This window comes from Sceloporus occidentalis, unplaced genomic scaffold (genome assembly GCF_023333645.1).
Source record: "Sceloporus occidentalis isolate IW3139 unplaced genomic scaffold, rSceOcc1.0.p SCAF_81, whole genome shotgun sequence".
NCBI classification, from domain to species: domain Eukaryota; kingdom Metazoa; phylum Chordata; class Lepidosauria; order Squamata; family Phrynosomatidae; genus Sceloporus; species Sceloporus occidentalis.
This window is the reverse complement of record NW_028317061.1, coordinates 232645-351583: the sequence shown is the minus strand read 5'-3', so window position 1 is coordinate 351583 and position 118939 is coordinate 232645. Positions and strand designations below refer to the sequence as shown.

Here is a 118939-nt window from a genome sequence, read left to right as displayed (position 1 = left end):
ATCTGATTCAAAGATACAATTGGATGGACCATTCAAGGTCTTATTAGACTTGAGGTTTTCTCATTCTATTCTTTTTCATCTTAAAATATTTTACGGCATAGAGGTTATAGGAAATTTGATTTAATGTTATTTCACAAACTCTTGGAGATCCACAGAACAAGACAACAAACTCAAAATAGTTTTGATAAGTAAAACAGGTAAAATGAACGTGGCACCAAGAGAGTTAAGAAAATGCTCGGAAATTCTTTTTTTTTATTGAATATGCGCCTGAGTATAAAGATCATCATAATTTCATCGTTTGGTTTTGCGGATTTTCTTTTAGATAAAAGCGTACAGCTTGGAGGATTTCCAGGGGCAGTGCGAGATTTTCACTAAAGAATCATCTGACTTCCAGTCATTTCCTCCTCGCTCTTTCAAAGTGTTAAGAGGATGGTGAGTACAACGCTCACTTATGAAGTACATGTTTTGATTTAGTTTGCTCTTCCCTCCTCGCCATAAATGTGTCTTTTGAAATTCTAATCCAACAGAAAGCCATGGAAACCCTATATTATAAAATGTGATCGAAACAGTAAAGTCAAAATTCTTAACTATAACTCGACAGACTGAGAATCACGGCAGTGGTCGTTCAAACACGGGAACTAAATGGTGTTACTTTGCTATTCTTGAGATTATAGAGCCACGCAGAAATCCGAGCTTCAGGGATGTTACTTTTGCAGCTCTTTCGGAGTTCGTGTTTAAAACCACTTTTTATTGTCCAATTGCTGTTCCGTTAAATGCAATCTGATACTATACATTAAGGAGCTTGTATTTTCTGTAATTATCACTCATAAAAAGATGTCATTTTCATTTTAAATATAGTCTTGATGGGTTTTTTTTTCTTACAGCTGGATCCTGTGTTATCAAGCAGATTCATGTGACAACCTGTGCGTGTTAGAAGAGGGGAACTTTCCAGACTTGGTCACATGCGGGTGTCCAGCAGCTGTGATCAAGTATATCAAGCCAATAGATTACGTAAGAATCTACATATCTTACTTCAACTGTGTCTGCAACACGCTGCTTATCAAAATCACCAAAAATCACTAAAAACCATATACTCTAGACAACATGGAACCATAGGCAGCTACTCCAATGATCCATGGAGTTTTTACATATCTTCTCATTGTATTAGAGACAAATACTTTGTAAGCACTTTAATATACATTCCATTTGTCAATAAATCAATAAAATGACTTTAGGAGAAGTTGCAGCTCTAGAGGACCCCATTGGTTATTGCTTTAAAATTGAATGTGTGGCTCTTGCCAGAAAAGTGTTGTTTTTTTTAAATTTAATCAATATACTGCAATACACCCAAAAAGTGCATCTCATGGACAAAAAACATGAAAAGCAACTGTGGGTTCTTCCAAATCTTATAATTTAGCTATAATTCTGTTCTAATTCTTCTTAATAATAAGTCCTAATTTGCTCCAAGGTTTTTGCTGAACCCTCCATCAGTCTGTTTGCACTGGATATGTGTGAAGGGAGAGAGATGCACTTTGAAGAGCCTGTAACATCTGTTCTCAGCAAAGACCTGAACTTTTACACCCAGTCCATATGGTTAAAAGGAGGACTGTAAGTATCCGGGAAATGATCTTTAATGTGATCTCAGTGGACTGAGAAAATGGGTTTATATTGTGTTAAAGGGACGGCACCAGCATAGCGTTAGAATTGTTTGTCGGAAATAATCCGTATAACCGTGCTACAGTTATAGTTAAACAGTGACACATACAGTATAAAAAGAGACTATATAATAGAAAGTGTTACAAATACAAATAACAGCAAAGTGGTAGGGTGCGCTACTAGATTGCACCGGTAATCACACCATTCCCTGATGTGTAAAACCATAGAATTCAAAGACTAATAAAAATACCAATCTCAGCTGACTTTCAGAAAAGTTTTTAAGGATTTCATATGTCCCCTTTAAAGGGATAGTCTCGCTTTGGGTGTCTATTTACTCTTTGAAACAACATGATATTACACTGGAATATACACATCGTGTCTTGTCCAAGCACAACTAACATATAGGAAAACTGGAATATATCATTCTTTGCAGATGTCCTACCAGCGATAGTTCTGATAATACTATCTTTGGTCGCTGTACTGGACCATCATTAGATGGACTTCCCTGGATACTTGATCCTCAGCTGTTACAGATCCAGCTGTTTTCGTGAATAATGAATAGTCCTTTTTTCTGATAAATAATCATCTTTAGAGCTGTCTTTTAAATTGAGAAATGTAAAAACTGCCATCTGGAAATGTTCTAAATAAAAAAAAAAAACTCCATTTACTGGAATGGCTCTTCTCAGCATTGGTAAAATGAGAAGACGATTAAGTTTAAATCCCTTGCTGTTCATTTACACGTGTGTCTCATTGTATCCCGGCTGCTTTATAGGGTGAGATGTTGTTTTTTTCCCTTCCTTTTTGGTTTTGAACAATAGTATAAGATTGTCTGAGAAATCTAGCGGGATTATTTGTCGATCTGGCCGTTCCGTGTGATTCTGGCAGCTTTAGCAGCATAATCAGAGTTAAAAAGGACTTTGTGTTTTGGGATGAAATTTTTATATAATAATAACTTTCTGTGCCAGAATTTACTTTTAAACTGCCCTGATGTTCCAAATACCACCCAGAATGTATATCTTTAATGACTCTCTCTAAAGTCTTTCGTTAATCAGGTGATTCTGACATCCGCTGATCGGCAGCAGTGGGAACACACATTTGTACATGGGATCCCAGTGCATGTGCCACTTTTTTGTCTATTATAAAATTCCAAATTTGACTGTTTTCTGAAGGGCAGGTTTACTGTATATTTAACATGCTGCCGAACCATTTTTGCCTGGAATTCAATGCAAAATCAGTGCAGGCATTCTTTAGTTATTGAAGTTAGAAAATAAGTATTTCTGTTTTATTTAACTCCTCTCTTTGCCGCCTCTACTGAAGACAGGAATCATTCACGTGTACACTTCTTCCACATGCGCAGCAGAACTCCCATTCTAGTCAAAGGGTGCAGAGCTTCCATTAAAATCCTTGGGGGTGGCAGCTGCCAGTTACATGTATGCTATCTGAACTCTGGTGTTTTCCAAACTGCTTACCCCCATGGACTTCAGTGGGGGCTCAGCTCTCATTGCAATCATACCGAGCGAGTAGGCTTCCTGGTTTGAGGCAAAAAATCTCACTTTCAACTCCAATAACTAAAGAATGCCTCCACTGATTTGCAACATGCATTAAAATATAAAAATAAAATGTTTGTACCTAGACCTTTTTTTAAAATGCTTACCTTGACAATTTGCCCATTAAAGGGAATTTGATAATTAATACACATGGCAGGGTACTGAAGGGGCCGAAAATGAAATAATTGTTTATTAAGTTTGCCCCGACACACATATATTTTGTATGCTCAATCTAGTATGGATACACAAAGCTAATCATTTAACTGAAAGCCATTCTTCTTGCATGTTCCAATACATCAAGTGAAGTGTGATTCGTTAGTAATTATATTTTAAGTAGTAGTATTTCTACAGTTTTGCCAAGTTCATAATTCCAAAGACAGACATTCACGCTTTTATATTATTTTACAGTACATAAAATTAAAGTGTTTCTTATAAAGAAATAGGTATTTAATAACCCTCTGCTTGATATCTCATTAGTGTGGGCCACTGCTGCCCATTTACATAGCTCATTTTCCCCTTTGTCCAACCAAGTTTGGTTTTGTGCTTTCAGCATAAGTAAAGTTACTTTTTTTGTTTGTGAGTGTCGTTGTTTTGGACAGATTTCACTTAAATGTTAAATTTACAGAAGCTGAGATTAGAGGCAGCCTGTGGCAAAGCCAGCATTATTTGATTAATTTCACTTTCCTTCTCCAGCATCCACGCCAAAAAAGCTGCCTAAACCAATCAACAACAATGAGTTAATTAGCAATGGAGTAGAGATAGCTTAATGTTATGGAACGATCACGCAGAGCCTGAGAACATGAAGTTAGAATACCTTTCCGAGTGGTGTAGCTGGGTATTTAATAAGTATATATTTCTTCTAATATGTCAATTAGGGGTGAATTTAGGGTTGGTGGCACTATGCCCTACACCCTCTCTAACACCATATACTTACACACACACACTCTCGCCTTCTCCTATTATCCACGCATGTTACATGACCCCGCTGAGCACCCCTGCATTTCATGGGTTTATATCGTGTTCTGCTTTAAATCACATAGTGAGGTCTGTGAGCCGACTTGCCCATCTCTTCATATGTAAGGTTACAGTCCAACAAATTGTGTTTTGTAATTATATTGTTTAGAAAAATTTCACAATCTGCATGTTTTCCCATCTTCTAAAGATGATGGTATTTTCTCCGTTTTAAAATGACGACTCCCAGTGTTTGAAATGAAACGGATTGTGAAATGACAGGTGCAGGTGTGGCATTTGAACGCACCTCTGTTTGCTCATTCTTCTGCGTGTCACTCACTGGGATTACTTTCTGGGCATTTCTTGCATTTTCTAACATTTCCAGGGGAAAAAACGGTCTATTTCATTCAGAATTTCAGTAGCTGCTGTTGTATGTTCATTAGAGCTAAAAGAAAAGATGACATAGAATGGCTCGTCTGTACATGATAGGCGCTGTTGTTCAGTCAACAAAAAAGAGCCCTTTCACTCCTTCTTGGAGGAGCCCTAGTCCCTTCCCTTACTGCCTGTCCGAGCTTGACACACCTGGGAGCAGCATACTGTATGTACTGACCCCCCAGTTAATAAGAACCCCCCACACACATCAGGTAGAGAAGAGAGCAGGGCATATACTGGCCCCCCTATGATTGCCAGGGGTTTTAAAGAGGAATTTGCTCAATTTTTATTACTATAATATCAGATTAAAAAATACAATTTAAAATATTTAGCTGTTTTCTTTTTTTAACCATTATTCTAGTAATATATTAGAAATGTGTATGTGTTCTAGCTCTGTTCTGTGAACCCAATCTACTAGACAAAACCCAGACTTATCGCACTGCCTGTAGTAAACAGTACAGTGGCCCTTGTTAGCTGAAGTCTATGTAGGAAGGGACTTCATTAGCATTGCCATAAAGTATCAGCTCAGTGTGGTGTTTATAGCAGCTAAAGTCACTCTAAATAACGCATAACTGACATTTGTGTCGCAGTTGGCGGGAAGCCTTAAACGTTGTTCAATTTAACCTTTAAATTCACCAAAGCTGCTGGGAGGAGATATATACTTTGTTTTTCTTGTTGTTTTTAGGCCACACATTTAACCCTTTGGTTGAGCTGGGAGGATGGGCTGTTAACATTTGAATAAAACCCCAATGGGTAAATAAATCATTTAAATGGCTAAAGTAATTTCTGGCATTTTAAATACCATGGACAGCAACTCCCATAATACTCTGTTTGCAGTTACCCAATGGAGCTGGGTTCTTAGAAGTTAAAAATATTGTATTATAAGTCCAGCCGTGCTTTATATGTTGTAGTCTGTAGTTTTAGGAAAGCTTTTCACTTAGGTCAGGCCAGAAGAGGGGTTTGTGAGACAATACCTTCCAATGGCCCACTGATAAGAATGGTGGTCTCAGTTATGTGAGAGCTGTGTGGTCTACCAAGGAAACTGATGTAAAACCTGGGCAAGGGGAGAGAGGTGAAAGCAAAGGTAGAGAGACGTAGAAAGGATGTAAGGCTAGTATTAAACATGCAGTGGGGGTGTTAGGGAAAGATACAAAGAGAATAAGAATAACCTATTACCCATGGGGAAAGGTATCAAACATAACCTCAAAACTGGGTTTCATTGGTTAATGAGGTGCCAAAGCACATGTTTTGTTTGCCCTACAGCGGTGTCAATAGGGTTGGTGTCACCCAGTGTGGTGTCGCCCCATGGACTTACTCCAGTACCTGACCACATGCACACAGTCACGCACACACATACATATCATACACACAGTTGCACACGCACATATACACACAGTTACATAGTCATGCATGCACACGTACTCAGTCACTGCTCCGTGCACGTGTGGGGGGAAAAAACATGTCACCCGAGGACAGCAGCTTCGGCTGTCACTAACCCCCTGCTGATGGTGTCACCCAGTGTGGTCCTCACCCCCCTAGTGACCCCACTGCCCTAGACACAGGGCTGGCCGTCGGATTTCTCTAGTGCTTTAGGAGAACTATGTTTCAAACACCCCTTCCGACATTCACTTTCCAGTGAATATAGGAAGAACGTCATGGCAGCACTCCCTACTGGGCCCTGGGCAGCCACCTAGTTTGCCTATGGCCCCAACAGAGCTAAAATTGCAAAGTAAAAGTTTTCTGACTTGGCATGCTGAATGCATCACAGCGTAGGCAATTGATAAATATGTCTCATACCTGTCAGAGCGACCCTGCTCATCATACACCACTCAGCAGGCAGCATGCGCAGAATCCAGACATACCAGTTCTGCTGGAGACACGATGGTGCTGGAGGCAAAGAGGTAATTAAAACATACCCGAAGTGGGTTATTTTAACAAGGAATGCTCTGATGTGATGATATAGATAGCATTCTTCAAGTGTTGGAAAAGGGTGAATGATATCCTGTGATAGCTCAAAACGGATGTTAAGACTTGTGCTAAAGGCACAATGTTTAATTGCGTTAATTCCTTTGGTTAACATACTTATGGTAGACACTATAAAATTCTGCTACAATGTAAGGAACCTTTATGGTCTGAGCAGCACAGGACAGTAACGCACCCTGTACCTTGGATATATGAAGATAATATGTGAACTCTAGAATAAAACATACAGCTTAGGTGATGTGAGGTGACCTCTATGTACAGTATCACCCATTGCGCTATTGTACAATCTTTCCTTGCATGTGTTATCAATTCTGCACATGCCACTATTTATCTCTGACCATGACAAATATCCTGCATGTGCATGTCACCTTAACAATAGTCATTTGTGTTCAGTTTAATTTCCTAAGTATGTATAATTCACTATTTGCACCTTGGCACATATTCCAAGCCTTTTTTTTCCTTTGGCATGTGGTGAAGCCACTATGAAAACATGTGTTGTTGGGAGATATCGATGACCATAATTATGGATATATAATATATAAGAGTAAAGGGGGCTTGGCTTGTGAATGTCCATATTCTGCAACCTGCGTTCACAAAATCCAAATTGTTTGTAACACCTGCAATCCCATTGGGTATACCGTATATATTTAGCTTTATGTAGAGGTCTGAGCTTTAACTGGTACAGCATACATAAAACAGTGTTCCTTCGGCGCCTTCCCAGTCCTTTATCAACTTGAAATGTTTGCTCCACTAAACAGTAAATACATTATTCAAATTCAGTGTTTTTGTTTTGCGTTTGTCATCTGGAAATAATGGTAGTGGTAGTCATACTTTTTGTGCTAATTAAACCATTGGGTGAAATACTGCTAAGTGTTCAGCTAACATTGTATGTATCCAAGGTCAGCAAAGAGCCAGTGAGCGGAAAATGCTGGCTGTGCTGGGGAGGAATTAGATGTACTGCTATTTATGATTATTACTCACAGGGGATTCAATTGAGCAACAGAAGATACAGCGTAACGTGTAGAGGGGTTGATCAGTCGGGACACACTCTCCTTTCTGTGCATGTCACGTGTCCTGGGACAGGGACCTTGACCTTGGGGGATATCACCATTAATAAAACACACCACAATTATTATAAATGAAAGCAATTTGTCATAATGAACATATCATTAAAAAATTCTGCAACAGACAAATAATTTTATTTAATCCCACCCATGTCATTAAGAAAATAAATTAATTCACAATGTATATACTAGTGTGTGTATGCGTTTCTATATTATATAAATAATATACATTTTCAGCAACTTCACCTTGTTAGTGAGTTTGGCTGTTCCTCACCCAGTTTAATTCCTCCTACACAGCCATTAACTGAAAGAGAAACAGCTGTAAAGGAGGAATTAAACTGGGTGAGGAACAGCCAAACTCACTAACAAGGTGAGGTTGCTAAGGATGTGAAAAGTCATACACCATGGCAAGACTGAGAACAGCAACAAGACACAAGGTAGCTATCCTGCATCAGCAAGACCTGTCCCAGGCAGAAATGTCAAGGCAGGCAGGGTTTTCAGATGTTCTGCCCAAACTCTTTCTAATTAAGCACAGACAAACTGATAATTGTTGAGGACCGTAGACACAGTTGAGATAATGAAAGACACATCATCCTTTCCTCCCTCCACAATCGAAAGATGTCCAGCGGCATCATCAGCTCAGCATTGTCAGAAACAGAATACCCTGGAACACCCATCTACTTTCCTGAGAAGTATGGTCAGATGTGGTCTTCATGGAAGACTTGCAGCCAAAAAGCCGAACGTGGAAACAAGGCCAAGCGACTCAACTATTTTTGAAAGCACAGGAAATGGGGTGCAGAAAATGTCAGCAGGTACTATGGACTGATGAGTCAAGTTGTGAAATATTTGGCTGTAGCAAAAGTCAATTTGTTTGTGGAACGGCTGAAAGTGGTACAAGAATGAATGTTTGCAGGCAACCGTAAAGCATGGTAAAGGTTCCTTCCAAGTTTGGAGCTACATTTTCTGCAAATGGAGTTGGTGATTTGGTCAGAACTAATAGTTTTCTCAATCCTGAGAAGTACTAAAGCACAGATACTCATCCATCATGGAGCCATCTGATTGACCCCACATCTGTTGTGCAGCATAACAACGACCCCATACATACAGCCAAAGTAATTAAGAACTATCTTCAGCGTACAGAAGAATAAGGAGTCCTGGAAGTGATGGTATGACCCCACAGAGACCTGATCTCAACATCATCGAGTCTGTCTGTGATTACATGAAGAGAGAGAGAGAGAGAAGCAACTGAGGCTGCCTAAATCCACAGGTCATTTGTGGTTAGTTCTCCAAGATGTTTGAAACAATCTACCTGCCAAGTTCCTTAAAGGACTGTGTGCTAGCATACCTAAACAAATTAATGGTGTTTATAGGAAAAGGGCGGTCACGCCAAATATTGGTTTGATTTAGATTTTTCTTCTGTTCACTCATTTAGCATTTTGTTAAATGCTAAAAATAAACTATTAACATGTCTATTTACTTTACAGCGTTACTTCACATCTGCACAGTACTGCATATCATACATTACAAATAAGTCACATTAATGAAGATGCAAGTTGTAGTCCCAAATGGGAAAAAGTCAAAAGATTGCCAAAGAAAATAAAACATTTTTAATGGTTTGTAGATATGCTTTCTCCATTACCTAGGAATGAATGAAAGAGCCAAGGTCTGTTTCTTATTTACGATTTCATGTAACAAGGAACAGTTGTAAACTAAAATCTATATTTAGATTTTTGGAACAATTACCAGTGAAATGGGGGTTAGGTCTAAAAAAGAGGTGCAATCTTTGAAAAGGGGTCCTGCCGATTCTGTCGATAGGGTCCTGCCTTACTTGATGTTAAGTGCCAAAAAATACTTTTTAACTATACTTTGTTCATAAAACAAACAAAAGAAGCTAACTTATCCTGTATGAGATATGGGCTTGATGCTCTGTTCAACTTGAAATCAAATGAAACACCAAGTATGAATTGTTTCAACAACTAGCTTTGAACCTCCTATTAAGTATGTGGTGAAGATACATAAGAGAATCCACTTGTAAGAATCCACTTCAAAGTTTTCTTATAATAAGGAGTGTTTGACCTGTCTGCCTGTTGGTGTGCCTAACACGGCATGTTCTCTGCATTTCTATCTCTGTATCCAGGTGGATCGTTTTTGAAGGAGCAAATTTCTTAGGAAGACAGATGCTATTAGAAGTCGGCCAGATCTCCAACTGGACAGATTACAGTGGCTGGAGAGCTATTGGTTCACTCCGACCATTGAAACAGGTAAAGATACCTAGCGCCTATGAAGATAACACTTTGATAAACGTATGGCTGTCTTCACCTATGAATGTTCATTGTCGAGGTCCACGCGGCCGTCAGAGACTGGACACTATCTGATTAATAATATAATACATGGACACCACACCGTCTTGGACAACAATGACCTGGACAAGCATTTTTGTTTATAATTGTAGTTTTTATGTGTTTTACAGAGCCCTGAGACAATTTGTTGCCCCTATGCCCAATAGAATAAACACAAATAGACACTTGTCATTGTTAATAAAATTTAATGTTGACGTTTTTAGCAACAAAGGCCAAAGGGTCCTCAAGCCACGTGGAGAGCCTGCAAGGGGCCAAAACAAGTATTATAAGGGTGTGCATGACGACCAGCGGCAGCTTACTCTGGATCTGGGGACCAAGCATTTATCTTGTGTTACATAGTTCCATCCGTCTCTGAGGAAGAGCACAACTACATATTTAATGCATAGGAACCTTGCATGAATTTAAATAATCCTAGAACTGTGTTTCCAACGATGTAACATTTTATGTTTTTATTTTTGCTCTTCAGCCTGCGGTATATTTCAGAGTTAAGAATCGACTCAAAGACAAATACCTAACAGTCACAGGAAAACTGACAGATACAAGAGCTACGTTTGTCTGTGTGTCTGCCAGGAACGGGCAAAGCACTCAGATCTGGTATTTCTGCCGGGGACTGCTGAAATCCAAGGTAAATCCTGTCAGACCTGCCAAGCAACATAATGCCACAAAATGAACACTTTATTCCTTCTCTGCTCCTTCATTTTAGGCCGCACAGCGAGTTTATTACACCCAATTGTCTGAACTGATTGGCCATATAAAACAAGCTTTCATGGTTTAGTTTACAAATAAGTCTTGTTAAGCATATCTTACGGTATCAGCTGAATTACTCGTCGGTCTGCGCTGGGCCAGTATTACACAAACCAAAGTAGTGCTTGACACAGATATTGATCAAGGTGGTTCTCTTGTGCACTAAATAATTTCACATGCTTCAGATCTAATCTAAAGGCTTGAAGTACATGGGAAAGTTTGACGTTCCGTTCTATGTTCTATACAATTTGGAGGTTCAGTTCGGAGTCTTTGGTCAAAGTTGATACCTTTTATTGGGCCTTGTAAAGTCAAGGAGGCATTCAATCTGAGGAAGACGTCTCCAAGGTCCTGAAAGCTTATGTGACTTCATGTGTTCTTCTGTAATGGCCCAGTGAGACGTATCTGTGCCGATTCCACCTTTTCTTGAACTATTACCCATTTCCATTTACTTGCATTTTTACCAGCTAATTGTGTGCCACAACAGAACCAGGGAACCAGAGTTAAAGTTTACATCCGCACTATTCTTGTTTGACATCTACGTCACAATTTAAATACTACAATAATTTGGGATTTATTCACTAACGGGAGAGTTGTCTTCATTAAATGTTATGAAGAGCCAACCCCAGTGAGCTTCTGCAGCAGGAAGAGCTTGGCTGATCTTGTATGTATTAAACCAGACCTTACTCATTGAATTATGCTTAATGCAGGGCCAGCTCAGCCCTTCTAGCTGGAAAAGTTTGCTAGTGTTGTCCCGTCATAAAGAGTAATGTCTTGGGAAAACAGTCATGCAAACTCTCCTATCAACTCTTCATTTAGTGAATAAATCCCATTGTCTATATGCAGGGACTTCTTTTTCTGTTTAGTGACTTGTTATTGATTTTAAATACTTGTTTTATTTCCAGGCAAATCATTCATGCTTAGATGTCATAGGAGGTAAAAACTTGCCTGGGTCAAAAGTGTCTCTATGGACTGAAAATGGACAACCCAGACAGAAATGGAGGATCAACAAAGACGGAACAATTACATCATATATAAGTGATGACCTCGTTCTAGATGTGAAAGGTAAGATCCGCTGAGATATTTTTTGAATATGTTTATCTCTCACAGTGTATATTAAACAATATTAAGTACAACCTAATATCGTATTAAGTTGGGGGACATACTATTTAATCCTCTGTGTCGACCGAACACCTTTATAGATAAAGAAAGCAAACTTTAAATAACTCTAACAGCAGATATTACTTCTTTTTATTTGTTCTTATTTTTTTATTAGGAGGCAATTTCTACGATCAAAATTACGCAGTGATGAACAGGGTCCAAGAAGATGAAGCCACCCAGAAATGGGACATTGAAATACTGTGAAGGGGGAGATGGCAAGGGGAACACTATGACCTTCATGTCTTATGGAAATAATTGAAATTACTCTGTGGAAAAAGAAAACTACTGAAGTCATATCCCACTGGACTGAAATTTAATAAACCTGCCTGGCGGACGCCCAAGGCAATGGATTTAAATTTGCCTAGACATGCGTTTTTCTACGTGCTCAAACCAGAGGCAAAAACCGAATCTGTTGGTTTTAGCTGCCACTATCCGTCTGCGTACCGTGCCAGGGAACTGTCAGGTGTAATCTTTGTTTTATTAGCATAGTCTGTTGGGTTCATCTGCTCAGCGGGCCTAGCAATTCAAATAGTCGTGTTTTGGAAAGGGCTGAGACTCGGCTAAGTTCCTGGTTGTGGTATGTGTCACCTCCTATTTTAACATCTGAACACTGAGTATCTAGAGAGCACACACCACAACAATACAATGATGTACTCATAATATGAGATTGCGATCATCACATATTGTTACGTTGTTGTCCTCGAGGTGTTCTGCATTAACTGTGCTTTCGAATTAAGCCCTAGATCTTTTGATTCATTCTTTCTGCTATAACACGTTCGATCGCCTAAAATAATGCTGAAACTTTTAGGAAGCTTTTTCAGTTTCTATGGCAACACCCTATAAGTGCCTTCTATTTTGTCATGACAGCTGAGCATTTGCAGGAACGTTTTAGAAGATTAAAGAATTAATTTTGGGAAGGGTTTGGAACAATTTTTGCTGCATTTAGTTTCAAAAGTGTTAAATTCGGCAGACAATGTGTGTTTTGTACAGAACAGAAAACGCCATCTGATACAAAAAAAAATCATACTGGGCAAGTAGCTAACATTTCGTTATTTTTTTGTTCATCTGATTTGTACCTCTTTCTGACCACTGTTTGCCGATTTATTTCCAGAACTGTATGAGGTCAGGGCTTACCGGTAGGTGAATGGGAAATGTATTCAATGCATATATCTCGGGCCACAATTTTGGTCTTTTCTTCTTGTGAATTTTATGGATGTAGTATATATGTACTGTATATTTAAATCTATATTTATATAATAAAAAACCTGGATATAATGTATGTGTGTACATATGTAAACTTGGATTCAGCTTTTGGCTCACTTTGGGTTTATAAACCCAAAGAATGAATATGTGCATATAAGGGCTGTATAAGTCGTGAGGTCTCAAATCCATTTACTTACATATACATACATTTGATGAATTAGGAAAACAAAAGGAACTGGAACATTAAGTGTACTACTACTCTTAGAATGTACAGAGAATAAGCTATTGTTTTCTTTATTCAACATGTTTTCATGCTACAGATATTGTGTGTGTAGGGAATGAAGAATGTTCTGTATTAAGCATGAATTATTTGCCCACCTGCCCGTTCATTCACATATTCATACGATAGCTTCAATCTGCACGGATTTTTTTTGCAGTGAAATTGTTAAATTAGCTATGATAGCAGTAAAAGGGAAACTTAAACCGCTCAGATGTTTTTGGACCTTGTGAGGTTCCTGTAGATGTCAGATATTGAGTTAGTGTAAAGGAAACAACATGCAGTAACGTTTAGAAAATCTGGAACACATCTTCAGAGCTCTTTTGGATTTTATTGTATGAGAGAGACAGGAAGCAGCTGAATGGTAATCGTGTCTGCAAATTCCGGGCTTCTGCTCAGAATATTTCCAGCTATGAAAAACCTGACTTTGTAGTTCATGGCTGGATGTACCGACTAATTACTCTTAAATTTCAGTGAAGTCAGTCACTGCCTTATATTATATTGTATATATTATACAGCGGCCCCTTGTTCTAAGATGGCACATTTACACATAACTATACCCTGATATCTAGTCGTGTGAATTGGTGAGTGTAGGTAAATATTGCTCATTTTTGTGAGAATCATCGGCTGGTTGGGGTTATCCACTGATCTCTATTGACCAGCCCAGGGGGCTGTATAATCAATAGAGGTCTGTGCTGTTTTTGGGGGGTATAATTAGAGAGAGGGACAGCCTACATAACCCGGAACACCAAATATAATGCCTATTATTTCCAGCCTGTCCTAGAGTTTGTCTTCCACCGTTTCTTTATATGTAAATCGTTTTTAATAATAACCCTGGGTGTAATGCTGCCTCAATATGGTCTTTAAACACTATTGGTGTCCTTGGCAGTAACATCTGCTCTGCTGTACTCAGTGATTCTGAGTGAGGCTAGTAGCGTATATAAGTTAAAATAATACCAAAGAGACTTATTTGGCTCAGAGCTTCATCACAAAAAAAAACTCAGTGTTTGAGCCCTCTGGGGGTTGTAGTCCAGTTACCCTACAGTAATGGCTGCCAAGCAATTCCTTTGGGTAAATTAACAGGGGGGCATTATTTTCCTTTAGGGAGTTTTATAATACCTGGACCGTTAGTGTGTCTTGAGGACCGGGTTGGGTATCACTCGAGCATTATCGTAGAGTCCTGCATTTCGGAAATAACACCCTACCGCAACATTTGATAATATGAAGAATGAATACCTAATATTTCATGTACATTTCTAAACAAGCTTGTAAATTAGTAATGGATCCAAATGTTTTATAAAGTCTATAGAGGCTCAAAAGTAACTGTGTAAAATATTTAGCTTTCTTTGAAACATGGATAAAAGTCCAATCTTTTTGTATGGAATATATACCGTATTGGCTCGAATATAGGCCGCCCTTTTTTTCCCCCCACTTTAAGTCTTTAAAGTGGGGGTGCGGCCTATATTCGGGGTCTAGCGCCCGACGCCCGGGACATGCAGTTCCGGGCGCCGGGCAGGCAGCGGGGTTAGGATACAGATCCCCCGCAGCGGTGCAGGGGACCTGCATCCTACTCTCCGATACGCTCAGACAGCCTCCCCTGCCAGCACTTCCCACGGGGGGGGTGTCGGCACAGGAGGTTGTCTAAGCGCATCGTGCGGACCGTCCGGTAAGTCGGGGGGGGGGGGGGGGGGGACAGTGGCAGCATATCTTGGGGGGGGAGGACAGTGGTAGCATATCTCGGGGGGAGGAGGACAGTGGCAGCATATCTCGGGGGGGGAGGACAGTGGCAGCATATCTCGGGGGGGGAGGACAGTGGCAGCATATCTCGGGGGGAGGAGGACAGTGGCAGCATATCTCGGGGGGCAGAGGGGGACAGTGGCAGCATATCTCGGGGAGGGGGACAGAGTGGCAGCATGTTTTTTTGGTGCTTTTTTAAAGAAAAAAACTTTTTCTTTAAAAAAGCACCAAACTTTTAGGGGGCGGCCTATATCCGAGCCAATACGGTATATACACAGTAGTATAAATAGCCTACCTCTCCTGTAAATTGAATGTATCAGCTCTTGTTGGTGACTGTCAGTGACGACTTGCTAAAGGATGTATAATGTGTATATTGTGTGATGTTATACCGGTCATTTCTAAATAAAAAGAACGATAAGTTTTAATGTACTCCGATGTTTTGTTTTAGCCCATAAGTTAACCTACACACTTATTTCACATTCTGCCCACTCCTTTCTAATGTGACGATTGAGTCGGTAGGAGAGCTGAATATTTTGCTCTCCATTTTGCATTATCATAGGCATCCCTAGCGAGTTCTTATTCAGAGAAGGGCTGAGTTGGCCCTGTAAAATGGATAACAATCAGTGATTCATGTTTTAAGCATTTTCACACACTACCTATACATGAAGCAGGGCCAACTCAGCACAAGAAGTTCGTTGGGACTGGCTCTTTATAATGTATAGATATAGTGAAATGTTGAACTCCCCCTTTAGTGAATAGAGTGTTGTCTATTCAGCCTTCTACTGTCCTAGTGGTCTCCTGAGATGGCTAGAAAAAGATTTTACATTACAAATATGACTTGTGCCTTTGATACCAAGAACTACAAAAGCTTTTTCTTTTTCTGTTTAAAAACACACACATATATATATATATATATATATATATATATATATATATATATATATATATATATATATATATATGCTGTTGTAAACAATAGAGCGTTCACCCAGGCAGAACATACAGATGAACGGACTTTATTAGCATTGCCGTAAAGAATCCGCTCTGTGTCGTGTTTGAGCCGGGAAGATGCTAAAGTCGAGTTTGGTGGAACGCACAGCAGCGGGCCCTGACCACATCGGTCATCCCGAGAGAAAAGCCACCTATCTAGGGCTTCCACCTGTATGTACAAAATTTACCGATCTAGGCCTGTTGCACACAAACCAAAGATCATTCCGTATTCACCCCTTCTCCGCAATCGTCCAAAGAGTAAAACTGAACACACGTTGTATACGAGTATTTATCTGATGTTTCTGCTGCTATGACCAGGTCATTACATTACTACTGAAACACCAAAGACAGCACTGCATGTCTCTTAGCAAAGAAATATTCATTGCATATACCTCGCTGTAACACAATATAACACTAGTCATAACGGCAATGACAACTCCACAAATGCACACACCTGCCAGAGATCCATTCAATTAACACCAGCAGCATGCTCAAAACGGCAAATAACCAGACCAGGGAACAGAAGTTGCTAGAAATTATTTAATTAAAATATGTTAATGCAATCGGCCCGGAACACAATTCACCAAAATACAGAAATATTTAGTTCTGGAACTTCCGAGAGTGAAGTACTTGACAACACTCTCTCTCATTTATCTACATGCATGGTACAAGGCTAGCCAAGCTCTCCCTATGGCTAAAGCTCACTGCGGTTGGTCATTCATAACATAGTCACCCCCCCCACACACACACACACTAAATAACCCCCAGAGTGTTGGGTGCTGCTCTGAACTGAAGCATTGGGGTCATAACATTCACTGGGTCACCAGCAGCATTTCTCAGGTACAGATCAGTTATAGGCTCCATGCGTGTTCACTCTCCAGCCGTGGCTAGAAATTGTTACCTGAAGACATATGGAATCCAGTTAAACCTGAATATGCTGGCAACCATTCACGGGGGGGCAGCAGACCCACGATATCTCACACTGTCTACGGTGAAAAATACCATTCAAGTTTAATGGGGGGGAGCTTTGAACCTTGGAGCCAAGCAGTGTTCACGACTGTATAACCAACGTGTGCTGGGCGTAGATGTATTGATTAGGAGAAACGTGTTAAAAACCGTGACAAATAGCCCCAGAACGGTATCAGCATGAGCTCCTTTTTCAAACTAATTGCCTGCCTTGACTGGCATATAAGGTCACATTTATACACGTACCAATTAAATGGGTCAGAACTGCTGAATTTAATATTCATTTATACGCTAAATTCTCACAACGCACATTCCACTTAAGTTTTATCTACCTGGCTCGATCCGCTCAGGTGATCAACCTACATACAAGCCAGACTTAACAGAGACAAATAAAAATGAGGCCTGCCCTTTAAAGAAAACAGCAGAGAAGAATGAATACATTATTTAAAATGTAAAATAGAAAGAATTTGTTGTGCCTTTTAATCGCTCCAGCTCCATATTCGCGATAAACCAGTTCTGTGGGAGCTTCCAGGGCGTTGTGTGTGCAGAGAGCTTACAGTCTGCAGCCGCTGCGCCAAAAAGAATTCAAGAAGTTCTAGAGTAATGGAACTTATTAAAATTATCTAGCGTGTCCGCATTGAGCGTAACGGGCCTAAAACTCACACGCTGAGAACGGGGAGTTAAGATGACTGCTCCCTGGCGTGTAACATTCATACGGGTTATTCACAATCGTGAAACAGTATCACCTGCGTGTAGGAAAGACCGAGCCGCAGATTACTAAAACCTGGATCCATCTATTAATATTTTACATACATTACCACAGCCTGTAGCTCAACTAAACATACCTGTACGTATTCTACAAAACCCAAATGGCTCGAGTCACTGAGCCAGTCCCTACATTCTCATTTTAACTCGTAGTAAGGAGAAAAGTGGAATAGGTGGAATGTTCTTCTCTATTTGAACCAAGATGAATCTGCTAAAATGTAGCGCAAATCATACAAAAACTAATTTCCCTTTTCTGAACTCACTTGCCACCCCCTGAATTAATAACATCCCACCAAAAAAAAAAAAAAAGTGAATTAAACCGCAATGGGGAGGAATAATCATTTAAAACAGTCCTGGATGGCTGCCATTACTGATACACAGTATTCATAACGCTTGTAAATTCAATATATGAAACATGGCTGCTGAGTATCCCCAATTTAAAAATACCAGATTTGAGAACAAACAGTTAATTCACTTTAAACACTAATAAAAAAAAAAGCCACATTTTGTGTATTTTACCAAAAAGGCGATGTTTCAGTCATGTAATCACAATGTTATAAATATAGTTACATATTTACTAAAATGATAAAAAGTTAAGGCACTTATTAAGAAAAAAATTTTTTGCTTGATGGAGCCGAAGTGTTTTTCTCCCCAATCAGGGATAGCAGCCAAGACTAAGGAGGTGGTTTCCGTGACTCAATCCGTGGACGGTTCCTGTGCCGGGATAACTGCGACAAGACCTTCAGCCCAAAGAGACACCGCCAGATTTTCTTTGTCGTGGTCACTGACCAGGGATAAGTCTTTAACGCGCATGTGACCGGCTGCCCAGATTTCTCGTAAGGCGGTCATATACGACAGAGGGAACCGCAGGCCGCTGACCTGGGGAAAGCGAGAAAGAGATTTAGCCCATTCTGTAGAACAGCCGCTAACGTCATCTCCCCATTTCCAAACGGGTGACCCTGCTGGTCAGGACTGCATCCCTTCTCACTGACAAGGGTTAAATGGGATGAAACCCAATTTAAGTGAATAAGCCCTGCTTCTGAAACTGCACTTCTTACAGAAGGAATTACTGACATTGCTGGCGAGGCAACACTCCCCTCTGCCGGCTACCGATTACAGGCGAGGGCAGCCGTCGGTCCCTTCCAGCGGCATAGATCAGGTGCAGCAGGCAGAACCGGCTCCTCTTAAAAGACAGAGAATGCAGGCCAGCTCGTAAAACACGGATATTTCCCCCGCGGGAGAGATATTTTTCTTACTCTTACATGCACTCGGGGAATTCTGCAAACATATATTGGCTGACGAATATAAAACAATGACAACAGGATGATACATGCTGTGTTTCTCCTGCCTGCCTTTCAAGATGCAGTCCCGCTTGGTGCTAAAGTTTGTACAAAGCATAAAGCAATGTCAGTCCTTCCTTATTTACTGGGCATATATAATGTCTGTCAGCATGTTGCTAATCCATCAGTCGCCACAGGCGTGTGCACCCATCTCACACCGTAAAAGTTCAGTGAGAAGTAGCTCTACATGTAAAGAACACACATGGCAATTCGACTGTATGAGTTAACCAGGCGTTTTCTCAGTGAGGGAACACATACGGATATATTTGTCCATTATATATAACTTATCAAAGTGACAGGTGTGTTGGAGCATCACATATTACATACTATGGAACGATCCAATCAGAGATGTTGGATAGTATTTTTTGATGACCCGGCACTAGTTGCAGTATGCAATAATTTACATTAAATACGTACAGGGCGAGAATCCTCTTGAATTTCCATCATGTGTGTTCCCCGCTCGTTCTTAAGCGAATGGTATACATAGACCATTAATTCTGAGGCCGTGTCCTTAAATAAAAGAGGAAATAAAAGTTTTGGTAAATGCAGCCAACATGCTCTTTAAACAAATCTCATTATATATATATATATATATATATATATATATATATATATATATATACACACACACACACACACACATACACACTTCTCAAAGCACAGGGAGTTCTTTCTAAAGAAAGAATACAGCTGACGGGCCGTCGGTTCCCTCCCAGTAACGGACAGAGACAGATCTGTGGGTATGAGGCTGCAAATGCGGTTTACAACCATATGATGAAACGTGCAAACATGTATCGGAGAATCGGCTGAAATGTTTTGCTTTGGGCTACAGGGGATAATCTAGATCGTGGGCCAGTTGTTCTTAAACACAGCTCATGGGTCAAACACTGGCTAGAATGAACGCGCATGGTAGAATTCTGCAGAATGCCTCAAACACTATAGACACCGTAATGTATTTAAAACGTACACAATACTAAAGTTATAATATATTTTAGCTTAAAAGCCAAAGGGATCTGAAATCATTTTGGGAAACTTGGCCAAAGTCTTAGAAAATAGCCCCCTCTAGTGTCCATACGTTCCCCTACAACTAAATCTTTAAGTGCCCTAAAGCCAGTCTATTCCCAACACGAAGTCATGCCAAATTCTATACGCTTTACACACAATCTGCTGTTCTAGAGTTAGAAGAGAAGAATTTCCAGGTATATACCTTTTACTCCCTACACTGATTACCATTTATTTCACACGCACTGATATTACAAGCGTTTATGCCCGTCCCGGGCGATGTATTACCCCAGTCATTACGAAAAGTAATCCGCGCTCTTGGCCGGCTTCAGACAAGCCAGAAACACACTTAGCGTGTACCGTTATATTACAGAGAGAACACCAAATATATGTATAATATGACATTTATATAATCGTGATGTTAAGCGGGACAGAAAAGCCGAGTAGAGCCATGCATTTTATGTGCGGAATATGTAGAATTGCTCATAAACTCTCATTAGGGTAAACACTTAGGGTTAAGGGCAAAAGAAAAGCATTTATAGATATATTTTGGTACAAAAAAATTATCGAAATAGGCGTCCAAATCACATTGCGTTTTGTGGCCAGTTAAGTTTTTATAACCCACACGTACTCACCGAAGTTTTGGGAACATTATCTACACTGATGGCCGTGTGATCGGGGTACCGAAGTTTGATTAAACTGTCAAGCTTTGGTGGAGCAGCCACTAGACAAATACAAGAAAACATTTAGAATCAGGAACTGTATAATACTCACATTAGACATAACTCCGCGTGTATATATTAATATGACATGTATGGATACATGGCTGCCTTGTAGGCTGTGTGTACCCATAATCCTTGTCCATTGCATGTACATATTAACCCCTAACAAATCAATAAAATAACCAGACACAGAATTGTAAATTGGATAAAATTGGCCGTAGCTTTATTTAAAAGGGTATAAGAGGCATTAACAACCAAAACCATTTAACGTAATAACCAAATAACTTCTTATATATAATACACCAAATACAATCCGCCCCTTTCTCAGCCAGATTGTGTAACACCAAGCCTCTATCCACCTCAACACTGAGGCGACCTTTACCCCTTAAATAAGCTGCGCTAAATAAACCGCCTGCCCAGCAACCTAGAATTAGATTTAGCTAACCTAGCCCGCCAAAGCTTTATGCCTTAACTTTCCTGACCTTTTAGGGACCCCTGTTATATAACTAATGTCCAGCAACGGACAATTAGCGCGCCGCTTAGGCAGCTTGCGCTTTCCATTCCGACATGTCATACAATGTTTTGTGTAGACGGCATCATGGTGAGCCTGCACTGACACTTTAGCATGTATACATACACTTGGCAGTCATTTTGCCAGCACAATGTATATATAAAGTGTCACCAGCGATGGAATATCGCGTCTATGGATATGGTGACTTTATACTAAGTAGATTCAGGGCTGTACTAATAAATTGTGGCAAATTACAATTCATCACTGTGTTCAAACCATTTGGCCCATGAATTTGGCCCAGTCCCCACATGCTCGGCCAAAATCCAAGGACACACTTTGGACATTTTCTCTAAACTTAGCAAGAGTACTTAGATCCCCCTGAATCTCAGGGCCCGGTCCACCCAAACTATCCTAAATGAAACCCCACTGTGATTACGGATTGTATTATTTCAAACAATACCAGCATTAGGAAAATAGAGCCCTTAGCAATTAACTGGAAATATAGATTTACAGAACAAACCTGCATTTCCTGAAACCGTAGTGTCTTCGTCTGCCAGAATCTGGGATCCGGCTTCTGGGAACGGAGGCAATCTACTTCCCATGAAGTCCTGGATCATGCCACTAGACCGTATCTCCTCGTGGGTTCCCAGTCTACTGACCAAGCTGGAGAGAACCACACGCAGGTGATCTATAGCATGGGATGAATTAACTTGCTGAACCAAACAAAATAGATACAGTGAAAGTAAGTGAAACCTTGCCTTCTTTTGCGTTACCAATACAAAAACATTGTTCTGAATCCATGTTTAATATACCAAAAAGTGTAATTTGAGTATATTTTTATTTTAGAAAATTAAAAATGTTACATACTTAGTTTATGATCATTTCTGACCAGAATCTGCCATTTTATTTTTTTTAGCCCAGGGTGCCGCCGTCATTGCAGGACATGAGGTGAGATCCAGAGTCCCCAGTCTCCATCATTTTGGCTCAACCTTTTAATGTCCTTCCCCCCACAGCCTAAAGGAGATTCAGAGGAGCCAAATCCCCACCCCCGAGGAGAACCACTGAAATCTACAAGAGCACATTACAGACCGATATGCATACAAACATTAAGTCAAACCTGTGGAAAGTGATGCCCACACGTACACAAAACATGCAGTGTATACATTGAGAAAAACACAACATGACAGATATGGGCAGAGAGCATAAGCTTCCTAAACCCTGGAACCTGTAAGATCTTTCTTCTTTCAACCACGTACCATTAACTGACGCCGTGGGATGCCGCGCCTCAGTTCAATATCATCCTTCGCTGCATCACACAGAATGCCAGGGAGCACGTCTTGCAAGTAGTCTGCCCACGAGCTGGGGAGCAAGAGGAGACGCATGGGTGATAAATCAGGCAAACGGGAGCCATAAAAAGCAGGGAGATTAAACTGCATGGGTTCTGTAATATGTCATTTCGTGTACACCTCTGCTGCTCCCTTGGTTTCCTATCACTGTGTCGCATCATACTGTACAAAGAATATATGTGTCCTAAGGAGCGCAGCGCACTCCCCTAATGGAAATCCCAAGCGGCTACGGACTAGGTCATTACGAAAACCCCATCAAAACGGGAGGATAATCTTAGAAGAGCTACTGCAGGTCTGGACCAAATGTTGGTTGAGGATGACCACCTTTTTTTAACCACGTCCCAGGCTAAGAAAGATCGAGAAGATAACGAATGATCTCTATGACCTCATTGAGTCACAATTGATGATTTAATTAAATATAACATTTAATATCAGAATACTGAGCTGAATTGCAAAGACCAGCTTCACAATTAGTGGAAACATCGGAAGTAAACAGTTCTTTAACACGGATAACCAAACAAAAGAAAGGTTAAACACGCCAACAGTTTTACAGAATCACATACTGTCATATTTCTCTATGGAACACCAAGTCGCCCTGAAACCTCGTAAAACAGACGGACAGTCTGCGTACAGAATTTCTTTTTACTCTTTTACTAATTCAGGCTTTAAATGACAACGGTAAACTTGGATTGCACATGGCACGGCTGAGAAGGAGACGCTGGTCACGATGTCCAGACAATTAACACCATTCATAATACGTCTTATCTATCACTAGGCGTCTGGCAGGTAGAGCAGAAAAGACTTGTTATAGTATTCAAGGGATCTCTGATATTTTCATAGGAGTTCCCTAGAAATACAAACGCTGCCAAAAACACGGCTGATGCTTATTCAGTAGGATTTTATTGCTATAACTCGAATTTCCAGCATGCAGAAATCTAAGCTTAGTCCCCATTATAAATCAGCCCTGGTGTATCGTAACAAGCATTGTATATATGACGCCATGTCGCTCATTGTGTAAATATTCATACTAAAAGGATAATACTGTGTTGCTGATTTATCAGAGAGGAGACAGGGAGAGGTGCAGCTTTCACGTAGAACATTAAAAATTGTGTCTGCTCCTTCCATCCTTCGGCTTTCAGCAACCTAGAGGAAGAGCAGCTTGGGAGGTTGGCGCACGTACAGATCACATCAATCTAAATGAACACATTAGACAGAACCAGCAGGTGCGACTGAATGAGTTCTCTGAAAACGCATGAATTTCCATAATGAACGTGGGAAACATTCCATAATGTAAGTGCGGTGTCCTTACTTGTTCTGGTAGGTGCTGATGGTCACATGAGTGGAATGTGATGACCCAGCAAGGGTGTGAGCATGATGAATGACTCCTCTGGGGAAATATAGCAAATCCCCCGGCTTTAAAGAAAAGAAAAAAAAAAATGCAATGCGTGGATGGTTTACAGCTACACGGCGCATCGATCACCAAGCCCATCACACGTTACGGCCGCACCGTGCCACTCGCTCGCTTATAACCCACTGATAGAAAAAGCCCCCTCAGCTCGAGCCACACACAGGCAGGACTGGTTTCGGGTTTAGGTTGGTGCACGCTTTTTCGACTTTAAGGTCACCTATTCCTTGTGCGCCAATAAGGAGGATTTTGTGTTTGAGTAACTTTATTCTTCCTTTTCAGTTCTTGTAACACACTGGCCAACATGTACGTTCCAGGCCAAAGTGGTCAGCGGTGGGGGCAATCGGTACAAACGCTGTCCTGGTTTCCATCCTGACTGCTGCGCAAAAAATGTTCTTTTGGGGTAATCCCTGATATTCCAAGGGGCCTTTTTGTGGAATTTGGCACTTGTTAGACAACAGGTGAGTCACACTAGCTGTTGATATATATGATTGATATATATATACACACATACACATCGTATAGTAATGTATAAATATACCTGCAATAGGCTTTCGCTTACTTTAATCAAGAGCTCTTGCTTGAGCAGTTACACACAAACCACACAGTCACGTCTCCAATACGAGGTCCTTTACCTTTAAAACAAAGCTGTGAGTCAGCTCCCCAATTCTGTCTTCTGTCTCCACAGCGTACTCTCTAGCCAGGGCCACAGTGGGGCCGTACAACCTCCAGTGTTTCTCTCCCTCCAGCTGAAGAATAAAAACCTAGAAATAGGGCAACAATTTGATCAATTCAACAAGATATACTGCTTACCAGCACAAAAACAATGCCTGCAACCAGCAAGCGACTCAATAATGGAATCAAGCAGTAGTGTTCCGGGGGCTTCTATATTCCGGCTGAGTGCTGTTCCGCCGATCAGTAACTTGGCCTCAATACTCTGGTTACTTTTGATCTCAAAAAATTACCAGAATAACAATTAAACCGTGTGCAGTAATAACTATTCTTTATTGTGTTTCCTGGGTAAAACACAAGCAAGCAAGCAAGGTTAGAAAAACACATTTCCTCTCAAACGCCCCAACGGTAAATGCCAATTTATTCATACAAAGGCAACATCTGGCTGTTAATATGGCTGCTGAGAAACTCTGTGGTGTATATAAGTTATAATTGGGCTATGTGCTGCGCTGGATTAAAAACTAAAAGAAAAACCAAAGCAACCGGGGAAAGCGCATAAACACGTAGGATGCAAACAGATTCTCGCTAAGTAAATTCACACCATGTACCAGACACTAAACGACAGAGAACAAACCTTGCTGAAGACTAATGGGCTGAACACTAGTTAGTGATAATCAACACAACCTGCATGCCAATAATACAAGAAAACAATGTACACTAAATGAAACATTCGAACGTATGCAGAAAAAAAATGATGTCATCCGTCCCTTTAAAAAGCTAGAAGGGGGCTTCCAAATTTAGGGGACCTCGCGGTGAGTATGATTGTTTCATATTGCCCATTGTTATTTCTCTATTGTAAGAATCTGATATTAAAACCCCTCAAAGCACATTATTTGGGCATTCAACGTGTATTAATATTACTGCACGCCATGACTGCGTTGGGACCAGATCATAATCATGTCAGCTACAGCTCAGACTTCATACCGTTTTGTATTCCTTTCTGATTGGTATTCTAAAACAGATTAGGAAACCAAATAGAACTCAGAATAGAAATTACACCCCATGAAGGAACCGCGGACTATTAAAAGAAGATTTTACAGAATAATTTGTCTGCATTTGAAATAACGAGGCAATTTTTACAGAAGTGCTCCGGTCTTACATTTCAGTTTATGAAGCGTGAGCTACATCTGAGTGGTTAAACACAACTTCAAAAAGCAAGAGAACTCAGTGGGTTTTTGGAGAACAGACCCGATGAAGGGTGCGAAGAACACAAACATTTGGTGCCACAATATCCGACTAAGTACATACCAGCAAACACTGCCGACCGGTTGCCTCGGATAAGACAGGAATGGGATCAGGCCCATCTAGTCTGACCATTTTTACTCATGTAGAGCCTCAAACCCTGATCAGCCCTGTGTCTTGTCATAGATTCAAGGTAGCTTTATGCCTATACCATGTATATTTAAATTCCCACACTGCAATAAAATCTACCACTTCTACTGGGAGGCTATTCTGCTTATACAGAAGCACAGATGTTACTTCTTGTTCTAACAGTTCTCCTCTATTGAAAGAAGTTTCCCTCCTGTTCTTCGGCAACTTTCTTTTCCACCTGATCCCCACACCCACCTCTCCCCTTTAACACTGGTGATTTTATTACTTAACCCAGGTGGATACAGTGATATTCTACAGCAAGAGGGAGAAGGGGCCTAAAAGCTGCACCAGGACTTTCAAAAGCCCCTGCTTGGCATGTCTTGCATGTTAGGAGAGAGGCTACAATGTATGTTAACAGAAGGTGTTATGCTGCCCTCTAGTGTCAACCCGGAGTACTGATTCCCTTTGTCGACATCAGCTGAGTGATTTAATACAGCGTCAGTCTTTAGATATCTATCATACCTGCAAACTATAAATGCCTGGGAATCTTACAGGACAAAAATGCAGGAATATTGGTAACTATGGTTATTGCATCATTTACTAAGAGCATTTACTGTGCAATTACTACAGCAACCAACAGATTGTTCATGATGACCGCACCATGCCCCACCAGAAAAGCCTTCTTATACATAATCTCTTAAAACCTGGGGTAGGACAGGAAAAAGGGGCAAAAACAGGAAGAAAAAAAAAAAACACACACGATAATTTTTTTTCTCAGCATATTTGCTTCAAATGCAGATTTTTTTCTATGCAAGTAATTAGTGTTTAGTACGACAAGCCCTTTAAGAGCATATAGTTTGCTTCCATGTAAATAAACCCATCTTTGTATAATAACGTAGAATATACGTATATCTGCTAGGTATTCAGCCCAAGATGTTTATAACACTCAGTCTATCTCGTTAAAGGATATTCTTACCTCGACGTCGTCATAGTGAGCAGGAAGGCCCTGCGAGTCTGGAGGCGTAATATATACATTGCTGCCGACCAGCGTGCCAAAGAAACATTCCAGCTTCTCCATAATGCGCCACAAAGTGTCCTGCAACAAAAGACATCAGAAAACTACGTTACCCTTATAATCATTTATAAAGGAAAAAAATACTTATTCAATGGCAAATCCGGACTTCGAGCATTACAAGGAACGGAATTCAAGTGGCAGCATATCTCGGGGGGGGGGGGGGGGGGGACGACAGAGTGGCAGCATATCTCGGGGGGGGGGGGACACAGAGTGGCAGCATATCTCAGGGGGGACACAGAGTGGCAGCATATCTCGGGTGGGGGGGGACAGAGTGGCAGCATATCTCGGGGGGGGACACAGAGTGTCAGCATATCTCGGGTGGGGGGGGGGGACAGAGTGGCAGCATATCTATTATAAAATTTTCTTTAAAAAAGCACCAAACTTCTAGGGTGCGGCCTATATCCGAGCCAATACGGTATATATGTATATAAGGTAGGATTTACCCCTTGTGATTTTTCTTCAAATGAGAGATGCCCCTTATTTATCAGGATTCAGCTGTATATATGTATATTAAAAAAGTATATTATCGCAGCTTCATATCTCAGATACTATATCTATTAAAGCCTAAGAAAATCAGATAATGACTTCTGCATTTTTTTTTTTAGCCTAATTGGAAGGGATTTATTTCAAGTGAAGTTAAAGCCGATACCTGAAAGATCTATATTTGTGATACGACTACAACTCTCTGGGAATATGTGAGTGCATAAAAAGCACAATTAAAGCCATTAAGATGAGATAAGATTACACTGTTGTATTTTTTAAAAATATATATTACTGAATCCAGATATATAAAAGAGGCGTCTCACTTCAAGAGGAATTAGAAGAGGTAAATCCAGCACTGCTTTATTTATATTTATTTTAGATTTCTTTTTGTGTATATGTGGGGAGACATACACATTAGTTGCTGCTGCTATGTGTATAAGTGAGGCACGGATTACTATGTAAAGGTCTTGCACATGCTCAGTAAGACTCCCATGATGTCACTGAAGCAGCGCCGCTACTCCTATTAGAATGGGAGATGTACTGAGCATGTGCTAGAAGCATACTGAGATATGCTCCCTGCTTTCAGTAGAGGTTGCTAGGGGAGGAGTTAAATGAGACACAGGCCTTTGGTTGATTTTTTTTTATATAATCACTTACATTAAATCGCTGAGGCTGGTGGAACTGTATAGTTGCTTTTCCGCTGCCAAAGTCTTTCATAAGATGAAGGTAACTTGCTTTTCCGTGTCTGGCCACGGCGATTTTCTTCCCATTCCGGCATTTGCAAATGTTTACATCCCTTCCGTAGGACAAGCCTTTGCCGGCGACGCGCTTTAACTGTGACAGCGTGAACAGGGACTGGTAAAAGGCGGCGGTCACAGGGTCATCTCGCTGGATCAGCAGAGGTTTCTTCTCCCAGTATTCGTTGAAGAATTCATCGGTTTTTATCGGCGAGATTAAGCTTTCAAAAAGGCTCTCCGGGGTTGAGAAGTTAAAAGGCGGTTCTGGGGCCCCTGCAACATTCCGGGGACACTTCGGAGGCGTGGCCTCAGCATTCTCCAAATCAAGATGATTGGCTCTCTTCGCCATCTTCTGCAGACACACAAAATAATTACCGTGTAAGAAAATAAATAAAAAGGAAGTGTTTAACAGAGTAATGGACAGTTACGAGCCTTAAATAAAAAGGACCTTTGTAGAAAGTCTACGATAACCCATCCTAGCAGTTTTACTCGACATTAATCTTTTGTAACCTTGTGTAACTCGTGACTGCTGAAAGTAACGTTTTATGAGTGACTCAACCGAACACCTCCAGCTCCCTCCGTTTGACTCCAAAGAGTCCTGCCAGACGCCATCGGGTAACGGATCATACAGCATGGACAGGTTATACCAAGGATCAGCCCAAAATCCCGCCGCTGCGGAAAATGACTGCCCCATGCGCAGACCCCCAGTGGAGAGGTCTCATAAACCAAAGAGCACCACTACTCGGTGGAAGTCACTTTGTTTTTCTTAGGTGTGAAAAGAATTCGGCATGTCTGCTCCTTCACACTTACGCTGTTCCAGTATTACATGTCATTTGACATGTAAAGAGTTTACAATCACACATTGATCCCATGCCGTCCGCTCTTCTGCTTGCGTACTAACGTCAGCAAAGAGGAGAGACTTTCCATCACAACTTACTGACTTCATTATACAACAAGGGCCAACACCAGTATGATTCTCCTGCAGGACCTGAGGTTGCCCTGTCAACTGTATAGTTCAAACCAGTAAAGGGGCAGATAATGCTAATCGACACTGCATATCACTTGGGATTCTTACTGAACTCCGGATGATCTCATCACAGGAGCGAGTCGTCAGCGAGAAAACACCAAAACTGCTCATTCTTAACGGAGGCACCAGTTTAAGTACACGTTAACCATTTGTATAAACCGAAGCAGGAGAAAACGGATCGGGGGGCCCATAATTGGCAAAAGGAAACGTATGGATTTATCTACAACCGCATGGGTTACACAACACATTTATTCCTATTTTATCAGACGTGTGTTATATTTTTTATATGGTCAATGGTGGAAACCTAGAAAATATTCCCCCCATGACAATGTAGGCAGATTTGTCACAAGAATAAACTATTTTAGCCCATTATCTCCACTCGGTGTAATCACTCAATACACTCCTCATGGCAGCTTCACACGCTACATACATGACCATGAGCCAATGACACAGGCACTCATCTGTAAAGCAGAAGATAATTTTAAGGCCATATCTGGTAAATTAGGTCTACTAAAGGCTGGCGTGTTGGGGATGACCTGGGCAACCTAATCCCTGAATCTGTATATCGTATATTCTGTACAGCCACTCTCCAGCCAATCACAGATCAGAATCACTCAATAGGCATACTACACATTACACAGAAAAAAGAGACATTGGTTACACAAAACATCTCCTGGGGAGTATGTCCCCCATTAGCATTGGCTAACCTGTTGAAAGGCAGCTAAATTACGTTAAATGGTTCCAGAAACCGCCTGCAAATAAACGGCACGCAATCCGTGAATGGGAAACTCTCACACCGCACATGACTTTATTAGCGCTGCTTTGGGTGTCAAACACCCTGCTGTGTTTCGCTATTCTAATAAGGATCGCGTTAGAAGCAGCGGCTCCCTCCGTTCTCACCTCAGCAGCGCCTGCCTGCCGGTCACTGACCCCAGCCGCTACAATACACACCACGTGGAGACACGGCTTCTCCCGACATGCACTGCGGCGTTTACAATTACAGAGGAAGCGAGAGACAGCGTCCGCGTCACACTTCTACTGAACGAGGGCGACACCTAGCGGCTCCAAGGTGAAACGGCAAGAATAATATCGGTGCATTCCCCAAAATAGTAGAGTAACCCTTTTATCACCAAACCCCTCTTAGCTATATATATATTCTGTTGATGTTTTTTCCAGTACAAGTAGGACTTTAATTTTAAACCATATATAAACCTGTAAAGATTTAAAGATAGACCTGTTTCATATCCAAAGGTCCCAATTCCATGAATTTCCCAGAAATGCGGTTGTTTCTCCTGCTTCCCCGACACACACAAGAATATCTCTACCTACTCCGCCAGCCTCTTCTGTGTCCATGTCTCCTTTTTCTGCAGTTCCACTTCTTTTTTAGTCTCTTCTTGTCCTTCTTTCTTCGCACTTTTCTACCTGGGATCAGCTGTGTTAAGCAGGCCTCCTGGAGCGATTTATTTAAAGGGCGGAGCCTCCACTCAGACCCCCTGATTGGAGGAACAGGGGAGAGGCTGTCCCTGTGTTGTGCCTCGTAGCGCTGCCTGTTTGTGGAAGTACTCCAAGAAGCCGGAATAATGCAGTGATTTGCATACCTGGGAACGTTGATGTCTGTGGGCGGTCCCGTTGATGTCGGGCGGTCCTGTGATGTCAGTGGGTGTTCCTTCTGACATCACGAGAAACAGCCCCATTTAAAAGGGAAAGGGACGGGAAGCGGGACATGTCATGACCCCACTCCTGCGACCCAGAGTTTTCGGGTGTTGACCCAGAGAAGCGCTGCTTCACCCAGAGATCTCCGGGCCAATCCCAGAGAGTTCCCAGGTATGGCGATTTGCGGAGAATGAGAAGAAGAAACACTGTCTGCATTATTCTGGCTTCCGCCCCTTTTTGAGGAAGTTCTCCGGGGCCCTGCTTAACGGAGCTGATGCTGGAGAGAAGTGGACGGAAGAAGACAAATGCATGTGCCTAGTTTGTTTGGGGGCTTACCTGGGACATTGGAGGACTGAGGTTGATCAATTTTGCCATGTCATGGGTGCTCCATGGAACACGTGACCTTTTGCCTCTTTAGTGCAAGTGCCTGATTTGCATTCCTGGGAACTCTCCGGGTTGTGGGAGTGGGGTCTTGACACGCCCCACTCCCCGCCTATTTTTTCTTTTAAATGGGGGTGTTTCCCATCAACGTCAGCAGGACTGCCCCAACGAGGTCAGTGTGCAGTCCTGGCCGCGTCCCGCAAGGGAAGGCCGGAGCTGAGAAGTTCCCTGGTATGCTGATTTGGCATTGTGCATGCGCAGCTACCAGACGTCCCAATAAACGTGAACAAATCTTACTCTAATCATGCCTTTTATTCACTTACTGTGTGCAAACTAGCACCATAACAAACTGGCAGACTAAACTTCTAAGTCTCCCCCATCATATGTTCAATGTAGAAGACAAGAAAATCCAAAGGGACTAATTTTGCAGACATCATTGTATATATATATATATAGATAGATAGATAGATAGATAGATAGATATGTGTGTGTGTGTCTTTAATTTTGCATTTAACCCTAATCCTTTAAATGCATTCTTTGTGCTAGATGATGGCGCTTTAAATCTTTTAACAACAAAAAACCCAGCATTGGATAAATATAGTATTTATTCTCATACAAATCATTGGGGTAAATAGTAACTTTTCAAACCAGTAACTTTTCAAATGGCTGCTAATAGAACTCATTCTGATCCGTTACATACGCAGCACCTTACCTATATAAACATAAATGTTCCCCCAATAATTTATTTCACCCTGTGCGCCTAAGCAGCTTCAACAGGAGAGCTGAGCTCAGGACAAATGAGAACAAAGCGACTTCTACATCACCCAGTCTCAAAATATGGCTTGTAGACTATACCTCATCAATCCATCTTCACCTTCAGCTTGGGAAGTCCTGAGGTTGGTGAGATCATAATAAATGCTGAGGAGTTCCTTACTAGAAACTAGCTTTGGACCTGACCCCGTAACCTGTTACATCTTAACGTAACTTCGGAACGTAACTATTACGTGCAGGTTCTTCTATGAAGAATCAATTCATAACAATTCAGATTTCCCTCAAATACTCTTACATTAAACATATGGGTCACCAGGAGCCCCTATCCACAGAGCTTAATTGGGTAGTTACCTATAGCTTGATTCTGTAGGGTTCACATACAAAGGACTTTTATTTAAGGATCGTGCAGGGACTTAGAACTGGCCCTAGACGTCTCGGCACGCATTGAGCTCAGAAGACTTTGAGAGGATGCGTGATGTTTGTATTAAATGACTTCCATTTCCATCTCGGGTTAATGGATCCCGGACACCCTCAGACACTATACATTTTACATCCACAAGTTACAGTAACTCACAGCTACGCGGTGCCTCCATTGTAGACCTGATCTCCAGTTATATCATGGCTTACTCTCATTTACATCACATTGACTTTAAGTGTTAATGTTGCCCCATGGTTGTGTTCATTTAAACAACCGTACCACACATATTATTATGAAAATGCTCTGTAAAACATAAAATTCTGCCAAGTTTATTATGTATAGCAGTACTGGTAATTTTGAGCTGTATGATGTATTATATATTATAATACTGTATATACTTCATATCATTTGATTAATCACATATTGTATATTAGACTTGTGCACATGGACCCAAAATGATTTAGACATTTTTTTTTTGCTTGTTTTTTGGTCTATTCGTTTTCGGACAAGGAATTTCGCTTACTGGCCATTCAGTTTGGACGAAATTCAGAGGGGTTTTTTTCCATTCGGTAATGACATTTATTGTCTCTCACCCTCATTCATTCTCTCTTGAAGCAGGAGAAGTGCAGAAACACTTCTCTTCCCCTGCGGATCCATCTGCATTATTCTGGCTTCTTGGAGTACTTCGGCAAAAGGGTGGAGCCATGGCGCACCCTGCTGGGACGGCATCTCTTCATTCCTCCAATCGGTGGACATAGTGTGTGCATAAGCTCCGCCCTTGCGGAAGTACTCCGGGGAAACCTGAATAACAGATTGGATAGTGAGTAGTAGTGGAACAAGAAAGAAAATAGAAGAAAGAATGCAGAAGACAGGAAAGACAAGAAGCTGAGCTGTGAAAAAAGGAGAAGGGGACGCAGTAGCAATTGGCCAAGAAAGCAGGGAGACATTGTGTGAGAGAGCGTGAGTAAGGGAGGGTGAAAAACCGACAAAATGCAAATTTGGCACTTTCGTTTTTCATATGTTTCGTTGGGGTTCCTGCCTGGTTTTCAGGCAATTGTCCAACATAATGAAATTGGCAAAGTTTGTTTAAAAATTCGTACAAATCAGTATGCACAAGTCTATTGTATATATGATAATTTCTGTGGTGGGTATACGACCATAGGTCAGGAACATAAGCCCAACATTCATTGGATCATCTTACATCAGCTTTTCCAGGAACCTAACCTAATATAACTGTGATGGCCCCTGTACCATCTGTACGGCTTTGTAAAAGAAATGGGTTATAACAATATGTCTTTTTTTATCATAAGTGCATTTGCTGCAATTACATAGAACAGATTTTTCTGCCCAGTGGTTTTAAATGAATAATTCATACAATCCAGAATATGTTTCCAATAACAGTGCATACGGAAAATATAAACAAACGTCCATTGTAACAGTGTGATTTTCATAAGTAGACACCCCAGTAGAAAAAGTTAAATACAATATAGACAGTGGGGAAAATAATCCTGGAATACGTGTCAATGGCGTGATTATTCTCCAGGATGATCCTGCCCATATTCCCTTTCACAGATTTTTTCCTTTTGATGCGTGCGGCATCCAGCGTGGCGACACTGGCAGCGCGTCCTCGGGATGAGCTCTCCTCGGAGTGTACGGAGTAGTTCAAGTCAGCATCGCTGTCGTGGTAGCAGCCGTCAAAGGCCATCGCCTGCACAGCCTCAAGGTTTAGTGTGGTTGAAGACTGGGTACAAATAGAGATAGGTAAATATATATCGATATTTTATTTTTATTTATAATTAGCCAACTTATTTCTTAGCTCTTCCAAGGGGTGCAATTACGTGAAACTTACAGTAGAGTGACAAATGTCTTCTCATTTTCCCGTGTCCCTGCCACAGATTCTTATACTCACTTAGGGTGAGCGTATTGATCGTATTTTCTAGGACATATTTAAGTTTCTAGCACGCGGATAGTTCTGCTATGCAGTGTGTGGAATGTATAACTTAGTAACTAATTCTCTTCCATAAGTTTATACATCCCACATAGTGCAAGATAGCATGTTACGTGTGCTCAGGGGTTGAGTCTTGGGTTAGTGGCCCCTGGGTGCAGTAATTATTTGGCAAACTTCGCTGGTAACTAACAAATACATACTAACTCGCCTTAACATAATACCTTAACACATACTTACATCTAACACCCTAACACCTTGCCTAACCTGCAGCTCTTCTACTGTGGGGTCAGGTGACATACGAAATAACATATACAGATATAATCACTTGCCTTCCCTCTCCTTTTGAGCTGCTTTCTTTCTTCCACGGTGGTCAGGTAGTTTACAGCTGCATACTCAATGACTGACAGGAACACGAAGAGGAAACTGATCCACAAGTACACATCGACAGCTTTAATGTAAGACACCTGGGGCATTGAGGCACTCACTCCTGTGATTATCGTGGACATTGTCAACACAGTGGTGATCCCTGTCAAAGCACACAATTCATATTTAGCAATAAAAATGCACATTTTCTGCATTTAAGTTAAGAGTCTGAATTAAATTAAGGTAGGAGCATTCATATATTCATATTTTCTCAGTCCTGATAAATGGGGCTTCTTTTATGGCCAAGTATTAAAACCGTATATTAATATTTGCTAGTTTGGAAGGGTTAGCACATTTAGAAAGTCACAAACATACATTGTCTGGAGATATGGTAGCCCTGCACGTAGCCGTTATAATCGCCTATAGCCTTACCTAGTGATACTCTGGCCGGTACAGCTCTCCTATCAATCCAAAAGGAGACCCATGACAGCATCACCATGAGCATCGCCGGGAAGTAAGACTGGAGCAGGAAGAAAAAGATGTGCCGTCTGAGGATGAAGTTGATGAAAAGTCGATTGTACCAGCCTTAAAACAAAGAGACATTAAGTTACGTTATCGGTAATGTTGTGGGACGCTCTTGCATCAAAAGGCCTATCCATTGTAGAGGACATCTTTACAATGGTTTGGCTGTCGCAGAAGGTCTTGGGAAGCCTTACTATTAGTAGCTACGTTTCTTAAAGAACATGAGACCTTTAATAAAGTTGAAATCCTACAACAACACAATGATTGTGTGGTTGTGAATGACAGCAGTTTAGACATTTAGTAATAAAGTTCCCTTTTTCGCTTAACAATTTGTTACGTGTAACCTGGTCCCTGCGGCCTACCCCTTCTTCCCAGTGCTCTCCAAAGCTGCAGTCTTTCCCTTACCCCATCACTAAACAATTGTCCCTCTTTCTAAGGCATCACTTAAGATGAAGTGCCACCTACAAAAAATATAATCAAAATACAGAAGAATGGGGTGCAACATGTTACCAACTGATGTCCCCTGCCAACAAAATGTAACTCAGTTATTGGGGAAAGGCAGTTAAAGGGAAAGAACAGCTCAAATAGACTCAAATTATATAATCTAACTTTCCATACATATTTATTCAGATAAACTGGGATTATTGTTGAAATTCAATTAAACTTTCCAATTTGACTATGAGTTTGACAGCAGCTAAACGCCCATGGAATAAGGCAAATGTTTCACTATGAAACTAATATATAAATTATATGAACACCACGTCCTTCCTGAATAAGAAAATGCTTGTCCTACTTATAATAGGTTAACATAAGTTAACAATAGTTTAAATCAGATCACTATTACGCAGATATGCAGGCATCCTTCTGATCTCCATTTATTTATGCGTTATTTATTACTATGACAATTCTTATCTGTGCCCTTCTTATGTCGATAGTTTTATCACATCTGGCGGCATGTGGATGTTAACTCATTATTTACTCATTGGAACAGCACATTTATGATGGATTTTGAAGAGACATTTACTGAGCTACAGAGTGGACATAGGATTTTTTAGGAGAGACTGTCTCTTTAAATGTAAAACACGTAGACCACCCTATAATCTGTTGAAGCAGATTTCTTGTACACAAAAGGATATTAACTGAGCTTTTATGTGGGTCATCGGCGCTGTCGCTGCATAATAGTCAGTGTCTGATGCCCGATCAACCTGCTAAATTAAGCACACAGGAGCAATAACCATTCATATTATATGGACACCAGGTAGGGGAGCGGTAGGTCGGCTGGCATACCTGTGCTGCTGTATAAAGCAAGTCCACTAGATGCACTGAACTCTTCGATGAAGAATTGTGACAGTGAGATGTGTTCATCCGTTTTAAGAGACTCATTTCCTCGTTTCCAGTACAGCATCAGGTCATCCTCATTGTATGCATCTGCAAAAAAACGCAAAATAATTACTCCAAAACTGTAATTCCCTGCATTCCAATAAATCATTTATTACTTTATACACAAACATATACAGTTACGGTCATTCACATTTTCACGTTTTGATTCTTAATTTACATTATTTTTTTTATTTACATTCATTATTATTTGAGTAATAGTTATATTCTACCTTATGAGCTTTAGCAGACATCAGACTTACATGATGCTGACGTATAAAAAAAGGATTTATTTAAAAAAATATATAATGTAAATAATATTTTTTTGTAGGCTGACTCGGGGGTTGTTGTTTGTAATAATTTTAATGATTGTAATGAAAATAAAATACACTTTCAGAAATATAGACATTTCTAAGGCATGCAGATATGTACACAAGTTCTATTTACAGACAGCTGTAAGACTGCTTGCATGTATTGGACCGTCAGACAAAGGAAGAAGGGGGGTTGTAAAATGCCTATATCGTTTAATGCCCCTTGATTGCATTGCCCTTTTTCTTCTTCTACTTGTCTGCACATATAGGGCCCAGAATCACAGAATTGTCTAGGAATGTTCCCCAGGTTACTTTCGATATATTTTGTTGATTCATTATAGTGGCCTCTGTCACGGTCAGGACTACTTGCCAAGCCGTGACTGTGTGGAGGGCGTGGGCATGAAGGGGTTAATAGCACCAGGCCTCTGGATTTACTAACTTGACCCCTTAACAAGGCATAAGATATACCAAATTAACCCCCAAATCCTGCCTGTATCCCCCCAGGTAGTCTGCCACCACTCACGATTTTGATACCGGATTCGTGAGAAATCCGAATTAGAACCTTTATCTCTATATATATATATCAACCCACCCCGGGCAACTAACATATATATATATATATCCTGTAAAACTTAATAACAATATGGTAACGTGTTATCCTCTCTTAGGGTTCGTGGATATCGATACTAGAGCCCAAAGACAGACTTGGATTATGAATATTTTAATAACAAAAAGACAAAGATTACACAGTGCCAGAATTACAAAAACAAGACATACAAAAGAAAAATAAAACAGCAAACAGTTCTTAAAAACAAAGGACTTAAACACAGGACCCTCACTCACGAGTTTCTCCAATAAGTAGGCCTGTGGGAACTCCTTAAGTCCAGATGGTTTCTTACGATGTTGTTCCGATCAGAGTATATCATGGAGTTCTGCTTTGAGGTCGCTGCATTGTCCCTAAATCAGACTTTTGCAAGCAAACGCCCCTCTGACCACATGACTGATTATATGACACCATCCCCAAGAATCGGGTCCCATCTTTGATGTGCCAATAAGTTATGGTGGGGTAAAGGTGATGGAAACCCCCCACTTAAGATAGGAATGGAATTCCTATAACTCAGGGTCCTTATCAGTTAGGCCATGAATCACCACAGGGGTCCTTTGGGAAGATGACACCTCTAGCCAGAACAGATACAGAGGGCATTCACAAAAACACATTTACATCAACCTCAGATTAACTCATTGAATGCCTAAACAAAGAAACTAACCACCTCTGCTGGGTTACCCTTCCATGCATCCACTACGTTATATGAGTTAATCATGACAGCCTCCATGTCAACAGAAAAGTAATGGGATGGTAATGAGTTTCTTTTGAAAAAGCTTCATCTGACTCATTGTTTCTTAATTTATAGATTTCCTTTGAAGCCTATACATCCAAGCTCCATAACATTCATTATTTCATTTCTCTGTTACTTTGTTGAGGCCCCCAAGTCACCAGACACTGCAGCCGCCTTCTTTCTAGAAGAAATACCTAATTCACTTTTTTGTGTTGCCTCCACTCCGAGAATCAGAACTTTGCATAAAATACCGTATTTTTCGCTCCATAAGACGCAGTTTTTTTCCTCCCAAAGTAGGATGAAAAATCAGCCGCGTCTTATGGAGCGAAGATGCAGGCAGGGAGGGGGGGGGGCAACGATATACCGTATTTATCGGCGTATAACACGCACTTTTTTAACTAAAATCCGGAGCTTAAACCCTACCTGCGTGTTATACGCCGATAAATCCGGGGGTCGCAACTGAGGCAGGCGGCGGCGGCGGCGGCCGCCAGCAGAGGAGTCCTGGATTTCTGCCAGTCAGGGGGGCCCAAGGGGTGCCGAGCGGTTGCTGAAGACAACCGCTCGGCAACTCTCGGGCCCCCCTGCCTGACAGATATACAGGAATCCTTTGCTGGCGGCGGCCGCCGCCACTGCCGCCTGCCTCAGCGCTTCAACTCCTGTGTTGGAAGCGTTTGTCTCGGGTGCCGGCGCTTTACGCTGGGCGCCGGCATATGACGTCAGACGCCGGCGCTCAGCAGTGAAGCGCCGGCACCCGAGACAAACGCCTCACGCTTCCAACACAGGAGTTTAAGGTAAGTGACCGGGGCGGGGGGGGGGGAGATCCTGAGAAGGGGGGGTTAGGGAGTTAGAGGGGAGATCCTGAGAAGGGGGGGTTAGGGAGTTAGAGGGGAGATACTGAGAAGGGGGGTTAGGGAGGGAGGTCTTACTGTGTGTGTCTTACTGTGTGTGTGTGTGTGTGTGTGTCTCACTGTGTCTGTGTGTGTCTTACTGTGTCTGTGTGTGTCTTACTGTGTCTGTGTGTGTCTTACTGTGTCTGTGTGTGTCTTACTGCGTGTGTCTTACTGTGTTCATAGCTTATTCAGTTATTGTAATAAATATTTTAGCCCATTTTTTAGCTCAAAATATTTTTTCCTTTTTTTTCTCCTCTAAAATCTAGGTGCGTCTTATCAGCAGGTGCGTCTTATAGAGCGAAAAATACGGTAAATATGGTGGCCCCAAGCCAACAGAATTGGCTTCAGATTTCCTCCAAGATGCTCCTCACATGTATTGCTGGTTATTTTCTTTGTATGTGTTTATTTCCATGAAATCTGCTCTGCCCTCCAAAATCCTGCCGTTATACCCTATGATGATATATACTCTTTAACCCTTGTGGTTTCCTATTATGTTGAAATGAATGTGTCTGTTGCTTGCATGAGCACATTCTAATCATGTATATTGCAAAACACTGGAGAGGTCCAGTCTTCCTCGGTGCCATCCAAATAGAAGGTCTAGGACCTGTGGCTCTTGTTTTCGACCTCCCCACTGACCTCTCTTCTCTCACACTGTAGGACCTACTGGGCTGATACTTGGACAGTTTATATAAGTGGGAGAGGATATCGTCCTCCAAAATTTTTTTATTAAACTTTTTTAAAAAAAAATGGAAATTGGTCACGCTGATATAAAAAACTACTTACAACTTTCCAGTTCTAATGAACAGTTCTGGGTGTCCAAAGGAAATCTACTGAAATCCATGAAGCACATTGCAGAAACTGTAATCCTGCAAAAATATCCAGAAATAAGTATTATTGACACCGAAAAAAATGACATTAGTAAAAATGTATTGCTAGCGTTTATATCACAGATATTTTCTATTTCAGTAAGTGATTACATTCATATTATTTAGACAACTAGCCCCAAGTCAAGTGATCATCTGCCTGTATAGTTTGGATAAACGTGTACATATAATTTGTTAATTTGGAATTAATATGTAAATCCCTGTTTCTGGTTGGTTACTGTGGCATAACACACAATACTGAGAAACACCTGTAAACTGTATTTACTGTATCACAGTTGCCCACTGACAAAGACATGATCAGTCTATAATTTTAATGGTAGGTTTTTTGAACAGTGAGAGACAGAATAACAACAAAAAAATCCAGAATAATGCATTTCAAATAAGTTAAAAATTGATTTGCATTTTACTCAGTGAAATAAGTATTTGACCCCCTATCAATCAGCAAGATGTCTAGCTCACAGGTGTCTTTTATACCTTGTTACCTGTATAAAAGCAACCTCTTCACAGAAGCAATCAATCAGATTCCAAACTCACCACCATGACCAAGACCAAAGAGCTGTCCAAGGATGGCTGGGACAAGATTGTAGACCTACACAAGGCTGGAATGGCTACAAGACCATTGCCAAACAGTTGGTGCGATTATTCGCAAATGGATGAAACAAAATAACTGTCAATCTCCCTCGGTCTGGGGCTCCATGCAAGATCTCACCTCGTGGAGTTTTAATGAACATGAGAATGGTGAGGAATCAGCCCAGAACTACGCGGGATGATCTTGTCAATGATCTCAAGGTAGCTGGGACCATAGTCACAAAATCCCTCCTGAGATGTGTGCAAACCTGGTGGCCAACTACAAGAAACGTCTGACCTCTGTGATTGCCAACAAGGGTTTTGTCACCAAGTACTAAGTTATGTTTTGCAAAGGGGTCAAATACTTATTGCACAAAAATGCAAAATCAATTTATAACTTATTTGAAATACGTTATTCTGGATTTTTTTGGTTGTTATTCTGTTTCTCACTGTTCAAATAAACCTACCATTAAAATTATAGACTGATCATGTCTTTGTCAGTGGGCAAACGTACAACATTAGCAGGGGATCAATAATCACTGTATAGCTATATATATATATATATCTATATATGTATATATACATATATATATATATATATATATATATATATATATATATATATATATATATATAGTCCTTCTGTAAGTGAAAGGTGAGTCCAGAAGGTGTCAAGGTGTCTGAATCAGATGGCTTTTCTGACGTTTATGCGAACCAAGTGGTCGGAGAACGAAATTCATTGTCCAAAAGTGAGCTAGGCAAAAAACGAAACAAAACTTTCATCCAAATTAATCTAGCTTGTCGAGCGCAAGTCTATTAGTTAGGGTAAGCTGTTGGTTTGAATGTTTTTGTACTATAAAAAGTATAGGGAAAATGAAATTTAACAGCTGGTCCGCTTCCCTATGCAGATAGAATGTTTAATGTAATAAGATGACTTTAAGGGGGCTATTCCGGAAAAAGATTAGTTAGGATTTTAATGGCAAAGCTCACAGACTTCATGGGTAATCTGAGGATAATACAGATGATGAATGTATGTAACTATCCGCTATTGCAGACAAATGTGTAGCAATCTATTCCGGAATAAATTGATCTTGTATTATGTGATTGCCAGATTTACAGCTAATGCAAAGGTCCAGTAGCACCCTGCATTCTAGATACATGGGTGATGGACCCCTATTAGGGACAGTTTTCCAATCATTAATGAAAGTTTATTAATGCTAACCAGCTCAAGCGTTTTATGTATTAATCATTTTTGCTGATATACTATAATACACAATCACAATAATATTATTAAACATTAATATATAACATTGCTTTTGTTTGATTTCATTTTAGAAATATAGTTTTAGAACACTACTGATGTTCATGTTATTTATTGGATTTACTTGTTACCTTTTAACATCCTTTTGTTTTTTTCAGAGAATTATCTCTATTTGTACATCTCAGTTCTACTGAAATTTTTTTACCACATAGTATATTATCAGAGAGTTTGTGATTCAAAAAAATGAACGGTTGGTCCAGATAAAAAGGTTATCACAGAGAGTCAAACCACTCTTTGTGCTTTACATTTTAAAGGAACAGTCTAACCTTTAAATTGTAGTTAAAGTCAATTTTGCATGGACTTCAGTGTATTTACTGCATGCAAATAGGAGCCATGTGCAGATCCAGGGGGTGTCAACGGGGCAATTGACCCTCTCCGAGAAAGACGCTAGGAGTAGGGATAAAGAGGTAATTCCTGGACTTACTCCTTTATGTCCCTAATTTCAAGAAGAAGATGAGGTTGAGCAGGGTCACACCACGTTATGACTCCTCAGTATTAGCTCAGCAGCCTGCACTTCACTGAAGACAAGGCTGAGGGTAAGTGAGTTGTGTGTCTGGGTATCTTAGTGTGTGTGCTTGTGTATCTTAGTCCGTGTGTCAGGGGTATGTTGGTGTGTGTGTCTGGTTGTGTTAGTGTGTGTGTTAGCGTGAATGTGTGCATGTATGTTGGTGTGAGTGTCTGGATGTATGTGTATTAGTGTAAGTGTCACTAGGACAAATTGTAGAGCCTGCCTGAATCAGGCAATATGGAACCCTTCTTGCAGGGTAGCCGCTGATCTGCAAGTGCCTATAGAGCAGGTAAATGACAGTAACACAACTGTAGCAGAAGAAAGTCGGAGAAGTAGTACAAACAAGTGTACTACCACTGTGAGTGTCTGGTTGTGCATGTGTTAGTGTGTGTTAGTGTTGAACGTCTAGTTGTGCTAGTGTGAGTGTCTGGATGTGTTTAAGTGTGAGTGTCAGGGTATGTTAGTGTGAGTGGTCGTGTTAGTGTGAGTGTCTGGATGTGTTTAAGTGTGAGTGTCAGGGTATGTTAGTGTGAGTGGTCATGTTAGTGTGTGTCTGGATGTGCAATGTGTGTTTTTTAGTGTTAAATATTCAGTTGTGTTAGTGTCTGAATTTATGTATTAGTGTGTGTTTTAGTGTTCAGTGTCTATGTGCATGTGTTAGTGTGAGGGTGTGGATGTGTAAGTATGAGCATCTGCATCTGTGTGTGTTAGTGTAAGTGCCTCTCTTGAGGTCAAGCTCTGGATCCGCCCCTGATATGAGTATGCTTTACAGTTAGATAGCAGCTTCATTTACTGCCTCACTTGCATGGGAGGAATAAATATGTACACTTCTTGCACCATGGAAGCCACTGAAGCAGAACCCTAAAGTACGTATGTATGCATACCTGATAACATTCGACAGTACATGTGCTGATCCTGAGACTTATCAAATCTGTTAACCAACATATTCTCATTATTTATTTAAAGATACCCTTAATTCAGTATCATGCATTCAAACAGGGATATCAACCATGGCACACTCATAGCAAAAGCACTAATTAGGAGTCTTAGATTTCATCAGACAAATGCAGAGTATGAATGGTGTCCGCTCCGGACTGTGTTACCCTCAGATTTTGTCCCTTCAGCCTGAGACCCTGATATTGGAGTAAAAACCCTAAGACTGAAAGTCAAACCCTGAGAGCTCCCAGATTTTCATAAACCATGTGATTGGTTTCATTATGATTTGGGATCCACTTTGACTACAATGGGAGCTCTACTTGTAGAATGGGAGCTCTACTGAGGCTTTTGTGGTATGCTCCCTGCTTTGGGTGAAGAAATAAGTGAAACAGAAGAACTCCAATAATTAAATAATGCCTGCACCTGATCACAATATATTGCACTAAAGTCCATGCAAAATGGACTCCAATATGTGTTTAGCAAAAAATAACAATGGCTGGAGTGCTCTTTTCAAGAATTTTAGAATTTAAGACAAGGAGGGGCATTTTTCTTACCTTAGACTGAATAAGACATTACCATCTGGGTACACTCGCAGCATGATGTTCTCCATAGTGGTATCATGTATAAATGATCTTTTTGAATGGACAAAGAACACGTCTGGAACCCAGATCTTTTTTATGAGTCTTCCATCAAATGTCATACTTCTGTTGTTGGTACTTTGAAATGAGAGTCTCTCATCTTTCCAGTAATGCCTGAGGTATAAAGTCATTGTGAAATCCTTGGAGGAAACAATAGAAAGAAACAGAGAATGAACCGCAACATACATTTTCTGAATGGCTACTAACTATCCAAAATAATCCCAAGAATAATTGCACTGCATTGCTAGGTCTTGTGCTTACATTAAACAGGTTAAGAACTACACATCCTAATACAAGTAAACATCAGGCTACAAGGCAGTATTTGTAAATAAATGTGCTTTAATTCACAATTTAGCAAGAAAAGTGAAATAATCAGCGTTTGAGGAAAGTCTTGTCCCTTTTGTAATACTTAGAGGTCTTATTGCTAAATGTAAACTTTTCCTGGAGGGTCCAGTTTCCAGTTGAGCTGAACTATTCACCAAATAAATCTGTTTGGTTTTTTTATTATATGCATTTACATGGTAATCTCAACAGCTGTTGGGTCTATCTTATCAGTGCTTGATGGGCAGCCATTGGACGCAACTCAACAAAACTCAACAGAGACTCAACGATTCTAATTTGATAGCACTCATATTAACTGGATTTAACACGCGTTGGTGGTTTACTTGGACTTGTCAAGTGCCTTTGAACATAATTACTTGAGCTATCCCTGCTCCAGAACAGAAACTTATACAAAAAAGGTACCCACAGGCATTCTGGGTATTTATTAAGGTGGCCTCTTTTATACCTGTTCCCTGTAGGAGGTGTGCAGCTGTGAAATCAATTAAATGGGGGTAAAGAGGGATGGGGCATCTTCTTCCATTTCAATCCATTACTCCATAACACCCTGCTCCCATGTGTTGGGAACAGCAAATCCCTAAGTAATAGCAAACACATATACGGTATATCTCCTGGTCCAATGTACTTAGTGTAGTAGCTGAGAGGTAAACTCCCCTTATATAGCGAGGGAGAATTTCATATATATATATATATATATATATATATATATATATATATGTATATATATATATATGTATATGTATATATATATATATGTATATATATATGTATATATATATATATATATATATGTATATATATATATATATATATATATATATATATGTATATATATACCGGCAGGGGCGTACCTAGAGTATTTGGCACCCGGGGCGGATCCTGTAAGTGGCACCCCCCCACACCAAATGTAAAGACATCTACAAAATTATGTTAAGAATATTTATTGCACCAATTTGTAAAACTGTAAACAACAAGAAATCTGAAAAAATAAATTAATAACTTATAAGTAAAATAAATACATTTAAATAACATTTACTGAACATATACTAGTGCTTTCTTTAATAACCCTCCAAAAAAAACAGCGTCCACATTGCGCACATAGAACCTGACCAGCACCCAAATTACACACACATAGGACGGGCCATCTTTGCCCCCAAACAGCCCAGCATGAGTCAGCATTGTTCCCAAACAGCCGAGTGTACGCCATCTTTGTCCCATGAACACGCTACCTGTGCCATCTTTGTCCCATAAACACCCTGCCTGTGCCATTTTTGTCCCATAAACACCCTGCTTATACCATCTTTGCCTTTTTGACAAATCAACTATACACCTATGATTAACACAAACACTTTTACAGTCATTCACTAATTCACTTTAATTCACACAATCATTTATTCTTTCACACAAATAATTTACACATATTTATTGATGCATTCTCACAAATTCATTAATTCTCTCACTCATTCACACAATTCATCCACACATTAATCCATTCATTTCCGCTCTCTCATTCTGACTCTTTATTTCAATATTCTTGCTACCCTCCTTTCTCCCTATCTACCCATTATCACCCCCTTCTGCCCTATCTACCCCTTCTCACTCCCTTCTCCCTATCTACCCCCTATCCCCCCGTCTCACTCCCTTCTCCCTATCTACCCCCTCCTAACTATCTACCCTCTGCCCCCTTTGAAGTTCACTTACCTTTCAGGAGTCCTGCGGTGGGGGTGCAAGGCCTCTGTCTCCCAGCTCTGTCACTGTATGGAACAGTATAGAGTGATGGGAGTTATGATGTACTTTAGAGCATCATTATAATGAAAAAGACATTGGAAATGGTACAGCAAAACACCCATCACTCTCACACATTTACCAATCCACACTTACCAATCCACATTTACCAATCCACAGATTCCACACATACAAATCCACACATACCAATCCACACATACCACACATACCAATCCACACATACCAATCCACACATACCAATCCACACATACCAATCCACACATACCAATCCACAGATTCCAAACATGCCAATCCACACATACCAATCCACAGATTCCACACATACCAATCCACACATACCACACATACCAATCCACACATACCAATCCACACATACCAATCCACAGATTCCAAACATGCCAATCCACACATACCAATCCACAGATTCCACACATATACCAATCCACACATATACCAATCCACAGATTCCACACATAAACCAATCCACAGATTCCACACATATACCAATCCACACATAACAATCCACACATATACCAATCCACACATATACCAATCCACACATATACCAATCCACACATATACCAATCCACAGATTCCACACATATACCAATCCACACATATACCAATCCACAGATTCCACACATACCAATCCACACATATCCAAATCCACAGATTCCACACATATACCAATCCACACATATCCAAATCCACAGATTCCACACATAACAATCCACAGATTCCACACATAACAATCCACTCTCACTGTCACTCAGTCTTACTGAATGATTTCCTACCTTCTTTTTCTACCTCTTTTCTTCTTACAGCAGTCTTTTCTTCTTACAGCAGTCTTCCTCTTCGCTCCTCTTCTTCTGTCTTCTTCCGGGTCAGAGGGCACTGTGGGCGCGGCTTCAGTGCCGCCGGGATCTGACAACAAACCCCGGCGCACAGCAGCAGTTGCCGCGCGGATCGCAAGGGAGCAGTATCGGAGGTCTGTTAAAGACCTCCGATACCGCTCTCTTGCGAGCCTGCTCCTCCAGCGGCGGACATTACTGTCCGTCTCTGGAGGGGTGCCGGGTGCCGGCAAGTTGGCACCCCCCCGATGAGCGGCACCCAGTGCGGACCGCCCCCCCCCCCTGCCCCCCGCTAGGTACGCTACTGTATACCGGTATATATATCAAATGTCATTGCCTAGTCCTTCATCCTGTGAGATAAGCAATGTTATTCAGTACATGGTATGCACTAAGCAAGATGGTTGGTAAGAGATGGAAGGAACAACTAAAAAGATGTTCTACAAATGTTTTCCTTTACTCTTTGGTCTCAACACATTTCTAATCAATCAAATGCTTGCTTCAGCTTATAGATGATGTAGTTCAGAAACAGAGTTCCCTCTTCGCTACCCTTTAGTCAGATTACATCTTTGTAATACTGTCAAATCTTGAAATGTTATTAGTGTGGCTTTTTTTTAACATTTTAACCCTGGCAACTTACCATGTCAACCTCTGAAATGCTGTCAATACTTTCTACCTGCACATCAATGCCAACAGGAATCGCTGAACCTTAAAAATAAAAAACAGAGAAAACAAAACAACTTTTCATAGGAAATGCAAAAAAAAGATTGAATAAGAAAATAATCTTTAAAGAAAATATAAATCTGACGGTTGTATCCACAATATTAGTTCATTCCTTTTTACTTGAAATGTAAACATCCATCTCTCCTTGTGCTAGTGGCATTGGTTAATAAACGATTTAGGGTTGGCACCCAAAACAATTTTAAATTAGAACTTTCATGACACTTGGCATATACACAGCCTAACTACAACCCATATACCATATCATGTACACTAAATGCCAACCACTCACATGCCCCATATACCCATCACACAAAAACATACTTGGTGGTGGTCCTCAAGAATCGGATTTTGACATGAGCTTATTCATTAAGGATTTTAAAGGGCCAATGGGAAATCTTTGGGTTCTAAGTTGGTGAGGGACCCTGGTGGTGAAATACATTTTGAATTTAAAATACCGTATTTGCTCGATTATAAGACAAGGTTTTTTCCAGAGCAAATGCTCTGAAAAATACCCCTCGTCTTATAATCAGGGTCGTCTTATAATCAGACCTCAGATAGGTCTGATTATGAGACTAAGATCCAGATCCCCCGCAGCGATGCAGGGGACCTGGATCCTCCTGTGTTATGCCCCCCCCCAACTTACCGGTGCTTCTGAGTCCCCGGTGTTTAGTCCGGGCTGCGTGTAGAGCTCTACGCGATACAATCACGTAGAGCTCTACACAGGGGCGTACCTAGAGTATTTGGCACCTGGGGCGGATCCTGTATGTGGAACCCCCCCACACACACACACTTTAAAACTGCATAGCTTCTACCGTTATATACCGGCGCAGACACTGAAGGTGGTACAGCATAACACTTATCACTATATACTGAGGCAGAAATTGACGGTGGTACAGCATAACACCTATCACTATATACGGAGGCACACATTGACGGTGGTACAGCGTAATCCCTATAACTATATACTGAGGCAGACATTGACAATAGTGCAGCATAACTCCTATCACTATATACTAAGCCAAACATTGATGTGGTGTAGGCCTACCACTTCATTAGTAATAGGGATGCACCGAAACGAATTCTGGACTGAAACCGAAAATGCAGCATTTACCTGGCCAAAACCGAATATGACCCCCCCACACACCATAAAAAAAAAAATCTAACACTTTTATTTCAAGTAAGTAACACACCAAAATAGGACAAAACAATTAAATAACAATATTAAAATATATATATATATATGATTGTTAACAGCAATCACATTCCTATCATGCCCAGGCATACCCAGATTCCAGGATGTACTCGCAGACTTGGCATGATAGGAGTATGATTGCCCTATCTACCCCTTCTCACTCCCTTTTGTCCTACCTACACCTTCTCACTCCCTTCTCCCTATCTACCCCCTATCCCCCCGTCTCACTCCCTTCTCCCTATCTACCCCCTCGTAACTATCTACCCTCTGCCCCCTTTGAAGTTCACTTACCTTTCAGGAGTCCTGCGGTGGGGGTGCAAGGCCTCTGTCTCCCAGCTCTGCCACTGTATGGAACAGTATAGAGTGATGGGAGTTATGATGTACTAAAGCATAATTATATAATGAAAAATACATTGGAAATGGTACAGCATAACACCCATCACTCTCACACACTTACCAATCCACACACATACCAATCCACACACATACCAATCCACACACATACCAATCCACACACATACCAATCCACACACATACCAATCCAGACATACACCAATCCAGACATATACCAATCCAGACATACTAATCCACACATACCAATCCACACATATATTAATCCACACATACCAATCCACACATACACCAATCCACACATATACCAATCCACACATATACCAATCCACACACATACCAATCCACTCATATACCAATCCACACATACTAATCCACACATACCAATCCACACATACTAATCCACACACACCAATCCACACATATACCAATCCACTCTCACTCACTGAATGCTTTCCTACCTTTCCTCTTTTCTCCTTACAGCTTCTTTTCCTCCTCTTCGCTCCTCTTCTTCAGTTCTTCTGTCTTCTTCCGGTTCAGTGGGCGCGGCTTCAGTGTTGTGCGCCGGGATCTGACAACAAATCCCGGCGCACAGCAGCTGTTGCCGCGCGGATCACAAGGGAGCGATATCGGAGGTCTTTAACAGACCTCCGGCTCCCTTGAGTGATTTTAAACCGGGTTCAAGGGTTGAACCCGGCTTAAAATCACTCAAGGGATCCGGAGGTCTGTTAAAGACCTCCGATACCGCTCCCTTGCGAGCCTGCTCCTCCAGCGGCGGACATTACTGTATGTCTCTGGAGGGGTGCCGGGTGCCGGCAAGTTGGTAACCCCTTGATGAGCGGCACCCAGTGCGGACCGCCCCCTCCCCCCGCTAGGTACGCTACTGGCTCTACACGATACAATCGCGTAGAGCTCTACACGCTTCCCGGACTAAGCACTGGGGACTCAGAAGCACCGGTAAGTTGGAGGGGGGGGCATAACACAGGAGGATGCAGGGGACCTGGATCCTCCTGTGTTATGCGCCCCCCCCAACTCAGAATCACCGGTAAGTTTGGAGGAGGGAGAGGGAGGGAGTGTTAAATGGGGGGTGTAAGGAATTTCTGGAGGCAGAGTGCCCTGTGAAATTCCTTTTAACCCCTTTAATGCCAGAGTGGCATATAGGGTATAAGGCATTTCTGGAGGCATAGTGGCACATAGGGGGTCAAAAGGCATATCATGGGGCACAGTGGCATATAGAGGGTTAAAAGGCATCTCATGGGGCACAGTGGCATATAGAGGGTTAAAAGGCGTAACATGGGGCACAGTGGCATTTAGAGGGTTAAAAGGCATATCATGGGGCACGGTGGCATATATGGGGTATAAGGCATTTCTGGGGCAGAGTGGCAAGCCTGGGGGCAGATGTGCATAACTGGGGGGGCAGGTTGAAAAAAAAAAAAGTTCACATAGTTTACATGAACTAACATTTACTGGTAAAACTTTTTTCCTATAGGGTCGTCTTATATTCAGGCTTTTTCTTTTTTTCATAAATTAATATTCAGATTTTGGGGGGTTGTCTTATAATCGAGCAAAATACGGTAAGTTATAGAAATACTTGACATTAGTATTAATTTTACATAGAAAGAGGTTTAATACACTCAGGCATTGTCTGCAGCAGTGGTTAACACTACTTTATTGAAGTAAAGAGGATTTGTAAGAACCAGCTATAAATTTCCTCACCTCCAAATCCAGGTCTCATGGCAAAGTCGTGGTCTTCTATCCGCAAAAGTTGTTCAGATTTCAACTGACGTACTTTGGTGCTATCGATTTTCCTCATTTTACTGTGAGACGGTACACAGAATAATTTAGTAAAGAGTTTAATCAATAAGGTGGACTAAAGATGTAGCATGAAGGTTGTAGATGCAGGAATCAACAAGATTCAGCTGGATAACTCCAGAAAGGACCAGTAGATGCACTGGCACCATAATTATAAATGTTCTTATACTCATGGTGAAGATGTAAGGAATATGTCACAATATATTCTAGATTGTACTAACTCTTTCTCTAAAATGTTTTATTCCAATATACAGGACAGCATATAAATTAAACATGTGATATAATTCTAGTCATTATAATACAGCACTACATTTTAAAAAAAACCACACACCTTACTCTCAGGAGCAGCTGTGCTTAGGGGAGTGTGACCTGTGTGACTGCACAGGGCGCAACAGCCAAGAGGGATACCTCCATTGCGGCCCTGCAAGATACTGTATAGGGCTGTATAAATAGACTTCACGCTACCACCACAGGACTTCAGAAAGGTAAAAGATGGGGAGAAAGGGGAGAGATAGATAGTATAGAAAAGATAGTAAAAAAATGGAGTGATAAAGCAAAAGAAGGAGACAAAAAGGGGAGCGAAAGAAAGAAAGAAAGAAAGAAAGAGGGGAGATGGGTAGAAAGGGGAGAGAAAGATGGGAAAGTGGGAGAGATAAAGAAAAAGAGGAGCAAAGAGGAATAAGCTAAGAGGTAGGGAGAATGGGCAGAGATAATGAGAAAGAAAATTGAGATATGAGATAAAGAGAAAGGAGTGAGATAATGAGAGATGAGGAAGAAGAGAGAGAGATGAGGAAGAAATATGTGAGAAGTGGGATAAACAATGAGAACATGGGAGAGGTAGGGAGAAAGAAAGAAAGAGAAACAGGAGGGATTAGAGAAAGAGAAACAAGAGAGATAAAACCGAAAGGGTAGATGTAGAGAGAAAAAGGAGGGAAAAATATAAAGGGTAGATGTACAAGTTCCGAGTAGTTTTGCTAAATAAATATCTCGAAGCTAGAAACTGTAATTTACTAATGGTATATTTTTGTAAAGGTAACCCTTTGTATTGCATATTCTACCATTTAAAAGAGTTAAAAGGCTTCTCTTCTTAGAGACAATGTGATTGGCTCTGATTATCGTGGAAAGATACCAAAGAAATATTGTGGCATAGGTTGATTTTATTTTCACAAGCCCCCATTTCAAAGCTTACAAGAACTGGATGCATATTTTCAGAAATAGTCAGCTGTTTATCGAGTAAATGGACCAGGGGAATAAATAATCTCCCTCTCATGTACTTTTGGCTAATGCTTCAAAATCTTCTTTGGGAACATGGACAAATAGCTTTGGAGGGATGGGGGAGGGTTACTCTCTAAAACCCCTGTGAATTGGAGATTAATAACATTTGAGGATTCTTTCGGGAAGTCTCCTAGACTTTCCATCGCCATCTGTCTACTACATGCACGAGAGCCTGAAAAAGCATCATTGAAAAATGCATCATCTAAACACAAATGCAGCTTTTGTGGAGATGCGATCATTCTAGTTAATGTATCTGCCATAATGGCAACTAAAAAAAAAACTTGTAAGAAAGTGTCATTGTTACAGACAAGGACCTTCTAGCATTCCAGGTGGGTTATAATCAGTATGATCCTGGCTACCTGAGCAAAAAATGAAGAATGATCCAAATATCATTCTGCACATGGAGCTTCCCTAGTGAAACCCGAGGACCATCTGCCAGAAGAGGAGAACGTCTTTGGCTCCAGTCCCACTTTGACCTGTACGCCTCTCAAATCATTGAGACCAGGTTTAAAACCCAGATTACCCACTCTAAATCTTAGGCTGGAATATCAGTGATCGTCTATCGCATTGATAGTCCATCTGGTTTAGGTACACTTTGTATTACAGTCATAGAAATAAATGGAAATAATGAAATTATGGGTTTTTTTCCTTGGATTTTTTGCTGTGTTGGCCAAATAAAACGCACCAGCTTCAGCAAGAGGCTCTAGTAAATAGACGCACCATCTAAAGATTATAGCACATGGCAACACATGGCTTTATTATTTTTGTATTATTAGCTCATTTTCTTCATGCTGTACTTTTATTTTAGCTCGGTCTTTTCTTTTTTCCTTCATATGGTTAGCATTATTCTCTTACTTGATATTACATGGTGTGGCATAAGCTCATGTACCATACTCTACCACCTGCTAGCGAGTTAAGTTCCCATAAAATCTTGTTGGTACTTGGTATACGACTTTAATCCGTTTTGGTTACAACAGGACAAATATACATGTGTTTAAGCTAAGAATTAAGTTCTCTCACTAAACTAACACTAAAACACCCTAAGAAATCTGAGAAATCGTTTTTGGAAGTAAAACGTTTGTCATCATTTGTCTTTGTTTTACTGTTTTGAGTTTTGTGTAACAGTCCAGATGGAGTCTACTAACATGCAACCCAATCACCACTCATAGCTGGGCGTATGGCGCCATTTCAAAAAATGAAAGGCTTTTTAAAGAGAACAATAGACAAAATAACAAAGGAGGGGTGAGAGTAACAACAAGCCCTCCGCCTTTCACTATTGTTATGCACTCTGGATCTCGGAAATTTTGGCATTTTTCTATTAATACGTAACACCACCTTCTATATGCGCATGTACATTTAACACTTTGTTGTTTTTTTTAAAGTGGCTTAAAGTACATCTGTCATATTTTCCATATCTGATCTTCCTTAATTAATTCCCCATTTAATTATCTCTCCCTTTTTGTTAAATTGCCGATTGCTGTTAATTGGTTCAGACAGCCTTTGTAGAGGTGTGGATAGAGATAGAACAGAACCTCAGGATAAGACTAGCATGAAAATGCTGCCTCTGCCACAGGGTGCCTACCTAATGATAAATGTTATTCCCTGTATGGGAAAGGGGCCAATATTGTTCAATTTCTAATCCAAAAATAACAACCATGCCTCCAGGCATTCAAAGGGTTGATTTGGACAATGAAAGAAAAAAAAACCATTGTCTGTTACCTGGGGTTTTTCCGACTGTCCGTCATGGGCACTGGGTGAATCTCTTCCTTATCATGATGATGATGGTGATGATGTTTTTGAGAATGAAACCCGTTGAGCACAGCTCCAGGCCACAGACTAGTGAGCAGAAGTAATTTAATGATGAGAACCATATCTTCTAGTGAGTTTTCATTGCCTGTTTTTGTACCGGTTTGTCGCTCTTTTAAAACACATTACCGGTAGATGATAACAAGCACATAGCAGGTTCCTGCGACCCTCCTCTGGCTGGTTTAACACAAATCTGGAATATCCAAGATAAGATCCATGATCTGTTTGTGAAGGAGCATCCTTTCAGTCGAGTGAGGAAACCTGCCAAATCGTGACAAAGTGACCAAATAAAAGCGTATATTATTGTTTATTCCATCTGGGCACCATTCACGGTGTTATTCTTCATTTTGTGATGCTGCGTAGGATCTCGACTGAGCTTACAACCCACATATACTCTCAAACTAACCCCAGCATGGGAAAGAGTGATGTTCATGCTTAATCCCCTTAATCCTACATGCACCATTAAAAATATATAAATAAATAACTTCTAATACACTGGGAAATCTGGTTTTATTTTCTAGTGGCCGTGGGATTTAATCCGAGTTATTCACGTTTCAAGCAATTTTCTTCAATGGTTATTTTTCTAAAAATGTGTATATAATGGTAAATTTTTGCCATGCTAATACATTATCTGTAATTCAGACTCAGACTCTAATTCCTACAAAGAAAAAGATTCTAAAGCACAGCGAGCAGCGCTCGTGATTGTGAATCCCTAAGTGTCTTGGATAAATTGACTCATTAAACTTAATGGCTTTAGACTAAATAGACTGGCACAGAATATCACCTCTGGGTAACTGGTTTCAGTCCAGTAATGCTTGGCCGGTCGTCAAATTCATTAGATTTTAATTGATTGTACTGCTGCAATATGGTAGGCATGTTACTGTAAAATAAATCCACAGTCTTTAGGGATATTAGTGAAAAACAGCATAGGGCCCTACGTACCCGGGCTTTAATGTTCGCAGAAATGTAATAAATGTATTGTGATCATTTCCTTTAGAACATCATGCTAAAGGCTTATGTGTAGTCAGCTAAACCGTGCCTTTATACACTAGAAATGTGTAGCAATAGAGATAGTTCATACATTTCAGAACACGACATGGTACTGGCCTGGGTCAGAGTATCTCCAAAACTGCAGCTCCTGTGCGGTGTCAAAAGTCTGCGGCGGTCGGTACCTATCAAAAGTGGTCCAAGGAAGGAAAAGCGGTGGACTGGCAACAGGATAATAGGCAGCCAAGGCTCATTGATGCACGTGGCAGGAGAAGGCTAGACTGTGGGGTCAAATCCAACATACAAGCTACAGTAGCTCAGACCGTTCACGGTGCCCATGCTGACCCCTGTCCACTGCCGAAAGTGCCTACAATATTTACGTGAGCATAAGAACTGGACCACGAAGCAATTACAGAAGGTGGCCTTGTCTGATGAATCACCTTTTATTTTACATCATGCAGATGGCCGGCTGCATCGCTTACCTCAAGAACACCAGGATACATCCCTGAATGCCCACCTCACAGCTTACAGGACTTAAAGGATCTGCTTCTGACGTTTTGGTGTCGGATACCACGGCACACCTTCAGAGGTCTAGTGGAGTCCATTCCTCGACGGGTAAGGGCTGTTTTGGCGGCAAAAGTTGGACCCACACAATATTAGACAGGTGGCCAAAATGTTACGGCTGATCGACTGGACAGGGTGGAGGAGTGGTGGTGGAGGGGGAGATGGGTACACACGTTTTGTTGGATGGGGTTTCTGTTCCCAGTTTCCTTTTCCTCTACTTTCCCCGTGAGCGGGGTTGTGGCTCTATGGGTCTGTCCACACACATGGTCGTTGTGCAGATACCTGTCTCATAAGGTGTCACACCGGTGGAGAGTGAGAAAAGGAAACAAAGCTGTGGACAAATAGAGAAAAAATGTACGAACAATATTGCATATAACAATCATTGATGTATACCTTTGAAAAGCACTGTATAGATGCTTTTTAACCCAGGTAAAGTGCTGCCGTGCAGTATGGGGGATGTATAACTGACTAGTTGGTTCCCTTCCATGAAATCTATACATGCCACATACTGCAGGGCAGCATTCTATCAGCAATATGTAAACATTATTTGTGCCCTGGAAAACATAACATGGCTCCATGCGCACCCGCTGGATATGTCCAAGTACAGTTTACAAGGACTGTAATAAAGGAATAAATACATAAGTAAAGCTCTTCCCTTTTAGAGTGATGGATTATGCATAGAACAATTAAACCCAGATTAATTTGGTAAATTATTGTAAAATTGCTAATGGAATGGCAGCATTAAAACTAATGAAATAAGAAAAAGCCAAATTATGTTTGATCTAGGACACTCCAGAGCATTTACTGTGTGTGGGGGGGACATATTTCACTGCAAGCAATTAGTACTTGAGGGTTTAAAATGTGAATACTTAAAACTAAATTAAATCATTTTGGGTGGATTGTCTTTGTAGAATTTAAGAGGGATGCGTTTATCACGGCACGGTTTACGCGACAGAATTTTATTCTTAGAAATTGTAAAATTAACCTCCTGTCTGCACTTAATTTCCCTAAATTTAGAAGCAGGGCAGCTGGTGAATTCGAGGAGATTGTGTATGAAAAGCAACACAAAATACCAGCCGTAAACGCCGAACCGAATCTTCCACCCCAGTGTGATCACGAGGCAGACATTCTGCATGGGGCAGCAGAATTAGAACAGAATTAAAGGGACCCCCCAGCCATCAAATAGACTTTCATGGGAGTCCGCATGATTTTTGGGGGACAAGTGGGACTTGACTGCTTCCTGAGTGGACAGTGTGATTTCACAGATGTGTGATTGACTTCGAGTTACATCATGTTGTTTAAGTGTTCCCTTTAGTATTTTGAGCAGTGTATATATATATATATATATATATATATATATATATATATATATATATATATATATATATATAATCTGTCACCAACAGCAACCTACACAGTCATGCCAATATCAAACTTATTACACAATTTAATGAATTTCCAAGTAAAACATTTAAACATTACGTAGCTGCTAATTTCATTAAGTTAAGAACACAAATAACCTGTCCTGTCGCATGTATCCCTTGCCCTCCGGCACAAACAGCCAGTCAAACAAAAGATTTAAGCAAAATATTTTATTTGCTGCAAAAATCTACTTTGCCAACATGGCTGATAGAAATAAATACAAAAATTATAAAATTTACTTTGCATTGGTGGTTCTAAATCACAGATTCCCAGCAGTCCCGAGGCAGTACATTAGTCACGTTCATTAAGGAAAGATCCGTTTGAGAAAAACTTCACCAGTGCATATTTTGAAGTGATAACACCGGTTGGATCATCTTTATTAAGCGCTGCGGCATTTTGTGCTAACAGATGGAGGGGGGGGGGAAAGTGGCATATATTTTACTACGATACAGTACTGAATCCTCATTCCTGGTACCCTAAATTGTTTTATCTCTTAAAAACGTTTCCTTATACACACACACACACACACACACATTTTCTCCAGGAACAGTTGCCATGTGACAAAAAAAAGGCACAAATACGATAAAGAAAAGGCATCCTAAAAGTTTGTATTTTTGTGTAATTAAACCTTCAGAGGAGGGATTAAAATGAGAGACCCACTTATGCCGCCGTGCAAATATTGTTGTCCAAGTGAACCTTTCAAAATAATGTTGCTGAAGTCCGTGTATATCGCACACCAACTGAACACCAAAGCTTCACAGTTGATTTCATTTTATCCACACCTGGAATATTTATAATTTTAAAATTGCTGAAGTGGTGAGAACTGCATAAAAAGCACAGAAGTCTGTGGTTGGGTCATTGTGGTTGTAATATTCGCTTTAAACAATCTGCTGGCGCTGTATAAATAAAAAATGTAATTTCTGTAATATGCCAACATGCTATACAATCATTGGCTGGATCAGGTATAGTGTGATTACCGCGCACGCAGATGTGTTCAGACTTCTCCACATTGGCACTCTGTTCAGAATTCTGTTTGAAATCATGGTTCAGTGGCAATAAACACAAAAACTTACAGCATCAATTATATCCAATGCGCCACAAAAACACCGCGAAGTTGTATGTTTGAGCAGCAATGAGAAGTATAACAGACATAAAAGTTAAGGTTGGAGCACGTTAACACCAAAGTGCCACCGTACAGCATTTCCTGGAATCCATAGTTTGGTGCCGACCTAGTAAAAGCAGTCTCTAATCAATGCACCCAGTCCTTGGGTTCACGGAGAATATTGATGATTTCAGCTTCCTTGGAGCCCGGTTCTGGCGAATGCATATACTCCCATCTGGAAAGCAACAAGCAAAATGGATCGATCAAGGGATTTACGAAAAGACCCTATTTATACATTAATATACTAAACATTTTTTTTTTTTTATGTTATCTTGTTCGTTACGTACCTAGCAGTCAATGGCAGGGACATCAGGATACTCTCAATCCTGGAGCCTGGAGTTGCTAGACCAAATTTGGTCCCTCTGTCATACACAAGGTTAAATTCTACATACCTGAAGTGGGAAGAAAGATGAAAAGAATTGAGCAACCAGGAAACAAAGTTATTTTCCTCAGCTCTTTTAAAAACACATTTCTATACACCAAGAAAAAGAGTTTTACACAGCAAGTCTGAGACATCGACAGCACTATAAAAATACTGAGTGTTCTGCCCGTTTTCTACAGTATTCAGTCTTCCGTGTCATGTTTTAAAGCAGCTAAGCCGGCTTTAAACACTAAACCTGTGATCCAGTTGAACTGAAGAGCAAGTTATGGGGTGAATCCAAACATTACACTTCAATGTGCGATATATTATAAAAAAAAAAAACAAAAAAAAAAAAACAAAAAAAAAAACTCTTGCTTTGTCAGATACACTAAACATAAAAAAAATTCTCCACGTCAGAAATCTATAACTGGGGAAGCAGGTCGGTTAATATCCATTTCTAAGAACGTCTTACAGTTATAAGAACTAGAGACACTAACTTAAACGAGAATGTGACCTACACAAATAAAATGTATTTATTGAAATATAGCAAGCAGGTAAGACGTTACAATTAATTAACAGTAATCATGCAAACACGCAATCACACTTCATATGGGCACTGATTGGCAGGGGTAGGAGTTGTAAGAAGCAAACCATACTAATGCAAGAAGGTGTAATCAACACACGCTGGAACAGGGATAGGATTTACCAATACAGCGGCGTAACTACAGGGGTCACAGCCCGTGCCTCTAGAGCGGCGGTTCTCAACCTGTGGGTCTCCACTAGGGCTGAAACAACGAATCGATAAAATCGATAATCGATAACTGAAATCATTGTCGACGATTTCCGTTATCGATTAATCGAGTGATCGATTCGTTGTTGGAGCACTCGGCTCCTTTTACTTACCTCCGCGAGCGTTCCCCGCTTCCGCTACACGCGCCTTCTTTTAGTTGCGGTTCGCTCTGTGCGAGTGGCTCCGTTCGCACAGAGCGATTCGCGGGGGTGGGGGGGGCAGGCCAGGGTAGGAGACTGAGTGCAGGGCAGGGTGGGGGTAGGGATGCAGGGCAGGGTGTGAGTGTGGGGGCAGGGCAGGAGACTGGGTGCAGGGCAGAGTGGGGGTGGGGGTGCAGGGCAGAGTTGGAGACTGGGTGCAGGGCAGAGTGTGAGTGTGGGTGCAGAGCAGAGTGGGTGCAGGGTGTGAGTGTGGGGGCAGGGCAGAATGTGGGGGCAGGGCTGGGTGCAGGGCAGAGTTGGAGACTGGGTGCAGGGGCACAGTGCAAAGTGCAAAGGGCTGGGTGCAAAGTGCAAAGGGCTGGGTGCAAAGGGCTGGGTGCAAAGGGCTGGGTGCAAAGGGCTGGGTGCAAAGGGCTGGGTGCAAAGGGCTGGGTGCAAAGGGCCGGGTGCAAAGGGCCGGGTGCAAAGGGCCGGGTGCAAAGTGCCAGGGCTGGGTGCAAAGTTCTGGGTGCAAAGTGCCAGGGCTGGGTGCAAAGTGCCAGGGCTGGGTGCAAAGTGCCAGGGCTGGGTGCAAAGTGCCAGGGCTGGGTGCAAAGTGCCAGGGCTGGGTGCAAAGTGCCAGGGCTGGGTGCAAAGTGCCAGGGCTGGGTGCAAAGTGCCAGGGCTGGGTGCAAAGTGCCAGGGCTGGGTGCAAAGTGCCAGGGCTGGGTGCAAAGTGCCAGGGCTGGGTGCAAAGTGCCGGGTGCAAAGTGCCGGGTGCAAAGTGCCGGGTGCAAAGTGCCAGGGGTGGGGCAAAGTGCTGGGTGCAAAGTGCCAGGGCTGGGTGCAAAGTGCCGGGTGCAAAGTTTCTTGAACAGTAATAGTCCACCTCTTTTCAGAATGTTTGGGGTTATTTTGTTTCATAAATATTGTGTTTGGGTTTTTGTACTTTGAAAATATTGTTTTTTTATTACATCATAACAAAATAAGAATGTTAATGTAAATTTTAAGTTGTTTTTTAACATCCAGTTCATTAAATTATTTTAAATAAACAAAAAATTTGCATATTGTTTTTTTTTATCCGATTAATCGAAAAAATAATCGGCCAACTAATCGATTATTAAAATAATCGTTAGTTGCAGCCCTAGTCTCCACCCCTTTGGGGGGTCAAACGACCCTTTCACAGGGGTCGCTTAAGACCATCGGAAAACACATTTCACAATATATAATTACATAATTTTATGGTTGGGGGTCACCACAACATGAGGAACTGTATTAAGGGTCATGGCATTAGGAAGGTTGAGAACCACTGCTCTAGAGGGCCCTTTCTAAACTATTTTGAACCGGCACGGGGAGACAAGAATGTATCAGGGTTAAATGGGTAAACGGAGGCCGCACAATGTGTGAGCAGCCAGACAGGACGCTGCAGGAGCGGTGAGAGGTAAGCAGAGGCAGGTGGGATGTACGGTATGTATGTGTGTGCGCATATTTGCATGAATTTGTAATGGTGCGTGTGTGGGAGAGGATGGATGTGTAAATGTTTGTGTAAGTGAAGTGAGATAGAGTGTTTGTTAGAATGAATGTGTACGTGTGTGTTAGTGAGTATGAGTAAGTGTGTTAACATGTGTGCCAGAGTATGTTAGAAGTGGGGAGGCAATGATGGCACAGACCAGCTGTTGACGTTGGTGGGGCCCCAGGGCAATTTCCACACCAGGGCCCTATGGTTTCTAGTTACGCCCCTGTACCAATACCATTTTGCATTTACATGTAAAACCTTCCCCAGAATCATCATATAACTGCCATGCTGGATTATGTTAAGGTTAGCGTTTTAAATATTGACGTGCTAAATAACCTACAAAATAGCATTTTCACCATTAAACTTTTAATGCAACAATAAAGCAGATATCCCATGCACAGAGAAGAGTCTGCAAACACCACCCTAATAACACAGAGCCACCTACGGTTCAGCAGGTCTAAAGCTCTAATATAAGAATCAGGGCCGACACATGAAGCAAGAAAAAAAACCTCAGTGGGTTTTGAATTCATCGCAAGTATAAATGTAGAAGTGATATGCGGCCAGACAGACGAGAGGCAGATCTGTAAACGCACACCACGCCAAGATAAAGCCCTTTATTATGCATAAGCAAAAATACGGCCAATTCTTTGTATAAACGGGGTCCCTCAAAAGGCTTAACATCTATACCCTTGTTTTCCTCAATAGATGTAATTTGACCAACTCGGTGATGACAAAACTCCATGGCTACTCACCGTCCGCGTCTCAGCTGCTGCCACAGCTTATCTTCTGGGGTGAAGGAGTCGTTCTTGTGTTTTTCAACAATAGGCAGGTAACACGGCACAACGGCCTTGGCGCAGCTCTGCACAAACTGAAACAACTCTTCCTTGGATGGAGAGTCCAGGTCATCAAAGAATATGCCCCCAACGCCTCGCCGCTCCCCACGATGCTTGATGAAAAAATAGTCATCGCACCTGAAAAACAAGCAGCAGATGTAGTCAGCCTTATGGTTATTAAATAGAACTCAAAGAGAAACGGTTCCCAAGAACAGCTGAATTCCCTATCAGAACTATAGGGCATCTGTACCTAAGTGCAGCACAACCATTTCTGACCTGGAGATCTCACGCTTACAAACGATGCCTGAATCGATCAACGGCTTAATAGCCACAAGACAACGTAACAGGAGGAATAAGAGTCTGATAAGAGGGAATTAGAGCGGCTACTTTAACTGCACACAAGTCAAATAGATTTTTAATAGACACATACTGCTTATTTGAACCGATAAACAGCATTACATAGGGGCAGTGTACAGAACCACGAAATGGTGAGTTTGGGAAAAGTGACAACAAAAAATAGATACAAAATGTAAACATTTAATAAAAGCATAACTCTTGATCTTGTGCAACCAAAAATAAACTGCAAGTAGAAAAATATAAAATGATAAATAAAAGTTTACTATCACTACATACCAGCATTGTATGACACTGTCGCTTTTTAAATACTTTGGGATTTTTCAAAGTACAAGAGGGGAAATTCTAGAAGGGGGGCCATTACTTAAAATGTGTCATTCAGAACAGCCTGCCAGCAGAAGTGGTAGAGGCTAACAGCAAGAGAATTTAAACATGCATGGAATAGGCATAAAGCTATCCTGAATCTAAAACAGAGGGATGATTAGGCTTACATCAGGAAAAACTTGCAGACTAGACGGCCAAATGGTTCTTATCTGCCGTTAAATTCTATGTTCCTACATCACCCCACCCTGTTTATCTGCGGAGCGCAGAGAGGCTGTTACAGAATCTTTATCTTCCCAAATTAGCTGAGCAAGGATCCTACGGCAAAGAGGAGATAAATCTTCATACACCCAACAAACGATCTTAGACAATTCCAGTAAATGGTACACAGAGTGACATAAGCGGGGCAGCAAGAAACTGAAAACAGAATTTTCATCAGAAACCCTAAATATATTCAATCAGGGCTTTCAAAGAACAAAACTAACAGATGGATCTCTCTCTCTACCGACTGATCGCGTGTAACGGAGCTTTTGGCCAGTGCGATAGCCCATCGTATAAGGAATGCCCATTGCTACCCCTACGATACCAATTATTGTAATCTGCAATGCAGGGCTATGGAGGTGATCCTTTTTTCCCCAAAAATAAAAAAAATTAAATATAAATTAAAAAAAAAAAAAAAAAAAAAAAAAAACATTTCGGGAGCCCAGTTATATTGCACTATAAAGTACAAAAAAATAAAATCACTGCCCCCAAACCCATAGTATTAAAAATGATATAATACATGGTAATATGTAAAGCACCGATGTGGCACCTTTGGAACATAAAAGTATGTATGTGAGGTATGACGAATTAGGAGATTTTGCTGCAATAAATGGAGTCATCGTTCAGCTGTGACGCCTACAGTACAGAACAAAATTTAAGATAGAAAATACATTTTTGCAATCTATTTGTATTAAAAGTTTGTTTTTGGTTTCTATCCATTATCACTAATTATTACGTATTAGTATTATTTTAAAGGAAGGTCCTACTTTTCCTGAATAAAATGATGGATAATTTCCAAATATAGAAAATGTGAATCACGCTTTAACAAACATATGGTAAAATATCTTGACTCTTTGGTTATGAAAACCCCCAGGCGTGAAGGGGTTAAAATTCAACAGCAAACGCAGATAAAGTAAAACAAGGTGAACCAAACACATACCACTTCTTAAATTTGGGGTAAAATCCAGGGCTGTGCTTATCACAGGCGTCCTTCAGAGTCTGGTGGAAGTGGACAACGTCCTCCTGATCCAGGTATGTAGGGGTGAGATCTGTACCCCCTCCGAACCACCACTGCTTGTTACCTTTAAACAGGGGAAAGGGGCAGTTAACACACCATCCAAACCACACAAAAAAAAACACAACATCTCCATCTTCTTACCGTCCGCTTCTTCTATTTCAAAGTATCTGTAGTTGAAATGGATTGTAGGAACGTGAGGGTTCTTGGGATGAATGACAGAGCTCACGCCCATGGCACAGAAGGGCAGTTTACCTAAATAGAATAAACATTAATATAAATATTCCGTGGTCATCAGATAATACACTATGCTAGTAACTACTACTACTACAAACAATGCCTACCTTGTTTAGTTTTAAGGGATTTCCCACGACTTTTCATTTGCATAATGGATTCCTCCGAGAGATACCCGTGGACCACCGACACGTTGACGCCTGCTTTTTCAAACACGTTCCCGTCCTGCAGGACACAGCTGACCCCTCCACCGCCTGCCACAAGAGATACAATAAATGGCATATCCTCAATTCATTACCATTGAAAAGTTTGGGGTCGCTTAGAAACGTCCTTGATTTTGAAAGAAATGCAAATTTTGCCCATTAAAATAAAGTGAAATGGATGAGAAATACAGCACAGACGGGGTTAATGTTGTGACTGACGTAGCTTTATCACTCCCATCACTCCTGTGTTTGCTGATCCAAGTTTAAAAGGATAATTGATTGTTAAAAAAAAACATTTTGCGATTATTGTTACAGCGAGAAACTTCCTTATTTTCCATGTAAACAGCAGTGACCCCAAACCTTTGAACACATGTATGCGTGTGTATGTGCACGTACATGTATGTATGTGTGCATGCCTGTATACCGGCATTTATTCAGAGAGGATCATTAGCTATTAGGAGCGACAGATTCCAAATGATTGTTTTGGGTTTTAACCCCACATCTGCATTACAGGTGACAGTCCTAATGCCACACAGTCATGCTGCATCAGTAACCCTTTCCAGACAGATAAAAGGTTACCCCGTTATTCTCTCTCACACTTATCTCACTTGCTGCATGTATTTGTACCGGCTGGGTACCGGTTCTGCTCTCTGGGGTATTCACTAAAGGGAGTTGTGTTTCAGCCCCTTTGACCTTGTTACACATTATGAAAAGCCAAAGAGCTTGCCTGGCCCTGCATAATGTATAGTTAAATCAGTGATCTCTCACACCATTGAATTATACATTATACAGGGCCAGCTCAGTCCCTGTTGTTGGAGAAACCTGTCAGTGTTGACCCTTCATAACGAATAGGGGAGTGAGGGAGTTAGAACCACGTCTCTCCTGCCAACCCCCCCTTTAGTGAATAGAGCCCTGCGGCATGTACACGATTACTTAGCGTCTGAATGACAGATCGGTTCTCCAGCACTTCCGCAGTAACTACCTGCGGTGCTGTCAGGCAGAGAGTAATGAGAGTTGTACCGTACAGGTACCGTACCGCCTGTCTGTGTCCGCACTTACCCTCCTGACGCTGCCATCGGTCAACAATAAACGTGGCACCTCCATCAGCCTCGGCTAGTGCCCGGCACACCTCTGCCTGGGTGCCCATGATGAGCAGCTCCATTTGGGTCTTCATGTCTTGCCGGTTGTCCTGTAGCTGCTGGAGGTCAGTGACCGGCGGGGCCATAAATCCCTCACACCGCTTAACCAGGACATCCCCCGGGCTGCCTTCCGCAGGCACGGAGCTTCGGGGAGCCATCTCCGCCCGCTGTAGGTGACTGTACCCCGCTGCCAGCCCGGCTACCACTGCGGCCCCAGCGGCTACAAGCAGAGAGCGCCTGCCCGTGGGGTTCCGGGTAGCGCTCCCGTGCATTTCCCGGACAGCATGGCATAGCGGGATGCGGAGGGAAGCTGAACCGATCAGCTTGCCCCGGAAGGCACGATAAGTGCCGGTCCGAACCGCGGACAACAGCGAAGAAGACATTGCTTACAGCGAGCAACACGGAACGAGCGCAAAGTGCATGACAGGCTGTGACAGCGATATATGTAGCCGCCCCTGACAAGGCCGCATGTGCCGGCCAGCACGTCTCCTAGCAGCACGTAGGCGGGGCCAAGAGAGGCGCAAGGGCTCATGGGAGATGTAGTGCGTCTGAAGCAAGAGCTCACGGGAGATGTAGTGCGTCTGAATAAAAAGACCACTGGGAGATATGGGATTAATCTTGCAGAGTCGGGGTGTCTCGAAGGCTGCTGGCCAAAATTGCACCCATTTTATCTTTTAGCGGGGATTTTTAGTGATATGAAAGTGGTGTATAATAACTGCTTTTTTAAATTAAAAATACAACAGAATTCTTATGAAATGATATCACTTTTCTGCTGTGGCACAATTAACCCAACAGATGCTATCTGTGACTCTACCGCAGGCTGTCCCGTCAGTAGGGTGATTTACCTCCTCGGAGGCTGACAGGAGGGAGAGTTTGACGCCTATCAGAACCTTTTTGTGTAAATCCACTATATCTTTATTCGTAGTCTCACCGCCTGGCGGCGCCCGCAGATAACCGAATGCTGACACCTTCTTCACATGTGTGCCTTATCTTTATTCTGCTCTTCTTTAAAGGCGGCACTTTAATATGTTATCTATACAGTGTGCCGGGCAATTTGCTAACAAATGTGTAATTATATACTGTATGTCAACAAGTAGATTGTTATATCTATGAACAGCAGCTCAACCTAACATAACAAAATATAGAAACAGATTATGACAGCAGATAAGAACCATTCAGCCCCACTGGTCTATCAATTTTTCCTGATGTAAAAAATGTAAATTCTCATACTCTATTAGTCTCTACCACTTCTAAGAAGTGAAAATTCCTTATATTACATCTAAACCTCTGACCAGGGCCAGCCTGACAATGGAGCCAAGTGGGGCAACCACTCCAGGCGGCACTTTTGAAGGGGCGGCACTTTGCCGCCCCAAGCCCTTTTTTTTTTTAAAAAAAAGCGAAAGAGAGAAAGGGGCGCCGAGTGGTTTTCGCTTACCAAGCTGTCAGTACCCGCTCGGCGCCCCTCTCTCTCTCCTCTGCGGCGAGTCTCCCTGTTCGGTCTCGGTGCCGGCTTGTAATGCTGAGTGCCGGAAGATTTCCGGTGCTCAGCATTAAAAGCCGGCACCGAGACCGAACAGGGAGACTCGCCGCAGGACTGCTGAAAGGTAAGCACAAGGGGGGGGGGAGGGACGGAGGGAGAGGAAGGGTAGATAGGGGGGGGGGTGGCATTTTGCCTTGGGCCGGCCCTGCCTCTGACCCTCTAGTTTTAGACCATTACCTCTTGTGATGTCATGGCCATAACCAGGAGAAAAGTAAAGGCTCAGATATGGGTTCATGCAGGGTTTCCAGCATCAAGTTTAAGCCCCCTGAACATAAAGGATCACATGTAATCCCTTAATTATCCCGTGACAATGATCACAACGTAAACAAGGTTTTGAAAGAAACATTTGTTGCTAACAGGATCTTGTATCACCTGTGCATCTTTCTATTGTGATGTAGCAGCGGCTGAGTTTGCAGATGGCAGCATGGTATTACTGATTCATACAGATTCTAGAACTTTGTAGGACCACCCCAACCTGTACACTTACAAAAATTGGTCCTAAAGAAGCAAGAACACATTCCCTTTGTCATGGGCTTGCATCAGCAAGGCTAAATCCTACAGGTGAAGGGAGATGGGGCTGTCAAATGACTGCTGGGGGCAAAAATTTGGAGATTGAATTTAATAGCGCTCTAATTCAATGGGGCTTTAAATGCCTAAACTGAAGAAATAATGTATAAGCCAACTTAACTTGTTTATAGAGTTGGTGCAAATCTCCCCACCTGTGCCCAGCAGATATGTAACCAATAAAGTAAAGAGAAGGGGGCTCCACACAAACAAAATGGAATATGACATCATATCCCGGCGCTTAGCAGTGAAGTCGCTCCCACCGCAGCCATCTTGAAGCAATTTAAGGAAGCTACTTAGTGTACATAGGTAGTTTTATCATATTTAGTATTAATCAGGGTTTATATTATAGATTAAGCTCTGTAGGAGCCTTGTCATTACTAATTAAAGTTAAGTTTTAACTCTTCAGGGCTCCTACTCTAGTAGATCTTTTTAATTAATGAATCCGCACCTGTTCTTTGTAATGGAGTAGGAGCTACCCATTGTAAGGCTGCCACACTGATGAAAAATAGACCAAGTATTTTGTGCATATTTAATAACTGTTTATTCACAGATATAGTTCAGAACTGCAGAGAATTTATCAAACCAAACAAATATAATTTACATTTATGAAATCATTTTTAACACTCAATTGTGCAATAGAAGCCCCTTGCTTGCTATTTCCCATATTGTCACTAGATGGCAGTCCAACACAGTTGCTTTTAGCTTTTGTTGGAGTGCCAAACTCAATTAAGCCATCATATGCACTTTAATGCAATTTTCCAGTCCCAGAGCTGCGGTGTCCCAGAGCCGCGGTGTCCCAGAGCCGCGGTGTCCCAGAGCCGCGGTGTCCCAGAGCCGCGGTGTCCCAGAGCCGCGGTGTCCCAGAGCCGCGGTATTGAGTTTCTGTGGTTACCACATAAAACTTGAGCTCCAATAGGACACACCAATATTTTTTTAACGAGTATCCGAGATATTTGCTTACATGATACCATCAAACCGCTGTTCAGGTGTCCCACCTACACATGGCTAAATTAGTCCTATGAGCATTGCCTACAATTTGGATGGATATCAAAACAAACTCTCCTCCCAGGTCCTAGGTACACATTTCATCAAACAATGTTTACTTCAAAACTGTAATTTCATAAGAAAATCATAATCCTGTTTGTTCAAATGTTTTAGCTGTTCTAAAACCTTTCCTAACTTCCCATACCTCAAGCCCAATTTTTGTGATAAAAAACCACAAAATAAATTACTACCACAAAATTTGACAAAGGGTGGTACTAGAATTACTGCATGGAAAGGGTTAAAATACCAGAATTTGAAATACCTTGAGGTGTCTGGTTTTAAAAAATATATGTTTTGATGGGGTAAATTGCATTGGACAGCTTCAAAGATACCCGAAATAGCACATGGGGCAGAATGACCAGATTTGGAAAAAAAAATATTTTTTTTTAAAGGAAATTAGATAATGTCCTAAAAAAAACATTATATAACTTGTGTGGGTATAACAAATGAGTGAGGAGAAAATTACATCTAAACACGAGCACCGCAAAAGTTAAAACAGCCTCGGTCCCCCCAAAAAAAGTACAAAAAGTAAAAAACAGCCTGGTCCTTAAGGGGTTAAAGTACTAGTTGCATACCTAGTATCAATCTTATGCTGGAGAGTTATCCTTCCACCATTTATTTTCTTGCTGTTCAGATGGAATAAGTATACTTATAATGGGAAGAAACAAAAAAATGGTTTATAGTATGGGTAATGTTTAAATTGCCATATTAACAACATGAAAACCTGTTTTTGGCAATCTATTTAATGAAAAGTCCTTGTGTAGACAAATTACTGGGACTTTTACAAAAAGAACATGTGAGCTCAAAATGTGCACTAAAAGCAGAAAAAGCCTTCTGGCCAGACATTTCCAAGATCTCAGACATTCTATTCCGCAGCTGAAATACTGTATTGTTTATCCCAAGCCAGATACAGAAAAGTGATGTCACTTGGACATATATTCCAGAAGGTCTAAATGTATATAGGGATCTCTCCATATATTGGTGCTTTTTACGGTACCTGCCTCTGCTTGGATATATGTATTTTATTACCACATAGGCTTGCAGATAAGCTCATCCGTGGATAAGCCAACCCAAAAAGCTTCAAGCAAAATAACATAAAAAATGTTTTACCTGCGGATAAGACGATTGTGAAAATTTAAACGCACACCTAGACACTCACACATGCACACAGCCACTAACACAAACAGACACGCACCCTAACACACAGACCCTCACGCTAACACATATGCACATATCCAGACACACACACCCTAATATTCACACACACGCTTCTCACTATCTGAAGCCACAGCCTGTCCTCAAACCAGCCGGATTTGCCCCTACCCCATAGTTGGCCATGGTATGTGCGGATAAGCCGAATCCAATTTTTGGTGTGTGTTTTTTGGGGGCAAAATACATGTGTATATACGGTAAGATTTTAATTTTTATCTGTTGATAGTTTATATGTCACCACTTTTCAGTTGCAGATCCTATATTAGAATGATCATTTGAGGGCAAAATGATTATAACATATTTCAATTAGTTTAACTAAAAAGATTGATTATGTGGAGGGCAGGACAGGAAACACTGAATCTACAAAGTTAATTTTTAAATTAAATATTAGAAAAAAAACAAAGGAAAAGAACATGATCTCTGCTTTCGCCTGGTCTACATGCTCCAGAGCATTTATGCCCTGAGGTCCACTGGAGTATAAAGAACGTCACTGTTCATGGGCTTCCTTTGATCTAAAGATTCTACAATAGCTCTTTATGGAACCAAGCAAGAATTATTTTTCCTTGAGTAGCTGCTTGACAAGTGTTTCTACTCCTCAGTTGTGTTTTGGAGTTCAGGTATAGCATGCATAGCTATATGTCACAATTATTCCCTCTATTCATTACCTTTGCTATGTTGGTAGTGGTAAGGGCCTCTGTAGCCAGCACTATGTGTCGTTCTGAGATGGAGTGCCAGGATATGATGTCTTCTCCCATCACTCATCTGTACTGAAGGGGCTTGTGGAAGTGGGTACCAGGGAAGAGGTCAGGCCTAGGGCGAAACACATGACTGCGTGTGAGCACACTAGATGAGAAAGAAGTAGCAGAGGAAACTCACCTGGCAGTAACACATAGTACTGTAGGAATAAAAATCGAGAGCTAACCATTTGGGAGACAAATAAGTGGATCAACCATATTTGTCGCAAAGGTTGTTTGTATCTGGATATAAACAGTTCTTTATGCTCTGCTTCGTGTGTACCACTATTTGCAAACATCTCGTCACAGTTGTTTGTATCAGAATACTTATCATGCAATATATTTGTATATATATATTTGTCATATGGCAATGATTCTTCTGGTCTCTAGATTAATTTTGTACTACAACATAAGGAATATAGGCAATATGTTTTTTTGCTGCCCAAATTGTACCAGGTTTACAGAAACATTCACAACGTATCAAAAATGTCCACCATGCAACATGGCCATGGTTAATAGGGAATTATAGATTATATTTAAATATAAGAAAAACAATGTTGCTAATAATGAAGGCAAATTGTGAAACGTATGTGAAAAAGGCTGAATTAGTGGTTGAAGGCTTGAAAAGGAATTAAAGAAACAAAATTAAAGCATATTTTATTGTTAAAAAGTATCACCTTTTTCCACTCGTGTGGCTCTCTAGCACTGCTGCCATAAGTAGGGTATAATATATACAGCAATACCCCATCGCATCTTAATTTACTCCTTGTGATGCCCTTTGTAAGCAGCAATCAGAATGAACTAAATCCTGGATAGCATCCTGTAAACCATCAACATCCTGTAAATATCATGTATGTTCTACACTACACTGTACTGGGGAATTCAAGTATAAGGCATGTGGCTGGCACCCTTGGTTCATTTTGCCAACGCATTTTAACATATTTTTTTCATCAGCTGATCTAACAATACTTGGGTCATATTTTTCCCTGTAAGCTACATAACATTCTTTTTGTGAAAAATACTAGGAATACCTTATGATTACCGGTACTATAGTTTCTGGCTATAGTCCATATTCTGTCCCAGGGGAATACATATTTAGATGAGTAAGATAGCAAATTTCCCAGGAGTGGTAAATGTACGATTGGAATGTTTTGATTCTGGAAATGGCTCAATGAATTTGCTGTGGATGTAACGGACAAGGAAACATCTGGTTAAAGCAAATTCATATAGCAAATTCTTTTGGCTACATTTTTCTACCAGCTGCTCCTAGGTGTTGAGCTTATTTAGCATGGGCTTCAGTATCTGTGTGAGGAAAGCGGTATTAGAAAGTCAAGAGGGCATATTGAATACAAATTATACATTTTATCTGAAGTATCGCAAATACAGTTCCAAGTTCCCGTAGGGGAAGCACGATAGAGGTGCATTGAATGAAGCCCAGCTCTGAAGGAGCATGTGCAGTAGTCACAACCGCAGAACAATATGAGTAGAGTTTTAAAGTGAAAGGTTGGCACTGGTAAAACAATTTTGAATAAGCAATGTTGCTACTCCCTCTTGAGTTGGATCTATGAACAACTTCAGTTTGGGACACATATTTCTCCGTCTTTGTGAAGTGATGCATATTAACAGATTATTATAGATTGAATGTATTTCCTTGGAGACCTCCTTTTATATGTTGTGTCTTGTTGTCATACCAAGCTTTCACACAATTGTCTTCTGATGAATATAGGCTTCTTCTCAAACTACAGTAACTTTAATGCAGAGAATCTGATACCATAAAATCTTTTCATGATGGTTACGATATTGAAAATGCATATTATCCATTATTTCCAAGGCGCAGATATATTTTGATTATTTGTCTGCTGTAATGGCTTTGGGATATATTATATCATCCTACAGTGTACAGGTTCTCAGTTCCCATCATCATCACCTCCCCAGGTTTGTAAACACAGCTTTTAACACTTTGTGCCAGCGGTCTGTACAGAGCAATTTTCATAATTTTTGTATAGTTATATTTGGGAGACCACTTAAGAACCTAGGAATCTTTGGCACAAGTTATTCATAGAGGCAAACTGTTTATCACATGATGCAATATGGTAGAAATGCAAAAAGACCCCTCAAAATTATGTTTCTATTATATGCCAAGCTACATAATTAAAGGAATACAAAATAAATGTTTTCCTTAAAAACCGCAACCTCCTCTAGAAAAATGTATCTTATAAATTTGGTAAAAATTTGTTAATATGACCAAATGGTAGTCAAACAACTATAAAAAGTAAATCCTCTCTTATAAATCTATCAAATTGATACAGGTACCAAGTCTTTTCTTTACAGTGGGTATGCATTAAAATTCAGTTCAATAAAAAGAGGCAACACATAGCATCCACACTTATCAATGTTATGAAAATGGTACTCACTGTGGTTATATTAAGGAGTGAGTACATAAAAAGTTACAATTTTGCACAAAATATACTATATACCTTGCATATGCATTGGAACAAATAATTCAATTCACTAGTTTTAAATGTTATTGCCAGCTGCAATGGCCCTACTTGTGTTCCCAAAGTACTTGGGAGCCCCCTAAAACCTGATATCATTATACAGCCCAGACATTAAAAAACAAAACAAAAAAAAACCCAGTACATTGGATGGAATGGTGTAAAGCAGGGGTTCTCAAACTGCGGCCCTCCAGCTGCTGCAGGACTACATCTCCCATAATGCTCCTTCAGCTAAGGGGCTGGCTGAGGAGTATGGGAGATGTAGTCCTGCAGCAGCTGGAGGGCCGCAGTTTGAGAACACCTGGTGTAAAGCTTGCCGCCATCAGATTCCAGTGGAAAAATGTTCTCTGCTGTGTAATCATGCAGTCCAATGGATAACTCTGGATTTGGTGAATGCCAAGAGAATGCACCCCTTCTGTTTGCATAGTGCCAATGGTTATGTTTGGTGAAAGTTGAATGATAACATCATAGATACAATCATATAATTTGACAGGCCATTCAGTCCATCTAGTCTGCCTGTTTTTTTCCTGCTTTAAAGACCCAAACCTTAATCACTGCTTGGTCTCGTCTTGGACGTTTAAGGTTTAACCCCTTGATGACAATTGCCGGTCCGGGCACGTCACGGAAATTCATGTCGATAACGACAAATGACGTGCCAGGACCGGCACGTCATTAAACGGGTGCAGAAAGCGATCTATTTTCGCTTTCTGCACCGAAACGGCGTTGCTGTAATGCCTCGACCTCGAGGCATTCAGCAACGCCATTATCGGCACAAAGGGGCCATCTCTGGCCCCTCCCCGGGGCGTCAACATCCGCCATACTTTGTATGGCGGCGGACGCCCGTTTTAAAAGCGTTTAGGAGGCGATCAACGATCGCCTCCTAAACTTAAATGGTGTCGCTGGAATGCCTCGATCAGGAGGCATCCAGCGACACCAAACACTTACCTTTGGATGGGCCGCAGCTGCTGGTGATCTTCGCCATCTGCAAGATGGCGGCGGTCCGGGAAAATTCAATAAAGAAACAATAAAGTCTAAAAAGTTCGCTAGACGGTCTCCAGACCCTCTAGAGAACTCTGGCTCCACTTGCAGGTTGAATATAGGTACTGCATTCAACCATGCAAGTCAATGGAGCTCAGCTTTCTAATCACAGTGTGATTAGAAAAAATAAATTAAAAATAAAATAAAATTAATAATAATTAGAAAAAAAATAGTAAAAAAACAGTAAAATGTAAAAATAATTTCCCACTGATTTCACTATCAGGGGAACCTTCAAGTTGAAAAAAAATGTTAAAAAAATTTAAAAAAAGGCAAAAAAAATATATATATATATAAAAAATATATTTTTGTGAGCAAGTCCTAAAATTAGCATATTAGCTTAAAACAATTCTCGCATGGAAAGAGTTAAAATACTGGCATATTAAATGCCCATGGGGTGTCTACTTTTAAAAAATTTAAATTAAATTTGATGGGGTAAATTGAATTGGCCGGGTTCAACAAGGTCCCAATTAACACGGGGGGAAGGATGGCCACACATCTAATTTCCAATTAGAAAAATGCACACGTACCAAATGTGGCCTTTTAGTTCCCCCCAAAAATGACAAACCCATGCATGTGGGGTATCACTGTACTCAGGAGATGTTGCTGAACACATATTGGGGTGTCGTGTGACAGCGGCATATACCAGGAGCTGTAAATTCATACATAAAGTAGGTGTGTGTGGGAAAAATACACACACAAAAATACTACTGCAAACTTTGAAAAAATGCTGGTGGTAAAATGTGTGCATGCAAAGAGTTAAAATACCAGCATTTAAAATACCCTGGGGTGTCTAGTTTTCAAAAATATATGGTTTTGTTGGGCACACTGAAATGGCCCGGCTCAAAGATGTACCAAATTGGGCACGGGCAGTGGATCCCCAAATGCCAAAGTTCAACATTGAAAAATGTGCATGCCCCAAATGTGGCTCTTTTGCCCCCGAACAGCCAGGCAAAATCATTCATGTGGGGTATCACCGCGCTCAGGAGATGTTGCTGAACACATATTGGGGTGTTTTGTGATAGTGACATATACGAGAACTTTTTAATTCATACCTGAAGTAAAATGTGTGTGACAAAACAAATGGAAAAAAATGACTATCACAAAGTTTGACAAAGACTGGTGGTAGATATGGTGCATGGAAAGAGTTAAAATACTAGCATTTGAAATACCCTGGGGTGTCTAGTTTTCAAAAATATATAGCTTTATTGGGCACACTGAAATGGCCCGGCTCAAAGATGTACCAAATAGGGCATGGGCAGTGGATCCCCCAATACGCCAAAGTGCAACATTGAAAAATGTGCATGCCCCAAATGTGGCCCTTTTGCCCCCAAACAGCCAGGCAAAATCATTCATGTGAGGTATCGCTGTACTCAGGAGATGTTGCTAAACACATATTGGGGTGTTTTTTGATAGTGACATATACCAGAACCTGTTTATTTATACCTAAAGTAAAATGTGTGTGTAAAAACAAATGCAAAAAAATTACTACCATAAAGTTTGACAAAGGCTGATGGTAGAATAAGTGCTTGGAAAGGGTTAAAATACCAGCATTTGGAATACCCTGGGCTGTCTAGTTTTCAAAAATATATGACTTGATGGGGTAAATTGCATTGGCCGGCTTCAAAGATACCCGAAATGGCACATGGGGGGAAGAATTACCAGATTTGGAAAAAATGGCTTTGAAATAGCAAAACGGTACCTGTACTTATTGCTCCATAACGTGCAGAAAAAAGCAAAAAAACATAAAAACATTGGGTATTTCTAAACTCAGGACAAATAGTAGAATCTATTTAGCAGGTTTTTTTATTACCTTTTATAGATGAGTAAAAGATTTTTCAACTAAAAGTTAGAAACAGTCATTTTTTTCTAAATTTTTCACTATATTTTATACTTTTTTTAATAGTAAATAATATGATACAATCAAAACAATGTCATCTAAAGAAAGCCCTTCTTGTCCTGAAAAAAACAATATCTAATGTGTGTGGGTTCAGTAAACGGGAAAGAAGAAAATTACAGCTAAACACGAGCAGCGCAGAAATGTTAAAACGGCCATTGTCACGAAGGGTACAAAAAGTAAAATCAGCCTTTGTCACGAAGGGGTTAAAGATGATACTGTGCACTAGTTTGGATCACAAGTGTGTCTAAAAGTGATATAATCTATGTAGGTATCTATCGGTGCTACAATTTAAGGGAGGAAAATGACTTGAGTTGTTCACTTTTAACACAGTTGCATCCTATTCTGCATTGTAGAAACACTGGTATTTATCATTATTTAGAATTAGAAAAATGCATTATGGAATTTTTGATAGTATGTAATAATATGAAGTTGTTGGAGGTGTTTTTACACCTACTTTGCTGAATTTTACATTTCTGTAATTAAATGCAGCATTAGAAACATCATTCTTACTAATTTAGAATATCACCAAATTTCTGTGAATAGTTCTTTAATTTAAATTTTCTCATTTACTAAAAAAAGTCTTAAAAGTTCTATGTTGTTGGGCTTAAATTGTCAGAAGAAGGAATACAATGACAAAGCTTTTTGTTTAACGTTCTAGAGACTGAACCAATATATACTTTTGAACAGCAACTTGAAAAAGAAACATATTCATTAAACAAAATGAGCTGACCTGTGAAAATGTCTCGTGTTTTTATCAGTGCTCATTTCATCTGCTATTATCTGCTCTAATAAACGGAAAAAGCAATTATTGACATGAGGCTTATGTTCGCTACAAACATCATGGATGCTTTGTGTAGTAGACTGAAAACAATCTTTATTTTATTATCAGTTCAACTTTATGGCCAACCTAGTCAAGACCAAACCAATAATTACAAAACCTAATGGAGCAGCTATTTATGTGGGCACGCAAGGGTAGGTGCTTAAATTAATGATTACTGTAATGAGAGTTTAGTTTGTAATTGGAAGAGCCTTCCAGCAGAGAAAATGAAAGAACTAAATTAATGTATCAGGTGGATTAGAAGACTTGGCTACAAAAACCAAGTGACCAATACATCCCACATCCCTATAATTACAAGTTTTGTTGATAGTCTAAAAGCATAGGTGTGTTTAAGCAATAAGAGTTGTACATTTTTCTATTTTCACATTTACTACTATAATGCTCCCCTATTGTTATTACCTTGTGCACTGCTACTTGCTGTGCCAGGTATTGTATTTTGCAAATGCCGGGGCATACCTATAGTATTTGGTACCCGTAGCGGATCCTGTATGTGGCACCCCCCCACACACACTTTAAAATGGAAATACACCCACAAAAAAGAGAATGTTGGCAAGAATATTTATTTCAAACTATATGGAAAAGACTAAAAATCTGAAAAAAATATTAACTGATAAATAAATCAAATGTTTAAATAAATAACATTTACTGAACAGATATGGTACAGCATAATTCATATCACTATATACTGAGCCAGACATTGACGTGGTAGACCTTTGCCCCTAAAGCCTGTGCCACGTCTCCCCCCTTAATAGACTGCGTGTCCCATTTCTGCCCCTAAACACTTATACATTCACTCACCCATTCAAAAAAATGGCAGACAAGACCCATTCAAACCATCTAGTTTGGCCATTTTCCTGATGTACAGGCATGAAAGTGATAGTCCTTGACTTCCCTACTATATGATAATGCATATTAAAGCATTCTGCAAGGAACCCTAACCCTCTGAGTTTTTTAATATGCTTTCTTCCAAAACTAAAAAAAAACCCAGAATCTACCTAAAATCATCTTTATTCTTCCTTGATCCAACATTTCTCAACACTAACTGCCTGTTCAAGTATGACTTTGTGTGGGTTTTTTTCTCCTGGTTGCTATGCAGTTTACCTACATGTTTTGTAATGTCGGTCAAATTTCAATAGTATCACTAGATTCACGAGAACTTAATGGGAAAGAGATTATTGAAATGGAATTTTTGATCTAAAAGCCAGCGTATGACATTATTAAATCCGGTTTGGCCACTTTCCTTTGCAAACAAATGTATAAAATGCCAATTTCCTGGTCTGTTCACACATTAAAGATGTTGATTAACTAAACCATTATGAGCTTTACTGTAAATAATAACTGCACTTTACATAGAGATTAGAACTTGGAGCATTTTTAACCTGTAATCAACAAATATGAAATCTCAATGCAGAATGTTAGCGTGTGTTTTACTGTAACGTGTTACTGTTTGTGAGCATATGACGTTAGCATGTGTGTGTGTCTGTTTCCACATGGTGTTAGTGTAAGAATAATGGTTAAACATACAAGCTCGATAACCCCTTGTCATGAAGGGGTTAATTAGAGTACCATACAAAGTGGTGCAGCACTGAAGAAAGGTGTGTTTTATGTCCTACTGCCACAATAAACATCCTTTAACTGCAGACCAGGGGGTAATGAATAAAAAACATCATTAGGGAAAAGAAGAAAAAAAAAAGTTGGTTGCTAATTTTTTTGGCTGGCTCCTAGATCCACCCCAAATTTGTTGACCCCTCTATTAGTTTTTTCCCATCTGCCAAGATAATACATGACCATAGCATATCAATACAATCATGAAGGGCAGAGACAACAAAATACACCCCATTGTCACAAAGTTTCTTCCACTAACATTGGTCTGGTATATTATGACCTCCAGGTAGTGTGTGTGTACTATTGGTAATATCATGACTGTATCACTCTGTATTAATATTTTAATTTCCTTTTGAATGAAAGTACAGAAATCAGATAATACCACTGTAGAATTATATACAAATGAAAAAATATTCCCACTTAAAAAGGCTTAAGTGTAAAATGTTAACTATGTTTTTTTTTATTTTAACATATACTGAGCAACTAGTTATATGGAATACACAACATCACTCAGAGATTATCAGAGATTATATCAAAGTGGTGACATGAGGGAGTTACAGTTAAAACTCTTTGGAACCTTTGCAATTTCCTGTTTAAGAAATTCTAAACAAGTAACAAATATTATTTGTCAGGAAAAAGGATATACATTGTTTAATTCATATTTAGATCTGATACACACATGGAAGAGGATGGCAACGTCCGTGGTCTTTTGCAAATGATACATCTCTTTGCAGAATCTTCACATTCATCTAGGCACATGAAGAAGCCATATAGAATGGAATAAACTATGAGGCAGTGTCAGGACTCGGGTGATCAGGTCGGGTAGGAGCCCATGCGCAGGGGATACTTGGGGTTCAGTATGTAACCCAGGGTGCATGATTATGCAAACAAAGACACCACAAACAGAAATCCAGGTAATGCAGTGTATTTCATGTATATAACAGGGCCAGCAAATAAGGGTAATATAGTCTAAGCAAGTAACCGGACGTATGGCAAAATAAAATACAGGTAATAAGTCTTTTGGCAGGGAGCCCGCTTGGAAGGGCGCAACAGACAGAGAGCCCGCTTGGAAGGGCGCAACAGACAGAGAGCCCGCTTGGAAGGGCGCAACAGACAGAGAGCCCGCTTGGAAGGGCACGAAAGCCACACAGCCCGCTTGGAAGGGCACGACAGACAGAGAGCCCGCTTGGAAGGGCACAACAGACAGAGAGCCCGCTTGGAAGGGCACGACAGACAGAGAGCCCGCTTGGAAGGGCACGACAGACAGAGAGCCCGCTTGGAAGGGCACGAAAGGCACACAGCCCACTTGGAAGGGTACGAAAGGCACACAGCCCGCTTGGAAGGACACAATAGCAGGGAGTCCACTTGGAAGGACACAATAGCAGGGAGTCCACTTGGAAGGACACAATAGCAGGGAGTCCACTTGGAAGGACACAATAGCAGGGAGTCCACTTGGAAGGACACAATAGCAGGGAGTCCACTTGGAAGGACACAATAGCAGGGAACCAGGAACAGTACAGGTGCAGAGCCACAGCAGGAAGGTCCATAGACTTCAATACAAAGGCCCTGACTAAAGGGCAGGGCAGGTTCATAAAGGCAGGGTAATCCAGGTAATAAGGCCCAGCTGGATGTAGACTAGTGCTCAACCCAGGTAACAAGGCACACCTGAGTTCTGAGTGCTCCAGAGGGTGGAGGGTGGCCACTAGTGGTTGCAGATGTAAACACCACAGGTATTAAAAAAGCCATGGTTCAGGCAGCGAAATATTGGTTCCTGACAGGCAGGTAGGTGCATCAAAGCTCCATTATTGCAAATGGCCAACTCACTTCATTAGCTCCCCATACCCTCCAGAATCAAATTCAAACTTCTGACCCTGACCTACAGAGCCCTTAACAACTCTGCACTCCTCCTACATCTCGACTCTCTTATACAAATATACCCCTAAGTGCCCTCATCGTTCCTCTCATGGCTTGAGTCTCTCTTCTACCGTCATTACCTCTTCACTCGCCTGTATTCAGGATTTCACCCATGCTGCACTTCCTCTCTGGAATTTGTACGCGACTTTCAAGAGCTCTCTGAAAACCCACCTTTTTCAAGAAACATACAACCTTTCCTCCTAACACTCTCAGCCAACATCCTAATCAAGCCATTTGAACAAATTCTATAGATCATCCTGATTCGATCGACTCATTTCCATACAAGCTGTCCTCTCCTACCATTTCATTTTCCCCTCAACCACAGACTAGATTGTAAGCTTGTAAAAGCAGCGCCCTCTTCTCCTTTTGGATCTGTTATTATGTGTGATTTTAAATTATTGCAGACTCAGATTGTAACGGAACTATGGAATCTGATGGCCCTATATAGAATTCATTCCTTTAATTTAGAGAGACTATTAAATGTATACAAAAAAAGACAAATTACGGCAAAAGACACAAATTGAAAAATCAGCATATGTCAGGGTCAGGGTATCTAAAGTTTGGACAGCGGCTCTATCCCTTTGAATTCTTTTGGTGTTAACCACATCATCTTGACCCCCCATTATAAGGAGCAGAAAAAGGAGAGCTCCAGGCTGCCTTGCCTGATCAGTTCCTAGGCAAACATATATTTAGGACATTTACAGAGTATATGATGCACAAGTACAAATTAACCTTCCCTAGAAATTAAGCATTCATCTTATACCCAAGAGAAACGTTAATCAGGGGACTGTCCAGCCTGACATCTGGTCACACTGATATCTTGCCTATTTAAGAAGTTTGCATGGGTCACTAACAATCTGCTTTCCTCAACTAAATGTTCTGCAGCATCTCTCCGCTACCCTCCCTAACATTTTATCTACTTCCTCCCCCATTTCCTTTCACCCTGGCCACTTCCTCTCTAATATCTCCAGGAGGAAATGGCCAAGAAATAATTGTCTTTTACGTACACACTGCCAAAGCACCATTACAAGTAACCATATATTCTGATGTATGGGTATGTAGTTATATTTATTCATATAGACATTTTACATCAGGATTTTCCTGCCCACAGGCTTCTAGGGTAAATGATGCCAAGGACACATTCAGCTCAGTTTCAATGTTTACTTGTATATTACCAAGTTTGTCCCTACCACATTGACAAAGGCTGGTGGTTGAATTACTGCATCTAAAGAGTTAAAACACTAGCATTTGAAATAGCCTAGGGTGTCTAGTTTTCAAACACATATGGCTTGATGGGGTAAATTTAACTGAAGGGGGCATACCAAGACATTTTGGGCAATGCTATGCTTCCAACTTTGTGAGAACATTTTGGGGAAGGCCCTTTTCTATTCCAGCATGACTGTGTCCCCAGCGCAAAAAGCAAGGTCCGTAAAGACATGGTTGGATGAATTTGATGGGAAAGAACTTGACCTGGCCTCAACCCCATCGAACACCTTTGGAATGAACTGGAACGGAGATTGTGAGCCAGTTTTCATCCAACATCCGTGTCTGACCTGACAAATGCTCTACTGGATGAATGGGCAAAAATTCCCACAGAAACACTCCAAAATCTTGTGGAAAACCCAGAAGAGTGGAAGCTGTCATAGCTGTAAAGGGGGACTAACTTCATATTAATGTCTATGTATTTATAATGTAATGTCATAAAAGTCCAGTTGGTCAGGTCTCCCAATAGTTTTGTCCATATAGGTCCATAGGACATTTTCACAGAGATTTATACAATAGATGCATATATTTTTATAATCATATACAGTGTTGTTTGCTTATAAATAATACTGACTGCACTAAAAACATCGGGTTTTTTTCAGACAGCTTTTAGTCCAGGGGATCTACAGCTCAGCAGCTCCTTCCTTAGATGTGAATGCATATGAAACTACTTACAGAGGTAATGAATCGTAGTGTTTCATGCACAGAGGATACCCCCCCTCTTCATGTTTACTAAACTAACTCTGGAGCTGCTGTATTTAAGGTTTTTTTTAGTTATTTACAAATAAATGCACACAAACCTAAAATCAGGGAAACCAGACCAGTTTTGGTGCCTACCAGCCACACATGCTTCCACAGGAAACACTTCCTGCTCCTGCTGAAGACAGGAAGTGCCTACAGTCCAAACCACTTAAGCAAGGGGGGGGGGGGATTGAATACTCAAATTTCCCTAACTTTCCCTGCAGCTTCTCACACCCTGACATACAGGAGACAGCCGGGTGAAGATTGGGAAAGGGGCAGCTGTGAATGAGCCCCTGTTGTTGTGGGGTGCAGCCGTTCTTGCGTTCTAGTAGAAAAACTGATTCTGCGCGCATGGTGGGTAAAGGCAAGGTGAGCAGAGCTGGGCATGATGCTGATGATATTGTCGTGTAACTGTTACGTCGCCAAGAATTCTGGCCGAGCGCATATACATCTAGCCCGATAAGATGTATGGATGAGATACAGCTAGTATATAATACTATCTTTTATCCATAGAAATAATATACCAACGTGTTTTTTGCTTCCTCAGTGTTTGACCTTAAATCTCAGTTATTAAATAGACCAGTTGTCACATTCTGTGTTTCAAAGGTGGATTAATGCTGACCCAAAATAAATTTTTATCTGGTTTAAAATGGTTGTACTTTAATGTAAGGTTTAATGATCCTAATAAAAGTTACATTTTATTAGATTAGTTATAATTGTTGCTCTGTCACCGTTCATCTGCTGCTCTGTGTCAGTCGCTCCGTTGGCTCCTCATACCCTCCAGATCAAATTCAAACTCGTGACCTACAGGGCTCTTACCAACTCTGCACTCCCCACGCATATCTACCCTCTTATCCAAATTCACTCCCAACCGCCCTCTTTGTTCCTCTCACAACCTGCATCTCTTTTCCACCACCATTACCTCTTCACTCTCCCCTGGTGCTGCACCCCTTCTCTGAAATTCGACTTTCAAAAGCTCTGAAAACCCATCTTTTTCGAGAAGCATGGAACCTTCAGCCAACATCCTAATCAAGCCATCTGAATAACCAACACATTTTATAGATCATCCTGACTCGATCAACTTATCCCCAACCAAGCAGTCGTCTCCCAATGTTTCACTTTCCCCCTCAACCACCGACTAGATTGTAAGCTCACAAGAGCAGTGCCCTCTTCTCCTTTTGTACCAGTTTGTTATTGTGTGTGATTTTAAATCACTCAACTGAGTGTAACAGCGCCACAGAATCTGCTGGTGCTATATAAATAAATGTAATGGTGTGGAGGTCTGGAATAATCTTGTTCTGGATTCAACTGCATATAGATTTTGCTTTCAGATGGCGAAGCATGGAACGTGCTGGGTACCAGGCAGCAGTACTTTGGGCTCAGTTACAGTTCCACCGCTTGCTAGCAGGTTCCTCTCCGATTTCTACACCCTGATCAGGGTGACTGCATCGGCCAACTTTACCAGGAGACTCATCATTTTGACATATTGCATATCACATGTAAAGTGTTTCCCTGCAGCGGGCAGGTTGTCTCAGCTCATGTAAAGGAATCACACGTCTTACACACATGTGCTGGTTGGCAATATGTAAAATTATATGTGTCTTGGAGAAAAAGGCACACGTGGTCACCCTGACTAGAATGACCACATGTCCAGGGCCGGCCCAAGGCAAAATGCCGCCCCCCCCCATTATCTACCCTTCCTCTCCCTCCGTCCCTGCCGCCCCCACCCCCCTTGTACTTACCTTTCAGCAGTCCTGCGGCGAGTCTCCCTGTTCGGTCTCGGTGCCGGCTTGTAATGCTGAGCGCCGGCACTCAGCATTACAAGCCGGCACCGAGACCGAACAGGAAGACTCGCCGCAGAGGAGGGAGAGAGGGGCGCCGAGCGGGTACTGACAGCTTGATAAGCGAAAACCACTCGGCGCCCCTTTCTCTCTCTTTCGCTTTAAAAAAAAAAAAAGGGCTTGCCCCACTCGGCTCCATTGTCGGGCCGGCCCTGCACATGTCCGGGATAATGCATTGTCCCGGTATTGAAGCGCCATCCTTCTTTTTTTCTGACGCGGAGGAGAGAGAACTGGTAACTAGCTGTTATCGCCTCAGGCTAGGATTTCTAGGACAACTATTGACCAGTAGGTCAATAGTTCAGCTTTTATATCAAATTAATTCTGCTGTCACTGACATAAATCACATTTTGGAAAATCATATTCATAACAAACCACCTGTTGGTTATTGTCATAGAACACCATTCATATCATGCATTGAAATCTTTCCAATAGGCGAAGACCTTTTACATATAGCACGCTTCATGGTACATTGAATACATGAGAGGCATAGGTAGGCAAGAACACAAATTACAATAAACATTAACATAGCTGCTGTTGGAATGGCCCTATTGAGTAGCATTATTCTTACTTGAAGCGACACAAACAGTTCCTCCTTTAGGGATATTCGAAATACGCAGTCTCTCAGCAGAATGTGGCACCACCTCTTCTTGGTACCAGCCGACTCCAGTTGTACTGGTTAATTTCAAGTCTTTCAATATCCACGGAACACCGATAAATGGGTATCCACCAGGGGCGTAACTAGAAGCCTCAGGGCCCCCCCACCCCAATCTACCCCCTCTCACACCATCTACCCCCTCTCAGGCTCCCTACCCCCCATCTCACGATCTACCCTCTCCCTACCCCCCATCTCACGATCTAACCTCTCCCTACCCCCTTTCTCACTATCTATGCTCTCCCTACCCCCCTTTCTAGGTCACTTACCGTGTAGCCCTGTGGTGGGGGCGCAAGGCCTCTGTCTCGCTGCTCTGCCGCGGTGTGCGTGGCTTCACTGCTGAGCGCCGGCATATGATGTCATATGCTGGCGCTCAGCGTGAAGCATCGGCACCCAAGACAGACGCCTCACGCTCCCACCACTGCAGTCAGGGCAGCGCTGAGGCAGGCGGCAGGGAGCAGAGGAGACAGAAAGCCGCCGATCGGTTGATGAAAATGACCGCTCAGCAACCCATGGGCCCCCCTGACTGGCAGAACTCCAGGGCCCGGTTGCAATCGCGACCCCGGTAGTTCCGCCACTGGTATCCACCTTCCTCACTGAAAGAAACGGCTCCACATATCCAACGTTCCATGCTATTTGATATTACTCAATATCTCGCCAGTAAATTCATATATGAAAAATTTAATGTCCCATTTTAAAGGCACTCTTCATTTCTTACAGTCCCCACCTAGAGGGCGAATGACTCACATAGAAAACAAGCTCTCTCAAATAAATTGAGTACCTTTACCATGTGTGCATTGAAAGATTGTATGTTTTCACTGAAACACAAGTGACTTGACAACCACTGATATTTAAAATTTAGGGCACTGTGAGGCATAATTTAGCTGAATCATAGAGGCACTAACAGTTATCATATCTCACCAATAGTTTGAATTCATTCTGCCATATATTTAACCTTCCATTACCCTCACAGACTTGACATCACTGCAACCATTTGCATTCACTCCCATCACTCTCAGGCACATGTGCCACCAACACTGCTCCCACCATAGGTTCCTTTAACCCTTCGAATGGCATGCCTTGTTTTAGGCCTCTGACCTCTGTGACATCTGGTGTATTTTCACACCAACAGCATTCCCTTTGCTGTTCACTTACACAGCGACCACACAAGAGAGAAACTCGGTTTATTGATTGTGTGTAGTGGTGATACTCGTAAAAGTGTTTGTGCACGTTTATTGAAACCTGTATAGCTGGAGTGGGTTTGTGCTTCAGCCCTTGATAATTTCTTAATAGGCCCATGGTTTCTGGAAATTAAAAGATACTCTACACAGAAAGTGTGTATGGTTATCTTCCCAACTTACTAGTGGCTTTCTTATCATTCTTGTCCCAGCATTAACACCCGGCTTTACAAATGGTCATGTAAACATGTAAACATATAAAATACACAAAACATACATACACAGATACTAAAGTACTAAGGCTTCCCATAACACTAACTTTGTGGTATCTTCTCCATCTACCTTGAGAACATTAATTTTCAACAATCTCTATGAGACCTCACTTATAGTATTGTGTACAGTACTGGAGACCGTATCTCCAGAAGGACATAGATATGTTGGAGAAAGTTCAGAGAAGGGCTACTAAAATGGTTTATGGATTACAGGATAAACCTTACCAGGACAGGTTAAATGATCTTAACCTATATAGCCTGGAAAAAAGACGTGACAGGGGGATATGATGGAAACATTAAAATACTTAAATATCAACAAGAGAAATGCTTTTGACTTGATAAAGGGAGGACTCCTGAAAGCTTGTCTATTATTTTAAATACTGTTAGTCCAATAACAAAGGTATTACTAGATTCTGTAACGTTGATTTTTTTTTTTTTTGTTGCATTCTTATACACTGGACTAATACGGCTACTCCAAACTACAGTATCTGTGTCTGTAAACTCATGCGCTTCATAGTGTGCCCCTGAATGGAAGAAATAAAACATGCATGTTAAGGGCAGAGTACTGAAGTTCAGCAAAGGATCGCCCAGCTCTTTTATGGGCACGCTTACAACAGCAATTGCTCGAAATAGCCCTCTTCACTTGGTCACCGGATCGGTCTATTTTGTGGCCCTCAGACTTGTTACTTTAAATCTGGCATAATGTTCAACCGCCCCGCAGGGTATATTTTCATTTGACAAATAACCCCACCGAGTACACTGAATACTGTTCCTCACGCCTGCTTGTGGTGCGCTGTATGGTTATCTTATCTCTCCCTCCCAGCTTAGTCTGGGCCTTACATCTGTCCCTCTTGTATGAGTTGTGGCTGAGTTACACCCCCCACACACACACTTTCTACCTTTGGCGCACTCCAGTTGTATCCCTCCTCAATTCTTAGTCCTGGCATTAGTGCACTCCAGTTCTAGCTTTTTCTACTCCCTACTCCTGGCTTTAGTGCACTTCAGTGTTATCCCTCACTTACTCCATAGTCCTAGCTATACTATACTCTAGTGTTATCCCTCACTCACTCCTTAGTCCTACTTAACTATACTATAGTCTAGTGTTATCCCTCACTCACTCCTTGGTCCTAACTATACTCTAGTGTTATCGCTCACTCACTCCTTAGTCCTACTTAACTATACTATAGTCTAGTGTTATCCCTCACTCACTCCTTGGTCCTAACTATACTCTAGTGTTATCGCTCACTCACTCCTTAGTCCTACTTAACTATACAGTCTAGTGTTATCCCTCACTCACTCCTTGGTCCTAACTATACTCTAGTGTTATCGCTCACTCACTCCTTAGTCCTACTTAACTATACAGTCTAGTGTTATCCCTCACTTACTCCTTGTGAGGGTTATCCCTCCCTCCTTAGTCCTAACTATACTCTAGTGTTATCGCTCACTCACTCCTTAGTCCTACTTAACTATACTATAGTCTAGTGTTATCCCTCACTTACTCCTTGGTCCTAACTATACTATACTCTAGTGATGTCCGGATCATGAACGAATCGTTCATTTGATCCGGTTCTTTTTAGTGATCCGGATGAGTCGGTTCACTAGACTGAACGATTCGTTTGTAGCGGTTCAGTCTGTGAATCATGCAGCTGTAACCTGATCCTAGAGCTGTGAGTCATCTGCAGAGCACTCTGGGGTCAGGTTACAGCTCATTAATTCACACAGGAACGATGACTCATAGAGTCAGAGAGTCGTTCAAAGAGTCGAATGATCCGAAGAGTCGAATGAACCGAAGAGTCGAATGAACCGAAGAGTCGAATGAACCGAAGAGTCGAATTATTCGAATCTTACAGGGATCCGGATCTTACAAGGATCCGAATCTTACAGAGATTCGAATCATTCAGAGAATATCACTGATACCATACTTTTATAAATAAATACATTAATAATGTTCACACTGCCCCCAGGATTTAGATTCCCCTGAGTTTGCCCCCCTTTACCTATAACTGCACCTACAGTTAACTTTATTAAATTAATTAAATTAACCCTCAGTCATCAGCATAAAATTAACCCTTATACCCCATCAACCATAACTGCCCCTGAAATTAACCGTAAAGATCCCATTAACCATAACGGCCCCTGAAATTAACCCTAAAGACCCCATTAACCATAACGGCCCCTGAAATTAACACTAAATACTCCATTAACCATAACTGCCCCTAAATTAATTGCATGTACTCCAGATAAATTACCTAATAAATTGGTATGGTTGATGGGGTCTTTAGTGTTAATTTGGGGGCAGTTATGCTTAATGGGGTGTTTAGGGATAATTTGGGGGAAGTTATGCTTAATGGGTCTTTAGTGTTAATTTAGGGGCAGTTATGCTTAATGAGGTGTTTAGGGTTAATTTGGGGTAGTTATGCTTAATGGGGTCTTTAGTGTTAATTTAGGGGCAGTTATGCTTAATGAGGTGTTTAGGGTTAATTTGGGGGCAGTTATGCTTAATGGGGTCTTTAGTGTTAATTTAGGGGCATTTATGCTTAATGAGGTGTTTAGGGTTAATTTGGGGGCAGTTATGCTTAATGGGGTGTTTAGGGTTAATTTGGGGGCAGTTATGCTTAATGGGGTCTTTAGTGTTAATTTGGGGGCAGTTATGCTTAATGGGGTCTTTAGTGTTAATTTGGGGGCAGTTGTGCTTAATGGGGTCTTTAGTGTTAATTTGGGGGCAGTTATGCTTAATGGGGTGTTTAGGGTTAATTTGGGGGCAGTTATGCTTAATGGGGTGTTTAGGGTTAATTTGGGGGCAGTTATGCTTAACGGGGTGTTTAGGGTTAATTTAGGGGCAGTTATGCTTAATGGGGTGTTTAGGGTTAATTTGGGGGCAGTTATGGTTAATGGGGTGTTAAGGGTTAATTTTAGGGGCAGTCATGGTTGATGGGGTGTTAAGGGTTAATTTAATGGTGAGGGTTAATTTAATTAATTTAATAAAGTTAGCTTAAGGTGCAGTTGCAGGTAAAGGGGAATGTAAATCCTGGGGGCAGTGATTATTAATGTATTATTTATAACAGTATGGTGACATTCTCTGAATGATTAGAATGCCAATGAAGGCAGAGAGTCGTTCAAAGATCCGGATCTTACAATGATCCGGATCTTACAGTGATCCGGATCACTGTAAGATTCGGATCCCTGTAAGATCCGAATCTTTGAACGACTCTCTGCCTTCATTGACATCACTGGAGGCAGGGGGGAGGATTCATTGAGTACTGAAAGGGGCGGGGCCAATCGTTAGTGTGCCTGCACGGAGTTACTGGAAAACAGTAACTCCGTGCAGACACACTGAGTGATCCGAAGATCCGGATCATGAATCGGATCATTTCAGTGAACGAATCGAAATGATCCGATTCACTTTAATGATCCGAACTTCCCATCACTACTATACTCTAGTGTTGTCCCTCACTCACTCACTCACTCACTCACTCCTTAGCCCTGGCTTTGGTGTGCTCTAGTGTTATCCCTCCTCTCTCCTTAGCCCTAACTATAGTACACTCCAGCGTTATCCCTCCCCACTCCATAGCCCCCCTCCGCGTTATCTTCCTCACTCCCTAGCCCTGTATGCGTGCTCTGGTCTCTTTCGGTGTCCCCGGTGTCTTTCGTCTCCCATCACCGGCTTTAGGACATGACCCGGACCGCTGCCCCCTGCCTCTGGAGCACCCGGCTTTCCTCCACGCTCGCGGTCTCCAGCCCCCCCCCCCGGCCTCCTTGCAGCCAGCAGGCGCCTCCCCTCGGCCCCCGTGTGCTGTCTGTGTCTGCCTGGGCCTCCTCCCGTCATTCCTCACACGGCAGCTGCAGCAGCGGATGGGAGGACGCGGCGCGGACCCCGCAGCGCAGACCCCGCCGCACGGTGAGTAACGGGGGGACGCGAAATAAACTTCCCCTCACACTCCAGTTCATTACGAGGGGCCAAGCGAGCAGCTGCAGCGTTTAACCCCTTCAGCAGGGGAGGTAACGGACCGCGTACCTGTTACTCAAAGAGTTAACGAAGCGCTGGCATTGTCTTTCACCTTTAAGATGTCCCGAGAAGCCGACATCAATGTATCTTGTGCTTTGGCATTTCAGGGGTTAATGAAGCAGCTCCTCGGCACGTTTTTCGTTGACATTACTTTTTGGGCAGCATAGGGGCCTCTATATGTCCCTCTATATGCGCCCTATTTACATGCTCTCCATTGTGAAGCCCGGGTGGGTTGGAGCGGGTCTGGTCTGCCCCCTGGGGCATTATCGGCCCTGCGGGACCCCCTTCCCCCGGGCCGGGCCGGGCCGGGCCGGGCCGGTATTGGGTTCGGGTTCTCTGTGGAAGTTAAACGCGCCGTGAGGGGGGCTTTTCTGTTATTTCTTCACCCTTTGTGTGCCGGAGAAGAGTCGCATGAATGGGGTCAGAGCTCGGGACCTTTCAGACTCCGTATAATGATAATCGCAACATGGGTTTTCTAACAACCGGTTAGCCTTTTAAACTTGGATCAGCGAACACTACTTGATAAATCGAGTGAGTGATAAAGAGCCTCTGTACACCTATGAAGAGATTCCATTAAAAATCAGCTGTTTCCAGCTACAGTAGTCATTTACAACATTAATCCCATCTGCGCTGGATTTCTGATCCATTTCATGTTATTTCAATGGACAGAAATTGGCTTTTCTTTCAAAAACAAGAACATTTCTAATTTCAGCGTTTACAACAAAAGTAGAATTTGGAGACTGACGGGTGTGTGTGTGTGCTTGTGTGTGTGTATATAATATATATATATATATATATATATATATATATATATATAATTTACAGATAATATATATTGAGAGAGGTTGAGTTAGAAACCACACTGCACACTCAGTTTAGAAGAGTGGCTGTTGAGTGTCACTAAATATAATCTGACAGCTCAGGGCTTCCTAATTTTAAAGTGGTACAGGTTTGAGGTTAACCCTTTGCGTGCCCACAGATGGGAATGTTGGTGTTTTTGTTAAATACTGTGTTGTACCACATTCCCCAATCCTATTTCAGGTGTCCTGATTTGTACGATGCTGTTAAAGAGGTTAATGTTTAACTTATATGTAAAGCAGCCTAATGCTTCACGTAGGAGACCCATATGAACTGGGACCTAGAGGTCAGTTGCAAGGACTTGACGTGTTTTATTATATGCTGATTTTATAGCGCTATCATACTCTGTAGCAAAGTATTTTGTGTGAGTATCGCACTTCTGTCGTCTGATGCTAAGTAGCGTTTTGTTTCTTGAAACAGAACAGCATGGCCTTTTTGGTAAAGCTCTGTCTGTGGTTGTCTGTGTGGTTGTCCTGTCCGAGCGTAACCTTTCCCAGCAGGATTTTGGGCGGTAAGAGGAGGCACCGGCCTGAACTGACGTCAGAATCATCGCGTGTGAAGTCATCCGGTTATTGTTAATAGACACATTTCACTGTTTTTGCGATTGCGCTGTTGTTTGGTGCCATTTGTTGCATAAATAGTTCACGTGTGACACGATCAGTGCCGTGTTCAGATCTCCGAGAGGCTTTCATGTTATGTGACCGTGAGAAGATGAAATAAGTGACAAGGTTACTGATTCATGAAACTTTTTTGTGACCGTTATATTTATAAATATAAAGTTTATATATGTGTGTGTGTATATATATATATATATATATATATATATATATATATAATCTCTTGTTTGATTAGCAGTTGAATAGATTGGAAGAGCAGAGCCCTCTTCTACTTTTGTGCCACTTTATTATTGTGTGATTTTTATTTTTTATTTTATAATTTCAGTGACTTTGTAGTAACAGCGCTACGGTGTCTGCTGGTGCTACATAAATAAACGTAATGTCGTTGGCCTTGCGGCTGCATTTAAAGGACGTTGGCGTCTTATCTCTCCAAGTATGCATCGTACCCACACGCGCAGAGCAATACATGGGCGATCCGACAACGAACACAGCTGAACGATGGCCATGAGCACATAGGATAGAGAGCGGGCCATATCCTTCCTAAATGTTTTTGGAACTGCCCCTATTTACACTATGTTTTAAGAACCGGATCTCTATAGGGGGGCTGTGAGATCGCCTGCAATGTCAAGGTGGTCCCCAGATATATATAAAAAAAAAAGAAGAAGTCAAGGAACCACCGATCTGCAGCGGCGTTATATTGTCTTTCCAATGAGTTTTTGGTCCTCTGTGTGTTTGTTGTTCTATACATTTAAATGGATAAGGACACAGAACGCCTTTTAACATCCGTTTGTGTTGCCCTGATTAGGCCTGGTGGCTGCTCACCCGCTCCCCATCATTATTTCCTTAATGCCGTGTGATGAATGGACTGATAATTTTGTACATGTGACTCTGGAATTTGGCCGAGTTCAGGGAGCTATAGCTCAGAGATTTCCATTCCCGGCGGACGAGGGGTTTTAGTGTTTTAGCTTATTGTGTCTGAATGAAGGAAAACGGAGAAGTCAACTGATTTACGGGAACAGAACATGAAACACTTCTAAATGCACAGACAATTCTGATTTCAATCAGAATTTCTACAGTATAATTGTTTATTTTTGTTAATGTAAAAAATAAGTTAATATTGGATTTTTATCCTGGACGACAGAAACAGATTTCTTGAATTGCTGATCCCAAAGGCTGCCAGCCAGATCTAAACAGATCTACTCAAGGGATATGCAGAGTAGGCCCACTAACTTCTGCTGAACTACAACTCCCAGCATGCTCTACCAAATGTATCCTGCTGAGACTTGCCTATACCTGGAGTGCATGTGCCTTTAACCGTTTAGTTACTATTTGTGTTGATTTGCCTCTGTCCCGAGACCCCGTGCTCTGCGTACATATGTTGTGTTGTATTAAAAGTGCATAGAGAGGCAGGAGTAAAACTCGATCAAGTCAGGATGTTGAATATTCTTTTTTTTAACCCCTTAATGACAAAGCCTGTACATGTACGGGCTCAAAATGCAGTTTTGAATGGGATTAGGGACTGCCCATTGTCCTTAAGGGCTTTTCTTTACTACTGGAAATTGTGTTTTTAACAAATTTTAGGCAAGAAATTTTAGCTGCACAGAGGGCTTGATATTATTTAAATTATACCACGGATCAGAACTCTTACAGGCACCAATCAATCTTTGTATATGATAAAGGGTTAACCAGAATGACGTTTTACGATCGCTAAGTGCTTTGGGATGGCGATTCTCAGCAGGGTTAGTTTAGTTAATCGCGCAGCCGATGAGACGGCGTACACAGAAGGATGTCGACATATAATTAGCGATGTAATGAGACCAACATAAAAATGTTTGGATCTGTGCAGCATGGTGACGTTCTGCAACAAACTGTTTAACCCGTTGTGGCCCTTGCGCATGTAACTTTCTGTTTATTGGGAGTTTGTTAAAGCGGGTGCGCTCTGCATACTTTTTCAATTTAAGTATTAGTATAAGGAGGAACCCCTGTGTTTGGCTGTGTGGAATGAGCAAGCTGCTGTCTTGTAGATGTCACATTTTAAACGAGTGCCCGTAGCTTTAAGAAGGATCTGCACGCCGGAGCTAGCGGCTAAAACCGCGCATGCAGAGTCCAGACAGCGGGGATAATTCGGTAAACTGTAGATCCTAGAAATCAATCTAGATGAGCCTGTGTTGCAGGAAGCCCCTGCCTGGCCATGGATAATGTATAGTTTAATCATGAGGTGTCTTCAAAGTCTGGGAGCTCTGTGGATTTTGCCCCCCCATCCCACCTACTTCCCCTCCTACAATGTCGTGTGTCTTGCAACATCAGCATCCTGCAAACGTGAGCTCCAGCAAGTTCCCGCACCCATTGAATTATACACTATACAGGGCCAGCTGTCCGTGTCCACCCTTCTTAATGAGTAGTGCAGCGGGGGAGTTGGATCCACAGCTCTCCCTTTAGTGAATAGACCCTGGTGCTGTAAGGCTTTTTTCTTGGGCTTGTGAATTGGGGAAGAGGCAGAAAGTCCTAAAATCTTGATGCTTTAGTGAGCGTGGATATCTGGTGACGGTGCATGTGTAACATGTATGTGTGAAACCTGTGACTATTAACTATTGGTTTTCTTGGGCTAATAGGATTTCAGTGCCGCCTGAGGGGTCATGGGAAATAAAGGGCAAATATCCCATAAACAGGTAACTGAAAGTAGCTATAAAATGGCTTTTACGCGTTTTTTTGCCGAGTAAAGGCTGCAGAGAGCAAAGGAAACCCAGACGTATTTCCTTCCTTTTGTGTTTGCAGCATCAGCGTAACTTGTATTTTGCGGTAATTTGCAGCTCTCAGCACTCGGGCAGAATATGTTAGAGGTGACAGGAGGCAGCCGTTTGTCTCGCGTCCGCTTTGGGGCCGAATCAGGGATTTGCACCACACCGGTTGGAAGCGAAATTTGGGGTGAAACCCTTTTAAATGTCTCGCCCTTCTCTTCTTTTCATGCTGGTATTAGATAACATGACAGCCACACTTAACACTAAGACATATTGATCTAGATGGAGACGACGGTTCGGCTCTTACAATCCTTTATGCATTTTTTCCCAGTAAGTTGTATTTTTCATACTATTGTATGTGAGCGTTGTGTAAAGTATGAGCCCCATAGAAAATCCTTGGACACATGGAAGATTGCAGTGTAGTAAATTGCCCCCCTTGTCTATGTGGTGACCTACAGGCAAGATGCAATGCCCTGGGGGTTTTAATAGTCTGTACCCTTTCTGAAAAAGAGCAGCTTATTTACTTTTAAACCATGGTACGGGATGGTATATGTCACGCGACGTGCTACGGGATGGTATATGTCACGCGACGTGCTACGGGATGGTATATGTCACCAGACACGTGCTACGGGATGGTATATGTCACCAGACACGTGCTACGGGATGGTATATGTCACCAGACACGTGCTACGGGATGGTATATGTCACCAGACACGTGCTACGGGATGGTATATGTCACCAGACACGTGCTACGGGATGGTATATGTCACGCGACGTGCTACGGGATGGTATATGTCACGCGACGTGCTACGGGATGGTATATGTCACGCGACGTGCTACGGGATGGTATATGTCACGCGACGTGCTACGGGATGGTATGTGTCACGCGACGTGCTACGGGATGGTATGTGTCACGCGACGTGCTACGGGATGGTATGTGTCACGCGACGTGCTACGGGATGGTATGTGTCACGCGACGTGCTACGGGATGGTATGTGTCACGCGACGTGCTACGGGATGGTATGTGTCACGCGACGTGCTACGGGATGGTATGTGTCACGCGACGTGCTACGGGATGGTATGTGTCACGCGACGTGCTACGGGATGGTATGTGTCACGCGACGTGCTACGGGATGGTATGTGTCACGCGACGTGCTACGGGATGGTATGTGTCACGCGACGTGCTACGGGATGGTATGTGTCACGCGACGTGCTACGGGATGGTATGTGTCACGCGACGTGCTACGGGATGGTATGTGTCACGCGACGTGCTACGGGATGGTATGTGTCACGCGACGTGCTACGGGATGGTATGTGTCACGCGACGTGCTACGGGATGGTATGTGTCACGCGACGTGCTACGGGACGGTATATGTCACCCGACACGTGCTACGGGACGGTATATGTCACCCGACACGTGCTACGGGACGGTATATGTCACCCGACACGTGCTACGGGACGGTATATGTCACCCGACACGTGCTACGGGACGGTATATGTCACCCGACACGTGCTACGGGACGGTATATGTCACCCGACACGTGCTACGGGACGGTATATGTCACCCGACACGTGCTACGGGACGGTATATGTCACCCGACACGTGCTACGGGACGGTATATGTCACCCGACACGTGCTACGGGACGGTATATGTCACCCGACACGTGCTAAGGGACGGTATATGTCACCCGACGTGCTACGGGATGGTATATGTCACCCGACATGTGCTAAGGGATGTGTCCGCCTTTGCTATATATCAGGCAGCCCATTGTGTTCATGATTGAAAAAACTCAAACCTTAATCATTCTTTGGTCCTGTGGATATACACAGTAGCCTTGTCCCTGTCCCATTCATTTTTAAATGAACACATGCTACCCTGTACACCTTCTGCTGGGAGGCTGTTCCACTTATCTACCACCCCCTCCGTCAAGTAAAACCTCCTTATGTTAAAGCGTATAACACTTAGTTTTATCTTATTGCCTTTTGAATATTCTCTGGGAATAGAACTCGACCCCTTATGCTGTTTATATAAAATAAGCTGGAAACTAATAGAAAATTATGATTTTAATCAACTTTTATTGATTACACCTAGGATTGGTTGATGAACTAGCCTGGTTTTAAAGTGTGTGTGTGTATATATATAATTATATATATATATATATATATATATATGTGTGTGTGTGTGTTATTTTATGTAAAAGCAGCTGCCAACAAAGGGGCACAGAAACTAAACAAAAATGGAGAAAGGAAATACCTAATTGGGGATTAATTAGAGTACAGAAGGTGCCGGAGATCCTTGATCTTCCGATGCCGACGGCTCTCTTTTGTTTTGTTATAAACAGAAAGCTGAGGAAACAAACACAGAAACTGCAAATAGCTTAAATCGGACAATAGGATGGCGTCGTCACTGGCGTGCGTAGGAATTGCATATATTGATTAGGGTGACTGTGTGTGAGATTTGACCATTTGTCCCAGGAAGCGTCTACTGAAGTGTTAAGTGACCCAACGGTCAGGGGTGGAAGTCGCGGGGCTTTGGGGCCGGACGGAAATCTTTAGGAAGGACAGTGTGTAGCTGGGAGCGTTTCGGAAGCATCGCACCTTGTCCTCTGCACTTATTACAGGTGAGGGTATTTATTCTATCGCTGCTCCTGTTACTGCCGCTCTTCAGGTTCTAGGTCTCTCCTGTGATTATTCCTCAAAGTACTGTAATCCCGGCCAAGTCTGTTTGTCTGATGAGTCCATGGCTTTGTGAAAGGCTCTTTTTAGAACAAATATGTTTTTTTTTGGATGGAAATTTAAGACTTATTTGTATTTATCCCCATCCTGCAGTATAGCGCAGTCTAGACGAATAACGTACGTTTTAGGGAGACGTTTGTTCTGCCGTCGTGAAAGTCGCCCGCTTTATTTCCTCTCTCAGAATGTCGGCCTTAGAGGTTTTCCACGTTTTGCTGACGCAGAGAGCCGTGTTGTAATGAAGTGTAGTTACGTATATAGCGGTTTACATCTCCCACATAGATCCTATGTGAGCGGTAGTTACGCGGTTGATAGATGCCCTCACACATTTATTTTACGTAGACCTTTGGTCTGAAGGGGCAATGCTCTTGTGGCCATAATTGTGAAACGTGAGCGCCGAGGTCCGGGTGAGGCTATGTATGCGAGTGCTCACTCTGTTTAGTGTGTGAAAGCTGGTTGGGACACTCACCTCTGCCCTTATCCAGGTAATGTAAGTACATTCACTGAAATTGTGAGGTCGCCAGCAGACAAGCAACGTAACTTTTTGTTGTTGAAACGTGTCTTGGACTTCAGTCACGCAGACAGGCTTTATCTATAGATCCCTGCAAATAAAGCTGGTGCCCGATTGCCCTTTAAAGGGACACCCAGTATCCCAGACATGCTCGTCACCAGTGAATGTTGTAACTACTTTAACATGCATTCATGAAGCCAGAAGTAAAAATAAATAAATCACTTACCTTCAGCAAAAGCTGCAGCTCCAGAGCTGCAGTGTACCACCTCCATTTTGGTCAATAAGTGGCAGAAAAGCACCCTAAAATATAAAGGCTATCGTATGCATTAAAGTGCATATGATTCCTGGGGTGTCCCTTTTCAAGCCCGGCCTTGCAGATGCCTCCATTGCTAGTGGGGCCGCCCTCTGTCCTGATTACATCATAGTTTGAATGTCTTTAAACAGTAGTGAAAATACTGTATATTTTGTTGGAGCCAATAGGAATTTACGCTCTATATCAGGACTTGATGAATCGGCTTAATGATATCTTGCAGTTAGTGTGGTGGTTATACATGCATGCACCGTCTTGTGTAATTTATTTTTGGCGAAGAAGCCCTCGATTACAGGCTTAGATAACACGGACGCGCCGTAATGTAGACGAGACGCGCGGGAACACACTGCGAGAGCACCGGCGACAACCGCCATGTAAAGGTCTAAGAACTCGTGCCTGTGAAGCTCTTAACACAACTGCATATAGCAAATGTTTGGACATGGTCTTAACCCTTTCATGACAATTTAGTTGTTTTTTTTGGGGGGGGGGTATTTTTTTTTGCTATTTTTACCATTTGTTTATTCAATCACAATTGCCCTTTGTCATGTTTTTTGTACTCATAGAAGTTATATAGTTTTTTCTGAAAAGGCTTTCTTTCGATGCCATGTTTATGGCCTTAGGCCGTACTATTACATCTTTGGATTGGTTGGGCCACATTCCTTATGATGTAATAGTGAGCCCTAAGGGTATAAAGATAGACTTTAGGGAAGCGAAGGGGAAGCTAGTCTATCTGATACATTTTGTAGTTCCGGACACTGCTCCGTGATTGGCTGATGGAGCGTCACAATATCATTTTGTGTACTTGGCACTGTGTCTCTTCGTTCTAAAAGTTTCCGTCATAAATCTTGATCCGCCTGGCGGTGGTTGGCACGAGGTTCTTACAGCAAATTTTAATAGCTGGTAATGCTCCACCCTCTTTCAAACTACAGCTCCCAGCTGTCTGTGTCTACTGACCGGCTAGGAATAATGGGAGAATAATGTTAATATTTTATTAACTCTCTATGTTACACATAATTGCTTAAACAAAAAACTTTTTTTTTTTTTTTTTAGATGCCAGCCTTTTCTAAATGGAAACGAGAGGTTTTAAATATCCAGTTGCAGCACCGACCCTTGTTATGGCTTCATTAATTTATCGAAATCCTGTGTGTGTGTGTATATGTATGTGTGTATATATATATGTGTGTGTGTGTATATATATATATATATATATATATATATATATATATAGCCTTTTGGCACAAATAAAAGAACGGCCATGACTTAGTGAGTCATTAATGACCAGAGAAATACTTCTATAAGGGTGGGATAGTCTGGTTGAAGTTTAGCTATTTGGCACATATACAATAAAAGTAACGTGAAGGGGATAAAAGGCAGTTTCATATCACAAATATCAGAAATCCCGATGAGGCCATTGTGGTCTGCTATAAATACAACATTACGCAACCATAATGTACAGATACTTATTAACCGGGTTACTTCCCAGGAGGTACCGTTACGCCACGAGGATCGTATGCTAGGTGACAATGAGGACATGGTAGCCAAAAGTCTATTAAGACCCCCAAAGGGATCTCTAGTTGGAAAAAAAAGATGCCCAATCCCCCTTACCCCTCCACCAAAAATAGAAATTCTTCTGCCCAACAACCCAAAAGTTTTGAAAACTTTTTTTGCGCCCTTATCAACTTAAACAGAAAGAGAAGAAAAAACTACGAAGGTTATTATTTTCCTTGGGGAAATAACCTTTGGGAAAACCCTAAGTAAAATTCCAAAAGTGTGGGGTTTTTCTATTTTTAACATATGACTAAAACTAAATAATAATGGGGTGTATATATATATATATATATATATATATATATAAAAACCCAATTTTCTCTTGTAAAGGAAATATATAAATTGTATGTGTACCTTACGCACAAAAAGTGGAATTGTGGTTAGAAAACATAAGGCAAAAAATCTTTGGTGCTTATGATTGGAATTACGAGTTAAAGGGGGAAATCCCACCATTTTTTTTTTTTTTTACTACTACTATCAGATTTTTTTTTTCCCAACAAAAATGTTTAGCAGTTTCCTTTTTTGAAACCGTTGTAGTTTTTATATAATATAATGTGTATTAGCCGTTTGTAGGTGTTCTAGCTCCATTATCTAAGCCCAAGTTACTCGATAACCACCCGGTTCCTTATCGCGCTGCTTGCGGGGTGCAATAGAATCGCTCGTTGTTAGTCCCCCAACCTGACTTATAAGTCCATGGAGCAGCAGACTTCATTAGCATTGCCATAAAGCATTAACTCAGTGTGGTGTCCGAGCAGGGAAAGTCACCCAAAATGTCACATGACTGACACCAGTGGCAGCCTCCAGGTTTGCAGATAGAGGACATTTATTGGAAATAAAAACACAGATTGGTGAAAATCCAATTTTTGCTAACCTTAGGGCATCCTCATTGGCCAGGTTTTCCAGGCCGCGTATAATTTTCCGGTATACATCATGACAGGTCTAAGCATGCCCGATAATACTGTGAACAGTCCTGCCGGGTGCTGCAGGAGCAGGCACAGCCGTCTCCAGAGAAAAGACACTTCTAGAAAAGGGTGTTTTCTAAAGAGGATTTCCTCTGGAAAAAGAAATGCTTTGATAATGCAGTTCAGCTTCACACACGTTGAGTTTCATTCTGTTTTCTTGCTATAAACGTCATTTTCTCCGCTTTCCTGCCATTTACTAGTTAATTTCATCTCGACCCATTGTGTATTAGCTTTACATTTTAACGGGGTACCCCTGTGTGCCAGGGAGCCCCCTAACCAAACAACACATATGGAAAGTACTCTTTAAGTACCTTCTTATGCATCTTTTAAATAGGAATACCACTAGTTAACTCAGGGAGAAGCTGCAGCTCTCCATCCTCCTCTGTGGCCACTGATTGGCTGCTTCATGCTTTCGCCAAGGCTATGCAGAAGCTGATTGGAGGTAATTCTATCACGGCAATTTGCTATTACTTCTACTTTATAGTCTTTAATGCTGTTTGCCAATGAATATCAGCCATGATTGGATCCATTCCTTGTGTCAGGGGGGACAATATTTTCTTCCCATCTTTGGAGAAGGACCATAGAGGGGCAAAGGTTTAAAAGTAATATCAGGAAATGCCAGGAGGGGTGTTAATCTTACCATGTCACGGGGCAACCAGAAATGCTATGGTGATGGCGCAATTTATAATGCATTCATCTTTAACCCCTTAATGACAAAGCCCGTACATATACAGGCTCAAAATGCATTTTTTTCAATGGGTTTTGGGACCGCCCATTGTCCTTAAGGGGTTAAACAAATTCACTCTGTAAATCTATAGACGGGGATAATCTGTGCTTGTGAATAGCCAGAAAACCTCTCGACGTAGATATACGTAGAATCCGATGGCCCATAAGATCCATTCGGCCCATCTATTCTGACCCATGGAAACAAAATCAAATTGTTATGTGATCTACTCCGTGTTGTGACCTGTTTACACTTTGTACAGCGCTGCGGAGTCTGATGGCGCTATATAAATAATAATTGTGTTTGTGACGTTAACACTCAGCATCTGTAGGCTCTGATCTCCGTGGGATAACAGCTTTTCCACCAGCAAAGATCAGTCGTATTTATTGTCCGTCGTGTTTCTGTGTAACAATGTTCCTTATTTGTATAGTTCCCGGCGGTTCTCTTCCGGCAGCTGGCTTCGGTGGAAGCGTTTTGGGCTCTGCCTGCGCATGCATACGTTCACTTCTAATCTCGTGTGCATTGTTCTGCTAGTTACTTTTATTAATGTTTCACGATTTAAATACGCTTAAAGTAAGAACTATCGCTAGGAGAATAAAGAGTCTCCGCCGCTGCTAATCAAAACGTTACCTTATTATTATGCAGACTGGATGCTGCGAGATGTTTGATAGGGAATCGTTTACAAAGAGATGCTCGAGTAGATCAGAAAACAAAGCTTCAATTATCTTTACTTCTAGCAACGCCAAAAAAACCAGAATCCAAATCATTGGCACGAACCCCATGAATGCAATGGGTTAACTCACTCCTATGCGATAAAGACGTGGCTCGCTGGACAAATGTATACGAATCCCAGGGATTAGAGTTTTCTATGGGAAACACTCAGGGATGTTTAAAAAAAAAAAAATAGATCCCCTTAACAAGTGTGTGTGTATCGGTGTGAGAATGTGTGTGTGTATCGTGGGAGAATGTGTGTGTGTATCGTGTGAGTGAGTGTGTGTGTATCGGTAGGAGAATGTGTGTGTATCAGTGTGAGAGTGTATGTGTGTGTGTATCGGTGTGAGAATGTGTGTGTATCAGTGTGAGAGTGTATGTGTGTGTGTATCGGTGTGAGAATGTGTGTGTATCTGTAGGAGAATTGTGTGTGTGTATTGGTAGGAGAGTGTGTGTGTGTGTGTATCGGTAGGAGAATGTGTGTGTGTATCGGTAGGAGAATTGTGTGTGTATCGGTAGGAGAATGTGTGTGTGTGTATCGGTAGGAGAATGTGTGTGTGTGTATCGGTAGGAGAATGTGTGTGTGTGTGTATCGGTAGGAGAATGTGTAGAATCCACTAGAATGAATAAACGCAGCCTGGTTATTGTGGATCATTCGCATTCGTATAATGTTCCGGTCCGCGTATAATTGGAAATAGGAGGTCGGCCGGCGTTACAATAATCATGGAGATACAGAGAGAGAGAATAGGAGTAACGCTAGGTCTGTAATCATCTCCCAGTCCCTTCTACATACTTAACTTACTGGACACCTTCCTTTTACTCATCTCCGCCTTTCTAAGGAGAAATAGTCAGTGTGTTCAGGCTGAAAGCTCGCTGCCGGGCCGGCAGCTTCCCCAGAGAATTTCTCAGTGAAGGAAATAACTCTTAATGCCAAACTTTCACCTCCTAACAGGCATGGGATGGCACCAAGTAGCAGCTGGGGGGGGGGGTTATGTTCCCTTTATACCTCCACAAGATGAGAGTTCCCAAGAAGAATGCCTGCGCTGTATCCATGTAATAACTACGTGTGTGTCTCATATGTAAATATGTATATTGACAGGGTGATATTTACATATTTCGTTTGTTCTCAAGTTGTTTGCTTTCTGTGTTGTGGTTTCGATCACGATCGGTGAATTACATAATAGTCCTTTTTTTCTTGAATTAATCTGAAGTGTTATCGTGGTCTGGCTCAACATTGATATTACATTTATTTATATAGCTCAAGCAGATTCCGTAGCGCTGTTACAATCTGTGAAATAAATCAGTCACACAGAATAACAAGTTGCTACAAAAGCAGAAGAGGATCCGGTTCTTGTGAGTTTACAATCTAGTGGAGGAGGGAAGTGAAACACTAGGAGAGGACAGCTTGGATGGGGTTTGAAGGAAACCCAAATATAAAGCACTGAACGACATGCGCTGTGGGTTTGATACTCAGGGTTTGGTTTATTATTTTTATTTTTTTATGTGTGCGTTATAAAGATGCTTCACAGTCCCCATAATTTACATGATACGTCACACGTGCACGCTTCTGGAAAGGGAAGGGGCAGGCGGGTCTGGCCATGGATGTGTAAAGCATTGATAACCTGGCTATCACAGGGTTAATTTACTCAAGCAAAGGCAAATGGGCCCATTAGGTGGCTGCTCATATGTCGGGAAACGAGTGGATTCTTGACGTTGTCCTTCTCTTGTTGACATCTAAGAGCAGCACCACGGCAGAGGTTGGAGTTTCTCCTCGGGGAGACATCCGAGGAGGTTGTTTAGAAAGCCGTTTCCCGTGGGATTCCTTTGAACAGAAAGATATTTTGAGACGGCTGCAGTCCCTGAATGGGCCGCAGCGTTGTGATAAGTTGGGCCGTGAACGATATATTCCATCCTTCCAAGGATACCGGCCCCTTCGCTGCTGAACGTAATACTTGGTGCTGCTCACTTTGCAGCCCTTTAAATCCTACGAATGGATCTGTCCCCAGATTTTACATGATAATGTTCAGTACTCTGAATAAAGCCATGTGTAAAAAATAACCATTTTTACAAAAGCATAGAAATAGAGAATTTAACAGAATTTCATTATATGTATTTCATTATAACTATATTTTACAGCAGAAGAATAACGTGTTATGATCAGGTCTGATCCTTAAAATATGTAACTTGGGAGCATCTAAGACTAGATTTAAAGAGACAAATCCTTTAAATCACTGCACCCCCTGAGCCCCCCACATTAACTGCTCTGTGGGGGGGCATGCTCGCCATATTCATATTGCACGCACACTCTACTCTGCGAGTGCCCGGGGGCCTAAAGCATGAACGCACCGAAAGCAAAGAACAGAGCCACGGAGGGGGGGCACTGCAGCTCTGGAACTGCAACTGCACCTAAAGGAACCTAAAGCAGGTATATAACGTGTATTAAAGTTATATTTTTAAATTTGGGCTGGAATAACACACAGAAGCAAGACTCGAAAGTCCCCTTTCTGTTGGCTGAGACATGAGCTCATGATTTACTAAGTAATCTGACTTCTCGGGTACTCGGTAACGGCTGCCTCGTGTAATGAGAGTCCGAAACAGACAACGTTAATCTTTCAGCAGCTGAATGAAGTCTCTGTTCTGCATGCAGGGACTGAGCAAACAATATCAATTACACCCTCTCCTCCACACCTAACCATTTATACAGGAGGGGGGGGGGATTAATTCGCCCTCCTCCACACCTAACCATTTATACGGGACGGGGGGGGGGATTAATTCGCTCTCCTCCACACCTAACCATTTATACGGGACGGGGGGGGGGGATTAATTCGCTCTCCTCCACACCTAACCATTTATACGGGACAGAGGGGGGGATTAATTCGCTCTCCTCCACACCTAACCATTTATACGGGACGGGGGGGGGGGATTAATTTGCTCTCCTCCACACCTAACCATTTATACGGGACAGAGGGGGGGCGATTAATTCGCTCTCCTCCACACCTAACCATTTATACAGGAGGGGGGGGATTAATTCGCCCTCCTCCACACCTAACCATTTATACGGGACAGGGGGGGGGGATTAATTCGCTCTCCTCCACACCTAACCATTTATACGGGACGGGGGGGGGGGATTAATTTGCTCTCCTCCACACCTAACCATTTATACGGGACAGAGGGGGGGCGATTAATTCGCTCTCCTCCACACCTAACCATTTATACAGGGGGGGGGGATTAATTCGCCCTCCTCCACACCTAACCATTTATACGGGACAGAGGGGGGGCGATTAATTCGCTCTCCTCCACACCTAACCATTTATACAGGGGGGGGGGATTAATTCGCCCTCCTCCACACCTAACCATTTATACGGGACAGGGGGGGGGGGGATTAATTCGCTCTCCTCCACACCTAACCATTTATACGGGACGGGGGGGGGATTAATTCGCTCTCCTCCACACCTAACCATTTATACAGGGGGGGGGATTAATTCGCCCTCCTCCACACCTAACCATTTATACGGGACAGAGGGGGGGATTAATTCGCTCTCCTCCACACCTAACCATTTATACGGGGGGGGGGGATTAATTTGCTCTCCTCCACACCTAACCATTTATACGGGACAGAGGGGGGGCGATTAATTCGCTCTCCTCCACTCCTAGCCATTTATACGGGACGGACGATTAATTCACTCGTCAGGGGGCTTATAATTCTCTTTTTTTTAACGACGAAGCAGGGACACCCTCTACCTTCCCTGTGTTACAATAAAATATCTCAGAACTAAAAAGTTTGAAGTTGCTCTTTACGTTAAGGATACTTGGCTCTGGCGCGTACGATATGCCACGACTACGTCTGATTTTATCTGTGTTTGCAGAACAAAAGGGCGCCTGGATTTACACAGCCTTTTAAATAATGTGATCTCTGTCGCACGGATCCGGTCCTCCTGGCACTCTTCAAATGTGAAGCTTTCGCCTCCCGCAGCGTCCTCTCGCTGTATTGTGCTCCGTAGAGAAAAGAGCACGCAGCGTAGATACGAGGATCCTTTGACTTCCGAGGTTTTCACGGTTGAACTTTTTGAGCTTGTTAGAATTATTATGTTTGAATTATTTGGAGGGAATTTATTTGCCGCCATTCAAGATCAACTACTGTTTATCTAAAACTACCTTGACTCGGACATTATAGATTAATATGCTGTGCCGTTGGTATACTTATATATAATAGTTCTAATGTATATATACTATGCTGTGCCGTTGGTATACTTTATATATAAGAATTCTAATGTATATATAATATGCTGTGCCGTTGGTATACTTTATATATAAGAGTTCTAATGTATATATAATATGCTGCCGTTGGTATACTTATATATAAGAATTCTAATGTATATATAATACGCTGTGCCATTGGTATACTTTATATATAAGAATTCTAATGTATATATAATATGCTGTGCCGTTGGTATACTTTATATATAAGAGTTCTAATGTATATATAATATGCTGCCGTTGGTATACTTATATATAAGAATTCTAATGTATATATAATACGCTGTGCCATTGGTATACTTTATATATAAGAATTCTAATGTATATATAATATGCTGTGCCGTTGGTATACTTTATATATAAGAATTCTAATGTATATATAATATGTTGTAGCTACACAAGGAAGGCATTCTGGAGTACAGATTTCCATATGGAAATGCTGAAAATTTGTATATCCAATATCATAAAAAACTATACGTAAAGTAGCGTCATTTTAATGCAAATTTCAGCATTCATCGCTACAAACTCTGTGAGCAGCTACACGTTAAATGCTACTTTTTGCATCACAAACAGGCTTCGATTTTCCACATCTAGTGGGATTTACTCTCTACATGACCACAAAAGGAAAAATGGGAAATAACGGGCAGAAATGTTTCGGAAAGTGTCTCTGCGTTAATTACTGCAGCGATAGAAAAAGTGCATTAATAAAAGAAAAATAAATACAGCCAGTCATACAGACACAAACCTAAATTACTGTAATGTTTATCTACAAACAAGATTGTGCTTTTTTACAGCCGGCATCCTGTCCAAACGCTCTGCTTAGTCGATCTGTTCGATTTGTTACTTGCCTGTCCATCATTTTGTTAATCTTGTCATATAATCAGGGTGCTGGATTTATATCCGTGATTTAAAGGGGCTGTTAAATGTTCCAGACCAAAGTACACTGTGCATACATGCACACACATACATGCACACACACACACACATACATATACATGCACACACATACACGCACACACACATAAATATATACATTAAACACACAAGAGGCTGCCCCCTCCTTCATCGAATATTCTTGCTACTTTGAGCAGCCAGTCGCTGGCAGGAAAGTGCTGTCCGTGAAATCGATGGCAGCCCTTTCCGCATATGCACAAAGTCTGAACATCCCCCTGTTCCCAAGGCAGCGCAAGGAGATGGCATCTAGCTGGGGAGTGAGGGGTTAAAGGGGCAAATGTGTACCGTTCTGTTTTCGGTCTGCTTTGCCGGGTGAACGTTTTGCAAACACGCTGTAATATCCGTATTTTAAAAAAACTCAATTTTCCCATTTCGGTTTTCTTGTGAACGAGCGCGTTTTATCGGCGTTCAGCAGGTTATAGTTCTGCTAAATGTCACGTGTGTGCGTGTCATATCCATGGAGGAGAGAAAACATGAAAAAGACGAGTAACCCGTTCCGGTCACCCCATTTGTAAGCAGCTCTGTTGTGCCCAATATACTATTTTTAGTTTAGATATATAATGTTTTTATTAAACAAACTATACATAGGTATGGTATAGGTCAGGGGTCCTCAAACTTTTTAAACAGGGGGCCAGTTCACGGTCCCTCAGACCGTTGGAGGACCGGACTATAGTTAAAAAAAAACAAAAAAAACTATGAACAAATACCTATGCACACTGCATATATCTTATTTTGAAGTGAAGAAACAAAACGGGAATAAATACAATATTTAAAATGAAGAACAAGTAAAGTTAAATCAACAAATATACCCTCCCCCCCACCCACTATATATCTCCCCCCCACCCACTATATATCTCCCCCCCACCCACTATATATCTCCCCCCTAGCCACTATATATCCTCTCCCCCCTAGCCACTATATATCCTCTCCCCCCTAGCCACTATATGTCCTCTCCCCCCTTACCCACTATATGTCCTCTCCCCCCTTACCCACTATATATACTCTCCCCCTTACCCATTATATATCCCCCCTCCTTTTTTGATGCGGGGGAGAACGAGGGGCGCCCGAGCGGTTGCTAGGCGCCCCTCTCCTCCGCATCAGTGTTTAAAAGCCGCTTGCTGGTGCCGGCTGTTTCACTGCTGAGCGCCGCAATATGCCGGCATATTGCGGCGCTCGGTTGCCATGGGTGCACGCATGGGACGTCAGTGACGTCACTGCATGCGCCTGCTCCCGGCGGTCCCCGCGTTTTTAAAGTAAACGCGTGCCGCAGGGACTTCACAGAGGCATCCTTGTGTTCCAAAAGCATCTTTCGGAACACATGGATGTCCTGAGGAAAAACACCCGGCGGGCCGGGTAAATGCGCTCCGCTGGCTGCATGTGGCCCGCGGGCCGTAGTTTGAGGACCCCTGGTATAGGTTATGACGTGTTTTGTGATCACATCGGGAGAGCTGAAATGCGTACCTGTAGCAGTAAAATGAAAAGTTACAATAAAGATCCATGCAGAATTCCAAGAGCATCTCTGCAGTGACGCAGATCATACATTACTCTGGCCTTGTGTTACGGTATTATGAACTCAACCAGGTTCCTGCCGGACACAAGCGTCTTTTTTTGTATCGTTATTTCTATTTTGTTGCAAGCCCGTTGCAGTTGGCAAAAACATGAAGCCACTAAAATACATGTAAAAAGAGGGATAGATGTGTTTTAACTGTTGAGGTTAAGCACAAGAAGCAAATGTAACATATTTTCAAACCCATCATGCAGCGCTGCTGAATATGATGGCGCTATACAAATCAACGAGTACACTTTTACTAGTTCTGAAATGACTCTGCTTTAGTGTGTGTGTGTGTATATATATGTATGTATGTATATATATATATATATATATATATATATCATTGTGTATTATGTGAATTAAACCAACACATGGAACGGCACCGGCAGATCTCTTCTGTTCCACGTAATTCTCCCATTATCTGTCCGTTTCATGTTTTTGTGTCGCGTTGGCGTCGGGGGAATGCGCTTGCTTAATACTCAGAACCTGCTTTGCTGTTTGAAAAAGGGCTGAGTGGTTTCTAGGCAAATATTCTTTTCAAGGAAAACTCATCAAAATCACGTAGTCTTTGGTTGAGGCCGATACATTTTTTTTAATTTTTTTTTGAGGCGGCCCTGAGGTCCTAAAAGCTTATAGCACTTAACTGTTTTGGGTCAATCGTGGAAATTGCCTTCAAGAGCTGGGCTTATTCCTTTTCCTTTCTGTAATGTCTTTTCTCTTATTATTCCATTTCCCATCATCGCGCGGCGTCTCCATTGTACATGTTTACGTATTGTATGAACTTCAAATGCCTCCTCTGCCGAGGGGTAGAATTGGTTACAATTTGGGATCTTTATATCTTTTAATAAAAAAATATTTTGTCCTTTTAGCAAAAAGGTGTATTACCTTCGACAAACAACCCCCATCTTCTCTCGGTGCAATCCGACTAAATAAAAAAAATCGTATACAAGGGGGAATTTTCCCAACTCTTAGCTCTTTCCATAAAATATCTATTACTTATTTTATTTCTCTTTTTTTTTTTTCTAGGATTCTAGAACATTGGGCTGTAGTGGAAAAGAATGAGGAGTGTTTTGGGGATTTCTCTATTGAGGTATTTTCTTAAGGAATATAAAATACTCCTCCTGTGCTGTTTAAAGTAAAGCTTTTGAAATCTAGTCAAATGGTAAAAAAAGTAAGCATATTAGAACGATTGGTTGACTTAGTAGATGTATCCCTATTTTGTGTGTGCGATCAGTTAATAGAATAGCTTCATAAAAACCATATAAGAGATTGTAATCTCTTTCCAGCAGGGCCCTCCCCACCTCTTGTCGAATTGTTATATTATACACTACTGTTTACCCATTGTACAGCGCTACGGAATATGATGGCACTACATAAAACCATAAATAGAAAAACATTTCTGATATAAAGACTCGGACGTTAATCGATCTTTGGTCTCTTCATAGATTGAGAATAGCTTTATGCCTATCCTATGCAAGTTTAAATTCCACGTATTAGCTTCTGCCACATTTGCTGAGAGGCAGCTCCAATTATCCACCACCCTCTCAGGAAAGAAAACATCCTAACATAGCATCTAAGCATAATTTGAATTCATTTTTCATCTGCAATAAATGTTTTAAGTACTTTTTAACAGTACCTTGGCGCAGGAGAATGCCTAGCGTATAGATGCAGAGGCTGTATGGACGGACGTAGGATCGTTTCATATGCCTGGCTGATTTTCCTACATGCAGGCTGTACTGGGAACAGGGAAACCTTGTTCTTTCTTTAATTAAATGGCTTTTTCTTATGTTTTTTGATTGATTTTCTTTGCTTTTTTTCTTCAGCTATGTAGTAAAATGAGCCAGACTAACGCATTCAGTTACCTCTGCATGCAATGTAAATGTTATCTATACTTCTGTGCAAATAAATGCCTGTTTTTATTGCTTCACACAATAGATTTTTATGGCATGAAACAGATAAGCAAGTTCTAGCATGAGTTTGCTTTCGGTTATATTATCTTCTCAAAGTTTGTGTTCCCTTAAAGGGCAGCTCCTAACATACTTTTAGATCCCTTTTTGTTGCCCTGTGGTTGTGAGAAATAAAATGAGAAGTAATATAATTTTATTTCTGCATTTTGCAGTGTACTTTTTTTTACCGTTATATTAAATTCAATTTATGGTGAAATAACATATTTCTATTTAAACCAATATACCCAGTGAGAGCAAAAAGAGTTAAACTTTTTTTTATGACCTAGTATTCTTTGAATTAATTGTTCTTGAGAGCATCATGTAATAATTTCCCATTTGTAATAATGTACACATTTAATATTTTGTGTCCAAGCAAGAGCCATTCACTAAACACTTTGTGAATTAATATTAAAAAAAAAACAAAAAAACATTTTTTATCAGCTTGCAATTGAATGTCGCCAATTTATTTTTTAGGAGTTTAAAGGGACAGTTCAATGTGGTTATTTCAATCTCCGAAACGCAGACCCCCACATTTCTGTGAATGTTTGATCGTTTCGGGTGTTGTTCTGTTCTGGTAACGGTAGGCAGTACCATGTATCAAGGTAAGATCTGCTACAAGTTTTCGCAGGATAACTACTAATAGTCAAGAAACCTCATAGTCCTGATGAGCCAAACTTACAATATGTTCTTAGGTCCCAAACCGTCCGCTTTCCCTTGAAAGAAAAGTATGACTTTGAATATTTTCATTTTTCAATTAATTTATTAACACATATCATTAAATATGTATCACTATTGTTTTTCAATAACTTTATTGACTCAGGACACAAATTTAGTTACAGGGCAGTTGACAGCTTGGCAGATATCTAATATGTGATGGTATCTGTAGCAATAATAATAGTATATGTTCGTTATATTGGGTGCTACTCTTGTGCCAGAGCTTCTGTGAGTACTAATATTCAGTATGTTTTTGGAAAGATTATGGAATACTCTTTTGTGTACTTTTATATGTAACCCCAGGTAAGTAATGAAAAAAGAATGAATGTTTGTGTAAGAGAGTAGAGAAGCAGGGCCTTGGGAGTGAGCGAGTGTGAGTGTGAGTGTGTGTGTGTTTTATACCCATTTCAGTTGGTGCTCCTTTGACCAAGAATAATGAAGGGAACAAACGCACCGTTTTCTGCAACAATACTTGCCTCCTGTGGCTTTTAGTAGGAAGTTACAGCAGGGTATATGTTACCCCCTCTATATAGTAGAGTCTTTATTTTTGGTCTCTTGATAAATCCCTGTGAGATGGTAGAACTCTGCCCCCTCTTAAAATTGTTGTTATTATTATTGTTTTATATAGTGCCATCATATTCCATAGCGCTGTACAGTGGGTAGACAGGACGTAGTATATACCATCATTTGACTTACGGAAACAACTGGTGGTGAAAGAAGCTGTAAATCTTTTATATTTAGTGGTGTTTCTGTCCTGGCTATAGTTATAGATGATGTTTGAGGGCCATCTGAGCGGCTCTTGCAGGCGCACATCATCTGGGTTGGCCTTTGCAGGGGGAGTCTGAGACTTGAAGTCCCGGTTTGAAAATGATATTTATCATATGATTAGCTGCACACGTTGTGTGTATAGACCAGGGGTGGGCAATTAATTTTCCCATGGGGCCACATGAGAAATTGGAATGGTTTTAGAGGGCCAGACCTCTACAAACTACAAACTCCGAAGCCTTGTCCATTTTGTTAACTTATGTGCTGTTTAATAAAGTTATTCAAGCCTACGTCATTGGTAGAGGTGCTTGAATAAGTAAGGCCTGAATAACTATTAGCACAGCACAGAAGTGAACAAAATGAACAAGGCTTCGGAGTGCATACCGTATTTTTCGCTCTATAAGACGCACCTAGATTTTAGAGGAGAAAAAAAAGGAAAAAATATTTTGAGCTAAAAAATGGGCTAAAATATTTATTACAATAACTGAATAAGCTATGAACACAGTAAGACACACGCAGTAAGACACAGACACAGTAAGACACACACAGACACAGTAAGACACACAGACACAGTGAGACACACACAGACACAGTGAGACACACACAGACACAGTGAGACACACACAGACACAGTGAGACACACACAGACACAGTGAGACACACACAGACACAGTGAGACACACACAGACACAGTGAGACACACAGACACAGTGAGACACACAGACACAGTGAGACACACACAGACACAGTGAGACACACACAGACACAGTAAGACACACACAGACACAGTGAGACACACAGACACAGTGAGACACACAGACACAGTGAGACACACACACACACAGTAAGACCTCCCTCCCTAACCCCCCTTCTCAGTATCTCCCCTCTAACTCCCTAACCCCCCCCTTCTCAGTATCTCCCCTCTAACTCCCTAACCCCCCTTCTCAGGATCTCCCCCCCCGCCCCGGTCACTTACCTTAACCCCTTAAGGACCAGGCTGTGTTTTACCTATTGTACCATTGGGACCGAGGCTGTTTTAATACTTTTGCGGTGTTCGTGTTTAGATGTAATTTTCTCTTCACTCATTTAGTGAACCCACACAAATTATATGTTGTTTTTTTCAGGACAAGAAGGGCTTTCTTCAGATACCATTGTTTTAATCATATTATCTAATTTCCCATAAAAAAAATAATAAAATATGATGAAAAATGTAAAAAAACCCCACATTTTCTGACTTTTACCCCAAAAATCTTTTACTCATCCAAAAAAGCTAATGAAAAAACCTACTAAATATATTCTACTATTTGTCCTGAGTTTAGAAATACCCAATGTTTTTATGTTTTTTTGCTTTTTTCTGCACGTTATGGAGCATTAAGTACAGGTAGCGTTTTGCTATTTCAAAACCATTTTTTCCAAATCTGGTAATTCTTCCCCCCATGTGCCATTTCGGGTATCTTTGAAGCCGGCCAATGCAATTTACCCCATCAAATCATATATTTTTGAAAACTACACACCCCAAGGTATTTCAAATGCTAGTATTTTAACCCTTTCCATGCATAAGATTCTACCACCAGCCTTTGCCACACTTTGTGTTAGTATTTTTTTGGTATTTTTTTTTACACAAATTGTACTTTGGGTATACATTTATAGCTCCAGGTATACGTCACTATCAAACAACACCCTAATATGTGTTCAATAACATCTCTCGAGTACAGTGATACCACCCATGCATGGGTTTGACTGCTGTTTGGGGTTAAAAGGCCACATTTGGGAAGTGCGCTTTTTTCCCCCTATTTTGGTCAGTCTGTGCCTATGCCCTATCTTTGAGCCTGGCCACTACAATTTACCTCATAAAACCATATATTTTTGAAAACTAGACACCCAAAGGTACTTAAAATGGTAGTATTTAACCCTTTCCATGCATCAGATTCTACCACCAGCCTTTGCCACACTTTGTGGTAGTATTTTTTTTTATTTTTTTTTTCACACAAATTGTACTTTGGGTATAAATTTATAGCTCCAGGTATACGTCACTATCAAACAACACCCTAATATGTGTTCAGGAACATCTCCCGAGTTCATTCATACCCCAAATGTATGGGTTTGTCTGGTGTTTGAGGTTAAAATGCCACATTTTGGAAGTGCGCTTTTTTTTTCCCCATTTCGGTCAGTCTGTGCCTATGCCCTATCTTTGAGCCCGGCCACTCCAATTTACCCCATCAAACCATTCATTTTTTTAAATTAGACACCCCTTGGGTATTTGAAATGCTTTTATTTAAATTTTTCCACGTCAGGATTTTTGGGAAGATACAGCGCTAATTTTAGCACTTGCTCATAATAATAAACTTTATTTTTTTATTTTATTTATTTTACTCTTTTTGGACTTTTTTTTTACATTTTGCTGGAACTGGATAGTTCCTCTAAAGCATAATAATTTTTAAATGTTACCATGTTTTTTTTAAGCTTTTTCTTTTTTTCTTTTTTATTTTTTTAATTTTTTTTCTTTTTTTTTTAAATATTTTACTAATCACATAGTGATTAGAAAGCTGGCCTCCATTGACTTGTATGGTTGAATGCAGTACCTGTATTCAACCAGCAAGTGGAGCCAGAGTTCTCTAGAAGGTCAGGAGACTGTCTAGCGAACTTTTTCAACTTTATTATTTTTTTCCCGGACCGCCGCCATCTTGCGGATGGTGAAGACTGCGTGCAGCTGCGGCTGTGACCGCTCTCCGGAGCGGTCACAGTCCATCAAGAGGTAAGTGTTTGGTGTCGCTGGATGCCTCCTGATCGAGGCATTCCAGCGACACCATTGAAGTTCAGGAGGTGATCGTTGATCGCCTCCTAAACGCTTTTAAAACGGGCGTCCGCCGCCATACAATGTATGGCGGCTGTTGACGCCCCGGGGAGGGGCCAGACATGGCCCATCATGCCGATCTCGGTGTTGCTGAATGCCTCGACATCGAGGCATTACAGCAACACCGTTTAAGCTTAGAAAGTGATCATTGATCACTTTCTAAGCTTGTTTAAGTCTGATGACGTGTCAGGCACGTCATAGGTCGTTAAGTGACCGTTTTGCATGACGTGCCTGACCCGGCAATGGACGTTAAGGGGTTAAACTCCTGTGTTGGAAGCGTGAGGCGTTTGTCTCGGGTGCCGGCGCTTCACTGCTGATCGCCGGCGTCTGACGTCATATGCCGGCGCCCAGCGTAAAGCGCCGGCACCCGAGACAAACGCTTCCAACACAGGAGTTTAAGGTAAGTGACCGGGGCGGGGGGGGGGGACACCGGACTCATTGGTGAGTCACCAGGACACTCTTTGCGGGCCGGTCCGAGCTATTCAGCGGGCCGGATGTGGCCCGCGGGCCGTGCTTTGCCCAGGTCTGGTATAGACTGTAAGTTTGCAGGACCAGGGCCCTCCTCTCCTATATCCGTATGTCTTATGTTAATGTTACTGGTATAGGAAATACCTATTTGACTTATAAATATTTCTCTTTTTTTGGGGGGGAGGGTGTCAAAGAAACACAGAGATGACGCTTTGTAGAACATGAACATTAACAATACAATAAACTGCTATTCTATCAAAAATAACCTAACTACCAATATAGCTTACAGCACTCTGCTACAAAAAGGACATGACAGCCGTGCATTAAACCCGAGGGATTACCCCTATCGCCTGTTGGGATCTGTGACTCCGGGAAGGAGATCATCCATGGGGCTCGGTCCTGCCCGGTCCCTCCATAGAGAGGATCGTTTAAATACATTGCTGACTCTAGGGTGGTCACCGTGCAATACGACCACCCAACTCCTTATTTCACTATCCAACTAGTTGTTATAAAACAATTTCCAAATGTCGTTATCCGGGTTCTTGTTCTCGCTGTAACCATTTATGTGTCTTTTGATGCCATGGATGGTCTCTCCGCTGTGGCTCTGTAGACCGCTTTGTTCTATGGGCGTTGGGTCTGACGGCTCGACGTTCTGTATTTTTCTGTAATCAGTAGCAGAGTTTGTCTATAAGGTCAGTTTTTTTCGGTTATTCTTTAACCAGGGACCTTGGTGTTCTGCTTGTTTACTTTTTTCCTGCTGGCCCCAGCAGATCTTTATGTATTTACATGCGGGTTGTTTTGGGTCCTTTTATCAGGGAATCCACAAAAAGGTGTTGCTTGTCCGTATGGCTGGACAGGTAGGTGAATGTCTTCTATAAAGAGAAGCCCAGCAGGGTAATAGCGGCAATTAATTGCTTGTATTATTCTATAAAGAGAAGCCCAGCAGGGTAATAGCGGCAATTAATTGCTTGTATTATTATTGTGCTGATTGTTCTTGCTTTGTCCCGTATGGGTATCCATATTACATGCAGGCAAATAAAATATCCAAACAGTGCGTACTCTGAAGATACCTGGCAATTAATGGGTTAATGATAAATAAAAGATGTCTTGGCCAATCTTTTATAACACACTCTGTGTTTCTGATATATAAGATAATTAAACCCATGACGTCTTCACTACATAGGCACCATATATATTATTTTCCAGTGAAATAATACCTCTTGGCTGGTTGGGCATGATGGGAGTTGTAGTATTTTTGATGAATGTAGAATAAACATCCCCTGAGCTTATGCAAAACGGAGCATTTAAATGTTTGTATGGGGGGGTTAAGAAAAACACAGTTGTTAATTAGTTTGGTGACAAGATGACTCCCCATCCTTAAGATTGATTACCATCTAAACTTCCCTACCCTGTGCTTTAACTAACAGATGTCTCCATCTTTAATTATACGTCCTCTTCTGCAAAAAGGGAGGATGCGATGCCTTGAACGAGTTCTTGTGAACCGTATTTATTTTAAGACCACAGATAAATAAGGAGGTAAACCATTGAAAGAGTGTTTGTGGCCCCAAATTACGTAATTCATTCCTGCTGTGCTGTAATAAGCATAACCTTTTAGTTTTTGTTTAATTAAAGGGACACTGCCGGCGTCGGGCTCTTTACGACATATGATGGCCGTGTAACCCCTTTGAATTTTTGTGGTCTTGCTTTGGCCGCTAATGAGGCAGGACCTAAGAAATATGAGGATTTCCCAACCGGACATTATATATCGTTATTATTATGTACGTTTGCACGTTTTCAACAGGTTCTCTTGGATAATATAGTCCCCGGTTTCGTACCACGTATCGATGTACCTGCCGCACAAGCTATTGCTGTCTTAAATAGATGGTTTTAGTAATGAGACGCTGACTGTCCTCCGGATCGCTCCAAATGAAGCTATTTATTCCATAACTTTGATAAATTGAGATCTTGTAGCAAACATGGGAGCGGGGCGTTCGTGCGCTCGATTTCAGCTCTGCCTAGTGGCGGCTCGCTAGTGCGAAGCTATCAGGGAGTCAAGTCTTGGGCAGCGGAAGCCGCCTGTAAATCTACCATGGAAAGGAAGGGCCGCTTCCCGTTTGCTTCCTTTTAGAGCTGGGATATGATAGAAACATTTAAATTCATAAACAGGATTTAGCAAAGAACAAGATGGAAATGTATTTCAAAGAAAGAGAAGTGTTACGGTAAGCGGTCATCGTCTAAAATTAGAGGGTCAAGGGCTCAAAAGTTTTACTTAACTGATTATATATAAATAAAATACACTCATGTGTATACAAACAAAAGAAGTATGCTAAAGCATTTAAAACGGGTCCAAGGGAGCGTAAAGAGAACAAACAGAAGGAGCAACTGAAAGTGCTTGTCCTCTTGTGACTGGCATCTCCATATTTTAAACGTTACTTTTGGTAACAAAAGAATAAAAATGTGCATACTAACAATAATTTTGGCTTGCCCACAATGATTTTACTGCTCCTTGGACTGGCGGGGGTGATCAGATAATCTCCCCACCTGGCCCATGATCCTTTCTGCCTGCAGAGTGGAAAGCTACTCAGGACTGTTTTGTATAAAAAGGGACACTTAAGAGGTATGGTTTTAGTAGGATATCTGATCAGTGCAAAAAACGGTTGGTGACGGGTGTGTTTAATTTTGGTATCTTGCAGAAGGTAATGTCATATATAATGCTAGAGGTGCGTGGACAGTCTGGTACAGAGCAAACGGAATTATTACTAAATCATAATTTATTAATACAGCTGGGGGCAGAATCCAGGGTGGTGTTCACTTACGGATCAAACCAAATTTGCATATATATATATATATGTGTGTATGTATATATATATATAACTATATGGATATGTATTTGGGGAGATAGATGTGATGTCATAGTTGGAAAATATAAATTTGAAGATTTTTTTTATTTAAATAAAATGAATAAAACACTAGTCATAGATGGTTTACGGTGTTGTTCCAATACGTATTATTTCAGACCATTTATCTGTTTAATGTCCAGGAGGCTCCCACTTTAGAAGAATGCATGTTAAAGTACTCGGTGAGTAACCCCAGCCGTCTGAGAATATTTTAATAGACATTCTTCTAAAATGAAAAA

At 41.5% G+C, this 118939-nt stretch overlaps 3 protein-coding genes across 4 annotated transcripts; all 3 read right to left on the bottom strand.

Moving 5' to 3' along the window:
* Positions 1-18529: 18529 nt before the first annotated feature.
* Positions 18530-28846, bottom strand: LOC149285294 (ribosomal oxygenase 2-like). Its single transcript, XM_089495524.1, has 9 exons — positions 28418-28846; positions 27179-27298; positions 24795-24923; positions 24064-24167; positions 22665-22767; positions 21929-22121; positions 20811-20899; positions 19591-19683; positions 18530-18712 (listed from the first exon to the last, which is right to left on the bottom strand). The coding sequence occupies exons 1-9, from the start codon at positions 28844-28846 to the stop codon at positions 18530-18532; spliced, it is 1443 nt and encodes a 480-aa protein (XP_089351650.1).
* Positions 28847-34194: 5348 nt separating this feature from the next.
* On the bottom strand, positions 34195-51358 carry LOC149285293 (gamma-aminobutyric acid receptor subunit rho-3-like). 2 transcript variants are annotated; one of them, XM_089495505.1, is made up of 8 exons: positions 51265-51358; positions 47923-47990; positions 44266-44489; positions 40279-40361; positions 36868-37008; positions 35491-35643; positions 35025-35221; positions 34195-34488 (listed from the first exon to the last, which is right to left on the bottom strand). In XM_089495505.1, exons 1-8 carry the CDS (start codon positions 51281-51283, stop codon positions 34195-34197), a joined length of 1179 nt encoding a protein of 392 aa, XP_089351631.1. In that variant the 5' UTR covers positions 51284-51358. The 2 variants fall into 2 exon arrangements, with proteins under 2 accessions (XP_089351631.1, XP_089351632.1); XM_089495506.1 differs by having other exon boundaries at positions 34195-34475; positions 35015-35221; positions 51265-51352.
* A 7305-nt stretch (positions 51359-58663) lies between these two features.
* On the bottom strand, positions 58664-66126 carry LOC149285292 (oxygen-dependent coproporphyrinogen-III oxidase, mitochondrial-like). Its single transcript, XM_089495523.1, has 7 exons — positions 65664-66126; positions 64512-64655; positions 64312-64422; positions 64093-64234; positions 62136-62354; positions 58864-58968; positions 58664-58751 (listed from the first exon to the last, which is right to left on the bottom strand). The coding sequence occupies exons 1-7, from the start codon at positions 66124-66126 to the stop codon at positions 58664-58666; spliced, it is 1272 nt and encodes a 423-aa protein (XP_089351649.1).
* Positions 66127-118939: the final 52813 nt, after the last annotated feature.

What these genes read in the sequence shown, in the direction of transcription:
- LOC149285294 (XM_089495524.1), bottom strand. Translation starts at nt 28,846, where the DNA reads ATGGCGAAGAGAGCCAATCATCTTGATTTGGAGAATGCTGAGGCCACG. An exon ending in CTCACAGCTTTGTTTTAAAG is followed by an intron (nt 24,168 to 24,794) that starts GTAAAGGACCTC and finishes TTTTCTTTAAAG; the next exon opens with CCGGGGGATTTGCTATATTT. An exon ending in ATAATGTTCCCAAAACTTCG is followed by an intron (nt 19,684 to 20,810) that starts GTGAGTACGTGT and finishes CTTTTATTTAAG; the next exon opens with GACACGGCCTCAGAATTAAT.
- LOC149285293 (XM_089495505.1), bottom strand. An exon ending in GCATTTCAGAGGTTGACATG is followed by an intron (nt 44,490 to 47,922) that starts GTAAGTTGCCAG and finishes GTTTCCTCCAAG; the next exon opens with GATTTCACAATGACTTTATA. An exon ending in AGCTCAAAAGGAGAGGGAAG is followed by an intron (nt 34,489 to 35,024) that starts GCAAGTGATTAT and finishes ATTTGTACCCAG; the next exon opens with TCTTCAACCACACTAAACCT.
- LOC149285292 (XM_089495523.1), bottom strand. Translation starts at nt 66,126, where the DNA reads ATGTCTTCTTCGCTGTTGTCCGCGGTTCGGACCGGCACTTATCGTGCC. An exon ending in CAGCAGCTGAGACGCGGACG is followed by an intron (nt 58,969 to 62,135) that starts GTGAGTAGCCAT and finishes TTCCCACTTCAG; the next exon opens with GTATGTAGAATTTAACCTTG. An exon ending in TCCCTGCCATTGACTGCTAG is followed by an intron (nt 58,752 to 58,863) that starts GTACGTAACGAA and finishes GTTGCTTTCCAG; the next exon opens with ATGGGAGTATATGCATTCGC.